General features: G+C 46.0%; 1 protein-coding gene across 3 annotated transcripts; it reads left to right on the forward strand.

The window, feature by feature from the left end:
• Nucleotides 1-31632: 31632 nt before the first annotated feature.
• On the forward strand, nucleotides 31633-110358 carry ABCA2 (ATP binding cassette subfamily A member 2). 3 transcript variants are annotated; one of them, XM_077284624.1, is made up of 48 exons: nucleotides 31642-32038; nucleotides 72957-73050; nucleotides 78233-78344; nucleotides 79277-79440; nucleotides 79652-79773; nucleotides 80141-80248; nucleotides 81416-81598; nucleotides 81676-81894; nucleotides 83896-84233; nucleotides 85360-85519; nucleotides 86609-86737; nucleotides 86915-87082; nucleotides 87169-87265; nucleotides 87998-88171; nucleotides 89941-90043; nucleotides 90129-90243; nucleotides 90335-90525; nucleotides 91019-91169; nucleotides 91257-91461; nucleotides 91544-91708; nucleotides 91787-91967; nucleotides 92227-92439; nucleotides 93229-93425; nucleotides 93501-93671; nucleotides 93751-93917; nucleotides 94874-94994; nucleotides 95075-95356; nucleotides 95457-95663; nucleotides 97880-97982; nucleotides 98230-98555; nucleotides 99373-99589; nucleotides 99672-99777; nucleotides 99858-100030; nucleotides 100121-100295; nucleotides 102782-102897; nucleotides 103899-104046; nucleotides 104129-104252; nucleotides 104761-104893; nucleotides 105334-105454; nucleotides 106571-106749; nucleotides 106828-106969; nucleotides 107050-107184; nucleotides 107269-107372; nucleotides 107700-107792; nucleotides 107913-108015; nucleotides 108154-108291; nucleotides 108474-108680; nucleotides 109538-110358. In XM_077284624.1, the coding sequence occupies exons 1-48, from the start codon at nucleotides 31973-31975 to the stop codon at nucleotides 109571-109573; spliced, it is 7482 nt and encodes a 2493-aa protein (XP_077140739.1). In that variant the 5' UTR covers nucleotides 31642-31972; the 3' UTR covers nucleotides 109574-110358. The 3 variants fall into 3 exon arrangements, with proteins under 3 accessions (XP_077140741.1, XP_077140739.1, XP_077140740.1); XM_077284625.1 differs by having other exon boundaries at nucleotides 99376-99589; XM_077284626.1 differs by lacking the exon at nucleotides 80141-80248 and having other exon boundaries at nucleotides 31633-32038.
• The last annotated feature ends 13333 nt before the right edge of the window (nucleotides 110359-123691 follow it).

Here is a 123691-nt window from a genome sequence, read left to right on the forward strand (position 1 = left end):
TGCTCTAAGCGTACTAAGAAGCTTGATAAGTCTGTTTCAATTGGCACTTTACAGTCTAAGTTTATTCTATCTGTGACCCTGATTTGTTCTTTATCATCTATTACCGCGGATGCCTATGTCGACTCTGGCGCCGCTTTGAGTCTTATGGATTGGTCCTTTGCCAAACGCTGTGGGTATGATTTGGAGCCTCTTGAAACTCCTATACCCCTGAAGGGGATTGACTCCACCCCATTGGCTAGCAATAAACCACAATACTGGACACAAGTAACTATGCGGATTAATCCGGATCATCAGGAGATTATTCGCTTTCTTGTGCTGTATAACCTACATGATGTGTTGGTGCTTGGATTGCCATGGCTGCAATCTCATAACCCAGTCCTTGACTGGAAAGCTATGTCTGTGTTAAGTTGGGGATGTAAGGGGACGCATGGGGACGTACCTGTGGTTTCCATTTCATCATCTATTCCCTCTGAGATTCCTGAATTCTTGACTGAATATCGTGACGTTTTTGAAGAACCTAAGCTTGGTTCATTACCTCCGCACCGGGAGTGCGATTGTGCCATAGATTTGATTCCGGGTAGTAAATACCCTAAGGGTCGTTTATTTAATCTGTCTGTGCCTGAACATGCTGCTATGCGAGAATATATAAAGGAGTCCTTGGAAAAGGGACATATTCGTCCTTCGTCATCTCCCTTAGGAGCCGGTTTTTTCTTTGTGGCTAAGAAAGATGGCTCTTTGAGGCCGTGTATTGATTATTGGCTTTTGAATAAAATCACGGTTAAATATCAATATCCGTTGCCACTGCTGACTGATTTGTTTGCTCGCATAAAGGGGGCCAAGTGGTTCTCTAAGATAGATCTCCGTGGGGCGTATAATTTGGTGCGAATTAAGCAGGGGGATGAGTGGAAAACCGCATTTAATACGCCCGAGGGCCACTTTGAGTATTTGGTGATGCCTTTTGGTCTTTCTAATGCACCTTCGGTCTTTCAGTCCTTTATGCATGACATTTTCCGTGATTATTTGGATAAATTTATGATTGTGTATCTGGATGATATTTTGGTTTTTTCGGATGACTGGGACTCTCATGTCCAGCAGGTCAGGAGGGTTTTTCAGGTTTTGCGGTCTAATTCCTTGTGTGTGAAGGGTTCTAAGTGCGTTTTTGGGGTTCAAAAGATTTCCTTTTTGGGATATATTTTTTCCCCCTCTTCCATCGAGATGGATCCTGTCAAGGTTCAGGCTATTTGTGATTGGACGCAACCCTCTTCTCTTAAGAGTCTTCAGAAATTTTTGGGCTTTGCTAACTTTTATCGTCGATTTATTGCTGGTTTTTCTGATGTTGTTAAACCATTGACTGACTTGACTAAGAAGGGTGCTGATGTTGCTGATTGGTCCCCTGCTGCTGTGGAGGCCTTTCGGGAGCTTAAGCGCCGCTTTTCTTCCGCCCCTGTGTTGCGTCAGCCTGATGTTGCTCTTCCTTTTCAGGTTGAGGTCGACGCTTCTGAAATCGGAGCTGGGGCGGTTTTGTCGCAGAGAAGTTCCGATTGCTCCGTGATGAGACCTTGTGCTTTTTTCTCGCGTAAATTTTCGCCCGCCGAGCGGAATTATGATGTTGGGAATCGGGAGCTTTTGGCCATGAAGTGGGCTTTTGAGGAGTGGCGTCATTGGCTTGAGGGGGCTAGACATCAGGTGGTGGTATTGACTGACCACAAAAATCTAATTTATCTTGAGTCCGCCAGACGCCTGAATCCTAGACAGGCGCGCTGGTCGTTGTTTTTCTCTCGGTTTAATTTTGTGGTGTCCTACCTGCCGGGTTCTAAGAATGTTAAGGCGGATGCCCTTTCTAGGAGTTTTGAGCCTGACTCCCCTGGTAATTCTGAACCTACAGGTATCCTTAAGGATGGAGTGATATTGTCTGCCGTTTCTCCAGACCTGCGGCGGGCCTTGCAGGAGTTTCAGGCGGATAGACCTGATCGTTGCCCACCTGGTAGACTGTTTGTTCCTGATGATTGGACCAGTAAAGTCATTTCTGAGGTTCATTCTTCTGCGTTGGCAGGTCATCCTGGAATCTTTGGTACTAGGGATTTGGTGGCAAGGTCCTTCTGGTGGCCTTCCCTGTCTCGAGATGTGCGAGGCTTCGTGCAGTCTTGTGACGTTTGTGCTCGGGCCAAGCCTTGTTGTTCTCGGGCTAGTGGATTGTTGTTGCCCTTGCCTATCCCGAAGAGGCCCTGGACGCACATCTCGATGGATTTTATTTCGGATCTTCCTGTTTCTCAGAAGATGTCTGTCATTTGGGTGGTGTGTGATCGTTTCTCTAAGATGGTCCATTTGGTTCCCCTGCCTAAGTTACCTTCTTCTTCCGAGTTGGTTCCTCTGTTTTTTCAAAATGTGGTCCGTTTGCATGGTATTCCGGAGAATATCGTTTCTGACAGAGGTACCCAATTCGTGTCTAGATTTTGGCGAGCATTCTGTGCTAGGATGGGCATAGATTTGTCTTTCTCGTCTGCTTTCCATCCTCAGACTAATGGCCAGACCGAGAGGACGAATCAGACCTTGGAGACATATTTGAGGTGTTTTGTGTCTGCAGATCAGGATGATTGGGTTGCTTTTTTGCCTTTAGCGGAGTTTGCCCTCAATAATCGGGCCAGCTCTGCCACCTTGGTGTCTCCCTTTTTCTGTAATTCGGGGTTTCATCCTCGATTTTCTTCTGGTCAGGTGGAATCTTCGGATTGTCCTGGAGTGGATGCTGTGGTGCAGAGGTTGCATCAGATTTGGGGGCAGGTAGTGGACAATTTGAAGTTGTCCCAGGAGAAGACTCAGCTTTTTGCCAACCGCCGGCGTCGGGTTGGTCCTCGGCTTTGTGTTGGGGACTTGGTGTGGTTGTCTTCTCGTTTTGTCCCTATGAGGGTTTCTTCTCCCAAGTTTAAGCCTCGGTTCATCGGCCCGTACAGGATATTGGAGATTCTTAACCCTGTGTCCTTCCGTTTGGACCTCCCTGCATCTTTTTCTATTCATAATGTTTTTCATCGGTCATTATTGCGCAGGTATGAGGTACCGGTTGTGCCTTCCGTTGAGCCTCCTGCTCCGGTGTTGGTTGAGGGCGAGTTGGAGTACGTTGTGGAAAAAATCTTGGACTCCCGTGTTTCCAGACGGAAACTCCAGTATCTGGTCAAATGGAAGGGATACGGTCAGGAGGATAATTCTTGGGTGACTGCCTCTGATGTTCATGCCTCCGATCTGGTCCGTGCCTTTCATAGGGCTCATCCTGATCGCCCTGGTGGTTCTGGTGAGGGTTCGGTGCCCCCTCCTTGAGGGGGGGGTACTGTTGTGAAATTGGATTTTGGGCTCCCCCGGTGGCCACTGGTGGAATTGAACTGGTGTGCATCATCCCCTCTGTTCACCTGTTCCCATCAGGATGTGGGAGTCGCTATTTAGCCTTGCTCCTCTGTCACTTCCATGCCGGTCAACATTGTAATCAGAAGCCTTTCTGTGCATGTTCCTGCTGCTAGACAACTTCCAGCTAAGTTGGACTTTAGTCCTTGTTTGTTTTTGCATTTTGTTCCAGTTCACAGCTGTGGTTTCGTTTCTGTGTCTGGAAAGCTCTTGTGATCTGAAATTGCCACTCTGATGTTATGAGTTAATACTAGAGTCTTAAAGTAATTTCAGGATGGTATTTTGATAGGGTTTTCAGCTGACCATGAAAGTGTCCTTTCTGTCTTCCTGCTATCTAGTAAGCGGACCTCAATTTTGCTAACTATTTTCATACTACGTTTGTTATTTCATCTAAAATCACCGCCAATATATGTGGGGGCCTCTGTCTGCCTTTCGGGGAAATTTCTCTAGAGGTGAGCCAGGACTATATTTTCCTCTGCCAGGATTAGTTAGTCCTCCGGCCGGCGCTGGGCGTCTAGGGATAAAACGCAGGCAACGCTACCCGGCTACTGTTAGTTGTGCGGCAGGTTTAGTTCATGGTCAGTTTAGTTTCCATCCTTCCAAGAGCTAGTTCTTATGTTTGCTGGGCTATGTTCTCTTGCCATTGAGAACCATAACAAACCTCCCTCTCCAACATCACTGAAGGAGAGCTTACTCGCCTCTTTTCCAAATCACACCTCACCACCTGTGCACTTGACCCCATGCCTTCCCACCTGCTCCCCAACCTCACTAACACGCTTATTCCAGCCCTAACCCATCTCTTCAACCTATAGCTCTCTTCTGGTACCTTCCCCTCTGCCTTCAAACATGCCACCATCACACCCATCCTCAAAAAAACTAACCTTGACCCAACTGCTATGTCCAGCTATCGCCCCATATCACTGCTCCCGTTTGCTTCAAAACTCCTTGAGCAGCATGTCCATGGTTAACTTTCCTCCCACCTCTCATCTAACTCTCTCCTTGACAACCTCCAATCTGGCTTCTGCCCCCACCACTCCACCGAAACTGCCCTGACAAAAATTACTAATGACCTAGTCACAGCCAAAGCTAACAGACAGTTCTCCATCCTCCTCCTTCTTGACCTGTCCTCTGCTTTCGACACAGTCGATCACTGCCTACTGCTACAGATTCTTTCTTCCCTTGGCATCAAAGACCTCGCCCTGTCCTGGATTGCCTCATACCTATCCAACCGCACATTTAGCGTTTCCCACTCCCACACTACCTCCTCATCCCACCCTCTCTCTGTTGGAGTCCCTCAAGGCTCTGTCCTAGGACCCCTACTTTTTTCCATCTATACCCTTGGCCTAGGACAACTCATAAAGTCCCATGGCTTCCAGTACCACCTGTTTGCAGACGACACTCAGATCTACCTCTCTGGCCCAGATGTCACCTCCCTGCTGTCCAGAATCCCGAAGTGTCTGTCAGCCACATCCTCCTTTTTCACCTCTCGCTTCCTAAAACTCAATGTAGACAAAACCGAATTCATCATCTTTCCCCCACCTCACGTATCCCCCACACCCAATCTATCTATTATGGTGAACGGCATCAAGCTCTCTCCCGCTCCTGAAATCCGCTGCCTCGGGGTAACTCTTGACTCTGCCCTGTCCTTCAAACCTCACGTCCAAGCTCTTGCCACCTCCTGTCGCCTCCAACTCAAAAATATTGCCAGAATCCGTTCCTTCCTCAGTCCACAATCTACCAAAACTCTTGTGCATGCTCTCATCATCTCCCACCTCGATTACTGCAACACCCTCCTCTGTGGCCTCCCCGCTAACTCTCTTGCACCACTCCAGTCTGTCCTCAACTCTGCTGCCCGCCTAATCCACCTCTCTCCTCGCTACTCCCCTGCTTCTCCCCTCTGCAAATCCCTCCACTGGCTCCCAATCCCCCAACGAATCCAGTTCAAACTACTAACACTGATCTACAAAGCCATCCACAACCTGTCCCCTCCCTATATCTCTGAACTAATCTCCCACTATCTTCCCTCACGTAATCTTCGTTCATCCCAAGACCTCCTACTCTCCTCCACACTTATTCGTTCCTCACACAATCGCCTCCAAGATTTCTCCCGAATATCCCCCATCCTCTGGAATTCCATGCCTCAACACGTCCGATTATCCACCACCCTCGGATCCTTCAGATGGAACCTGAAAACCCATCTCTTCAGGAAAGCCTACAGCCTACAATAACCGAGCCGCCGCCTCACCACCGCCAGAGCCGCCGCCGCATTACCCCTACTTTCTGTCTCTTCCCCACTATCCCATAGAATGTAAGTCCGCAAGGACTGGGTCCTCTCCCCTCTGTACCAGTGTGTCACTGTAAACCTGTTTACTGTAAATGATATCTATAACCCTGTATGTAACTCCTTTCTCATGTACAGCACCATGGAATTAATGGTGCTATATAAATAAATAAATAATAATAATAATAATAATAAGTGCTGCAAGGAATTCCTAGACCAGCAGTCAGAAACAACTGATAACAGAGAGCAACAGATTGTATTAACCAAAGGGCGCACAATTTTTTTTTATCAAAGGGCGACATTGCCAAACTGAACCAATCCCCAAGGACCGCAAACAAATTTAAAATGTGTCTTACATGAATAAATCACCAGTGTCACCATCAGTACATTAAGCCCTTAACACTCAATGATGTGCAGTGTTCGTCATTGGGTGCCTCCCCCTGTTTGGTTGTGGGTTTCCAGCCATGACAGCTGATCTGATCAGCTGACATGTGCCTCTAACCGCCATGGGTGGAATCACGATCCACCCAGGAATGTTAACATGTTAAATGCCACTATCAATCTCTGACAGCTGTGTTGTGAACTCTATTTCTGGGCTCCCTCTTGTGGTCACAAGTGGTACTGTGTGAGTGCTGTCTTTCTGCAGGTTTGTGACTGGCATCAGCTGTCTCGTTATCTGTGGGCTGGTTTTCTATTTAAGCTCACTTGGACTCTCAGTCTATGCCTGCTGTCAATGTATTCAGTGCTATTCTGATTCCTTCTGACTACCTTGTTCCCAGTCTCTTCAAGAGAAGCTAAGTTTCCGTTTTGTTCATTTTTTGATCATCAGTGTTCTATATGTTTCTTGTCCAGCTTGCTAATATGTGATTTCCCAGCTTGCTGGTAGCTCTGGGGGGCTGAGTTTCTCCCCCCACACCGTTAGTTGGTGTGGGGGTTCTTGATTTCTCAGCGTGGATATTTTGGTAGGGTTTTTTACTGACCGCACAGTTCGCTATCTGTCTTCTGCTATCTAGTATTAGCGGGCCTCATTTGCTGAATCTGTTTTCATTCCTACGTGTGTCTTTTCTCCTTACCTCACCGTTATTATTTGTTGGGGGCTTCCTATATCTTTGGGGTTATTTCTCTTGAGGCAAGTGAGGTCTTGCTTTTTCTTTAGGGGTAGTCAGTTTCTCAGGCTGCGTCGAGACGTCCAGGATGTTAGGCACGTTCACCGGCTACCTTTAGTGTGTTTGGATAGGATCAGGTTTTGCGGTCAGTCCAGTTACCACCTCCCTAGAGCTCGTGTCTATGTTTAGTTACTTAGCTAGTATTTCCTGTGATCCCCAGCCACTGGGATCATAACAGTACAGCAGGCCAAAAAAGTGTTTAATGCATCGCAGGAAGTGGGATAAAAGAAGTCCTGAGTACAATTTTTTTTTTTTTTCCTCCTTTGCTGCAGTCTGTCTAGCTTCTCTCATCCCCTTAATCTCTGGGTGGTTTTGAGCTCAGCTGCAGACATGGATATTCAGAGTCTGACTTCTAGTGTGGATCATCTTGCTGCAAAGGTGCAAAATATTCAGGATTTTGTTGTTCATAGCCCTATGTCTGAGCCAAAGATACCTATTCCTGAGTTGTTTTCTGGAGATAGATCTAGGTTTCTGAATTTTAGGAATAATTGTAAATTGTTTCTATCTTTGAGACCTCGTTCCTCTGGTGATTCCGCTCAGCAAGTTAAAATTGTTATCTCCTTGTTACGCGGCGACCCTCAAGATTGGGCTTTCTCTCTGGCGCCAGGAGATCCTGCATTGCTGAATGTGGATGCGTTTTTTCTGGCGCTTGGACTGCTTTATGAGGAACCTAATCTTGAGAACCAGGCAGAAAAGGCTTTGCTGGCTATCTCTCAAGGTCAGGATGAAGCTGAGGTGTACTGTCAAAAATTTCGGAAATGGTCAGTGCTTACTCAATGAAATGAGTGTGCCCTGGCTGCAAATTTCAGAGAGGGTCTTTCTGAAGCCATTAAGAATGTTATGGTGGGGTTCCCCACGCCTGCAAGTCTGAGTGATTCAATGGCTTTGGCCATTCAGATTGATCGGCGTTTGCGGGAGCGCAAATCTGCGCATCCTCTGGCGGTGTTCTCTGAACAGAGACCTAAGTCAATGCAATGAGACAGAATTCTGACTAGAATTGAGCGACAAAGTCATAGACGTCAAAATGGGTTGTGCTTTTACTGTGGTGATTCTACTCATGTTATCTCAGCATGCTCTAAGCGCTTAAAAAAAATCGCTAAACCTGTCACCATTGGTACTATACAGCCTAAGTTTATTTTGTCTGTTACTTTAATCTGTTCTTTGTCATCCTACTCGGTTATGGCTTTTGTGGATTCAGGTGCTGCCCTGAATCTTATTATTATTATTATTATTTATTGTTATAGCGCCATTTATTCCATGGCGCTTTACAAGTGAGGAGGGGTATACATAATAAAAACAAGTACAATAATCTTGAACAATACAAGTCATAACTGGTACAGGAGGAGTGAGGACCCTGCCCGCGAGGGCTCACAATCTACAAGGGATGGGTGAGAATACAGTAGGTGAGGATAGAGCTGATCGTGCAGCGGTTGGTTGATCGGTGGTTACTGCAGGTTGTAGGCTTGTCGGAAGAGGTGGGTCTTCAGATTCTTTTTGAAGGTTTCGATGGTGGGCGAGAGTCTGATGTGTTGTGGTAGAGGGTTCCAGAGTAGGGGTGATACGCGAGAGAAATCTTGTATACGATTGTGGGAAGAGGAGATAAGAGGGGAGTAGAGAAGGAGATCTTGTGAGGATCGGAGGTTGCGTGTAGGAAAGTAGCGGGAGATGAGGTCACAGATGTAAGGAGGAGACAGGTTGTGGATGGCTTTGTACGTCATGGTTAGGGTTTTGTACTGGAGTCTCTGGGCAATGGGGAGCCAGTGAAGGGATTGACAGAGGGGAGAGGCCGGGGAATAGCGGGGGGACAGGTGGATTAGTCGGGCAGCAGAGTTTAGAATAGATTGGAGGGGTGCGAGAGTGTTTGAGGGGAGGCCACAGAGCAGGAGGTTGCAGTAGTCAAGACGAGAGATGATGAGGGCATGGACTAGGGTTTTTGCAGATTCTTGGTTGAGGAATGAACGGATTCGTGCAATATTTTTGAGTTGAAGTCGGCAGGAAGTGGAAAGGGCTTGGATATGTGGTTTGAAGGAGAGATCAGCGTCAAGGATAACCCCGAGGCAGCGAGCTTGTGGGACTGGGGAGAGTGGGCAGCCATTTACTGTAATGGATAGGTTCGTTGGGGGGGTCACGTGAGATGGGGGAAAGATGATGAATTCTGTTTTGTCCATGTTAAGTTTCAGAAATTTAGCGGAGAAGAAGGATGAAATAGTGGACAGACATTGAGGGATTCTGGTTAGTAGGGAGGTGATATCTGGTCCAGAGATGTAGATCTGTGTGTCATCAGCATAGAGGTGATACTGAAAGCCATGAGATTCTATGAGCTGTCCCAGGCCAAAGGTGTAAATGGAGAAGAGCAGGGGCCCAAGGACTGAACCTTGTGGGACTCCGACAGAGAGGGGGCGAGGTGAGGAGGTGGTGTGTGAGTGGGAGACGCTGAATGTCCGGTCTGTTAGGTATGATGAGATCCAGGATAGGGCCAAGTCTGTGATGCCAAGGGATGAGAGGGTCTGTAATAATAGGGAATGGTCCACTGTGTCAAAGGCAGCCGACAGGTCGAGGAGGAGGAGAACAGAGTAGTGTCGCTTGCTCTTGGCGGTTAAAAGGTCAGTGGTGACCTTAGTTAGGGCAGTTTCAGTGGAATGGTGTGGCCGGAAGCCAGATTGTAAGCGGTCAAAGAGGGAGCAAGAAGAGAGATGGGAGGACAGTTCAAGGTAGACGTGTTGTTCCAGTAGTTTTGAGGCATAGGGGAGAAGTGATATAGGGCGATAGCTAGATACAGAGGATGGGTCAAGAGAGGGCTTTTTGAGGATAGGTGTGATGGAGGCATGTTTAAAGCTTGAGGGGAAAACACCATTTGTTAGTGATAGGTTGAAGAGATGGGTTAGGGTTGGGATGAAGATTGTGGTGAGGTTTGGGATGAGGTGGGTTGGGAGCGGGTCAAGTGCACAGGTGGTGAGATGCGATCTTGAGAGTAGAGTGGCGAGTTGATCTTCTGTAATGGTGGAGTAGTTGGTTTTGGAGGTGGAGGGTAGGGAAGTTGGGAGGAAGGGCTCTGGGGCTTGTTGACCAAAACTGTCTCTGATGTTATCAATCTTCTGCTTGAAGAATGAGGCAAAGTCTTCAGCAGAGATAAGTGAGGAGGGAGGAGGTGCTGGGGGACGGAGGAGAGAATTGAAGGTGTTGAATAACTGTTTAGGGTTGTGAGACAGGGAGGATATGAGAGATGAGAAGTAGGTTTGTTTAGCTGTGGCGAGTGCGGTCTTGAAAGTAGTGAGGGACTGTTTGAATGCGATTAAGTGGTCGTTGGAGTGGGATCTTTTCCATCTGCGCTCAGCAGCCCTGGAAGCTCGCCTCAGTTCTTTGGTCAGGCTGGTGTGCCAGGGCTGTCTGTTGATTTTGCGAGCTTTGGTATGTGTAAGTGGGGCAGCAGATTCCAAAGCTACAGCTATTGTGGTGTTATATAGAGCGGCAGCGTCATCCGCATTGTGTATGGAAATTATGTCTGTGAGAGGGAGGAGGGATTCAGAGAATGAATGTAGGTCAAGATGTTTAAGATTTCTGCGAGGGTGTGAAAGTTTGTGGGGTGGGGACTCTAGACATGGAGTGGAGAGAGATGAGAATGTGAGAAGGTTGTGGTCAGAGAGAGGAAGAGGCGAGTTAGAGAGGTTAGATAGGGAGCAGAGGCGGGTGAAGATGAGGTCCAGTGTGTGACCATCTTTGTGAGTGGCTGCAGAAGACCATTGAGTGAGGCCGAAGGAGGAAGAGAGAGATAGAAGTTTAGTGGCAGCTGAGAGGGAAGTGTCAATGGGTATGTTGAAATCGCCCATGATGATAGTGGGGATGTCCGCAGAAAGGAAATGAAGTAGCCAGGTGGTGAAGTGGTCAAAGAAGGTGGTGGCTGGCCCTGGGGGGCGGTAAATGACAGCCAGTTGGAGGTTGGAGGGGGAGTAGATGCGCACAGAGTGCACCTCAAAGGAAGGGAGGGTAACAGAGGGTGGCAGTGGGATTGGGGTGAAGGAGCAGTTATCTGACAGGAGAAAACCAACTCCTCCGCCATGCTTGCTGCTGGGGCGGGGTGTGTGAGAAAGGTGGAAGCCACCGTAAGAGAGTGCAGCAGGGGAGGCCGTGTCAGAAGGGGTGAGCCAGGTTTCGGTGATGGCGAGGAAGGAAAGTTTGGTAGTAACAAAAAGATCATGGATGTAGGAAAGCTTGTTACAGACAGAGCGAGCGTTCCACAGAGCTCCTGTTAGTGGGACTGGGGAAGCGGGGGCTGGGCGAATGGGTATAAGGTTAGAGAGGTTACGGAAGTTTGTGATGGAGCGTGGATGGGAGGTAGAAATGACTGTGGGAATATGGTGAGGAGGACCAGGATTTGGAGAGATATCACCAGCAGTGAGAAGGAGCAGAGATAGTGTTAGCAGGTGGGAGCAGGAGAGAGCGTGAGGGGGCTGCCTGTGCTTTGAGACAGAGGATTGTATGTTAAGGAACAGTTCTGAGGAGGAGGTGAGATGGATGGGGAGGATTGAAGAGGAGATGAACAGTTCCTTACTTGGTGTGGGGATTGGGGGAGGTTGCAGAAAGTGAAAGATTATAGGGGTAAAAGTGACAACAAACAGAAACATTGTTTACAGTGACTGGCCAGTTACCTTCAGTTCCCTTCAGGTTCAATTCAGGTTTTAATTCTAATGTAATCCACACTTTTAGAACACACTTCTAGAAATCACACTGCGGACTAAAGTCCTGCGGACTTGTGCTATGCAATATATGGAAAACTAAGTGCGGTCAGGTGTGGAGCAGAGAGGAGTGGTCTCTGCTCATCTTGGTCAGAGAATTAAGGGTCGACCAGATGCATACAATCAAGACTAAGTAAACAAGGTCATAAATATCACACAGTAAGTTGGGGGTTAGCTGAAAGGCATACCATCACAATGCTAGGAGCAGGGGAAAGTCTATGCGCAAAGCTGGGTGACGTATTATGTGCGCTTCATGTAGGAGAGCTGGATGAACATACCATCACAATGCTAGGAGCAGGGGAAAGTCTATGCGCAAAGCTGGGTGACGTATTATGTGCGCTTCATGTAGGAGAGCTGGATGAACATACCATCACAATGCTAGGAGCAGGGGAAAGTCTATGCGCAAAGCTGGGTGACGTATTATGTGCGCTTCATGTAGGAGAGCTGGATGAACATACCATCACAATGCTAGGAGCAGGGGAAAGTCTATGCGCAAAGCTGGGTGACGTATTATGTGCGCTTCATGTAGGAGAGCTGGATGAACATACCATCACAATGCTAGGAGCAGGGGAAAGTCTATGCGCAAAGCTGGGTGACGTATTATGTGCGCTTCATGTAGGAGAGCTGGATGAACATACCATCACAATGCTAGGAGCAGGGGAAAGTCTATGCGCAAAGCTGGGTGACGTATTATGTGCGCTTCATGTAGGAGAGCTGGATGAACATACCATCACAATGCTAGGAGCAGGGGAAAGTCTATGCGCAAAGCTGGGTGACGTATTATGTGCGCTTCATGTAGGAGAGCTGGATGAACATACCATCACAATGCTAGGAGCAGGGGAAAGTCTATGCGCAAAGCTGGGTGACGTATTATGTGCGCTTCATGTAGGAGAGCTGGATGAACATACCATCACAATGCTAGGAGCAGGGGAAAGTCTATGCGCAAAGCTGGGTGACGTATTATGTGCGCTTCATGTAGGAGAGCTGGATGAACATACCATCACAATGCTAGGAGCAGGGGAAAGTCTATGCGCAAAGCTGGGTGACGTATTATGTGCACTTCATGTAGGAGAGCTGGATGAACATACCTGTTGGAAGAATAGAGATGCTTGTTAGAGTGCGATGGTGGCAGGTAGCAGGGCACAGTCTGTATACATCTTTCAGGTTTTAATTCTAATGTAATCCACACTTTTAGAACACACTTCTAGAAATCACACTGCAGACTTATGGACAAATCTTATGGATTTGTCGTTTGCCAAGCGCTGTGGTTTTGTTCTGGAACCTTTGGAATTTCCTATTCCACTGAGGGGAATAGATGCTATGCCATTGGCTGAGAATAAGCCTCAGTATTGGACTCAAGTGACCATGTGCATGACTGACTGTACATCAGGAGGTGATTCGCTTTCTGGTGCTGCATAATTTGCATGATGTTGTAGTTTTGGGTCTGCCATGGCTGCAGGCCCATAATCCAGTTCTGGATTGGAAAGCTATGTCTGTGTCAAGTTGGGGTTGTCAGGGGATTCATGGCGATGTCCCTTTGGTGTCAATTGCTTCTTCCACTCCTTCTGAGGTCCCTGAGTTTTTGTTGGACTACCAGGATGTATTTGATGAGCCCAGATCCGGTGCCCTGCCTCCTCATAGGGATTGTGATTGTGCTATAAATTTGATTCCTGGCAGTAAGTTCCCTAAGGGACGACTTTTTAATTTGTCTATACCAGAACATGCCGCGATGCGGAGTTATATAAAGGAGTCTTTGGCGAAGGGACATATTCGCCCATCCTCCTCCCCTCTTGGTGCAGGATTCTTTTTTGTGGCCAAGAAGGATAGTTCTCTGAGACCTTGTATAGATTATCGTCTTCTAAATAAAATCACGGTCAAATTTCAGTATCCTTTGCCATTATTGTCTGATCTGTTTGCTCGGATTAAGGGATCCAGTTGGTTCACCAAGATAGATCTTCGTGGTGCGTATAACCTTGTGCGTATCAATCAGGGGGACGAATGGAAAACAGCATTTAATACGCCCGAAGGCCATTTTGAGTACTTGGTGATGCCTTTTGGACTCTCTAATGCTCCTTCTGTGTTTCAGTCCTTTATGCATGACATTTTCCGAGAATATCTGGATAAATTTATGATTGTGTATCTGGATGACATTTTGGTCTTTTCTAATGATTGGGAGTCCCATGTGAAGCAGGTCAGGATGGTGTTTCAGGTCCTGCGTGCTAATGCTTTATTTGTGAAGGGCTCAAAATATCTCTTCGGAGTACAGAAGGTTTCCTTTTTGGGTTTTATTTTTTCTCCTTCCACTATTGAGATGGACCCAGTCAAGGTCCAGGCTATTCATGACTGGACTCCGCCTACATCTGTTAAGAGTCTTCAGAAGTTCTTGGGTTTTGCTAATTTTTACCGTCGCTTCATCGCTAATTTTTCTGGCGTGGTTAAGCCCTTGACGGATTTGACCAAGAAAGGTTCTGATGTGACTAATTGGTCTCCTGCGGCAATGGAAGCCTTTCGGGAGCTGAAGCGCCGGTTTTCTTCAGCTCCAGTCTTATGTCAGCCTGATGTCTCTCTTCCTTTCCAGGTCGAGGTGGATGCTTCTAAGATTGGAGCAGGGGCTGTTTTGTCGCAGAGAAGCTCTGATGGCTCTGTGATGAAGCCTTGTGCCTTCTTTTCAAGAAAGTTTTCGCCTGCCGAGCGGAATTATAATGTTGGTAATCGGGAGTTGTTGGCTATGAAGTGGGCATTTGAGGAGTGGCGACATTGGCTCGAGGGAGCTAGGCATCGTGTGGTGGTCTTGACCGATCACAAAAATCTGATTTATCTCGAGTCTGCCAAGCGCCTGAATCCTAGACAGGCTCGTTGGTCGTTGTTTTTCTCCCGTTTCGATTTCGTGGTCTCGTACCTGCCTGGTTCGAAGAACGTGAAGGCTGATGCCCTTTCTAGGAGTTTTGTGCCTGACTCTCCGGGAGTTTCAGAGCCGGCTGGTATCCTCAAAGAGGGAGTGATTTTGTCTGCCATTTCCCCAGATTTGCGATGAGTGCTGCAGAAATTTCAGGCTGATAGACCTGACCGTTGCCCACCAGAGAGACTGTTTGTCCCAGATAGATGGACCAGCAGAGTTATTTCCGAGGTTCATTCTTCGGTGTTGGCAGGTCATCCTGGGATTTTTGGTACCAGAGATTTGGTGGCTAGGTCCTTCTGGTGGCCTTCCTTGTCGCGGGATGTGCGTTCCTTTGTGCAGTCCTGTGGGATTTGTGCTCGGGCTAAGCCTTGCTGTTCTCGTGCCAGCGGTTTGCTTTTGCCTTTGCCTGTCCCGAAGAGGCCTTGGACGCACATTTCCATGGATTTTATTTCAGATCTTCCAGTATCTCAGAGAATGTCTGTCATCTGGGTGGTGTGTGATCGTTTTTCCAAAATGGTCCATTTGGTGCCCTTGCCTAAGTTGCCTTCCTCCTCCGATTTGGTTCCTTTATTTTTTCAGAATGTGGTTCGCTTATCCCTGAAAATATTGTGTCTGACAGAGGATCCCAGTTTGTGTCCAGATTTTGGCGGATTTTTTTGTGCTAAGATGGGCATTGATTTGTCTTTTTCGTCGGCCTTCCATCCTCAGACGAATGGCCAAACCAAGCGAACTAATCAGACGTTGGAAACTTATTTAAGATGTTTTGTTTCTGCTGATCAGGATGATTGGGTGACTTTTTTGCCATTGACCGAGTTTGCCCTTAATAATCGGGCTAGTTCTGCTACTTTGGTTTCGCCTTTTTTCTGCAATTCTGGTTTTCATCCTCGTTTTTCCTCGGGTCAGGTTGAGCCTTCTGACTGTCCGGGGGTGGATTCTGTGGTGGATAGGTTGCAGCAGATTTGGAACCATGTGGTGGACAATTTGAAGTTGTCACAGAAGAAGGCTCAGCGCTTTGCCAACCGCCGTCGTGGTGTTGGTCCCCGACTTCGTGTTGGGGATTTGGTATGGCTGTCTTCTCGGTATGTTCCTATGAAGGTTTCCTCTCCTAAATTCCAGCCTCGCTTCATCGGTCCTTATAAGATTTTGGAAATCCTTAACCCGGTGTCTTTTCGTTTGGACCTCCCAGCATCGTTTGCCATTCATAATGTGTTCCATAGGTCTTTGTTGCGGAGGTATGTGGTGCCTGTGGTTCCTTCTGTTGAGCCTCCTGCTCCGGTGCTGGTTGAGGGCGAATTGGAGTACGTGGTGGAGAAGATCTTGGATTCTCGTATTTCCAGACGGAGGCTTCAGTATTTAGTTAAGTGGAAGGGCTATGGTCAGGAGGATAATTCCTGGGTTGTCGCCTCTGATGTCCATGCGGCCGATTTGGTTCGTGCCTTCCATGCGGCTCATCCTGATCGCCCTGGGGGTCTTGATGAGGGTTCGGTGACCCCTCCTCAAGGGGGGGTGTCATGAATCCCAATGGCTAGGGATAGCAAGGGACAAGCAAAGTAATACAAAATATCGGACGAGCTCTAGGGTGATGGAACCTGGGCTGACCGCTGCCCTACGCCTGACAAACGCAACTAGAGATAGCCAGGGAGCGTGCCTACGTTGGTTCTAGACACCACGCACCAGCCTAAGAGCTAACTAGTACTGCAGAGAAAATAAAGACCTCACTTGCCTCCAGAGGAATGAACCCCAAAAGGTATAGTTGCCCCCCACATGTATTGACGGTGAAATGAGAGGAAGGCACACACATAGAGATGATATATATAGGTTCAGCAAATTGAGGCCCGCTGTAAACTAGAAAGCAGAACGATACAAAAGGGGTCTGAGCGGTCAGCAAAAAACCCTAATCAAAAAAACCATCCTGAGATTACAAGAACCCATGTGCCAACTCATGGCACATGGGGAGAACCTCAGTCCACTAGAGCTACCAGCTAGCATAGAGACATAATAAGCAAGCTGGACAAAAAAACCAACAACTGAAAATCAGCACTTAGCTTATCCTGAAAGATCTGGGAGCAGGTAGGCAGGAACCAAACAGAGCACATCTGAATACATTGATAGCCGGCAAGGGAATGACAGAAAGGCCAGGTAAAATAGGAACCACCCAGCCTCTGATGGACAGGTGGAAACCAAAGGCCGCAACCCACCAAAGTCACCCAGTACCAGCAGTAACCACCAGAGGGAGCCCACAAACAGAATCCACAACAGTACCCCCCCCTTGAGGAGGGGTCACCGAACCCTCACGAGAACCCCCAGGGCGATCAGGGTGAGCTCTATGGAAGGCGCGGACCAAATCAGTCACATGAACATCGGAGGCGACCACCCAGGAATTATCCTCCTGACCATAACCCTTCCACTTAACCAAATACTGGAGTTTGCGTCTGGAAACACGAGAATCCAAGATCTTCTCAACAACATACTCCAATTCTCCCTCCACCAGCACCGGAGCAGGAGGCTCAACCGAAGGAACAACGGGCACCTCATACCTCCGCAACAACGACCGATGGAACACATTATGAATAGCAAACGATGCTGGGAGATCCAAACGAAAAGATACAGGGTTAAGAATCTCCGAGATCCTATAAGGACCGATGAACCGAGGCTTGAACTTAGGAGAAGAGACCTTCATAGGGACAAAACGAGAAGACAACCACACCAAATCCCCAACAAGAAGTCGGGGACCCACGCGGCGACGGCGATTAGCAAACTGCTGAGTCTTCTCCTGAGAACTTCAAATTGTCCACCACCTGATTCCAAATCTGATGTAGCCTGTCCACCACCACGTCCACTCCAGGACAATCCGAAGACTCCACCTGACCAGAGGAAAAACGAGGATGAAACCCCGAATTACAAAAAAAAGGAGAGACCAACGTGGCAGAACTAGCCCGATTATTAAGAGCAAATTCGGCCAGTGGCAAAAAAGCAACCCAGTCATCTTGATCAGCAGAAACAAAACACCTCAAATAAGTTTCCAAGGTCTGATTAGTTCGCTCCGTCTGGCCATTCGTCTGAGGATGGAATGCAGACGAGAAAGACAAATCAATGCCCATCTTGGCACAAAACGTCCGCCAAAATCTAGACACAAACTGGGATCCCCTGTCAGAAACGATATTCTCCGGAATCCCATGCAAACGAACCACGTTCTGAAAAAATAAAGGGACCAACTCAGAGGAGGAAGGCAACTTAGGCAAGGGCACCAAATGAACCATCTTAGAAAAGCGGTCACACACAACCCAGATAACGGACATTTTCTGTGAAACCGGGAGATCAGAAATAAAATCCATGGAAATGTGCGTCCAAGGCCTCTTCGGGATGGGCAAGGATAACAACAACCCACTGGCCCGAGAACAGCAAGGCTTAGCTCGAGCACACACTTCACAAGACTGCACAAAGGTACGCACATCCCTAGACAAGGAAGGCCACCAAAAAGACCTGGCCACCAAGTCTCTAGTACCAAATATTCCAGGATGACCAGCCAACACAGAAGAATGGACCTCGGAGATGACTCTACTGGTCCAATCATCCGGAACAAACAGTCTTTCTGGCGGACAACGATCCGGTTTATCCACCTGAAACTCCTGCAATGCACGTCGCAAGTCTGGGGATACGGCGGACATTATTACCCCATCCCTAAGGATACCAGTAGGCCCAGAGTCTCCAGGAGAGTAAGGCACAAAACTCCTGGAAAGAGCATCTGCCTTCACATTCTTAGAACCTGGCAGGTATGAAACCACGAAATTGAAACGAGAAAAAAACAACGACCAACGAGCCTGTCTAGGATTCAAACGCCTGGCAGACTCAAGGTAAATGAGATTCTTGTGATCAGTCAAGACCACCACACGATGTTTAGCACCCTCAAGCCAATGACGCCACTCCTCAAATGCCCACTTCATGGCCAAAAGCTCCCGATTACCCACATCATAATTGCGCTCGGCGGGCGAGAATTTTCTAGAGAAGAATGCACATGGCTTCATCACCGAGCCATTAGAACTTCTCTGTGACAAAACCGCCCCCGCTCCAATCTCGGAAGCATCAACCTCAACCTGAAAAGGAAGTGAAACATCTGGTTGACACAACACAGGAGCAGAAGAAAACCGGCGCTTAAGTTCCCGAAAGGCCTCCACGGCCGCAGGAGACCAATCAGCAACATCAGCACCCTTTTTAGTCAAATCAGTCAAAGGTTTAACAATACTGGAAAAATTAGCAATGAACCGATGATAAAAATTAGCAAACCCCAAGAACTTCTGAAGGCTCTTAACAGATGTAGGTTGTGTCCAGTCACAAATCGCCTGAACCTTGACGGGATCCATCTCAATAGTAGAAGGAGAAAAAATGTACCCCAAAAAAGAAATCTTCTGGACTCCGAAGAGACACTTTGAGCCCTTCACAAACAGAGAATTAGCCCGCAGAACCTGAAACACCTTCCTGACCTGTAAAACATGAGACTCCCAGTCATCAGAAAACACCAAAATATCATCCAAATACACAATCATAAACTTATCCAGATATTCACGGAAAATATTGTGCATAAAGGACTGAAAGACTGACGGAGCATTGGAGAGTCCAAAAGGCATTACCAAATACTCAAAATGGCCCTCAGGCGTATTAAATGCGGTTTTCCACTCGTCACCCTGTTTTATCCGCACCAGATTATACGCACCGCGAAGATCTATCTTAGTGAACCACCTAGCCCCCTTAATGCGAGCAAACAAATCAGTCAATAATGGCAGTGGATACTGATATTTGACTGTAATCTTATTCAGAAGGCGATAATCTATACAAGGCCTCAGGGAACCATCTTTTTTGGCCACGAAAAAAAAACCTGCTCCCAGAGGGGACGAAGATGGACGAATATGTCCCTTTTCCAAGGACTCCTTAATATAATTCCGCATAGCAGTATGCTCTGGCAGTGACAGATTAAATAAACGACCCTTAGGGAACTTACTGCCAGGAATCAATTCTATAGCACAGTCACACTCTCTATGAGGAGGGAGCGAATTGAGCTTAGGCTCCTCAAAAACATCCCTATAGTCAGACAAAAACGCAGGGATCTCAGAAGGAGTAGATGAAGCGATTGAAATCGGAGGTGCATCATCATGAACCCCCTGACATCCCCAGCTTAACACAGACATTGTTTTCCAGTCCAGGACAGGATTATGAGTTTGTAACCATGGCAGACCAAGCACTAGTACATCATGTAAATTATACAGTACAAGGAAGCGAATCACCTCCTGATGAACGGGAGTCATGCGCATGGTCACTTGTGTCCAATACTGCGGCTTATTCATAGCCAATGGTGTAGAGTCAATTCCCTTCAGAGGGATAGGAACTTCCAGAGGCTCCAGACTAAAACCGCAGCGTTTAGCAAATGACCAATCCATAAGACTCAGGGCAGCGCCTGAATCCACATAGGCATCGACGGAAATGGAAGACAGTGAAAAAATCAGAGTCACAGACAAAATGAACTTAGGCTGCAGAGTACCAATGGCAAAAGATTTATCAACCCTTTTTGTGCGTTTAGAGCATGCTGATATAACATGAGCTGAATCACCACAATAAAAACACAATCCATTTTTCCGCCTATAATTTTGCCGTTCACTTCTGGACTGAATTCTATCACATTGCATAGTCTCAGGTGCCTGTTCAGAAGACACCGCCAAGTGGTGCACGGGTTTGCGCTCCCGTAAACGCCGATCAATCTGAATGGCCATAGCCATCGACTCATTCAGACCTGTAGGCGTAGGGAACCCCACCATAATATCCTTAATGGCCTCGGAAAGACCATTTCTGAAGTTTGCAGCCAGGGCGCACTCATTCCACTGAGTAAGCACCGACCATTTCCGAAATTTTTGACAATATATTTCCGCTTCATCATGCCCCTGAGAGAGGGCTAATAAAGCCTTTTCAGCCTGAATCTCCAGGTTGGGTTCCTCATAGAGCAATCCCAATGCCAGAAAAAACGCATCCACATTGAGCAATGCAGGATCCCCTGGTGCCAATGCAAATGCCCAATTCTGAGGGTCGCCCCGCAGGAAAGATATTACAATCTTAACCTGTTGAGCAGGGTCTCCAGAGGAGCGAGATTTTAAAGAAAGAAACAATTTACAATTGTTCCTGAAATTCAGGAAGGTAGATCTATCTCCAGAAAAGAACTCTGGAATAGGAATTCTAGGTTCAGACATGGAAGTGTGAACAACAAAATCCTGTATGTTTTGAACTTTTGCCGCGAGATTACTCAGGCTGGAAGCCAAACTCTGGACATCCATGTTAAACAGCTAATATCAGAGCCATTCAAGGGTTAAGAGGAGGTAAGAAGCAGCTAGACAGCAATTAAGGGCTAGGCAGCAAAACTATGAAGGAAAAAAAAAAAAAAAAAATTTCCCTTAAACACTTCTTTTTCTCCTGCTTCAGCCCAAACAATTAACACTTTGTGGGCCGGCTATACTGTCATGAATCCCAATGGCTAGGGATAGCAAGGGACAAGCAAAGTAATACAAAATATCGGACGAGCTCTAGGGTGATGGAACCTGGGCTGACCGCTGCCCTACGCCTGACAAACGCAACTAGAGATAGCCAGGGAGCGTGCCTACGTTGGTTCTAGACGCCAGGCACCAGCCTAAGAGCTAACTAGTACTGCAGAGAAAATAAAGACCTCACTTGCCTCCAGAGGAATGAACCCCAAAAGGTATAGTTGCCCCCCACATGTATTGACGGTGAAATGAGAGGAAGGCACACACATAGAGATGATATATATAGGTTCAGCAAATTGAGGCCCGCTGTAAACTAGAAAGCAGAACGATACAAAAGGGGTCTGAGCGGTCAGCAAAAAACCCTAATCAAAAAAACCATCCTGAGATTACAAGAACCCATGTGCCAACTCATGGCACATGGGGAGAACCTCAGTCCACTAGAGCTACCAGCTAGCATAGAGACATAATAAGCAAGCTGGACAAAAAAACCAACAACTGAAAATCAGCACTTAGCTTATCCTGAAAGATCTGGGAGCAGGTAGGCAGGAACCAAACAGAGCACATCTGAATACATTGATAGCCGGCAAGGGAATGACAGAAAGGCCAGGTAAAATAGGAACCACCCAGCCTCTGATGGACAGGTGGAAACCAAAGGCCGCAACCCACCAAAGTCACCCAGTACCAGCAGTAACCACCAGAGGGAGCCCACAAACAGAATCCACAACAGGGGGGGTACTGTTGTGAACTCTATTTCTGGGCTCCCTCTTGTGGTCACAAGTGGTACTGTGTGAGTGCTGTCTTTCTGCAGGTTTGTGACTGGCATCAGCTGTCTCGTTATCTGTGGGCTGGTTTTCTATTTAAGCTCACATGGACTCTCAGTCTATGCCTGCTGTCAATGTATTCAGTGCTATTCTGATTCCTTCTGACTACCTTGTTCCCAGTCTCTTCAAGAGAAGCTAAGTTTCCATTTTGTTCATTTTTTGATCATCAGTGTTCTATATGTTTCTTGTCCAGCTTGCTAATATGTGATTTCCCAGCTTGCTGGTAGCTCTGGGGGGCTGAGTTTCTCACCCCACACCGTTAGTTGGTGTGGGGGTTCTTGATTTCTCAGCGTGGATATTTTGGTAGGGTTTTTTACTGACCGCACAGTTCGCTATCTGTCTTCTGCTATCTAGTATTAGCGGGCCTCATTTGCTGAATCTGTTTTCATTCCTACATGTGTCTTTTCTCCTTACCTCACCGTTATTATTTGTTGGGGGCTTCCTATATCTTTGGGGTTATTTCTCTTGAGGCAAGTGAGGTCTTGCTTTCTCTTTAGGGGTAGTCAGTTTCTCAGGCTGCGTCGAGACGTCCAGGATTTTAGGCACGTTCACCGGCTACCTTTAGTGTGTTTGGATAGGATCAGGTTTTGCGGTCAGTCCAATTACCACCTCCCTAGAGCTCGTGTCTATGTTTAGTTACTTAGCTAGTATTTCCTGTGATCCCCAGCCACTGGGATCATAACACAGCTGTATCTGACACATGCAGGTAGTGCATTGCGAGTCACATGATAGAGGGTTACCGATGGATTGGCAGACCTATATGGTTGTCATAGCCATATTGCTATGAGCGCTGCCCAGCAGTCGGCGCTCATAGCAAGTGAACATTTCTGCTACACATAGCAGGGCTGAAGCTCTGCTATGTGTAGCACAAGCGTATAAGGGCAATTGGAGGAAAAGTATAGGCTAGATGGCGGTCCCATTGAATCATGAAGGCATCTAATGCAATGGGGTTCCCTTTGGGATCTATTGAGCAGAAAGAGTCTACCTTCCTGTTCTGACTGTTGGCGAATTAATTTATGGAAGGACAACTCCACCTTTCTGCAATCTGATCGAACACCGCATGATTCAGTTCCCTCTCGCCCTGTCTCAGCTGGGTCCGACTCAGGAAATCCGCCCTGTGATTCTCTGTCCCCCTTATGTGGAGTGCAGACAGAGACTCCAAGTTGTCCTCGGCTAACAGAAAAATGGCATTTGTTACTTCCATAAGCAGGTGGGACCGGGTTCCTCCCTGGTGATTTAAGTAAGCTACTACAACCCAGTTGTCTGAGAAAACTCTTACATGGTGTCCCTAAAAAGTGTTCAAGAATTATAGGAGGGCGATCTTCATTGCCAATAGTTCCTTCATGTTTGAGGATACTGATCTTAAGTCCTCTGTCCAGACCCCTTGAGCTATATGGTTGTTCAGGTGAGCCCCCCAACCCCTGGGGCTTGCGTCTGTGGTCAGGACCTGAGAGATTGGAATCCCCACGGAATGCCCCAGGTTAAATTCTTTATCCTCATCTACCATTCTAGCGAAAGTATCATTTTTGATGACACGGTTAACTGCCCTTCTAAATTCCCTTTTGCAGAGTTTTCGGCTTACAAAATTTCCCACTGCAACTCTCTGGTGTGTACCTGAGCCCCTTGAACGGTCGGAATACAGGATGTCATGGAACCTAGGAGGAACATCACTTTCCGTAAAGTCGTAGAGGGGAGGTCCTTTGTTCGAGATAACAGGCCTACGATTTTCTGAACTTTGTCCGTCAGGAGGCGACACTTTTGTTTATTTTAATCTAGTATGATACTAATGTATTCCTGTACTTGGCTCGGCACAATTTTGGGTTTCCCTAGATTCAAAAGACAGTCTAAGTTGGTCAAGGAACCCATGACCTTTTCTAATTTGTTCTTGTAATGCCGGGGAAAGTTGCCAATTATCAGAAAATCATCTAGGTACGGTAGGGTATCTTGTTTCCTCAAATATGCCATCACCTCTGCCACTAACTTGTTGAACATCCTTGGAGCTATGGCTAGACCAAATGGAATAGCCGTGAACTGATAGTGTTTTATCACTCCATTTCTTGGCACTGCAACCCTGAGGAATTTCTGATAGTCTCTGTGGATGGGGATGTGATAGTATGCGTCCTTTAGGTCCAGAGCAGTCATGAAACAGAATGCAAACAGCATTTTTACTGATGTCTTTATTGCTTACTTCTTGAAGGTTTGAACCTTCAGTAGCTAGTTCAGTTTCTTTAAATTTATGATCGTTCTGAACATTCCATCTGGCTTTTTCCTCAGAAACGGGAGAGTAGAATCCTTCACCTCTTTCTTGTTGTGACCTCTCATTGGGATGACTTCTTGCTGTCATTGGGGGGCCTGTTGAACAAGAATCCCTTGGTTTTACTCCTTCTATCTTTCCACTTATCCTGAGTTCTGGGGGGCTTTCTCCAAATAAATTTCCTACTCCGATAGGACTTCTTGTAAGAGGGATTGGAGAGGATAGGGAAGCGTTTCTTGTTGTTTCCCGCTTTATCCAGAATATCATGAAGCGTGGAGCCAAACAAGAATACGCCCTCACAGGGGATGGAGCAAAGCCTTGACTTTGTCTGGGATCTCCTGGCCAACACTGAAGTCAGAGGGCTCGCCGGGCTGCGTTGGAGAAGACTGACAATCTGCGTTAGAGAAGACTGACGATCTGGCAGCCAGCCGGACCGAGTCCACTGATGCATCTGCCAAAAAGGAAGCAGCTCCTTTCATTACATGGATGGAGTCTAATATAGTGTCCCTAGAAGTTTTCTCCCTTAGCTGAGATTCCAGCTGGTCTAGCCAGACCATCAGTGACCTGGCCGTACAGGTGGAAGCTACCACAGGTTTTAGTCCTCCCCGGCGGCCTCCCATGAACCCTTCAGGAACGTATCTGCGTTTTTGTCCATGAGATCCTTTAACACCCCCATGTCCCTGAAGGGAAGGGAAAACCTTTTGGAAGCTTTGGCAATTGCCACATCCAGTTTTGGAGCTTTCTACCAAAAAGTACACGCTGGGTTCTCAAATGGATATTTCCTTTTTGGGGATAGAAGGCCCTTTCTCTCTGTTTTTTTTCCCCCACTCCTTTTTAATTAGGGATTGAATCCTCTCATTTTTTGGGAAAGATCTTCTCTTTTTTTTTGTTCTAGCCCACCAAACATAATGTCCTGTACTGATTTCTTTTTTAGGAAGGTCCACCTGACCCATGGTGGCCCTGACTGCCTTGAAGAGGCTGTTTCCTCTAAGGGGAAACAGTTGCGACCGCTCCTACCCTCGGATGATGACGAGGATGAAGAGATATTTCCTGTCCCACTTGGACTGGGGACCATAGATGTTAATGAGCCGAAGCTCCTGTCCCCCATGGAGACATCTAGGATCAATCATCTTCCCATTTCTAATTCGATTAATCATCTGCATTCAACCGCTGTGGTCTTAAACAGGACCGCCAACCCGCTATACGGTTCGGCTGTAAGATAACAGTAGGAGGGCCCATGCCTCTACTCCCGCCTTGCTTTATACATGGTCGATAGGTCAGTCAGCCTGGTCTCCTGCAAAAACAAAATGTCGGCTTCAAGTTGACCGAGAAAATGAAAGGCCGTATACCTTGCCGCTTCTGACTTTATGCTGGGAACATTAATGGTTGCCAGCATCAACGGGGTGGGTGCAGCCATCATGATTGTTTGAATTAGATAGCCTTTTTCTTCCCACTCCTAACAGTTTCACCCTCTTTCTCTGACAATAATGAGCTATTAGTGCGCTTAAGACAAACACACTCATCCATTCTCTCCTTACATACACTCTGGCCCTTGTCTGATGGTCCTGAGTTAGTCCCGCCCTCAGAGGGCCTTTTATTTGGCCCCCCAAGAAGAAGACTCAGCAACCTCCTGAGCCCCAACAACCTTGTCCGCAACCCCTGGCCCCTGTCCTCCCCCTCTGGACGGGAGTCCTGGAGGGCCCGGAACCGCATGAAGAGATCCACCATTTGGAACTTCCAATGGCACCTGGATCAGGGGCCAGAGAGTCAAAGGGATCGCACTTCAAGGAGGATGCTTGAGACCTAGACCTTCTTGGTTGTTTTCCTGTTACCCTTTTTCTTTTTCTGTGACCACTCCCCCTCCTCCTCATCCAGACTGGATGAAAGTTCCTGGGAGACGTGGCATCCTCTTGCTCCTCCTTTTCAAGTTTCTTCACTTCCTCGCTCAATTTGCTGTCTTTAGTATCCTCAGCTGCAAGTGAAGTACCTGGGTCTGAGTTTAGGGACATTACTCCCTGTCCCCTGTTTCCATGGTGCTGCTCCTGCCGCCTGATTTTGGATGGTGGCAGCTTGCTACTCACTGGTTCCCTGCCTCCTCCGCCCTTATTGGACCCTTCAATGGCAAGATTAGTCCCGTCTTTCGCCTGTCCCGCACTCTCTGCTTTCAGGACTGCATTGGCAAAAGAGCGCAGACAGCAACTGAACGGGTGACTGAGTTCACCACACAAGTTACACCTAATCCTGCAACAGATAGCAGCGAGATGACCGAGGTCCCCACATAGTGTGCATTTCTGGGTGGTACACTGCGCATTAAAGTGTGTGGGGCTGCCGCACCTGTGACAGACCTTAGGCTGCCCCCCGGTAGAAAATAAAGATCTTGTCCCTCCCCAAAAATGTTGAGGAAGGGATATGGGTAATGGTGTTTCCTTGAAACCTTCAATTTCACCATGAAGGTCCAGGCCCCTAACCCGATACCAAGGTTGTTGTGGGTCTTCTTAGAAATATCGACAATGTTGCCGTATTGACCATCCCAGGTGGAGATGTCCATACAGGAAAGTGACTCATTACTGGTCAAAATGGTCACCTTGCTGACTGAGTTCTGGCGGGATATTGCGAGAGGAAAGAAACCCTGCCATTCTGGGAGACCCCGAGCCAGCTCATGGCAAGACCAGAAAAGCTCAAGGCCCTCTGGTCTCACGAAGCTGACATCGAAGTAAGAGGTCCCATAGGGATGGATCAAGGCGAAGATGTTATATGCCATGAAGCCCATCTCCAGCAGGAGCTCCGCAACCTTTGACCGATCAGGACAGGCATCCTTGCTTACACACTGGAGACGGGCCACGTTCCTACAGTTACTCCTCTGCCCCGGTGTTGGCAGAGACCAGACAGTGTCTGCCGCTCTATCTCAGAAGGCGGAAAGACCATGTCTCTCTATCCAGAAAGACAGATCAACCTCCCTCCCCTCTACATAGATGAAACTTTCCCCTTTCCTCAGGGCTTCCAGGAAGCACTGCTACAAGTCACCGTTCTCAAGGCCACCAGACAAGGGCACACTACTACCCCGAGCAGTGACAGCTCCTGAATAGCTTAGGGCTGAAGCCCCTGCCACTGCTGGGTGGGCAGTGGGACCATTACCTGCTTCCCCTCCACCAACACCAGTGCTGCTCTCCTCATTCACTCCACTACTAATCCCATCATTTGCTGCACTACTACTACCATCATTCACTCAACTACTACTCCCACCATTCACTCCACAACTACTCCCATAGTTTGCTACACCACTACTTCCACCATTCACTACACTACTTCTCCCATCATTTTCTGCACTGCTACTTTCATTCCCCTTACCATTACTGCCACCTCCCATCACCCCATTATCACTATTCTCTCCACCATTTCTTCCACTGTTCTCTGCACTTTCCACAGTCACATACATTCCTTCCTGACTTGTGACGCGCCCACAGAGCAGTGGGGTACTCGGTACCGGGTCCGGTCGCAAAGGGGGATGCCATGGTGGCTGCTTCCCGGTCTCTGGCCCTGGCATCTGCAGCGTCCCAGAGTCCTGGTTGCTGCAGTAATGTTATTCCTCCACCAGGGAGAGTGATATTACGTCTGGAGGCAATAAAGGAGATCTCCTGTCCAGGTATCACAAACACACCACACTTCACACTCCAGCCACCAGGGGGAGCAAAGGTTCTATCTATTAGGCCACTCCTCACAGATAGGTAAAACTGGTAGTTGGAGGGAAAGTTAATCAGAGAAGGTTCCTGGCTGGAGACCGAGAGAGAAAGGTCTCCAGGCCGAGCTGGCTGGAGCGAGTTCTAGTCAGATCCAGACTACGGTCTGAGGAGGACGAGGGTCCACGGAGCTGCGCCTGCACCCCATGCGGCAGCATCCTAAGAAAGAGACATTGAAAGGAAGCGTGTTTTAGTGAGTGAGAAACGAAGGCATAGCAACAAGTGGATACCAGAGAGGATAGTAGACGAGAGGAGCTGCATCCTTCTGGTGCGCGTTCCGATAGCCAGAATACCGAGGGAGTAAAGTGCTCTATGCCATTGCTTCAGAGACTGGCAGGACAGTCAATTCCAAGTTGGCTGCCCGACCTTAATACCTAAGAAGACACGGTGGCAACTTGTGGGGGTCGGGGCGTCTCTAGGGTCTCTATAAATAAGCCTCAGGCCATCAGTCATATGGGTTTTGCTATATCCGACCACGGGGAACAGAGAGAGAAGAGTAATAACAGTAAGGACTTCATTAGAGCTTAAGCAAGTGAGGACCTACTGTGTCACTGTGCGCATAGGAAGGCTATTCCATTCCACCTGGATAAGGAGACTCTGGATTTGCCTTCAGACTGGCCGGACTCTGCCTACCGCGTGATCCGGCGCCCAGGACTGTGGACACTGAAGCCTTCAGTAAAAGGTAAAGAGACTGCAACCTTGTGTCCTCGTTATTCACCGCGCCTTACACCATCACCATCTACACTTCTGGGAAGCCCTGGGGATACACTTCACCTGTGGGAAGGTATACCATCTAGCTGCCATAACATCACCCCAGCGGACCCCTAAGCAGCGTCGGTCACCCTGACCGAATACTACAGGTGGCGTCACGAACATCATACAAACTTTCCTTTTCATTGAACGTCCCTCAAAGGGCCACGGACCGGGTCAGGCCACCGTGACATCCCCAGAACCGAGAAGGACCCGGTACCGAGTACCCCATTGCCCTTACGTGGGGGCGCTCCACATCAACGTTAAAGGGGGGTTAAAAGTTCAGAGTTTGTCGTGACGCCACCTGTAGAGTTCGGTCAGTATTGGGGACCGACGCTGCATTAGGGGGTCCCCTGGGGGATTTTGCGGCAGCCCAGATGCTACACTTCCCACAGGTGAAGCGGGGTCCCCAGGGGTCCTAAGGTGTGTGGCGTAGATGGTGTAGCCAGTGAAAAAATGGAGGAGAAAAGTGATAAGTCTTTACCTGGTTTACTTGTGGGTGACAGGCCACAGTCCAGGGTACCAGGCACGGATGATGGTGGTCCGGCCAACTCAGAGGCAAATTAGAGTTCTCTTTTCCCAGTAGAGGTCCATGAGCCTTTCCTACTTGCGCCTTTCTCAGTGAGGTCCCTGCTGCTTTAAGCTTCCTACAAAGTCCTCCAGTTTCCCCCTGTCCTGGGCCAGGTACCTGCACGACGGGCAGCTTGAGCCTTTTTACAGGGACTCTTAGATGCCCCGGGCTCCTCAGGTGCTGCTACATCTCAGGCGTGGTGCGGGCAGGTGACGTATAGTGTAGTGCCCTCCTGTTCTGCTCCGTGTCCTAGGGTCCACGAAAGCCTCGGGCTCCCGGTAGCCGGATTACTGCGCTTCAGCTCCGAGGGTGCCCCGACACAGTTCCCCACTGAGCTCTGCTTCTCTCCTGTGCTCCTTCCCTTCCGGTTGCTCCACACGCAACCCAACAGGTTGCTCCTTCCCAGAGTCTGCAGCTCCACATGGCTGCCAGGTCTCTCACGTCTGTTCCAGACGTCCTTCTCTGTTTCCCTCCAACTGAACTGTTCTGCTTGGTCTCCCAGGACCAACTGACCAGCTCCTCCTCCAGGTCAGGATCTTTATACAGGGAAGTTCCCCTGAATCCGGGTCTTGAGCTCCCCCTCCTGGCCTGGATTCAGAATGTCTTGCATGTGTGTGCCTTACCTGGTGAAGAGAACTCCTTTGCCTCTGAGCATTACTTCACCTTCCCCGAAGGAAAAGCAACATCACTGCAGTAACCGGTAACCTGGGGTGCTGCACTTGTGTGTGGCGTCTCTGCACTCACACCTGCTGGACCAGGGGAGGGGTGGCAGCACTACACACACTTTCTTTAGTTCAGTGCCGACTTTCTACTGTGCCCTTGGAGTGCCCTGCCCCCTATTGTCCTGGGCTGACAATTTTTCTTTTTCTTGGTCTCTTCCACTGGTTCATTCTCCCCTATGGAAGACCAATTTAGATCTACAGGGGACTCCAGCTCTCGGATCTAATTCAGTAATCCACATTTCTCTTGTTTCTCCCCTGACACTCCAGTCTCTACTGTCGGAGTACTCTGCCCTGCAGAGAGGCTGCTTCACTCTTGGCGGATCTGCCCCTCACTCTCCCACCTTGTTTCAGCAGCTGGGATCCCATTCTGATCTTCATACTCCTCCTCTTCGCTTAAGACATCGGCTGGCGGCTTTCCTGAAGTATTTAACCTCTTTATTTCTGAGAAGTGCCGCTGGTTCTAAAACCTCTCCAGGAAGGGACCTGCATTTTTTTCAACCTCCTCCTGGAGGAACACTAACCGGACCACCTCATCTCTGAGGGCTTTAAAACTCTGGGAGGTCACGGGTCCTTCCTTGTTGGAGGCACAGGCGTTCAGTTCCCGAGCCTCCCGCAGCTCCTCTTTCGGCTGGGTTAGTGCTTTTCTGGCGGCCTTGTACTCCTGCAATATAGCGACCACTCAGGAGGAGAAGGAACTCGTACACTCACTGGAGCTCATCTCCCCCCAGGATGTTCCTGGGATCTTCTTCCTGGGGCCTGGGGTGCCCGTCTCCCTCTCTGGGCGGACGATGAGTTGTCTCGCGGTTGGAGTAGGTGGGTACGCTCTTTCTCTCCAGTTCTGGTCTTCTCACTCCCTCCTGGGCTGGTTGCTGTTTCTCCCTGTCCCCCGCTGGCACAGACCGGGGAACAGAAGCCTGGGAAGCCATGCCGGCCTCTCAGGAAGCCTGCCTCTCCCTGGGGAGAAGAGAGGTAGACTCTGGTCCTCCTCCTGGAAGTGCTGGAGCTACTGAGGCAGATGCTGCTCCTAGCAGGGAGTAATAGATTGTAGTCACTTTTCCTGCAGTTGCCTCTCCCTGGTAATGACTGATAACAGGGAGTAATAGCTAGTAGTCACCTGTCACCACAGAGCTGGAAGACTGTACCTACTTTACAAAGGGAAATTCCAATGATCAGTTTGTATACAGCCATGGTCACATTTGCATACAGTTTGCATGCAAGTCCTGCAAATCCTGTCTATACAAGCAGAACTGCAGTATAAAGCATGGAGGAGCAATGAATGAATGAAGCAACCTCTGATTAGACATGAGGTGGATTTCAGTCAGTATCACACATGGTAGGATTAGATACACAGCTCAGCAGAAGATATCACACATTATAGGATTAGATACACAGCTCAGCAGAAGGTATCACACAGAAGAGGATTAGATACACAGCTCAGCAGACAGTATCACACAGGATAGGATTAGATACACAGCTCAGCAGACAGTATCATACAGGATAGGATTAGATACACAGCTCAGCAGACAGTATCACACAGGATAGGATTAGATACACAGCTCAGCAGACAGCATCACACAGGATAGGATTAGGTGCACGGCCCAGCAGACGGTATCACACAGGATAGGATTAGATGCACGGCTCAGCAGACAGCATCACACAGGATAGGATTAGATACACCTAACAGCACACGGAAATTCAGTGACATTACATATGATTGGAGTTGTTGTGCTGCTGTGTGACATGGTGGGGGCATAGCTAGGGGAAGTGAGGCTGTCCCTTTAAGAGTGGGGGGAGCCAGGACAGAGAGGCCGAGGATGTAACTGAATGCAGTAAGAGGAGGAGGCAGCAGAGATGATCACACAGCTGAGTGCTGGGCAGAGTGCAGACCCTGCGCCAGTCCATGTGCCACCTCCGGGCACCATCGCGTAGTGTGTACGGGGGTCTCCGGCGTACAGTAGGTTCCACACCGAGCCCCCTCCTCCTACACTCTGTGGTCGCTCTCCGATCCTCTGCACACCTTTCTATCCGGTGTCAGTGTCATGGACGCGGCTTCTGCACGTCACCTGCCGCTAGAGAACCCAGTGGAGTAAGGCTGACAGAGGCAGCGGTGCAGGTCCGGCGCCCACCATGGGGTTCCTGCACCAGCTGCACCTTCTGCTCTGGAAGAACGTCTCCCTGAAGCGGAGAAGCCCGGTATGTAATGACATCCTAGATTTATATAGCACCAACATAGTCTGCAGCCTTGGCAAGGGTTAACTCTGGAGGGCACACGGTGGGTTAATGGCAGTGGACAGCTGGCAGGGCCTAGTGGGCTTCATGAGTATGGAGGGCACATTCCTGATCTGTGCAGGGTGTCACACAGGGAATGGTGACTTCACCTACATGTGACTCTAGGCGACAAATGTCACAAGCATCTACTGTACCTGCCATCTTGTCTGCCACCTGCCAGGAGGGGGCTGTCATTAATATGTCTTCCCTTACACTCTGCTCTCTCTTCTCCCTACCCCTCTGCTCTCTCTTTCCTTCCACACTGCCCTCTTCCCTTCCACTCTCTGCCCTGGCTTCTCTTCTCTTCCGCTCTGCCTTCTCTTCTCTTCCGCTCTGCCCTCTCTTCTCTTCCGCTCTGCCCTCTCTTCTCTTCCGCTCTGCCCTCTCTTCTCTTCCGCTCTGCCCTCTCTTCTCTTCCGCTCTGCCCTCTCTTCTCTTCCGCTCTGCCCTCTCTTCTCTTCCGCTCTGCCCTCTCTTCTCTTCCGCTCTGCCCTCTCTTCTCTTCCGCTCTGCCCTCTCTTCTCTTCCGCTCTGCCCTCTCTTCTCTTCCGCTCTGCCCTCTCTTCTCTTCCGCCCTGCCCTCTCTTCTCTTCCGCCCTGCCCTCTCTTCTCTTCCGCTCTGCTCTCTCTTCTCTTCCGCTCTGCTCTCTCTTCTCTTCCGCTCTGCCCTCTCTTCTCTTCTCTTCCGCTCTGCCCTCTCTTCTCTTCTCTTCCGCTCTGCCCTCTCTTCTCTTCCGCTCTGCCCTTCTCTTCCGCTCTGCCCTTCTCTTCCGCTCTGCCCTCTCTTCTCTTCCACTCTTCCCTCTCTTCTCTTTGCTTCCACTCGGCCTGTGCGCTCTGCCCTCTCTACCCTTCCGCTCTGCCCTCTCTTCTCTTCCGCTCTGCCCTCTCTTCTCTTCTCTTCCGCTCTGCCCTCTCTTCTCTTCTCTTCTCTTCCGCTCTGCCCTCTCTTCTCTTCTCTTCCGCTCTGCCCTCTCTTCTCTTCCCTTCTGCTCTGCCCTCTCTTCCCTTCTGCTCTGCCCTCTCTTCTCTTCCGCTCTGCCCTCTCTTCTTTGCTTCCACTCGGCCTGTGCGCTCTGCCCTCTCTACTCTTCCCCTCTGCCCTCTCTACTCTTCCCCTCTGCCCTCTCTACTCTTCCCCTCTGCCCTCTCTTCTCTTCCCCTCTGCCCTCTCTTCTCTTCCCCTCTGCCCCCTCTTTTCTTTGCTTCCACTCGGCCTGTGCGCTCTGCCCTCTCTTCTCTTCTCTTCTCTTCTGCTCTGTCCTCTCTACCCTTCCGCTCTTCCCTCACTTCTCTTCCCTTCCGCTCTGCCCTCTCTTCTTTTTGCTTCTACTCGGCCTGTGAGCTCTGCCCTCTCTACCCTTCCTCTCTGCCCTCTCTTCTCTACCCTTCCTCTCTGCCCTCTCTTCTCTTCCCTTCCGCTCTGCCCTCTCTTCTCTTTTCTTCCCCTCTGCCCTCTCTTTTCTTCCCCTCTGCCCTCTCTTCTGTTCCCCTCTGCCCTCTCTTCTGTTCCCCTCTGCCCCCTCTTCTGTTCCCCTCTGCCCCCTATTTTCTTTGCTTCCACTCGGCCTGTGCGCTCTGCCCTCTCTTCTCTTCCGCTCTGCCCTCTCTTCTCTTCCGCTCTGCCCTCTCTTCTCTTCCGCTCTGCCCTCTCTTCTCTTCCGCCCTGCCCTCTCTTCTCTTCCGCCCTGCCCTCTCTTCTCTTCCGCCCTGCCCTCTCTTCTCTTCCGCCCTGCCCTCTCTTCTCTTCCGCCCTGCCCTCTCTTCTCTTCCGCTCTGCCCTCTCTTCTCTTCCGCTCTGCCCTTCTCTTCCGCTCTGCCCTCTCTTCTCTTCCACTCTTCCCTCTCTTCTCTTTGCTTCCACTCGGCCTGTGCGCTCTGCCCTCTCTACCCTTCCGCTCTGCCCTCTCTTCTCTTCCGCTCTGCCCTCTCTTCTCTTCTCTTCCGCTCTGCCCTCTCTTCTCTTCTCTTCCGCTCTGCCCTCTCTTCTCTTCCGCTCTGCCCTCTCTTCTCTTTGCTTCCACTCGGCCTGTGCGCTCTGCCCTCTCTACTCTTCCCCTCTGCCCTCTCTACTCTTCCCCTCTGCCCTCTCTACTCTTCCCCTCTGCCCTCTCTACTCTTCCCCTCTGCCCTCTCTACTCTTCCCCTCTGCCCTCTCTTCTCTTCCCCTCTGCCCTCTCTTCTCTTCCCCTCTGCCCTCTCTTCTCTTCCCCTCTGCCCCCTCTTTTCTTTGCTTCCACTCGGCCTGTGCGCTCTGCCCTCTCTTCTCTTCTCTTCCGCTCTGCCCTCTCTTCTCTTCTGCTCTGTCCTCTCTACCCTTCCGCTCTTCCCTCTCTTCTCTTCCCTTCCGCTCTGCCCTCTCTTCTTTTTGCTTCTACTCGGCCTGTGAGCTCTGCCCTCTCTACCCTTCCTCTCTGCCCTCTCTTCTCTACCCTTCCTCTCTGCCCTCTCTTCTCTACCCTTCCTCTCTGCCCTCTCTTCTCTACCCTTCCTCTCTGCCCTCTCTTCTCTTCCCTTCCGCTCTGCCCTCTCTTCTCTTCTCTTCTCTTCCCCTCTGCCCTCTCTTTTCTTCCCCTCTGCCCTCTTCTGTTCCCCTCTGCCCTCTCTTCTGTTCCCCTCTGCCCTCTCTTCTGTTCCCCTCTGCCCCCTCTTCTGTTCCCCTCTGCCCTCTCTTCTGTTCCCCTCTGCCCCCTCTTCTGTTCCCCTCTGCCCCCTCTTTTCTTTGCTTCCACTCGGCCTGTGCGCTCTGCCCTCTCTTCTCTTCCGCTCTGCCCTCTCTTCTCTTCCGCCCTGCCCTCTCTTCTCTTCCGCCCTGCCCTCTCTTCTCTTCCGCCCTGCCCTCTCTTCTCTTCCGCCCTGCCCTCTCTTCTCTTCCGCCCTGCCCTCTCTTCTCTTCCGCCCTGCCCTCTCTTCTCTTCCGCCCTGCTCTCTCTTCTCTTCCGCTCTGCTCTCTCTTCTCTTCCGCTCTGCCCTCTCTTCTCTTCCGCTCTGCCCTTCTCTTCCGCTCTGCCCTCTCTTCTCTTCCGCTCTGCCCTCTCTTCTGTTCCCCTCTGCCCCCTCTTTTCTTTGCTTCCACTCGGCCTGTGCGCTCTGCCCTCTCTTCTCTTCTCTTCCGCTCTGCCCTCTCTTCTCTTCTGCTCTGTCCTCTCTACCCTTCCGCTCTTCCCTCTCTTCTCTTCCCTTCCGCTCTGCCCTCTCTTCTTTTTGCTTCTACTCGGCCTGTGAGCTCTGCCCTCTCTACCCTTCCTCTCTGCCCTCTCTTCTCTACCCTTCCTCTCTGCCCTCTCTTCTCTTCCCTTCCGCTCTGCCCTCTCTTTTCTTCCCCTCTGCCCTCTTCTGTTCCCCTCTGCCCTCTCTTCTGTTCCCCTCTGCCCCCTCTTCTGTTCCCCTCTGCCCCCTCTTTTCTTTGCTTCCACTCGGCCTGTGCGCTCTGCCCTCTCTTCTCTTCCGCTCTGCCCTCTCTTCTCTTCCGCTCTGCCCTCTCTTCTCTTCCGCTCTGCCCTCTCTTCTCTTCCGCTCTGCCCTCTCTTCTCTTCCGCTCTGCCCTCTCTTCTCTTCCGCTCTGCCCTCTCTTCTGTTCCCCTCTGCCCCCTCTTTTCTTTGCTTCCACTCGGCCTGTGCGCTCTGCCCTCTCTTCTCTTCCGCTCTGCCCTCTCTACCCTTCCGCTCTTCCCTCTCTTCTCTTCCCTTCTGCTCTGCCCTCTCTTCTCTTTGCTTCCACTCGGCCTGTGCGCTCTGCCCTCTCTACCCTTCCTCTCTGCCCTCTCTTCTCTTCCCTTCCGCTCTGCCCTCTCTTCTCTTTGCTTCCACTCGGCCTGTGCGCTCTGCCCTCTCTACCCTTCCGCTCTGCCCTCTCTTCTCTTCCGCTCTGCCCTCTCTTCTCTTCCGCTCTGCCCTCTCTTCTCTTCTCTTCCGCTCTGCCCTCTCTTCTCTTCCCTTCTGCTCTGCCCTCTCTTCCCTTCTGCTCTGCCCTCTCTTCTCTTCCCCTCTGCCCTCTCTTCTCTTCCCCTCTGCCCTCTCTTCTCTTCCCCTCTGCCCCCTCTTTTCTTTGCTTCCACTCGGCCTGTGCGCTCTGCCCTCTCTTCTCTTCTCTTCCGCTCTGCCCTCTCTTCTCTTCTGCTCTGTCCTCTCTACCCTTCCGCTCTTCCCTCTCTTCTCTTCCCTTCCGCTCTGCCCTCTCTTCTTTTTGCTTCTACTCGGCCTGTGAGCTCTGCCCTCTCTACCCTTCCTCTCTGCCCTCTCTTCTCTACCCTTCCTCTCTGCCCTCTCTTCTCTTCCCTTCCGCTCTGCCCTCTCTTTTCTTCCCCTCTGCCCTCTTCTGTTCCCCTCTGCCCTCTCTTCTGTTCCCCTCTGCCCCCTCTTCTGTTCCCCTCTGCCCCCTCTTTTCTTTGCTTCCACTCGGCCTGTGCGCTCTGCCCTCTCTTCTCTTCCGCTCTGCCCTCTCTTCTCTTCCGCTCTGCCCTCTCTTCTCTTCCGCTCTGCCCTCTCTTCTCTTCCGCTCTGCCCTCTCTTCTCTTCCGCTCTGCCCTCTCTTCTCTTCCGCTCTGCCCTCTCTTCTGTTCCCCTCTGCCCCCTCTTTTCTTTGCTTCCACTCGGCCTGTGCGCTCTGCCCTCTCTTCTCTTCCGCTCTGCCCTCTCTACCCTTCCGCTCTTCCCTCTCTTCTCTTCCCTTCTGCTCTGCCCTCTCTTCTCTTTGCTTCCACTCGGCCTGTGCGCTCTGCCCTCTCTACCCTTCCTCTCTGCCCTCTCTTCTCTTCCCTTCCGCTCTGCCCTCTCTTCTCTTTGCTTCCACTCGGCCTGTGCGCTCTGCCCTCTCTACTCTTCCTCTCTGCCCTCTCTTCTCTTCCCTTCCGCTCTGCCCTCTCTTCTCTTTGCTTCCACTCGGCCTGTGTGCTCTGCCCTCTCTACCCTTCCTCTCTGCCCTCTCTTCTCTTCCCTTCCGCTCTGCCCTCTCTTCTCTTCCCCTCTGCCCCCTCTTTTCTTTGCTTCCACTCGGCCTGTGCGCTCTGCCCTCTCTTCTCTTCCCTTCCGCTCTGCCCTCTCTACCCTTCCGCTCTGCCCTCTCTTCTCTTCCCTTCCGCTCTGCCCTCTCTTCTCTTTGCTTCCACTCGGCCTGTACGCTCTGCCCTCTCTACCCTTCCGCTCCATCTCTGTTGTCCACCTTTATTTTCAGTCTGTGCTCTGCTTGCACCTAATCCTTCTCTATTCTCAGTCTCGTGTATAGAGTTGATCTGTCTATTGCCTCAGCGACCTCTCTCTTAGGCTACGTTCACATTTGCGTTGTGCGCTGCAGCGTCGGCGCCGCAACGCACAACGCAAACAAAAACGCAGCAAAACGCATGCACAACGCTGCGTTTTGCGCCGCATGCGTCCTTTTTTTCATTGATTTTGGACGCAGCAAAAATGCAACTTGCTGCGTCCTCTGCGCCCGGACGCGGGCGCCGCAGGGACGCATGCGGCGCAAAACGCAAGTGCGACGCATGTCCATGCGCCCCCATGTTAAATATAGGGGCGCATGGCGCATGCGGCGACGCTGCGGCGCCCGACGCTGCGGCGCAGTCCGCAAATGTGAACGTAGACTTACTAATGTACTCTCTTTTCCCCTTTAGTCTCTTGCTGTTTCTTGCATACATAGCTTTCCACCATCTCCTACCTGTATATTGTCTTGCTGTCTCACCTGTATATTTTCTAGCTGTCTCTTGCTCCTGGGCTATGTTCAGCTGTTCCTTTCCTTTCTATTCTGTTCTCTTGCATGTATATTGTTCAGCGGTCTCTTTTCTCGCTCATCACCTGCTGTCTGCCCATTTCCCCCCCTCCCCGGGTGGGTGAAATAAATAATCCCCATTGATTTAGATCTGGGGTGCAGCAGATATATGAATGGAGGTGAATGCAGCGGTTTAGTGTAGGCAGTTGTGCGGCCACTCTCCAGACGTAGGACTCGATCATTCATCTCTGTTACTGTGCGCAATCTGTTCATTGACCCGCATAGGATCACATATTTAGAGTCCAAGCTCCTCGGGCAAGTATGCCATCATGAAAAGCAATACAATATTTGCCGCTATATTGCCCTGTTGGTCGTCTGCTTGGTTTGCCTTGCTTGTCCATTTGGACGTGTATGTGTGTGAGTCTCTCATCACATCGCCAGTAATATATGGGGAAACTCCCTTTTTCACCAAGAGGGTTGCTGGAATAAAAAAAAAATGTCATTATTGGGTGTGCGTATTTTTGCAATCATCTGATATATAGAGATATGTAAATGTACGCACTTGGCTGAAAATCGTTTTAAAGGGAACCTGTCGCCACTTTTTTTTCCATGTCTAAACTATCACCTTAATCAGCGCCTGTGATGCATTCTATAAAGGGCTATATAACCCCCCTGAATCCCTCAGTATATGCTCCAAAAACCTTTTGAAATTCTCCTACGCTCTATGTAAATCCTGACGGTCCGGTCCTATAGGCGCCATTGCTGCGGTGTCTACCCCTCCTCCTCACTGCTGTTCTCTGTCCTCCTGCTTTGATTGACGCGGATGACTCGCATGCGCATCATGTTTTAGGATCTGCCCCCAGTCGGGCAAAGCAAAGTGCGCAGGCATGAGATTTCGCCCGGCTGTGTGGATGATGCTGGAGGTGTCATTCATGTCAATAAGAACAGGAGGACGGCGAACAGCAGCCAGGAGGAGGGATGAACGCCTATCGGACCGGACCGTCAGGATTTCCATAAATCATGGACTCAGTTCTAAGGGTTTTTGGGGCACATACAAGGGGAGTTGGGGTTATATACCCCTTTATGGAATGCAGCACAGTCGCTGATTAATGTGATAGTCTTAATTCAGACATGAAAAAACTGGTGACAGGCTCCTTTTAAATCATGATGTTCTTCAGGGAGGGCGATTTCGGTATGAAATTCTGCTTCAATTGGCTGCCGCCTGTTTGTTTCCCTGTAATATGGCCACCTGGTGCTGTCTACACGGCCGAGGGCACGGCTTGCCGCTGTGTCACTGCATGGAGAGACCCCACCAGGCCTTGATCGAAGGCTGCCTCTAGCACTAGATGACACTAGCGCCTCTTCACCCGCTTCTGCTGCGGGGAGCAAAGTGAATGATCCGCCACTTCCTGGCTCCATATTTCACAATCCGCCTCCTGCAAGAAAGAATATATCCACAAACCCAACAACACTGTGACTCACGTTATGTACACATACAAAGCTTCCAGGCTCTAACTGGGTCAGTGCAGGAAGCCGGCGGAAGCTATATGTACATGCAAATCCCTATAGTGGTGACCTGTTAGTCCCCCAAATGTAAAGGGCAACACCATCTACTATAACCATCAGCAATCATCGCTCAGTCACAGGGAAAGGAGGTGTCATGAACACTGGTTAATAGCATTATTTTTATTCTGAATGTGTATTCTCCCATCATGCACCAAAACGAAGCCCAGATTTCATATTCTCTTCATGCTGGGGGAAGAAATCTTCACTGTCACCCCCTGCTGAGTCGTGTTTTGGTTCCCAGAGAAGTGTAGTGAAAAAGAAAATTATTATGGCCCCTATGTACAAGAATATAACTACTACCCCTATGTACAAGAATATAACTAGTATAATACTGCCCCTATGTACAAGAATATAACTAGTATAATACTGCCCCTATGTACAAGAATATACCTACTATAATACTGCCCGCTATGTACAATAATATATCTACTATAATACTGCCCCCTATGTACAAGAATATAACTGCTATAATACTGCTCCTAGGTACAAGAATATAACTAGTATAATACTGCCCCTATGTACAAGAATATACAGTAACTACTATAATACTGCCCCTATGTGCAAGAATATAACTAGTATAACACTACCCCTATGTACAAGAATATACCTACTATAATACTGCCCCTATGTACAAGAATATAACTACTATATTACTGCCCCCTATGTACAAGAATATAACTACTATAATACTGCTCCCTATGTACAATAATATAACTACTATAATACTGCCCTTGTGTACAACAATATAACTACTATAATACTGCCCCTATGTACCAGAATATAACTACTATAATACTGCTCCTATGTACAAGAATATAACTACTATAATACTGCCCCCTATGTACAAGAATATAACTACTATAATACTGCCCTCTATGTACAAGAATATAACTAGTATAACACTTCCCCTATGTACAATAATATAACTACTATAATACTGCCCGCTATGTACAATAATATATCTACTATAATACTGCCCCCTATGTACAAGAATATAACTGCTATAATACTGCTCCTAGGTACAAGAATATAACTAGTATAATACTGCCCCTATGTACAAGAATATAACTACTATAATACTAATAGAAAAAAATGTGCAAATCTAGCATAAGCATTGCAGAATTTAATCCTTATTCATTGCATACTATTTTAACAGCTTTTTATGTCATATCCTGGGCAGACATGTGGTATAGAACCACCAATCACATGGCATCAAGTTCTTACTTATACAAGTGAAACTTTGAAGATACATATAATACATGGTACAAATTCATTATAACCAAATTAATCCATTGAAAATTATAATAACATTTAGATGATCCATATATTTTTCCACTTATCGCATAATAGTTCATCCTTTTCTCCATTCTCAGTTCAATATGTTGGAGTTTAATTCATGCTGTAGGGCTCAGTGGAAATTTGATAACCAAACACCATATCAGGTTATTAACCAAACACCACCCCTGGACGAAGCATTTCATTGCGAAATGCGCGTCGGGTGTGGTGGGTCACCAGCTGTCATCTCCTAAGGTAGAGTACCTTTTACCATGTACTCCTTTACCATTTAAAACTGTTTGTACTCCTCTATATATAGTTTTTCTTTATACACAATTGGCAACTTTGCACTTTTTTTCATAGCAACCTGTCTAATGGCAACCCTGCCCTCTATTACTGTAATCCAGCACTGATATGCAGCTGTCAGTTTGGCATAAATATACTATTAAATTGTTGGTTTATTGATAGCATTTTTTACAGGGCAACTTTTCCCTATATTACTGCACTTTAACAATGATCTTCAGCTGCTAGTCTTGTATAAACATACTATCAAGTGGTTGCTATAAATTGTTCACATTGTGTATTTTTTATATGTTATAGTAGCAATTGTTGTATTTAAAATTTGATTACTCCATGGAATTTGTATATATGCATTGGGGTCCTACATTAATATGATGTAAATAATTGATTGAGTACTTTCTTATATACTATCTGGGTGTTCCCACCTTTTTCCTGTTTACCTGCGGAGCTTTCTCTCAACTGTTTTACCTACTGCTTTTATGCGTGATTTTAATGTATTGAATAAAATTTATATTTTTTAACCACTTACAGCTTGGCCTTCATTGTAAAGTTTTGTTGGGGTTCATATGTATTTTCCTTTTACGGCCACAGCATAGGATGATTAATTAGTGTACTTCTTTCTGCTAGCTAAACCTTTCCAGATACTTTTTCCATTCCTCGTAGGACATACTTTGCTGTCTGCTCACCATCCTGGTAGCTCTTCCCTGAACTTGCACCAGTTTTTCAAGGTCTTTTTTTAACATGTGGTTCCCAACTGGAGACAGTATTCCAGATGAGGCCTGACCAAGGAGGAGTAGAGGGGGATAATTCACGTGATCTAGAGTCTATGCTTCTCTTAATACATCCTAGAACTGTGTTTGCATCTTTTGCTGCTGCATCACACTGTTGACTCATGTGCAGTCTGTGATCTATTAGTATACCCAAGTCTTTTTCACACGTGCTGTTGCTTAGTTCTATTACACCCGTTCTGTAGATGAAATTTTCATTTTTCTTCCCCAGATGTAGAATCTTGCATTTCTCCCTGTTAAATACCATTCTATTAGTTGCTGCCCATTGTTCAATCTTTTCTAAATCCTTCTGAGGCCATGTTCACACTTTGCGGTGTGCTCTGCAGGTTTATCCCGCAGCGGAATTGATAAATCTGCAGGGCAAAACCGCTGCGGTTATCCCTGCAGATTTATTGCGGTTTGTTCCGCGGTTTCCGCTGCGGGATTACTCCTGTACTATTGATGCTGCATATGCAGCAATATGCAGCATCAATAGTAATGATAAAAATAATAGAAATTGGTTATACTCACCCTCCGATGTCCGGATCTCCTCGGCGCTGCACCCGGCGGTCCGGTTCCAAAGATGCTGTGCCGAGAAGGACCTTCGTGACGTCACGGTCATGTGACCGCGACGTCACCACAGGTCCTGCTCGCACAGCAAACCGAAGACCGGACGGCCGCGGGCAGCGCTGAGAGGTGAGTATAACATCATTTTTTATTTTAATTCTTTTTTTTTTACACTATGCTTCCCAGGGCCTGGAGGAGAATCTCCTCTCCTCCACCCCGGGTACCACCCGCACATTATCCGCTTACTTCCCGCAAAGTGGGCACAGCCCCATGCGGGAAGTAAGCGGTTCAATGCATTTCTATGGGTGCAGAATCGCTGCGATTCTGCACAAAGAAGTGACATGCTGCGGGTTTTTAAACCGCTGCGTTTCTGCGCGGTTTTTCCCGCAGCATGTGCACAGCGGTTTGCGGTTTCCATAGGGTTTACATGTTAATGTAAAGGCTATGGAAACTGCTGCGGACCCGCAGCATCAAAATCGACGCGGATCCGCGGTAAAAACCGCAAAGTGTGAACATGGCCTGAATCTTTTCTGTCTTCTCTAGTGTTAGCTATCTCTCCTAGCTTTGCATTGTCTGCAAATTTGATTAGGTTACCTTCAGTTCCCTTATCTAGATAATTTACAAAAATGTTGAACAACACTGGGGTCAGGACAGAGCATTGTCGTACCCCAATTGAAACATTATTTCAATCGGATGTGTAACCATTTATTACCACTCTCTGTATGATCACTGAGCCAGTTATGAATCCACCTAACCGTAGCCTTGCCAATCCCATACTTGGTCATTTTTTCAATAAGGTTAGTATGGGATGCTTTGCAGAAGTCGAGATATACTATATCTACTGCATTTCCCGGATTCACCCAGTCAGTGATTCCATCATAAACAATGACCCAGGTCCAGAAACCATAATCATACATGTATCCTCGCAGGATCAATCAAGATCCTATTGGAAACAATGCCCTGAGATACTTCCTAACTAGATATCAACCACAAAGAATTGAAGTATAAACAACCTCATAACGAATGTAATTTAATCAAAAAAGTAAGTTTATTCAATAAAATACAGAAACAAACACTACAAATCCATAACACAAATAAAGAAAATAGTCTGCTACAGAGTGTTTAGAATATTGGGTGCAGGTGCACCAAAAGAACACGCTACGTGTCACAGCATGGAGAGGGAAAGAAAATAAGGGAATAGAGTCACATGAGTACCATAGCTGGATCAGACCTAATTTTAGTCCATATGACACTACCTTTCACAGAAGTGAACCACCACTGCATCAATCCTAGTAATAAACCAAAATAACAGTACAGTGACCAAATCTCCCAAATGCAGGAGGAACACTAAATCTCGCATTTCTTACCCTTCTCCCTCTCCATGATGCAGACACACGCCCCTACGCGCGTTTCGCCCACCGCTTCGTCTGGAGGCTAGCACGGTGTCTCTATCTTCAAATATCCTGTTTTTATACTCCTCCCCGCCACTAGATGACAGCGCATGTTACTGACGATTACGGGCGCCTAATGCCGCATCATCCCATGCGCCAATATGGCGGTGCGGGTCACCGGGAAATCCCGGATGACGTCACTGACCCGCACACGTCATTAGTAGGCGCCGGAGACGATGCCGCGGCCATTGCCCGTGTCAGGGACATGCGCATTAGTCCCTGACACGGGCGCACTAATGCGCATGTCCCTGACACGGGCAATGGCCGCGGCATCGTCTCCGGCGCCTACTAATGACGTGTGCGGGTCAGTGACGTCATCCGGGATTTCCCGGTGACCCGCACCGCCATATTGGCGCATGGGATGATGCGGCATTAGGCGCCCGTAATCGTCAGTAACATGCGCTGTCATCTAGTGGCGGGGAGGAGTATAAAAACAGGATATTTGAAGATAGAGACACCGTGCTAGCCTCCAGACGAAGCGGTGGGCGAAACGCGCGTAGGGGCGTGTGTCTGCATCATGGAGAGGGAGAAGGGTAAGAAATGCGAGATTTAGTGTTCCTCCTGCATTTGGGAGATTTGGTCACTGTACTGTTATTTTGGTTTATTACTAGGATTGATGCAGTGGTGGTTCACTTCTGTGAAAGGTAGTGTCATATGGACTAAAATTAGGTCTGATCCAGCTATGGTACTCATGTGACTCTATTCCCTTATTTTCTTTCCCTCTCCATGCTGTGACACGTAGCGTGTTCTTTTGGTGCACCTGCACCCAATATTCTAAACACTCTGTAGCAGACTATTTTCTTTATTTGTGTTATGGATTTGTAGTGTTTGTTTCTGTATTTTATTGAATAAACTTACTTTTTTGATTAAATTACATTCGTTATGAGGTTGTTTATACTTCAATTCTTTGTGGTAGTGATTCCATCATAGAAGGAAATTGGATTAGTCTGACATGACATGTTTGCTACAAACCCATGCTGGCTCTGGATAATTACTGTATTCTTATCCAAGTACTTAAATACATGCTATTTAATAATTTGTTCAAAGATCTTTCCTGGTATAGAAGGAAGGCTCACTTGTCTGTAACTTCCTGGCCTCATCTTATTTGATAGGGGCAACGTTTACCCTTCTCCAATCTTGTAGAAGTTCTCCTGTTCACCAGGATTTTTAAAAGATTCTTTCTAGTGCCACATATAGGAAGTAGCAATCCTACAAATCAATGTTGAGCCCTTGATGAGGCTTGTCATGTGACTTAGGATAAAACAGGCTGGTCATATAACTTAGAATAAAAGCCAAAATCAGAATCTCAATTTGCAGACACTGTGCTTCCAGGTGCTGCCCCTCATCAGTGCAAAGAGTACAAGGCTTGTTAAAGGGTCAACATTGACTTCTTGGATTGCTACTTCCAACAGGTGGCACTAGAGTTCTAGTCCTTTTTCGCTCTGAAGAGACAATTTGCATATTTCCCAGAGGGGCATTGCAGCTTAAAAGTCTCCTCATCTCGGCATGCTTGACATGTCACTCTTCACAAGGAGAAACGTTACCCGTCTGATCGTAGGCTACTGAAAGAGTTAGTAGAGGAAAATGTAGAACCATTAGCAAGAATCTTTACCCTTGGATGTAATTCATCTGGACCGGGAGATTTAAAGAGGATCTGTCAGCACCTGGATGATTTTGATCTAATACTATGGGCATACAGGTAATAGAATCTTTAAACCAGTCTTGCCTGTATGCCTCATAGCGGCAGTGTAGATCTTGAGAAATGAATTTATAATGTTATATGTTATTGATTTCTTCCAGGGTCCTGGGAGTGCGGTGTCTGGAAGAAATCACTGCCTCCTGACTTCATTATAATGGTACCCCCTTCCCATCAGCAACACAGTGACCTGTTCGGCGCTGTAATTCCACAAATGCACTATGCACGTGCTCTGTTACGCGGACCCTGTCCACCCTCCTATAATCATTGTCTGCATCGATTTTCTGCGCAGAAGATCAATGCAGATAGCAGGGCGGACAAGATTTGGTAACCATGCGTGTGCATAGCACATACGTGGAATTACAGTGCCGAACACGTCAGTGTGACGCTGATGGGACGGGGGTACCATTATAATGAAGTCAGGAGGTAGTGATTTCTTCCAGGCACCGCACGCCCAGACCGTGGAAAAAATCATTAACATGTAACATTATAAATTAATTTCTCAAGATCTGCACCTCAGCTATGAGGCATACAGGTAAGACTGGTTTAACTATTCTATTACCTGTATGCCCATAGTAATAGATCAAAATCGTCCAGGAGCTGTCAGATTCCCTTTAACTCCATTTAAATTAGCTAAGTGTCCCTCACCATCTCTCTGTTTATAGAAAGTGTCATAATCAAACTATTAGAATCAGAAGAAAGGTATAATACTGTAGAAACAGTCACCACTTCTGTATTTATCACATACTCCTAATTTGGCTTACAAATACTGATGTGAACAAAGTATAGACAAAATACTGTATGTGTGACCGTGGCCTTGTATGTGAAAATCCCACATATCTTGTTACCCTGATTGCTAAGAATTTCAGTAGAATTTGCATCATTTGCTTTTCTCCATTCACATTCACAGCTGCACTCGTAATTATTTGCTGGCTGTTGAGCAGACGGTTTAGGAATAGATCTTTCTAGCTCATTATAGAGTAGATAACTTTACAACTTTCTGTTTGACTTTTCGGGATTTATTCTTCACCCTTGTGTCAAGAAAATGAGGTATTTGATTGTCTATTATCGCGCACACTGAGCTACATCCAAGAGCAGAGGAGAGACACCCGCTGCAGATTCGACCCCCCCCCCCTTCTTCCTTCTGCCTGTGTGTAAAATCCTATACTTCTTCCCCCCTAAAGAATTTAGGATGAGCTTAAGGCCGCTATTGAAGCATCCTGGGCCTCCATAACATCTCAGCAGTGTCACAGGCTGATTGCCTCCATGCCACGCCGCATTGAAGCAGTCATTTCTGCCAAAGGATTCCCGACCAAGTATTGAGTGCATAACTGAACATTATTATTTGATGGTTTTTTTGTTTGGTATTAAAAAACACTTTTATTTGATTGGTCGGGTGAAATATGCTAATTTATTGAGACAGGTTTTTTGGGTTATCAGGAGTTGTATGCCAAAATCATCAGTATTAAAACAATAAAAGACCTGACAAATTTCAGTTGGTGGATAATGAATCTATAATATATGAAAGTTTAATTGTAATCATTACATTATGGTAAATAATGAAATTTAACACTATATGCTAATTTTTTGAGAAGGACCTGTATATGGCTTTACGCAGTCAGACTCTGTGAAAATCACTCATTTCCCCCCTCCCACCTGGTACGGGTTAAAACTGGTATACAAAGCATGAGCTTCTATTGTTCTTTTAAGGATATATAGATATATATATATATATATATATATATATATATATATATATATATATATATATATATATATATATATATATATATATATACACACACACAGTGGGGCAAAAAAGTATTTAGTCAGTCAGCAATAGTGCAAGTTCCACCACTTAAAAAGATGAGAGGTGTCTGTAATTTACATCATAGGTAGACCTCAACTATGGCAGACAAACTGAGAAAAAAAAATCCAGAAAATCACATTGTCTGTTTTTTTATCATTTTATTTGCATATTATGGTGGAAAATAAGTATTTGGTCGGAAACAAAATTTCATCTCAATACTTTGTAATACATCCTTTGTTGGCAATGACAGAGGTCAAACATTTTCTGTAAGTCTTCACAAGGTTGCCACACACTGTTGTTGGTATGTTGGCCCATTCCTCCATGCAGATCTCCTCTAGAGCAGTGATGTTTTTGGCTTTTCGCTTGGCAACACGGACTTTCAACTCCCTCCAAAGGTTTTCTATAGGGTTGAGATCTGGAGACTGGCTAGGCCACTCCAGGACCTTGAAATGCTTCTTACGAAGCCACTCCTTCGTTGCCCTGGCGGTGTGCTTTGGATCATTGTCATGTTGAAAGACCCAGCCACGTTTTATCTTCAATGCCCTTGCTGATGGAAGGAGGTTTGCACTCAAAATGTCACGATACATGGCCCCATTCATTCTTTCATGTACCCGGATCAGTCGTCCTGGCCCCTTTGCAGAGAAACAGCCCCAAAGCATGATGCTTCCACCACCATGCTTTACAGTAGGTATGGTGTTTGATGGATGCAACTCAGTATTCTTTTTCCTCCAAACACGACAAGTTGTGTTTCTACCAAACAGTTCCAGTTTGGTTTCATCAGACCATAGGACATTCTCCCAAAACTCCTCTGGATCATCCAAATGCTCTCTAGCAAACTTCAGACGGGCCCGGACATGTACTGGCTTAAGCAGTGGGACACGTCTGGCACTGCAGGATCTGAGTCCATGGTGGCGTAGTGTGTTACTTATGGTAGGCCTTGTTACATTGGTCCCAGCTCTCTGCAGTTCATTCACTAGGTCCCCCTGCGTTGTTCTGGGATTTTTGCTCACCGTTCTTGTGATCATTCTGACCCCACGGGGTGGGATTTTGCGTGGAGCCCCAGATCGAGGGAGATTATCAGTGGTCTTGAATGTCTTCCATTTTCTAATTATTGCTCCCACTGTTGATTTCTTCACTCCAAGCTGGTTGGCTATTGCAGATTCAGTCTTCCCAGCCTGGTGCAGGGCTACAATTTTGTTTCTGGTGTCCTTTGACAGCTCTTTGGTCTTCACCATAGTGGAGTTTGGAGTCAGACTGTTTGAGGGTGTGCACAGGTGTCTTTTTATATTGATAACAAGTTTAAACAGGTGCCATTACTACAGGTAATGAGTGGAGGAAAGAGGAGATTCCTAAAGAAGAAGTTACAGGTCTGTGAGAGCCAGAAATCTTGATTGTTTGTTTCTGACCAAATACTTATTTTCCACCATAATATGCAAATAAAATGATAAAAAAACAGACAATGTGATTTTCTGGATTTTTTTTTCTCAGTTTGTCTCCCATAGTTGAGGTCTACCTATGATGTAAATTACAGACGCCTCTCATCTTTTTAAGTGGTGGAACTTGCACTATTGCTGACTGACTAAATACTTTTTTGCCCCACTGTGTATATATATATATATATATATATATATATATATATATATATATATATATATATATATGTATATGTATATGTATATGTATATGTATATGTATATGTGTGTATATATATATATATATATATATATATATATATATATATATATATATATATATATATATATATATATATATATATATATATATATAATCTATATACACCGATCAGGGCTAGAGATATAAGAATTATATATTCCGGATGTCCATCGAAGGATCCATATCTCCCTGAAATTGCTAGAAGCTAAACCCAACAAGTGCAAAGAACATGTTTCTCCATAAGGGGGTCATGTAATTACACCGTGTTTACACTTAAAAGAATCCCCCTGATGTGGGGCACATCCTCATCAGCGTGTCTTTCGTATACGAGATTCATACAGCGAGCTAGGCATAAAAATGGTGGCCGTGACTCTAAGTAAAGGGGAGGTTTCAGCCTCTAAGTGAGGTCACCACAGGGGGAGTGCCTGGGTTTTAGGCTAGGAAATAAGTGAGTGAAGCAGCAGTCTTCACATGTCTTTGTCTGGAGTCCTGCTGAGAGACAGAGGTGATGCATCTGGATATATGCTCGTCCTTCCCCCACAGCACATGGTCAGCCATCAGATGATATGACATAATGAAATGTAAGTGTTTTTTTTCTATGTTAATCCCATTTTTATTTGTAATTGTATTGTACATATGATATTTGTCTTCTTTATACTATCTTTTTATACCTCTGTAAACACTGCCTACCTTTTTTGGAGTAAAATATAAAATTACTAGCTTGTCTCTCTTTGGCTGGTTTCACACTTGCGTTTTTTGCCGCTGCGTTTTAGCGCTAAAGAACACATGCGTTTTTTTTCTATACTTAACATTAAAAACGCATGCTTTTTTTGCATGCGTTTTGACGCGTTGTTGGCAACGCATGCATTTTTTTATGCTTGCGTTTTGTTGCAGAAATGCAACCTGTAGTAATTTCTAGCGGCGTTTTTTTGCTGCAAAAAAAACGCATGCGTTTTTTCGCGGCAAAAAAATGTATTGCTGTCTATGTAAACGCATGCATTTTTAAGCACATGCGTTTGCATGCGTTTTTAAACGCATGCGTTTCTATAGAAAAACACAAGAAAACACAAGAAAAAACAAGAAAACCCTAACCCTAGAGTTACTAGGGATCCTAACCCCAACCCTAACCCTGGGGATCCTAACCCTTAGGGTTAGGATCCCAACCCTTAGGGTTAGGGTTAGGGTTAGGATCCCTAGGGTTAGGGTTAGGATCCCTAGGGTTAGGATCCCTAGGGTTAGGATCCCTAGGGTTAGGGTTAGGATCCCTAGGGTTAGGGTTAGGGTTAGGATCCCTAGGGTTACTAGGGATCCTAACCCTAACCCTAACCCTAGCTATTTCTGTTTATAGTGGGTTTTCTAGTTGATTTTGATGATTGGCAGCTGTCACACACTTCTCATCATGCGTTTCAAAAACGCAAACGCAGGAAAAAAACGCTTGTAAACGCGTCAAAATGCCGCGTTTTTTTACCACATGCAAAAATGCATGCATCTAAAAAACGCAGCGTTTAAACGCGTTTACATGCGTTTTTGCACCAAATGCGTTTGCGTTAAAAACGCTGCATTTTTAAACGCAAATGTGAAACTAGCCTTTGCTCTATAACGTACGGTCATGTCCTCTTAAGTGAATTACGCTACTAATCTGGGTTGGCTCCGGATCCGTTAATAATTAAGAAATCGGAGCAGGTGGCAGCGGATTTGTCCTATGCAATTGGGAGGCTTTGTAGCGACGGCGGCGTTTGATAATTATTGTTCCCGCCTGAGTGGGAGTAGTTAAATCACCCTCGCTGCAGCGTGCCTAATCGCCAGTACATAGCAGGCAGCCTTTCTGGCGACTAATTATCCTAGGTGCAGTATCTGGTCTGACCTGAGGGTAAGTGGGTGTCAGAGAGCTGTCAGTTCCAAACCGGAAGTGGGATATAGATAAAACCCCTTCAGAAAGAACCAAGGGCAAACAAACCTGTACAAACACAGTTCTTACAACTGAGGGTTTGCTACAATTGTATCCAGCCTAGCCCATCAAGTGGAAAGTCTGGACTCCAGACTGATGCATTGTAACAAAATTGTAAGACTGGAGAGAAATGTTTGCTGCTGCTGTATTTTAGCCCAGACATCAGAGACCTAGTCTGGATATGAGTGACTGTGAGAAGTGTTAGGCCGGGTGCCCACGATCAGGAAGAAGCAGCGCAGACACCTACAGTGGGCACGGGATTTCTAGAAATGCCATCCACTGCACTGTAAGATCTGGCCGCTGTGGTTTTGAATCTGCATAAATACGCAGCGTCAAAACCACAGAAATTCCTGATCGTGGGCACGTACCCGTAGTTTTAAAACAAAGTACAGTACTTAAATACTCTGCAACGCTGTACACAGTGTATTTCTACATTTTGTTTCTTATTATTCGCTAAGGGTTTATTGTGGGAAATTCTAGCGCTGATCAGATAATCATGGTGATCAGCGCGTTCATTGGGGTATTACACAATTTATTATATGCTTTTATTGTTTTCTTCGGAGCGTAGTTCAGTTAATATCCCATCCGCAATGTGCTAAAGGTAATGTTGTCGTCATCAGTACTGAGGACTATGACACTATTGGGATAATTCTGTCTCTGTACAGAAGATGCAACACTGCTGACCTATTTGTTACAAAAAATATATATATATATTTAAAGGGCTCTTCCATCCAAGCTTCTTATATGGTCTATATTGTAGAATTAATGGGCTGAGTGAAACGATATCTACCATTTCTGGTCGACAATCCGTTGACAAGTAATAGCTGATCAAATATTGTTTTGTCATAACCAAGGTTTTATGATGGGGGCGCTATTGCATTGGACCTATGGGAAAACCCAGTGGTAATAAGTGGTATTGCAAGTAATAAAAGTTTTATTTGTAATATATCCATCACTATAATGTGGCTAAATACCACGTCAGTGACCATTGTAGTTCATAGTTGGGTTGTCGCCCAACTGTCCCAGACTCCTGAACTCCTGAATGGTAGATTAACCTTGTAAGGCCACATTCACAATATCAGTATTTGGTCAGTATTTTACATCAGTATTTGTAAGCCAAAACCAGGAGTGGGTGATAATACAGAAGTGGTGACGTGTTTCTATTATGCTTTTCCACTCCTGGATTTGGATTACACATACGGATGTAAAATACTGACCAAATACTGAACTTGTGAATGTGGCCTTATATAGTAGATCTCTACATAATCAAGACCGAGCAGCCAAATAAAGCCGGGCAGCAATATCCAGGCCCATGATATTTTGCAGGTACTGATGTCAGGGTATGAAATATTAATGGTTTGCTTGCTGTGTAAGAAGCCCCCTGAGACGCGGAGCTTGTTTTCCTAGCAGCTGCTTCTGCTCCTCCAGGATGTCGCCCACAGGGATAGGACCTATAATAACCGAATGCCTCCAGTCTATAGAGCAGTGCCTGCTGCTTCATGCAGGGGATGGCTGGAATGCTGTACAGCTACATTTTTCAGGTATATCTGGTCCCGGGAAAGCTGGGTGGTGACAACCAATATGGCTAACATGATAATTCCTAGAGGGATTGCCACCAGGCTTTCCTGGATTTCTGAGAATAAATATTTCTACAGATCTATTTGCCCTTCTGGACTTTAAGAAAGCTGAGTTACAGCGAGTATGCATCAATACGTTCCCAAAAGGTCTGCACAAAAGGATGTGGCAAACAGGACTGTAACAAAGATTAGTCACAGCGTTGCAATATATTGTAGGGTGTGTATGGCAGCATTATGTTGGCTCTATATGGCAGTATTATGTAGGCTGATTAAAGAAGTACAATCTTGACACTATATGGTGGTATTATGTGGGTTGTGTGTGACAATATATGGTGGTATTGTGTAAGCTGTGTAAGGCACTATTGGCACTATATGGCAATTTATGTGGGATGTGTTAAGGCAGTATTATATTGGCACTATATGGCAATATTATGTGGGCTGTGTTAAGGCAGTATTATATTGGCACTATATGGCAAGGTTATGTGGGCTGTGTAAGGCACTATTATATTGGCACTATATGGCAATATTATGTCGGCTGTGTTAAGGCACTATTATATGGCCTGCTTGAATAATATCTTCGAGTCCCCGCGGCTGCATGTCTCATGGCTGTTCGACAGTCACAACACATGTGGGGATTGCTTGTTTGTTAGGCAATCCCTGCATGTGTTGCGGATGACTAAAAATCATGAGATATGCAGCCGCGGGGACTCGAAAACATTTTTCAAGCACGCCAGTCACTTGGTTAGAACACGAGCATGCTCATATAACACCTTATCCGAGCACGTTCGCTCATCTCCATTTCTAAGCCATCGTCCATGATTGCCAGATCACAGCCCTATGGACCTCCTCCTACCTGTCAGCTGATCACTGGCCCCTCTTCTGATTATTGGCCCTGTTGCAATCTAATCCATGCGCTACCCCAAGGCTGACAAATCAGAAGAGGAGCTGGGAATGTGGTGTAAGATAGGAGGAGGTTCACAGGCCTCTGGTCTGGTAGCAATGAATTAACTGACGTGGACTTCATCAGGCCAGTCTCACACGTCCAGATAATTCCGGTACCGGAAAAATCGGTACCGGAGTTGTCCGTGTGCTCACGTGGCACATCAGTGTGGCACACGTGCGGCAGCCGTGTGCCGACTGAGGACCACACGGACCGTGCAGGAGACAGCGCTAGAATTAAGCGCTGTCCCCTGCTTTGGGTGCTGAAGCTGGCATTCATTCCTTCTCCCCAGCAGCGTTCGCTGGAGAGAATGAATGAAAAATCAAGGTTTTTTTTATTTTTTGTGTGTTTAAAATAAAGTTTGTGGTCACCTCCCACCCCCTGTGCGCCCGCCCGCTTGCATTAAAATACTCACTCAACTCCCGAGATTCTTCCTCTCAGCGCCGGCAGCTTGTCCTGTGTGAGCGGTCACGTGGAGCCGCTCATTACAGGGATGAATATGCGGCTCCACCCCTATGGGAGGTGGAGCTGCATATTCATCACTGTAATGAGCAGCACCACGTGACCGCTCACACAGGACAGGCTGCCGGCGCTGAGAGGAAGAATCTCGGGAGTTGAGTGAGTATTTTAATGCAAGAGGGCGGGCGCACAGGGGGTGGGAGGCGGGAGGTGACCACGAACTTTATTTTAAACACACAAAAAATAAAAAAACCTTGATTTTTCATTCCTTCTCTCCAGTGAACGCTGCTGGGGAGAAGGAATGAATGCCGGCTTCAGCACCACACGCAGGGGGGACAGCGCTTATCTCTAGCGCTGTTTCTCCTGCGGCGGTACGTGCACACGGAGGAGAGTGCACACTGTTCTCCGTGTGCACGTGTGCGGGACGCTTTGCGGACCGTGCTGCCGGAGACACGTAGACATGTCTCCGTTTTTTACACACGGTCCTCGAAAAATCACAGACATGTGCAGAGACACATTGATTTTAATGTGTCAACGTGTGTCAGTGTCTCCGGTACGTGAGAAAACTGTCACCACACGTACTGGAGCCACTGACGTGTGAAACAGGCCTTAAGCTGTATAGCTGTATAATGTTGGCACTATATAGTGATACTGTGTGAGCTATATATGGTAGAAGGCTTTTTTACACTATATTGTGGTATTAAGGGTTTTCCATATGGTAATATTATCTTGGCAATATATGGTGGTGTTTGGGCATTAATATCCTTGCACTATTTGGTGGTATCATGTGCGATTAGTATCGTTCAATCTTTGTTTATTAAACACAACAGAGAAAAAAAAAATGTAGCGAAAATTACAAGTTATAGGCGCAACTTTTCAATTTCCTTAGCTCCGTCAACTTAGAGGAAGTGAACAACTATAGAATTATAGTATGAGTCCTGATAGAGTATTTTCACGATTTCACTCAATAGTCCACAACCTTTTGTAGCAAAACCATTAGTAGCTGGATGTGCAATTAGTATATCGGTATTATCTTGGCTCCATATATCAGCACTATATGGCAGGATGTAGCAGTATTATCTTGTCACTATGGTAGTATGTGGGCTGTAGATCAGTATTATCCTTGGACTATTATGTGGCAGTTTATGGCAATATTGTCTTGGAACTATATGGTGCTAGTATGTGGTTTGTACAGTGCCTACAAGTAGTATTCAACCCCCTGCAGATTTAGCAGGTTTAATAAGATGCAAATAAGTTAGAGACTTCAAACAAGAGCAGGATTTATTAACAGATGCATAAATCTTACAAACCAAAAAGTTTTGTTGCTCAGTTAAATTTTTATAAATTTTAAACATAAAAGTGTGGGTCAATTATTCTTCAACCCCTAGGTTTAATATTTTGTGGAATAACCTTTGTTTGCAATTACAGCTAATAATCGTCTTTTATAAGACCTGATCAGGCCGGCACAGGTCTCTGGAGTTATCTTGGCCCACTCCTCCATGCAGATCTTCTCCAAGTTATCTAGGTTCTTTGGGTGTCTCATGTGGACTTTAATCTTGAGCTCCTTCCACAAGTTTTCAATTGTGTTAAGGTCAGGAGACTGACTAGGCCACTGCAACACCTTGATTTTTTGCCTCTTGAACCAGGCCTTGGTTTTCTTGGCTGTGTGCTTTGGGTCGTTGTCTTGTTGGAAGATGAAATGACGACCCATCTTAAGATCCTTGATGGAGGAGCGGAGGTTCTTGGCCAAAATCTCCAGGTAGGCCGTGCTATCCATCTTCCCATGGATGCGGACCAGATGGCCAGGCCCCTTGGCTGAGAAACAGCCCCACAGCATGATGCTGCCACCGCCATGCTTGACTGTAGGGATCGTATTCTTGGGGTCGTATGCAGTGCCATCCAGTCTCCAAACGTCACGTGTGTGGTTGGCACCAAAGATCTCGATCTTGGTCTCATCAGACTAGAGAACCTTGAACCAGTCAGTCTCAGAGTCCTTCAAGTGATCATGAGCAAACTGTAGACGAGCCTTGACATGACGCTTTGAAAGTAAAGGTACCTTACGGGCTCATCTGGAACGGAGACCATTGCGGTGGAGTACGTTACTTATGGTATTGACTGAAACCAATGTCCCCACTGCCATGAGATCTTCCCAGAGCTCCTTCCTTGTTGTCCTTGGGTTAGCCTTGACTCTTTGGACAAGCCTGGCCTCGGCACGGGAGGAAACTTTCAAAGGCTGTCCAGGCCGTGGAAGGCTAACAGTAGTTCCATAAGCCTTCCACTTCCGGATGATGCTCCCAACAGTGGAGACAGGTAGGCCCAACTCCTTGGAAAGAGTTTTGTACCCCTTGCCAGCCTTGTGACCCTCCACGATCTTGTCTCTGATGGCCTTGGAATGCTCCTTTGTCTTTCCCATGTTGACCATGTTTGAGTGCTGTTCACAAGTTTGGGGAGGGTCTTAAATAGAAAAGGCTGGAAAAAGAGATAATTAATCCAAACATGTCTTCGAAGCTCATTGTTCTTTGTGCCTGAACTACTTCTTAATACTTTAGGGGAACCAAACAGAATTCTGGTGGGTTGAGGGGTTGAATAATAAATGACCCTCTGAAAAGACTTTTCACAACTTAAAAAAAAAAATAAACAAAGAAATAACATTCTTTTTTGCTGCAGTGCATTTCACACTTCCAGGCTGATCTACAGTCCAAATGTCACAATGCCAAGTTAATTCCAAATATGTAAACCTGCTAAATCTGCAGGGGGTTGAATACTACTTGTAGGCACTGTATATACCAATATTATCCTAGCACTGTATAGTGGTATAATGTAGCAGAATCCTTTTGGCACTATATAGCGATAAAATATATTTACTAGTATTATCCTGGCACTGTATGGCGGTATTATACAGCCCACATACTATTACCACATAGAGGCAAAAAGATATTACCACATACGTCAGTATTATACTAGCATTGTATGGTGGTATCAGTATCTTTTTAGCACTATATGGTGATAGTATGTAGGGTATGTAGCAGATATATACCAGTATTATGTCACTGTATGATGGTATTATTTTGCCACTATAAGGTGGTAGTATGTGTGCTGAATAGAATTGTATTTTCCTGTCACTGTATCATGGTTATCAGGTGGACTGCATATGGCAGTAGTAATTTGTGTTTGTATGGTGGTATTATGTGGGTTGTGTAGATCAGTATTATCCTGACTATATGGTGGTGGTATTACATGGGATGACCCTACTTTGCTTGTTGCCCCAATTCTATAAACCCGTCCTTGCATACTGTATATCTGTGTGTTCCTGCGAGAATTAATGGTAAAGGATTTGCGTGACTCCACCGATCGGAGACCTGAGCAGTCTTTGCAAACTCAATTGATTAAGCTTCAATTGGAGAGCGGTGAATGATGAGAGAGCAGGGGACTCTGCAGATGAGCAAACCCTCCTGATTTATTGGCCGCTTCATTGAAATCCAATGTTCCCAGCAGTGGGCGTATAATGAGGGGATGGCGACGTTTCTAATTAACGTAATGTACGTGTATATGCAGGCTGTCACGCAATTCGTCATCCCGGCTTTAAAGGACTCGAGGGTAGCTTATTATAGTGGGGCACCTTTTAGTCTAAAGCAAAGTCCTTTTAATGTGGATCCCTATGTGGGAAGAAATGTCCTGTTAATTGCATTCTTGTATGGCTGAGGACTGTTCAGATGGGGTCACAGGGGCGGGGCTTACTTATTTTGACCCTGTGAATGCTTTTTCTTGGGATCATTTCTTGAGTGTGATTTTTGGCACTTTGATTAGGAACAATTTACATCCCCTAATCTAGAGGGCTCGGCAGCGGGGATCGGTTCCTTTAAATGTCCCTTGTACCTGTTCTCATCATTTGTATGCAGCAGAGGTTTACATTTGGCTCTGGGCGATTCTCCATTATAAAACCGAGCTGCTTGTCTCTGACGGATTACTTGTTACTGCAGTATAGGAGACATCAGAAGGAAATGGGGGAATGACTCATTCAGAGTAGAGCTACCCTTTAAATCAGGATTTAAATTACAAAATTTAAATCTGGATTTTTAAAATTTGGCATTTTTTAGAGCATTGAATGAAATACAAAGCCAGTATTGAGGTTACATGGAGGCACAAGGTCCTAGTTATTCGCACCTCCTACACACTAGTGAATAGATTGGGGGGCTCCATAGATAAGGGCAAGGAAGAGAGGGATGGGGGCTCAACAAAGGTCCCCTTCATACTCTGTGGGACAAAGCTCTGATCTAGTATTGCACTGCTTGGCACACTGCGGAGAATATTGTGTTGGGATTTAAAGGGAAACTCCTATTATTAGTTTCTGCTTGAAACTTTTCTAAGTACTCAATTCTACTAGTCTAAACCTAATACTAGAATTAAAATCTATTTATTCTTCATCCAGTAGTTATTCACTGCTAGCAAACAGCATTTCCCCGCACTGTTTTGGGGATCTCTGCTTGCTGTCAGTGAATGAAAACACGTGTATTTCCATTCATTGATGACTGTAAATCCATTTCTGACCTACAGTAGTTCTGTTTAGAGATTGTTGCAATTCAGTTAAACACAAGAGCTGGACACATCTCTCTCCTGTTCTGCTAGTTTGTTAAATTTTTCCTGCACTGATACATCGTATCAGTTTGGACTGTCCAAACTGGACACATTTCTAACAAGCCCCTTGTGTTAAGTATTACAGGTTTTCACCTTATGTATAAAACCAACTAATATTAATCCTTTATATGTGGCCATAAAGCAAAAAGACATGTTAGCACTCCAAATGACAAAGCTTTACAAAAGGCCAGAATATTATTAAATAGTTACATTTTATTTTATGAATATGTAAAAACAATAGAAAAGACGTAAAAACGAGAAAGCCACTGGTGCGGACACTAGGTGGGTATACCCGCATATGATTTTAAAATGGGTATATGCTCCTCAAACCTAAAATTGATATGGATTATTTGTACAGATAATATAAACATAGGGTCAAACCAATTCATATACTGTCTACAGAAAAGCTTTATATTAGCAATAAGGGAACCGCAGGTTTCTCCCAATGATACAGAGAAGTCAATTTTACACAAGGAATCATTGTCTATCTGAATCATGTAGTCATAATCAGAAATATACACAGGGGTGTCCAAGAGAACCACAATCAAACGCTAGGCCATATTTTAAAGTATGGCAAAGTTGCCAACATTAAAGAAGAAAATATCCAAAGTGTATAATGATACCCTCAGTGCTAAAAATGTGGCTCTGCCAAAAATCCCAAAAGTACATGTCCATTTGTTAAAGCCAACATAAGGGAGAGCAATATAGCCAGTGAATACACATGTAGTGACCCCAACAGTTATTTCGGGGGACCCACCCACTCTTCTGTATATAGACAAAAATGTTTCCCATCAGATGAGTAACTATAGGGGGTGAAGTTGCATTTGGGACCTGACGCCTAGGGACGATCCTTAGGCTAATATAAGGTGATTTAATACTTTTGAAGATCGGTGATAGTTGGGGAGCTTGTTGATGATTTTGCGTTGCAGACAAGGAACTTCAAGTTCTGATACTGTTTTCCATCACTGAAAGCATTTTGGAAATGGGCAGTAGTTTAGTCGCAAAGGGGACAATTTGTTTTAAAAAATTTTTTCCTAATTCATTTTTTGTCTTGTGCATTTTTGTCTCTTTTCTTTATTGAGGGCATGTTTAGCCAATTGATTTTGTAAATGTAAACAACAAAAATTGCATTTTTTTTTTCTTTCTAATTTTGCTGGCACAGATTTTAGCTTTTACAGATCGTTAATTTTACAATATGCTGCAATATTATAGTATTTTAGTGCATTGCACAAATAGACCCGTGAAAAATATACATCAAATATATATATATACACAGTACAGACCAAAAGTTTGGACACACCTTCTCTTATAAAGATTTTTCTGTATTTTCATGACTATGAAAATTGTACATTCACACTGAAGGCATCAAACTATGAATTAACACATGTGGAATTATATACTTAACAAAAACGTGTGAAACAACTGAAATTATGTCTTATATTCTAGGTTCTTCAAAGTAGCCACCTTTTGCTTTGATGACTGCTTTGCACACTCCTGGCATTGTCTTGATGAGCTTCAAGAGGTAGTCACCAGGAATGGTCTTCCAACAATCTTGAAGGAGTTCCCAGAGATGCTTGGCACTTGTTGGCCCTTTTGCCTTCACTCTGTGGTCCAGCTCACCCCAAACCATCTTGATTGGGTTCAGGTCTGGTGACTGTGGAGGCCAGGTCATCTGGCGTAGCACCCCATCACTCTCCTTCTTCGTCAAATAGCCGTTACACAGCCTGGAGGTATGTTTGGGGTCATTGACCTTTTGAAAAATAAATGATGGTCCAACTAAACGCAAACCGGATGGAATATCATGCCGCTGCAAGATGCTGTGGTAGCCATGCTGGTTCAGTATGCCTTCAATTTTGAATAAATCCCCAACAGTGTCACCAGCAAAGCACCCCCACCCCATCACACCTCCTCCTCCATGCTTCACGGTGGGAACCAGGCATGTAGAGTCCATCCGTTCACCTTTTCTGCGTCGCACAAAGACACGGTGGTTGGAACCAAAGATCTCAAATTTGGACTCATCAGACCAAAGCACAGATTTCCACTGGTCTAATGTCCATTCCTTGTGTTCTTTAGCCCAAACAAGTCTCTTCTGCTTGTCGCCTGTCCTTAGCAGTGGTTTCCTAGCAGCTATTTTACCAAGAAGGCCTGCTGCACTAAGTCTCCTCTTGAGGGCTCCTTCTCACTTGCGTGAAATACGGCCGAGTCTCGCAGGTTAAAACCCGGCTCTGCTGCCGGCACTCCAGAGCGGAGCGTGCGGTCGCATAGCAATACATGGAGCTGCACACTCCGCTCCCAAGTGCCGGTGGCAGAGCCGGGTTTTAACCTGCGAGACTCTGCTGTATTTCACGCAAGTGAGAAGGAGCCCTACAGGTATGTGTCCACGTTCAGGAAAGGCAGCGTCCAGATGTTACAGCATAGTGGAGGGGATTTCATGAAATCCCGTCTCCACTATGCATTAAAAGACGCATGCGGCAGACCCGCGGAAACGGACATGCGGCGCGTCTTTTAAGAAAGCAGCATGTCCTTACAGTGCTGAAACAATGCAAGGACGAGGCAGGTGACCTGCCAGTGACCTCAGGTGCAGATTTGGTCAGGATTTTACCTGCATAAAATCCTGACCAAATCCTGAAGCAATCCTGAACGTGGACACATACCCTAACAGTTGTTGTAGAGATGTGTCTGCTGCTAGAACTCTGTGTGGCATTGACCTGATATCTAATCTGAGCTGCTGCTAACCTGCGATTTCTGAGGCTGGTGACTCGGATAAACTTATCCTCAGAAGCAGAGGTGACTCTTGGTCTTCCTTTCCTGGGGCGGTCCTCATGTGAGCCAGTTTCTTTGCAGCGCTTGATGGTTTTTGCAACTGCACTTGGGGACACTTTCAAAGTTTTCCCAATTTTTCGGACTGACTGACCTTCATTTCTTAAAGTAATGATGGCCAGTCGTTTTTCTTTACTTAGCTGCTTTTTTTCTTGCCATAATACAAATTCTAACTGTCTATTCAGTAGGACTATCAGCTGTGTATCCACCAGACTTCTGCACAACACAACTGATAATTCCAACCCCATTTATAAGCCAAGAAATCCCACTTATTAAACCTGACATGGCACACCTGTGAAGTGAAAACCATTCCTGGTGACTACCTCCTGAAGCTCATCAAGAGAATGCCAAGAGTGTGCAAACCAGTCATCTAAGCAAAAGGTGGCTACTTTGAAGAACCTAGAATATAAGACATATTTTCAGTTGTTTCACACTTTTTTGTTAAGTATATAATTCCACATGTGTTAATTCATAGTTTTGATGCCTTCAGTGTGAATGTACAATTTTCTTAGTCATGAAAATAAAGAAAAATCTTTAAATGAGAAGGTGTGTCCAAACTTTTGCTCTGTACTGTGTATATATATATATGTGTATATATATAATGTGTTACAGCATTTTAATTGTTTGGGCCACTTTTAACTCTACAAAGACACACCAAAAAGAAGCTTCTTTGAATATGCAAAAATATCCAACATCCTGCGCTACTTTGATTTACTTCTGTTCAAAATCCACCAGAGCAAAAAATTAAAAAAGATAAGAGAATGACCTTAAATACATTATTAAAGACCAACTCAAATTATGACTTGGGACCAAATGGTATTGGAAAGTTGTACAGATACAAGAGTTCATTGACTCACATGTCCTGTTACACTGAAACGCAAGCTCAGACAGTAACACGTGACTCCCGCCTCCATTCTCTGCTCTTATAATGGTGCTTGGTGCTAACTGGGGTTTATAGAAATCCCTTTTCTTTCCCGGATAAAAGTCTCCAGTGTCGGTGCCTGGATGTTTATCACAGGCGGCCCCTTATAATTGTCCCCTTGTTCTGAGTAGGACACGCAGTCTAGACGTGGCACGCTCGCTGGAGCTGGGCAAAGCCAAGGTGGAATGTGATACGCCTCATTATAAGAGCAGCGGGGTGACATTGATTGACAGCTGTGTCCATCCAGGCAGTGCAGCATGAGTTGTCATCTTCTGCATGAGAACTCAAGTTTTGGCGGTCATATTGTTTGTCACCCAGTTTTTCCAGAAACAGATATAATGATTAACAAGAAAACTAGCATATTTGTATGTATTTGAGAGATTATATTAATGTTTTTTTTTTTTTTTTTTACCCTTGGCCTGATTCTGAGGGTCTTGTCTTCTGGTCTCCCCTCCCTTCCATCACATAGTGCAAATGGGTCATAGATTCCTGTGTGCCCCGATGAGGGTTTATCAATGCGGCTTGTCTCTGGTAGCCAGAGGGAGGAGATGGCAAGACCTGGCTTCCTGCGTCACACACTGTCTGTGGGTGGAAATATCTGTGATCATTCCGCAGCCTCAGTACAGTCTTCATGACTCCCAACATCTGCTCTGTTTACCAGCTTAGCATGCCTGCCACATGGTGCACATAGACCCCAGAGCTGTTGATGAGCCCTGCATCACAGAGCACGCTGGGAGCAGGATATTGATCCTTCTCTTGTTGACTCTGGCATGCATTGCAAATAAATTATTTTTTATATATATGTATTCACTAGCTGTTTCCAGCCAGCTAATGCTCAGCATGCTCATTGCTATCTAATTAACGCTGCTGGTGATTAAACTAAAGATGACAACATTCAATAGCGCTTACGCAGGTGGTAAATTAACTTAAAATGAAGTTAATAACAATAATTGTGGTAATGTGGTGGGGGGATTATGTGTGGTAACGTGGTGGGGGGACGGGACTATGTGTGGTAATGTGGTGGGGGGCGGGATTATGTGTGGTAACGTGGTGGGGGGACGGGACTATGTGTGGTGATGTGGTGGGGGGGCGGGATTATGTGTGGTGGGGGTGGGATTATGTGTGGTGATGTGGTGGGGGGCGGGATTATCTGTGGTAATGTGGTGGGCGGGATTATGTGTGGTATTGTGGTGGCGGGGGGATTATCTGTGGTGATGTGGTGGGCGGGCGGGATTATGTGTGGTACTGTGGTGGGGGGATTATCTATGGTGATGTGGTGGGCGTGCGGGATTATGTGTGGTACTGTGGTGGGGGATTATCTGTGGTGATGTGGTGGGGGGCGGGATTATCTGTGGTGATGTGGTGGGGGGCGGGATTATCTGTGGTGATGTGGTGGGGGGCGGAATTATGTGTGGTGATGTGGTGGGGGCGGGATTATGTGTGGTGATGTGGTGGGGGGGCGGGATTATGTGTGGTGATGTGGTGGGGAGCGGGATTATGTGTGGTAATGTGGTGGGGAGGCGGGATTATGTGTGGTGATGTGGTGGGGGGCGGGATTATGTGTGGTAATGAGGTGGGGCGGGATTATGTGTGATGTGGTGGGGGGCGGGATTATGTGTGGTGATGTGGTGGGGGGCGGGATTATGTGTGGTGGGGGGGCGGGATTATGTGTGGTGATGTGGGGGGCGGGATTATGTATGGTGATGTGGTGGGGGGTGGGATTATGTGTGATGTGTTGGGGGGAGGGATTGTATGTGGTGGGGGGCGGGATTATGGTGGTAATGTGGTGGGGGGTGGGATTATGTGTGGTGATGTGGGGGGACGGGATTATGTGTGGTGATGTGGTGGGGGGGCGGGATTATGTGTGGTGATGTGTTGGGGCGGGATTATGTGTGGTAATGTGGTGGGGGGCGGGATTATGGTGGTAATGTGGTGGGGGTGGGATTATGTGTGGTGATGTGGGGGGCGGGATTATGTGTGGTGATGTGGGGGGCGGGATTATGGTGGTAATGTGGTGGGGGCGGGATTATGTGTGGTGGTGGGGGGGCGGGATTGTGTGGTAATGGGGTGGGGGGCAGGATTATGTGTGATGATGTGTTTGGGGGGCGGGATTATGTGTGGTGATGTGGGGGGGCGGGATTGTGTGTGGTGATGTGGGGGGGCGGAGCTACTGTGCAGGGGGCGGGATTAGCGAGTAATCACGATGCCTCATATATATATAGATACTTTGTTTTCTTTTGAATCAATAAGAGCTGTATGTTTTTGCAAAAATAAAAATAAAAGTATATTTAAAAGCACCACGGCACCAGCACCGAGTGAACCCTGAGGGGGCACTATGCCCAGGTTTCAAGTTGTGGATCTCTCGACCCTAACTCAGCAGTGCCTTATGTGCCTATAAGGTAGTCGAGTTCTGGTTCGGTGACCTGCCCATGTGCGCCCCTCAAAACACGAAGGTGTGAATTCGGCCTTAATGCTGCAGACAGAGCCAACTCCGATCACGGCAGTTGAACAGCTCAGATGCTGCTGACCGTCATACCAATTAAAGTATTGCAGTATACTGAACAAGCATGGAAACAGGGAAAAAAAAATGCAAAAGTCTACATACCCCTACCCCCTTTTCTTTCCCAAAACATAAGATTTGAAAAAATAAACTTTATTTAGTATTGCTGAGTGTGTGACCGGTCATATTAACAGAATATAATAATATTTATCTCATACGGTTAGTGCCAAAATTGGAAAGGGGGAAAAAAGTAGAAATGGCAAAAACTGCCAGAAAGACCAAACATAATGAATTGAGTCAAATGACTGGATATCACTAAGTCAGACCCTTTTGCAGTTTCATCTGGGGTTTTTTGCCAAGCAACTGTTACCTATGTAGGAGATTTTATCCAAGATGGGCACCTGAGGAATTTGTTTTTTATTTCAGGGTGAAGTTTTCCTTTTGAGCCCGTTCACATCATGTGTGACCTCTTAGGAGGCATGCAGATATATATATATATATAGATATAGATATAGATAGATAGATATAATTTTTTTTTTTTTTTTTACTGTTTTAGTTGGTTGCCCTGGAGGTTAATACAGACAGGCGAAATGATTTTATTATGTTTACTAAGGGATGGGAGCTAGCTGGATTATGACCGGGAAAAGGAGAGATGTGGAGGTGATGTGTCCACAGGTACAATAGGGTCACGAGCAGCGCAGAGTATTTCAGGAGAGCCGTGTGTGCTAATTTTGTAGAGGTTCACAGTTTTTCAGGCCAGTTTTTGATCTTCAGTGACCTGTTTATGTAACTGAGGATAGTGGTAATGTGAGAGAGTTACCAGTCTGACAGCAGCATAAAGCATTAAACGACAAGATTGCCAACATTACCATTGACAGTCATGAAGTGGTAGCACAATAAAGCTTTATGGCCTCCTAAGCACTCTCTGTGCGGTATACTGTATACGCCCTACGTCATGGCTTCTTTATAGGCCTGTAAATCTTAGTTGAAAATAGAAATATTTGTATTTATTGCTCTGATGCTTGTTTGCTTTTGTACTTCAGGAGGGAAGCAAAATCGTGTCTCAGATTGTGTAAAATGTCCTCCTACAACCAGGACTAAATGCTCATTTGCAGCAAATAATTATAGATGAGAGAACTTGACCAATATTTTGTTCTTCCTCTCTTCATTCACATTCACCAATCAGAGCCCTTGTTTGTCATGTCTCCAGAGCAGTTTTGAAGATGTAAGCAATGTTCTTATTGGTTGCTATGGGCAACGAGGCCTAGCTTTCTCTGAAGCCTACTATGTGATTTCTGTGCCATGTATAATGTGAGCCTTTTTAAATCTTACGACGGACTTGAAAAAGCCTCAAATAATTTAGGCTGAGATCTTTTTCTTGCAGAGGAGTAAAGCAGAGAATTTCATTCATCAGTCAGTAAATTGCACCAATTGTGTGGCTGCAGCTATTTTGATAAATAGGTACATGTCTAGCAATTGTCACCTTGTATCCACACTATATTGCGACCTATGCAGGAGATTTGTATCACAAGTGTATCACACTTGCAAGTGCAAGGCGAGAAACTCGGGCCTCAATACCCGGCACTGCCCTCAGCGGTTCGGATCGGAGCGTTCAGCTGCATAGAAATACATGTAGCCGGTCCCGAGTGCCAGAGGCAGTTCCGGGTATTGATGAGAGAGACTCGTGCGAGTTTCTCACATTGCACTCACAAGTGTGACACCGGCCTTAATCTGTTAGTTTCATATACTTTTCTATAGCTGTCTGAGCACTGCTGTGGATGCCGGACTAGCAGAATCTGTATTGGTCACCATTCTCATGTATACTGCTCTATGTCTCCTGGAAAAAAGATGCTTACCTGCCCAGGCCTCCAAACAAATGCACTATCAGTGTGCAGTGGACCGAATTAAACATGGCAGCAACACAGGTGCAACAATACCAATGAAACAGCCACTCTCAACCTACCAATCCATGGAGGGGGTGGCTGTTTGGTATATTGGTGCACAAAAGATAATCTGTTTGCGGCATTATTCACATACAGGTAATGCAGAGCATCTGGCTTACAGCCTAATTAGTGACGCCCATACTCTTAGATCAGGCGGGATGCCAGTGCTAACCAAAATGCATCCTGTGTGAACAGACTCCACAGTTTATAGAGCCATCTAGGCCCAACTGCACCCTGAAGGATAAAAAAAAGTGCAAAAAACACATATTTATGAGGTATTGGTTGATATTATGGCCAAAATATAGAAGCTCGCAACCCATGTCAAGGGTCCTCACTCTTGCAAGATCAATCACTAAACAGCAAAACCACAAAAAGAGGACTTAGAAATCCTCAAGAAATTATTCAAAAAACACCAGAAAAAAGGCAGAGATGCTTGCCTGCCCAGGCCTCCAAACAAATGCACAGTCGGGGTGCAGTGGGCCCAATTAAACATGGCAGCAACACAGGTGCAACAATACCAATTATTATTATTATTCATTTTTATAGCGCCATTTATTCCATGGCGCTTTACATGTGAAATACGGGGCAAATATAGACAAATACATTAAACATGAGCAAAAACAAGGCACACGGGTACATAAGGAGGGAGGACCCTGCCCGCGAGGGCTCACAGTCTGCAGGGGATGGGTGATGATACACTAGGAGAGGGCAGAGCTGGTTGTGCGGCGGTTCAGTAGGTTCAGGATCACTGCAGGCTGTAGGCTTGTCGGAAGAGGTGAGTCTTCAGGTTCTTTTTGAAAGTTTCTATGGTAGGCGAGAGTCTGATGTGCTGGGGTAGAGAGTTCCAGAGTATGGGGGAAGCACGGAAGAAGTCTTGGATGCGGTTGTGGGAAGAAGAGATGAGAGGGGAGTAGAGCAGGAGGTCTTGAGAGGATCGGAGGTTGCGTGTTGGTAGGTACCGGGAGATCATGTCACAGATGTATGGAGGAGATAGGTTGTGGATGGCTTTGTAGGTCATTGTGAGGGTTTTGAACTGGAGTCTCTGGGCGATAGGAAGCCAGTGAAGGGCTTGGCATAGGGGAGAGGCTGGGGAATAGCGGGGAGACAGGTAGATTAGTCGAGCAGCAGAGTGTAGGATGGATTGGAGTGGTGCCAGAGTGCTAGAGGGGAGTCCAGAGAGTAGGAGGTTGCAGTAGTCGAGGCGGGAGATAAGGGCATGCACTAGTGTTTTTGTGGTGTCACGGTCAAGGAATGCGCAGATCCGGGAAATGTTTTTGAGTTTGAGGCGGCAGGAGGAGGCAAGGGCTTGGATATGTGGCTTGAAAGAGAGGGCAGAGTCGAGGATCACCCCGAGGCACCGGGCGTGTGGGACTGGGGAAAGTGAGCAGCCATTGACATTGATGGATAGGTCTGGTGGAGGGGTTTAGTGAGATGGGGAAAGATGATGAATTCTGTTTTGTCCATGTTCAGTTGTAGAAAGCAAGCAGAAAAGAAGGCTGAAATAGCAGACAGACAGTGCGGGATTTTGGTAAGTAAGGAGGTGAGGTCAGGTCCGGATAGGTAGATCTGCGTGTCATCAGCATAGAGATGGTACTGCATACCGTGGGATTCTATGAGCTGTCCCAGACCGAAGGTGTAGATGGAGAAGAGTAGGGGTCCTAGAACAGAGCCTTGAGGAACACCGACTGACAAGGGGCGAGGTGAGGAGGTGGTGTGGCGGAGGGAGACACTGAATGTCCGATCTGTCAGATATGATGAGATCCAGGAAAGGGCCAAGTCTGTGATGCCAAGAGATGAGAGGATTTGTAGCAGAAGGGAGTGGTCCACGGTGTCAAAGGCAGAAGACAGGTCCAGGAGAAGGAGGACAGAGTAGTGTCGCTTGTTCCTGGCAGTTAGTAGGTCATTGGTGACTTTAGTTAGGGCAGTTTCAGTTGAGTGATGGGAACGGAAGCCAGATTGTAATCGATCAAAGAGGGAGCAGGAGGAGAGGTGAGAGGACAGTTCAAGATGGATGTGTTGCTCCAGCAATTTGGAGGCATAAGGAAGAAGATATCGGGCGATAGCTAGACACAGAGGATGGGTCGAGGGAGGGCTTTTTGAGGATGGGTGTGATCTTGGCATGCTTGAAGGATGAGGGGAAGACACCTGTTGTGAGTGAGAGGTTGAAGAGGTGCGTTAGGGTTGGGATGAAGACCGTGGAAAGGTTAGGGATGAGGTGGGATGGGAGCGGGTCGAGCGTGCAGGTGGTGAGGTGTGATCTTGACAGGAGGGTGGAGAGCTGATCTTCTGTCATGGTGGAGAAGCTGGTTTTGGAGGAGCAGGGGTGAGCAGCTAAGAGGGGCAGTGGGCGCTGTGGGCCAAAGCTTTCTCTGATCGTATCTATCTTCTGTTTAAAGAAAGAGGCAAAGTCTTCAGCAGAAATTAGAGGGGAGGGAGGGGGTGCAGGGGGACGGAGTAGAGAATTGAAAGTGTTGAAAAGCTGTTTAGGGTTGTGAGACAGGGAGGATATGAGAGATGAGAAGTAAGTTTGTTTTGCGGCAGTGAGCGCGGACTTGAAGCTGGCGAGGGACTGCTTGTAGGCAGTGAAGTGGTCAGCAGAGCGGGATCGCTTCCATCTTCGCTCAGCGATCCTGGAAGCCCGTCTCAGTTCTTTAGTCAGGCTGGTCAGCCAGGGCTGCCTGTTGACTGTACGAGTTTTGCTATGCATGAGCGGAGCGGCCGAATTGAGCGTTGCTGTTATTGTGGCGTTATAAAAAGCAGCAGCATCTGTGTCATGAAGGGAGGCTATGTCGGTAAGAGGGAGAAGGGACTCAGAGAGTGATTGTAAGTTGAGATATTTGAGATTTCTGTGAGGGAGTTCGTGGAGTGGGGGTTGCACACTAGGAGAGGGTAGAGAATGTCAGTAGGTTGTGGTCAGACAGGGGGAGGGGTGAGTTAGTGAGATTAGTAAGGGAGCAGAGGCGGGTGAAGATGAGGTCCAGCGTGTGGCCATCTTTGTGAGTGGCCTCAGAGGACCATTGAGTGAGGCCAAAGGAGGCAGTCAGTGATAAAAGTTTAGAGGCAGCTGAGGTGGAAGTGTCAATCGGGATGTTGAAATCACCCATGATGATAGTGGGGATGTCAACAGAGAGGAAATGAAGTAGCCATGTGGTGAAGTGGTCGAGAAAGGTGGAGATGGCTAGTTCTGGGGGGCGGTAGATGACAGCCAGCTGGAGGTTGGAGGGGGAATAGATGCGGATGGAGTGCACCTCAAATGAGGGAAGAGTAGTGGAGGGTGGTAACGGGATTGGAGTGAAGGAGCAGGTGTCGGACAGGAGCAAGCCAACTCCTCCTCCACGTTTGTTGGTGGAGCGAGAGGTGTGAGAGAGGTGGAGACCGCCGTAGGAAAGCGCAGCTGGAGAGGCTGAGTCAGAGGGGGTGAGCCAGGTTTCCATGATGCCAAGGAAGGAGAGTGTGTTGGTGATGAAGAGGTCATGGATAAATGGCAGTTTGTTGCAGACGGAGCGTGCGTTCCATAGTGCTCCAGGTAAGGAGATCGGGGGGGTGGGGGTATGAGGTTGTCATGGTTGGGAAAACGTGCGGAGGATCGAGATAGGGGGTTAGAAATGAGCGTGGGGATGTGTTGAGGTGGGCCGGGATTTGGGGATACATCACCGGCAATGAGGAGTAGCAGACAGAGCGTTAGAAGGTGGGAGCAGGATAGGACATGATGCGGCCGTGTGTGTCTGGAGAAAAAGGATTGTATGTGGAGGAACAGTTCTGAGGATAAGGTGAGATGGCTGGGGAGGATGGAGGAAGAAATGACTAGTTCCTTACAAGGTGGAGGAATTGCAGGAGATTGTAAGAAGGAAAGTAGTATGGGGGTGAATGAGAAAAGAAACCGAAACATTGTAGTGGTTTGGTGTTCTGTTACCTTCCAGTCAATTCCAGTCCAATTCAGTCTAATTCAAATTCATAATTTAAAAGATGTAATTTAAAAGATGAAATGTAGCAGACGCCTGCATGTGAATATATCCCCAGTTAAGGGCAATCAGGTGTGAATGAGGGGGTGGCTGGGTATGGGAGACCAGATGTAGAGAGTTAAGCAGAGGTCATAAAGAGAGGGAGGGGTTAGACTGACCACTCAAAGAGAGGCCTGAATAACATAATGAGGGACATGAAACAGGTCATGGAAACAAGCTGATAGGTAAGAAAGCATACTAAAAAGGATTATATGTGTTGCACCAAGACACTCAGATCCAGGGAAGGCATAGAAAATTCAAGGCAATAAACAGAAACATTCAGGAGCCAGGGAGAGCTGGGGAAAAGTCTACCAATGAAACAGGCACTCTAAACCTACCAATCCATGGAGGGGGTGACTGTTTGTTATATTGGTGCACAAAAGATAATCTGTATGCTGCGCTTTTCACATACAGGTCCTATTGATATGTGCCACAAAATGGATAATTTTCATCAGGCCCCTATTGACTTCACCGGTCTGTGTCTGTGTCAGCTTGCACGTGCTGTATCCACAGTATACAGGTCCTTCTCAAAAAATTAGCATATAGTGTTAACTTTCATTATTTACCATAATGTAATGATTACAATTAAACTTTCATATATTATAGATTCATTATCCACCAACTGAAATTTGTCAGGTCTTTTATTGTTTTATTTGTTTTGTTTACTGATGATTTTGGCATACAACTCCTGATAACCCAAAAAACCTGTCTCAATAAATTAGCATATTTCACCCGGCCAATCAAATAAAAGTGTTTTTTAATAACAAACAAAAAAACCATCAAATAATAATGTTCAGTTATGCACTCAATACTTGGTCGGGAATCCTTTGGCAGAAATGACTGCTTCAATGCGGCGTGGCATGGAGGCAATCAGCCTGTGACACTGCTGAGATGTTATGGAGGCCCAGGATGCTTCAATAGCGGCCTTAAGCTCATCCAGAGTGTTGGGTCTTGCGTCTCTCAACTTTCTCTTCACAATATCCCACAGATTCTCTATGGGGTTCAGGTCAGGAGAGTTGGCAGGCCAATTGAGCACAGTAATACCATGGTCAGTAAACCATTTACAAGTGGTTTTGGCACTGTGAGCAGGTGCCAGGTCGTGCTGAAAAATGAAATCTTCATCTCCATAAAGCATTTCAGCCGATGGAAGCATGAAGTGCTCCAAAATCTCCTGATAGCTAGCTGCATTGACCCTGCCCTTGATGAAACATAGTGGACCAACACCAGCAGCTGACATGGCACCCCACACCATCACTGACTGTGGGTACTTGACACTGGACTTCAGGCATTTTAGCATTTCCTTCTCCCCAGTCTTCCTCCAGACTCTGGCACCTTGATTTCCGAATGACATGCAAAATTTGCTTTCATCAGAAAAAAGTACTTGGGACCACTTAGCAACAGTCCAGTGCTGCTTCTCTGTAGCCCAGGTCAGGCGCTTCTGCTGCTGTTTATGGTTAAAAAGTGGCTTTACCTGGGGAATGCGGCATCTGTAGCCCATTTCCTGCACACGCCTGTGCATGGTGGCTCTGGATGTTTCCACACCAGACTCAGTCCACTGCTTCCTCAGGTTCCCCAAGGTCTGGAATCGGTCCTTCTCCACAATCTTCCTCAGGGTCCGGTCACCTCTTCTCGTTGTACAGCGTTTTCTGCCACATTGTTTCCTTCCAACAGACTTACCATTGAGGTGCCTTGATACAGCACTCTGGGAACAGCCTATTTGTTGAGAAATTTCTTTCTGAGTCTTACCCTCTTGCTTGAGGGTGTCAATGATGGCCTTCTTGACATCTGTCAGGTCGCTAGTCTTACCCATGATGGGGGTTTTGAGTAATGAACCAGGCAGGGAGTTTTTAAAAGCCTCAGGTATCTTTTGCATGTGTTTAGAGTTAATTAGTTGATACATAAGATTAGGGTAATAGGTCGTTTAGAGAACCTTTTCTTGATATGCTAATTTATTGAGACAGGTTTTTTGGGTTATCAGGAGTTGTATGCCAAAATCATCAGTATTAAAACAATAAAAGACCTGACAAATTTCAGTTGGTGGATAATGAATCTATAATATATGAAAGTTTAATTGTAATCATTACATTATGGTAAATAATGAAATTTAACACTATATGCTAATTTTTTGAGAAGGACCTGTATTGCGATCTATGCAAGGAATTTGTATTACTCTGTTAGTACGTTGCATATACTTTTCTATAGCTGTTGAGCTCTGCTGTGGATGCTGCACTAGCAGAATCTGTATTGGTCGCCATTCTCATGCATACTGCTCTATGTCTCCCTGGCAGTGGGTCCTGGCTTTCGAAATCTTCATCCCTCTGGTCCTGTTCTTCATTTTGCTTGGACTACGCCAGAAAAAGCCCACAATCCACGTGAAGGAAGGTAAGGCGTGTGACCACAAAGGGTTAAACGGAACATGCAGGAGTCTGATCTTAATGGCGGGCACTAAGAAGCAAATTCAGGTCACAGCTCACAGATGGAGCAACGATGTCAAACCGCTTATCTGCCTTTGTTTCATTAATCAATGATTGGCACTCAGCCTGGCACCTCTGACCTGTATACACCAGGCTGTGCCACAACGACGGGTATAATAAAGCCGCTGTCTATTATAATGACACTTTATATAATGACCGCCTATTAGAACCATCTTTTTGTTTATAAAATATATATAATATATATATATATATATATATATATACATATTGATTAGATCAAAACATTTAATGTATCATCGATATATTTGGTAAATTCACAATTGAACCCAAAAATAAATGAATGTTAAAAATGGATAGAATTAGGTTGCTATGGGTATCAAGTGGCAGCCATTTTGTATTCTGTGACATCTGTGTATTTCTAGGTTCTGTTCCAGCTATCATCATGGTTTCCAATCCTAAAGGAGCCATGGCCGATTTATTCCAGAAAGATTTCATTGACTTGAGTTCACACTTCCAATATTTAAGGGACAAGTACAGACTGCTCTGTCTGGACTTGGGAGACACATGACCAATCCGGACATGGCGGTGCATACTTGTTTATTTTTTTTGTGGGGCATCTAGGCAAATCTTGCTTTTAAAAAGCGCCCGACCACCACTGGATAGTAAAGATCACCTCTACTAATTATAGGAAACTTCCCACAATTTCTTATTTTTGATATGAATAATAGATTTGCTCTGATAAATAAGTGGGAGGGGGGTTAAATTACATTTTTTCCCCCTGATGATGATTTTTTTTTTTTTTTAGATTGGAAGGGATTAGAAAACCATTGATTCCCTTCCTCCATCAGTTCGTCTTACAGACTGACATAACTCGAGGATTATTCACGTGTGCAGGGATATTGTGTGGCTGCAGTTCTCAGCATTAATTATATAATGGAGATTTGCGGTGTATATATTCATTCGTATTGACAGCTGAGATTGGTAATTCCGACCTTCACCTGGTAGAGCGAGATTTCAGCACTGTCATTAATAGTGAAGGGGCCACATATCTGTCCCCCATCTACTATTCACTACATCGCTCTTACACATAAAATAGAATCAGTCTTTTTTATTGAGCAACAAGACCCCCTGTCCTTCATAAAACATTTGTCAAAAATTTATTTTATTTTAGATTTTTTGAGGGAGAGAAAAAAAAAATAGTTTTGAGTGATATTTCACCATTGCATGCAAATAAATGTTGTTTTGTGCTATGAATTCCACACATCTGATTTTTTTTTTGTTTTAAGTATTTTATTGGATCATTAAAATTCAAAAAAAAAATAAATGTGTAAACTATGGTACATGTATTTTTCATCCTCTTTCAGTGAGCAATTATATTTTATGGATCGTTTCACTACAGGACTTAATAGTGGCACAAAAAGGTTAATACCAGACCCACAAGGTACCACCTCCGCTACTGGCCATCACTCCATTACTTTAATTGAACGCAAATATAACGACCATGTTACCTCAACAATGTATTACGCAGCATGTGTGATCCTGATGCCGCAGTGTGATACTGATGTCGCTGTGTGATAATGGCAGATCCAGTTTTTAATTGTAATTGCAATATACATGGCCAAGTGGAAAGTGTGTGTGTGTGGGGGGGTGGGGGTCTACAGAGAGCTGCAAAAAATGTGCATGATCACCCCTCTCATTATAAAAAAAAAAAAAAAACCTATGTAGTGCTTTTGTTTCACTTTAGTCTTTAATGTGACACATGGTCACTGAGATTGTGTCCAAAAAAAAAATACTCACAAAGATGTCATAGAAGTTGTGTTTTCCACACTTTTTTGTGTTTTTGTATCTTAGTGGTTTTAGGGTGTGTTCATGCTGATTTTTTAGGATTCAAAATCCACGGACCAGTTTATTAAAAAAATAAATAAAAAAAAGTACTGTTTATAATTAACATAGTAGTGTGTCCCTTTTTTACTGTTCCTGCAGCAAAAAAAAAGCACACCAAAATTCAACATAACCATGTATTTTGCCGCAGTTTATACAGAACTACGCCCAAAAGGAATTATGTGACACTTTTTCTACTGCTTGTTTAAAAACGCACGGAGAACAAAAGTGATACATGGAGTATATGTGTTTTACCACTCACATGAATGGGAAGCAGATTTGAAGCAAATTTTTAATGCGTGCAATCCTAGCCAAAAAGTGAATACAAATGCCATGTAAATATACCCTGAACATTTTTTACTTAACATTGGCAGATGAAAAAATATGCATGCTTATAATGTGGCAAAATAAAGCTGGAGCGAAACACAAAAAATCATTTAAAAAATCAATTTTTATGTAAATGTTCCTCCAATTTCCTGAGACTGGAGTAGGCCTTTAATCCACAGATACGAGTCATCATGATAGATACTGCTAGTGAGATATTAATACACGATTAACACACCAGCTGCCATGGTCAGGTGTTTTAGCGAGCAAAGTGTAACACTGCTCTTATATCGCTGTGTAATTACGTAGCTCCACTAGTGGCGACAGGACCTCATTAAGACCCGCAGGACATCACCCAGCTCTGCTACATCGGCGACATTCCTCAGTGTCAATGTAGATCATCAAATACAGAGTCAGAAATCCCTCTAAGGGATAGAGGGTGAACTTTCCCAGTCTAAATAAAGGTCTTAAAAAAAAATGCTCTTAACCTGCTGGGTGTAGTTGTTTGTGCTCGTTCTACATCCGCTTTCAGAAGTTCTTGATATGGTTTACGACAATGTTTATAGGGCCACTCCTTTATTGATATGTTAGGGTAAGTCTACACATTGCATATTTGGTGCAGAGTTTTCTCAAGCTTGTTTGCAGCAAATTCAGAATGCAAAATTCAGATTTTGGTGCTCATATTTCTGCAAATTTAGTTCAGATTTCATCCTTTCCATTGCAAATGGGGAAATCTGCAGGGAATCCACGTGAAGAAATGACGTGCTCCAAAGCTCAGTTCCAGTGCGTAGATGACATTTGTAGGTATCTCATATGCTTACTTGGTACTGTATGACGCTGCAGATTTTTGGCGGGTCTAAACTTATGAATAGGAAGGGTTTTCAAATTCCGGTCACATAACTTTTTTTTTTTTTTTTTGCTGTCATCCCTGAAAAAAGATGCCACAACACATTGCCATAATTGGGGCAAAAATAAAAAATTGCACAGCAGCTGCAAGGTGTGAACACAGCCTTAGTCAGGCAATGGAGACACAATTTTGTCTCCTCTACCCCAGTGAAAATGCAAGGACAGATGTTGTGATGTTTAGAGGCTGAAAAGCCTTTCTTCACTTCCTTGCACAGCTTTCGTTACGATTTGCAATGTGTCCGTGGAGGCGACAACCTGGAATCCAGGACTAGACTGAAATGCTCACTGCCCGGTTTAGTTTTACAAAAAATAAATGAAAGAAAAGGGTACAGACAGATGCAAACCCTCCACTATAAGAAAAGGACCAATTAGACATGTCTCCCTTCACTTGCAGCAAGTAGAGGTCTTGAAAATGGCGCGGAAAAAGAAATGTAATTGGCTGCAAAATTTTTTTGAATGACCGTACTGATTTTTGATGTACCTGCTCACTGATGGAGGCTGGAAAAATTTGGTACCGTCTCACCAAGAGCGCTATTAGGACCACGGATTGGCACTTGGGGTCCGTTATTGAATGTACCGCATATTAGCGTGAAGTCTGTGATTTTATTTTGAACACTTACATTGCCGAATCTTTATTTATTTGCCTTTTTTTCCCCCCTTTTCCATGCCGTTATATTTATTTTCGTTCCTCCACATCACTGTCTGACTCCACATCGCATGCCGCAGTCTGTAAGTTGTCCAGCGTGATTCTGGGATTGCCTCTGTATTGTAGAAACCACTTTAGTTTAAGGCCTTTCACTTCCATGTTAACATGGCTTTTGTGTTCTCAATATTACAGCCAGACTAGGATGCCACGCGTTTCGCATGATTGGGAGAAGCACCCAATTTGCCAGCCTATAATACAAGTCGTGCCTCGAACCACCACCAAATGGCAACTTGCATTTTTTACATTTTGGTCTTGGTTTTAGACAAAAATCAATAGTAAAGATATAGAGAATTTAGAGAGAAAGAGAGACACAAAGGTGATGTGTGACATGCAGGTGGTAATGCCGCTTCTTCCTGTCATAATCCCTCACCTCTTCTGACAGGTGGAGTATTATCTTCTGCTGTGCTTTCATGGTGCTTTCATCATAATTCCAGATTTTACCTTTCCCTTCGGCACCTGATATTTCCTTAACTGTGCACCATCTTATTAGTGATATAAAAATGCTAACCCTTTGTCAGGTTCAAAGGGTAAAGTGCCACTCCCTCTCCTGTGCGGGGGCCACTGTGAGGTAGCGGGCCCTGTCCTGCATTAGGGCCACTGTGGGGCAGCGGGCCCTGTCTGTGTGGGGGCCACTGCGGGATTAGTGGGCCCTGTCCTGTGCGGGTTCCACTGTGGGACAGCAGGCACAGTCCTGCACGGGGGCAGTGGGCCCTGTCCTGCGTGGGGACCACTGTGGGGCAGCGGGCCCTATCTGTGTGGGGGCCACTGCGGGATTAGTGGGCCCTGTCCTGCGCGGGTTCCACTGTGGGGCAGTGGGCCCTGTCCTGCGCGGGGCAGCGGGCCCTGTCCTACGTGGGGGCCACTGTGGGGCAGCGGGCCCTGTCCTGCATGGGGGCAGTGGGCCCTGTCCTGCGTGAGGGCCACAGTGGGGCAGTGGGCCCTGTCTGTCTGGGAGCCACTGCGGGATTAGTGGGCCCTGTCCTGTGCGGGTTCCACTGTGGGGCAGTAGGCCCTGTCCTGCGCGGGTTCCACTGTGGGGCTGCGGGCCTTGTCCTGCGCTGGGGCCATGGTGGGGCAGTGGGTCCTCTCTTGCACGCATAGCCCTGTCTAAAATTTACCCTGACAGCAACTAACCTATTAACCCCTCTGCTGCTGGTATGTAGGTGATGGGTATTGAGGGTTCTGTGATTGTTTTCCCTTAATCACTGCTCTAATATGACTAGCGTCCAGGTCCTTGCTGTGTCTCTGGCCAGTGTCTGTCCTGCGCTGTCTCTTCCTGTTCTGTTCTCTCACCCTGTGTCCTGTATTGCAGCGTTCTACACTGCGGCACCTCTCACCTCCGCCGGGATCCTTCCGGTCATGCAGTCCCTGTGTCCCGATGGCCAGAGAGATGAGTACGGATTCCTGCAGTACACCAACTCCACGTGAGTAGTTGCTATCCCGAGCCAAGAGCTCACCTCCTCCGAAATGTCCCAAATATCCAATGCCTTTATGGTGATTACTGGACTATTACATGCAGTCATCTGTCATCACTTGGCAGGTAGCATCACATAGGATTATACGCAGCAGCTGAGCAGGCAGTATCCCACATGATGAGATTAGATGCACAGCTCAGCAGGCAGTATCCCATATGATGAGATTAGATGCACAGCTCAGCTGACAGTATCACACGTGATGAGAGTAGATTCACATCTCAGCAGGCAGTATCCCTTACGATGAGATTAGATGGACATCTCAGCAGGCAGTATCCCATATGATGAGATTAGATGCACAGCTCAGCAGGCAGTATCACACGAGATTAGATTAGATGCACAGCTCAGCAGGCAGTATCCCATTTGATGAGATTAGATGCACAGCTCAGCAGGCAGTATCACACGTGATGAGATTAGATGAACATCTCAGCAGGCAGTATCCCATATGATGAGATTAGATGCACAGCTCAGCAGGCACTATCCCATGTGATGAAATTAGATGCACAGCTCAGCAGGTAGTATGACACGTGATGATTAGATGCACAGCTCAGCAGGCAGTATCACACATGATGAGATTAGATGCACAGCTCAGCAGGCAGTATGATCGGCTATAGCCGTTTGTGTCTGGTGCTGTGTAATGACGAGCCTGGTGTAGGTGCCATGAATATATATAATCCATGTGCAAGAAAAAGAAGAGAAGGCACTCACCGATCTCATGTGTAACCACTTTATTCCATCTTCAAAACATGATTCATGGCCGGGGGAGTAGGAATGCGTGTGAGTAGGGGAGGACGTCGGCCGTTTCGCGCTGTGCTTGCACTTCCACGGATGAATATCCATGAATATATATGATGTGTAATGGCCCCTGTCCTGCCTCCCTGCAGGGTCACGCAGCTCCTGGACCGACTGACAGAATTGGTGGAGAACAGTAACTTGTTTGATACTGAGCGGCCGGGGCTGGGGGAAGAGCTGGAGTCTCTGAAGAACCACCTGGAATCGCTGAGCAGTGACCACAGCTCCCTGGAGAACCACTTTCCCCGGCAGTCAGGTACAGGAACAGACAGGTCTGCAACTTATCCAGCTGGTCAGGCCCAGTGCGGGACATTCGTACACCTGGTCGTCCCCAGCTGGGCCCAGGGATATGTATGTTTGCACATCGCTATACCTCTCCTATGTCCAGAATTGGGTACACAGCGCCTCTGCTAGAAATGAGCATTGTGCTGTGACCCGCTAACTGTGCTGTGTGTTCTTCACTGCAGGATTTACTTTGGATTCGGTAGTGAAAAACAAAACGGACTTCCGGGATTTCCTCCAGTCCAATCTCTCCTTGCCCAGTAATGTTGTTGACTTACTGGCCGGCTCCAGTATAAACCTTCAAGAGGTAACTGTAAGGTTCAGTCACTTGTAATAGTTGGACTTTCCTCCTTTGAATTCCTCTGTGCTGCTGGGGCCCCGGCTCCGTCCACTGTGTAACAGTTTATGACACCCGCTCCCATCCAATCAGCACACTTTCCATTACATACCCTGTACTGCTAGGGTCCCATGCTCTGTCTGACACCCTCCCCTCTATCCCCCCTAAAAATATGCTTCTTGTATCATGCCTGCCTCCATCTGTGACCAGCACAATCCTCTCCTGAAGTACTTGGTGCTGCTGGGGAAGCCTGCATATCTTTGTATGTCTGTCTCCTACTTCCCGCCTTATACCATGACATTACCCCGGCCAACAGCTGATACTTCTGCCTCCTCAGGTTTACCGCTTGCTCTTCAGCTCTCTGCACATGTCTACTGATGATTTACCAGGGAAGAGCCCCTGGGACACGGCCATGGCAGCAGGGGGGCAAATCTTCAATCTCCATGTGAGTGTTCTCTGAACCCCCACCCAACCCCCCAACTCCCTGTTAACACTTAATGGCATGTGTTGGGTCACCATCATATGGGTCTAGTAATGAGGCACCCACCCGAAACGTGGCACCCCCTGTAAGCAGCTTGTAGCGTCACTTTTATTCCAATGACATATGTCAGTACTCTGCATTCTGATACTGTGAAGCTGCATCTCCCAACGTGTTCTGAATGCCTACACTACAAGCTGGAAGATCACTGCCCTTCATGGACATCTAGCTCCAAGCTAGGGAGAAGACCCTTTTAGCCTGTAAGTAGAGATGGGCGGACCCCTGGATGTTCGAGTCCGGATGAACAGTTAAAAAAAAAAAAGTTTGGGTACCAGAACAGTACCTGGATCTAGTGAATGGGGGGACCTGAACATCCAGTGTTTGCCACACTGTCATGTGTATGATAGCGCAACAAACACAGCTTCTAATAGGCGGTAAAATCATTACCACCGATCAAACAGCCGTGGTTCCCACGGTGTCCAATGACAGCTGCGCACTCAAGCTATCATTTGACAGTGTGAGAACTGTTGCTGTCTGACCGACGGTAATGATTTTACTGCCTATCAGAAGCTGTGTTTGTTGTGCTGTCATGCACGTGATAGCGCAACAAACACCCAGTGTCCGGGGGACTGAATCCGGACAGTAAGATGGACTTCCTGGTGAAGTCCGTGTTCAGTGTCCATGCCTGCACAGTAGGTGTTAGGTAAAGATGCTGAACTTTACTGTTCGGGTTCGCCCATCTCTAGCTGTAAACTGATGTGTTTTACATCTTTTTCTTTTTTTTTTTTTGGTGGGTGTGAGTATCTCACAAAGGAGATGGCATATTGCTAAAAAAGCGATATCGCTAGTTCGGGAGGATCCAACTTTTGGGAGTCCATCCAATCTGGATACTGGAAAGGCACTGATCATGTTGTGTCCAGCCCCTTCTGAATGCAGGATTCACTAAACCATCTCAGTCTGTCTGTCCAGCCTCGGTTTGAAAATGCTGATTTTGACTGACATTTTTTGGGATGATTGGGGATCCTAGGGGTCAAGATCCTAGTTGTATGTAGTCACTTGAATAATTGCTCATATTACAATTCATAGATTGTGGATTGTTACCCTGGTTGTCACCTTTTTTTTTTTTTTTTACAGGGGAACATTTTAGGCAAATGGAAATCATTCCAGGAAGGGTTAATACACAAGGCGCTCCAAGATCCTCTGAAATCTTCCCATAGACTGGCACTTCTGCGGCTCCTGACCCTTGCACTTGGCCTTGCCATCCCCAATACCTCATCTGAAAGCTACGATCCTCAGGCCATGGTGAAGGAGCTGGAGGTATGGCGCATGTCCGGTGCGAGCTGGGTGCATGCGGCACGAAGCTGTTTATATCATTTACGAGTCTTTCTTTTTAGGACATTCTCTTCACTCCTAAAGAATTGGAGTACTTGACATGTGAAGGGAGCCTGGATCAGCTCGCAAGTATCTTGGGGGTATCTGAAGCCAAACGTCCGTTGTTGATCTCCTATAAGAGCACCGTATGCGCTGGCAGCGAGCCCGCTCGCACCGAGCGCTTCCAAGGACTGGCCAGGGAACTGAAGGAACAGGTGGACATACACAAAACGGTCAGCCGGGTATGTGACCCCACTAACCCCATACTCATGGGCAGCTGCTTTGCAATAACAGTAAAACCCTCCTATACAACCTATTATCAAAGAGACTGTGTCATCAGAAAATTACTTATTTTATATACCACTCTCTCATAGGAGGCTGCAATGTTTAATAGAATGATCTTTATTAAAAAAAAATAGGGATCTTTGTAATGTTACACAGTGGCTACCGGGGCTATTTTAAACTTGTACTTCTTGTTCTTTCATTAAAAGTTTTCAACAGGTTCATTATCACAGGTTGGATTACAATGGCTGATAACGCCTCTATATACAGTAGATAACATGGGATCCACAATTCCCAATAGATGTCACAGCTCACCTCCTCCTTCTCCTGTACAATGAATGATGATACTTCTATATACAGTAGATAACACATTAGCCACCATTTACAAGAGGGGATGGCACAGCTCACCTCCTCCCTCTCTTGTACAATCGAAAAAAATGGAGTTCCATACACGGGAAAACATTTAAGTTTAAAAATAGTACATTTTATTATAAATACTGTAAACACAATTAAATCACAAAATAACACAAAAATATAACAAAGACGAAGGCCCTAGTTTAGAACTGAGTAAATCCCCGGTATAGCCAATATATTTTATGGACCAAAACCATGGTACTGGTATAATCCGCTATGTGTAATATTAACTATCTGACACCCAATCCAAATAGTATACACATGACCTCAGTGTGAATTCAAGCATTGGATGCCCGTAAAAAAGTACAAAACCCCAGGGCTGTCACAGTGACCACCGCCCATAAAGGGAAAAGAGGGAATGACAAAGCCTACGTGAAATGCGCGTCAGGGGGTTGATCGGGTACCCCGGTATTTGACTACATTCACCATGGGTAAGATACTTAATTACTAGATTTACCGCTGTTTATGGTTTTGGTCCATAAAATATATTGGCTATACCGGGGATTTACTTTTTTCGTGTGTTTGAATGTGTATCAGGAGTATACACTTACCATCCAGTCACCTTATGGGTAAATATATGAAGCTATTTTGGCATTATTTACGATTACACAGGACCCATATTCTTTCTGTGAGTTCAAGTATATTACTCTCTTGTACAATGATTGATGACACCTCTATATACAGGAGATAACACAGGATCCACCATTCACAATAGGTGATATCACAGCTCACCTCCTCCTCCTGTACAATGACTGATGACACCTCTATATACAGGTGATAACACAGGATCCACTATTCACAATAGGTGATATCACAGCTCACCTCCTCCTCCTGTACAATGACTGATGACACCTCTATATACAGGTGATAACACAGGATCCACCATTCACAATATAATAATATAATGGCTAATAACACCTCTATATACAGTAGATAACACCAGATTCATCATTTGCATTAGTTGATGACACAGCTCACCTCCTCCTCTTCCTTTCAAAATGTAATTTGCACATGCTTATTAGATGCTTCAGTACACAAGATAGGGTCAAGATCCGGCCATTGTTCCTAGTGTACAGGTGCATCTTCTGAAATGGGAAGTAAACTGAAAAAAGCCTCTGGGGCCGGGGGGGTGAAAATTGCAAGATTTTTACTACAGATTCTGATATACAAATAAAACATAGCAACTAAAAAAAGAAAGAAAGAAGTAAAGAAAAAATCCATAGAACTCACAAACTTGATTAAAACATTAGGTAATTTTCTGATGACACATTCCCTTTAAAGAGACCACCAGCTCCCTGCTGATTACTATTGTGATATTCTGTATCTTAGACCCCTTTTTTCCATTCGGCCTCATAACTGTTGTAGTAAATCATATACCTTCCGGTATTTATAATTCTTTTCATCCTGATCCGCCTGTTTCGGTAACCTCCAGTGAAGACGTATACATGCAGTGCAGTAGATCAGAGAGGGTTATAATTTTTGACAGCTCTTCCCCATTGGGCACTGTAGTCGCTGCTGTAGCCAATGGTTTACAATGTTTATTACAGCTGCGCCTTGATGAGGTAAATGCCACCGAAACACAGCACCAGCTGCACTCACTGCTGGGGGACCTGCTGGAAGTGGAGAAAATCCTCAAAGACGTGGATATACTCTCCGCTCTGGCCAAGCTGTTGCCCAAAGGGGCCTGTGCCAGCAAAGCCAGCCCCTCATTGGTTAATTCCACCAACTGGAACTATAACACCAGCAGTAATGCCAACGCCACCGGAGATGGGGAAGAGGTCAGAGCCCAGGAGAGCGAGGCCGACGGAGAAAACCCACGCAGCCAATTCTCAGCCTTCGTGCAGCTCTGGGCCGGACTGCAGCCCATTCTGTGTGGCATCAACCGGTGAGTGCCCGATATATAGTGAGGGCATGGTACTGTGGAGACTGCGCCAGTAATGTCCCATTACAGGTCGGCTCAACTGTGGAGTGCAGCTATTCACTGGAAGGGGTCTGAAAAAGTGGTCTAATTCATGGTCTAGTCTGAATTTAGAGGTCTGATCTAATTATGGGGTATTTTCTGGGTGCTGATTAAATTTTGGGGTCTTGGGTCTAAATTTTGGGTTCTGATGTAGGGTCTCCATTTATTTGAAGGGTTTGGTCTGGGGTTTGAATTTAATTTGAGGTCTTCTGTGTAATTGGAGTATAGGGGTCTGGGCTATGGTTTTATTAAGTGGTCTTGTTTATGAATTCATATAGCCATCTATATGCTGGTCTGAATTAATTTAGGAGTCCTCTCTGGTGTCTAAATGTAGAGGTTTAAATTAATTTGGGGTCTGGTCTGGAGACTGATTAAATTTGGGATTTTGGAGTCTGATCCATGAATTTATTTAGCACTCTGATATGGTGACTGAATGTATTTAGTGGTCTGATCTGTATTCTGAATGTCCTCTCGGGTCTAAATTAATTTGGAGGTTAGAGTCTGATGACATATAGGGGTCTCAATTTACCTACATTTCTAGTTTGGGGTCTTCTTTTTGAGTCTGATTTTTAATGTAGAGGCCTTCTCTTGGGTCTGAATTTGTTTAGGGTTCAGGTCTTGTGCCTGAACTAATTTAGCAGTCTTCTCTGGGTTCTAAAAGTTTTTGTGCCATAAATTTCCCATTGCTAAATTGACTGTAAAATCCTGCCTGAAAAGGGTTCTGCAAAATTAAAAAGGCTAGGGGGTAACTTATTGATCTCTGGGAGTCCAATCCATTCTCAGGATCAGGGAAAGACTCAACAGTTAGACCTCCAGCAATGTGTTGCCCCCATTCCTATTTATAGGGAATAACTTGTATGCTTGATACAACACCTTTTAGGCAGAGTAGGGTCACCAGTGATGATCACTACCAGTGCTAGAAATGAAAGTGTGGGATAGACTGGAAGGAGGAGAGCGCAGGGACGGTGCATTTCTCCAGAGCACCCGCGACTCTGTGGTTGGTCCACACGTTTCATACTAACCCTCCACTTATTTTTCTTACATGTTTCAGAACCATCGAACCAGAAGCTCTGAAGCAGGGGAATATGAGCTCCCTGGGCTTTACCAGCAAAGAGCAAAGGAACCTTGGGCTTCTTGTGCACCTTATGACCAGCAACCCCAAAATCCTCTACTCTCCTGTGGGAACAGAGGTGGACAAAGTCATCCGCAAGGTAAGAAATCCTCAACATCTCGGTTATGTTGCATTTTATAAGTGAATGCATTGGATTAGGATGGGTGTCTGCATAATATGCTGATTTGTTGGGCTGGCTGTAGGATTGTGTGGGGCAGAGTTATCCTATGGGTCTTGTTGAATTCATACTCAAAGACCAACATGCTGGTTGGCTGGCTGCAGTCACCATGGGTTAGTGAATAATGCAGGATTTTAAAGTTGGGGTCCAAATTTTTTATTTATTTTTTTTGGGGGGGAAGGAAATCAAAGGGTTTACCGATGGAAACCTGGAGTGTACAAGTTAGTGGATGCCACGGAGTTATACTGCCACATAGTGTAAAAGAACAAGCACTGCATGTCTCTGTACAGATACCACGTGGAGGTCCACGGGGCACTCTTCTGGCCTCTGATGTGTGAATGGGTGTCTATGGATCAATTTAAGATGTGACGGGAGCTTTCCCAGCACATATGGTGGATATACACTACCGACATCGTGTGAAAGAGCTGTGGAATATGAGAAAACCAAGTAGTGCAATGCCATTATTAAATAATAGCTATGCAGTGCCTAGAATAAGACTCCTAACACCCAGATAGATGCCAACATCCAGAGATCGGGTAAAGTAGAATATAGAAGGCCAAAAAAATGCCACATGGGTGCCCATAGCAGTAGTGCCAATTTATACAATGCCCAATGGTATCAAGCATATTAATGTTGTATGATGCCTCTATGAATAATACCTTACAATTTCCATATCAATAGTGCTAAACTGTTCCCAATGTCCATATAAATAATGTGATACGATGCCCTTGTCAAAATGGTGCCCATATAAATAATCCTATATGATGCAGATATCAATAGTGCCAGATGATGCCCATATAAATATTGTGATATGATGCCCATATAAATGCCTTGCAATGTTCATGTAAATAGTGCCAGATGGTGCCCATATAGATGCCATGCAATGCCAGTATCAGTAGTGCCAGATGGTGCCCATATAAAAAATGTAATCTGATTCCCAAATAAATTGCACCAACTTAAATAGTGCAGGATAATGCTGATGGGAATAATATATATTCTGTTATCTTGTAGGCCAACGAGACATTTGCATTTGTGGGGAACGTGACGCAATACGCCGGGATGTGGATGAACATCTCTGCAGAGATCCGCAGTCTGCTGGAGGATGGCATGCTGCAGCAACGTATGCAGCACCTGCAGGAGGTGAGTGATCCGTCAGTGCGCGAAGCGACGTGATGAGATCAGACAGGAGCGTGCGGTCACTCTGTGCCCATAGAGACTGGGTGTCCTCCGCATCTGTCACCGACGCGTTTCACAGTACCTCTGCTTCTCGCCTCCTGCCACTTTGACTCTGGTGCTGTCGGATTTAATTTCTTGCAGGTTACCAGCTATCTTCAGAAACTTCCTGAGTTCCAGAATGGCTCTGACAGTGAATTACTCCGCCGGGTGCTCAGCTCCAACTTCACCGCACTCAATGTCAGCACTTTACTGCAACAGCTGGACACCATCGACAACGCAGCATGTGGGTGGACGCACTTTATGTCTAAGGTGGGGGAGAGGTCGCAATATGGCGCCTTATTTGCACTTTCTGTTGGTTACATGACATTATGAGATTTTGCTCTTTTCTTGAATAGGTCAGTGTAGACATCTTTAAGGGATTCCCCAATGAGGACAGCATCGTGAATTACACCCTGAACCAGGCGTATCAGGACAACGTAACAGTGTTTGCAAGTGAGTTTGTGCTATGTATGCGGTAACAGAGGAGTGTCCAGTCATCTGCTGCCCTAGCAATTGCAATGGGACATTTCATTGCACGTAGACCTTTCCAATGTGATTTATTATTTGCAATTTTTTTTTCAAGTAATTTTTGTGGTATTCTTTGTTTTTTTTCTGCCAAACTATTTCTGGTGTACACATTTTTGCACAAAATAAAAAAAAAAAAAAAAAAAAACATTTTTGCAAGCTAAACATTCCCAGATCCTTTAACTGTTCCTTGTAGTTCATACTTTACAGTCCGCTCACCAACCTGGTAGCTCTTTCCTGAACTTGTTCCAGTTTTTTCAATCTCTTTTTTTAAAATGTGGTGCACACAGTATTCCAGATGAGATCTGACCAAAGAGGAGTAGAGGGGGATAATTACTTCAAATTATCTAGATTCTATGCTTCTCTTAATACACCCTAGAACTGTGTTTGCCTTTTTTTGCTGCTGCATCACACTGTTGACTCATGTGCAGCCTGTGATCTATTAATCTGGAGTTACACTAAACGACTTACCAACGATCACGACCAGCGATACGATCTGGCCGTGATCGTTAGTAAGTCGTTGTGTGGTCGCTGGGGAGCTGTCCAGCGGCCCTGCGCTTAGTAACCCAATATTTACCCTGGTTACAAGTGAACACATCGCTGGATCGGCGTCACACACAAATACCTTGTTCTGCTACATTTTGCTATTTCCACTTGTAGGTGTCATCTTCCAAACCAAAGCAGATGGTTCGCTCCCTCCGCACGTCATGTACAAGATCAGACAAAACTCAAGTTTTACCGAAAAAACGAATGAAATCCGTCGGGCCTACTGGAGACCGGGACCCAACACCGGGGGCCGCTTCTACTTCCTGTACGGCTTTGTGTGGATACAAGGTCAGTATTATCTATAGTCTCCTCATACTGAATTGTAACAAGATGAACGGTGCTGTCTTTTTTTGGTTCAATTCCTCGGTTGTCAAGATCTCTGTTTACCATCAGTGAATGGAAAATGGGAAAAAAATTAAATAAGCAACTGGCAAGTGTGTATTGGTTTCTACAGTGTATAAAGATGGACCACAAAGCAGCAGGTCTTGTTCTGCAGGCGAGCAGCAAAACTGCATAACTAGTAACAATTAGGTTGGACATTATGCTGACTTATGGTAAAGCTGCATGTCTGCACAGATCTTGTCCACCCAGCGGCAGCTCTTTGTGGCCTTAGCCCGGTTACACATGGAGCGCCCCCACTGTCGCAGGGCCGAGGGGTACCCGGTACCGGGCCTCTCTGTCTCGGTTCTGGGATTGTCACGGTGGCTAGACCCGGTCCGTGACCCTGCTGAGGGGCGTCCAGTGAAAGTTGAGAATGATGTGGTGTGGTGCAGGTCGTGATGAATAACGAGGACACCAGGTTGCAGTCTCTTTACCTCTTTACTGAAGGCTTCAGGATCCTCAATCCGGAGTACGGTTAACAGGGCTGTCTGAGACCGGCCGGTCCGATGGCACCTCCAGAGTTCCCTTTGCAGGTGGAAATCTGTGCCTACCTTCTAGCGCTTGTGTGTTGTAGTCCTTCCCTGCTTAGCACCACGGGATAGTCCTCACAACTGTTGTGTCTGTTTCTGAAGTTCCCTCACAACTGATTCTGATGTTCTTCTCCGTCCCCCAGATGCTATGGCTAGGACGCACCCGTATGACGGGTAGGCCTGGAGCTCTTCCGGGACCCTAGAGTTGCCCCTCTCCAACTGTTGCCCCCTATGTCTGCTTAGGTGATTTGAGTGAGACAGCCCGCCTATAACTGACTGTCCTGCCGTAGGTTTGAAGTAAGGCCTGGAGCTCAATACTTCCTCGGCGTTTCTGGCCACCGGCTACGCGCCTCAGTAGGATGTTGCCTCGGTCTTGCAGCACGACTCCTACTGGTGTTATCTCCTTGTTGCGTTGATCTCGTTTCTCACTCTTCACAATAAACCTCGCTTCTTGTCCTTTCTTGGGGTACCGCCGCAATGAAGTGCAGGCGCGGTCCCGTAACGTTCTTTCTGTTCGCTAGGCCTCTGTCAGGATCCCACCCCTGACAGGGACCCCCCTGAATCTTCCCCTGCAACACCCTCTGCCACAGGATGTTGCCTGGTTCCAACCCAGTCAGCTTCTGTCTAACTTCCTATCTAACCCCAAGTTTTACCAGATTGTGAGGAGTGGCCTAATACATAGCACCCTTAGCTCCCCCTGGAGGCCAGACTGTGAAGTGTATTGGTGCCTGTGATACCTGGTCAGGTGAACTCCTTTAGTGCCATCAGACGTACCAACACTCCCCTTAGCGGCGGAGCATCAGTACTGCAACGACCAGGACTCTGGGGCGCTGCACACATATCCGTAATACATGCAGCATGCTCGCATGGGAAAATCCGGCCCTGGCTGCCTCACGCTTTCTGAAGCATTTAGTTTAAAGCTGGGCATGATCTTTCAATCTCGGCATGGTTCATTCTTCACAAATGTGTGAAACCAGTCTTATTCTTATACTGGCAGTGCACATGCATCAGCCAGACAGGCTCATGAACAGTGTTTCCATTCACTGACTGCAAGCAGAGATGATGATGAACTGAAACACAAAGTGTATTTGAAAGATAAAGAAAATGATATAAAACGTTGATGAATTGCATCCATTCTTTTTACAGATATGATGGAGAGAGCCTTAATTAACACCATCGTGGGCCACGACGTGGTGGAACCTGGGAATTACGTGCAGATATTTCCGTATCCATGTTACACACGTGACGAGTAAGCATGGCTTTTGTATGTATGCATATAATACTATTGTTGTATATGGGGATATAGCGTGATCGCATTTACTCTGCGCCTGCAGCTTCCTGTTTGTGATCGAGCACATGATGCCGCTTTGCATGGTCATCTCGTGGGTTTATTCCGTGGCCATGATGATCCAACACATTGTCGCTGAGAAGGAACATCGTCTGAAAGAGGTAATGAAAGTCAGAGTTCTAAAACACATCCACTGAGATTGCATACATAGCGTTTATTGATGTTTGCATTCTGCGTCTTTGGTGGCCGCAGGTGATGAAGATGATGGGTCTGAATAATGCGGTACACTGGGTGGCCTGGTTTATTACAGGCTTTGTCCAGCTCTCCATCTCAGTGACAGCTCTCACTGGCATCTTGAAATATGGCCAAGTCCTCATGCACAGTAATGTGTTCATCATCTGGCTCTTCCTCTCCATCTATGCCGTGGCCACCATCATGTTTTGGTGAGTATTGTTGAAGTGCAGGATGGATCTGGTATCTATGGATGGAAGAAGGATAAGCAGCTGCTGTGATCTTGGACCGCTGCTCATATTCTGGACTGGAGCTACATGACCACTTTGGTCACATGACTACATGTTTCAGATAAGTTGTGCAACCCTAAAGTGGGTGTGATTTGTTTATGACTTAAGAGGTTCCGTTGGGATGTAAATAAATATATATTGCCAAATCGCAGATACGTCCCAGTTACTGGCATCTTACATGCAACCAAAAATCCAGCAGGTTTGGATGTTTGCAACAGTTCTAGTGGCGTTAATGCAACCACCTCATTAGGTGCAACAGTACAACCTATATGTCACATTGTGGCCAAAGTTGCCATGTAGCCCCATAGATAATCAGCTATAAAGCTTGATAAGGGCCTGCCTGTGATCTGCTAACATCCATATGTACATGCGTTGGTGCATTATTTTCACACATCTCACTTGCATCTTTCTGCAGCTTCTTAGTGTCTGTACTTTACTCCAAGGCCAAGTTGGCCTCTGCCTGTGGTGGAATCATCTACTTCCTCAGCTATGTCCCCTACATGTACGTAGCTATCAGGGAAGAAGTGGCGCATGATAAGATCACCGCCTTCGAGAAGTGTATTGCTGTAAGTATTTCATCATGTGCACGACAATACAAATATCATCTGCCATACTTCCCCTAAAGTACCGTGCATTGTTCTCTACCCATACAGTCTCTCATGTCTACAACCGCCTTTGGCCTCGGCTCCAAGTACTTTGCATTGTATGAGGTGGCAGGGGTAGGAATCCAGTGGAAGACATTCAGCCAGTCTCCGGTGGAAGGCGACGATTTCAACCTTATGCTGTCCATGATGATGCTGATAATTGACGCGGTAGTGTACGGCATCTTGACCTGGTACATTGAAGCTGTTCATCCAGGTAATGCTTCAGGGGAATAAACATTCACTGTTTTCCAAAATGGAAGTCCTATGCAAGTCAGTAAAAATGCTTCCTGTTCTAGGCATGTATGGACTTCCACGTCCTTGGTACTTTCCCTTCCAACGATCCTATTGGCTTGGGAGTGGCCGTATAGAAACTTGGGAATGGTCCTGGCCATGGTCTAGACCAACTCGTTTAAGCATCATGGAAGAAGACCAAGCCTGTGCCATGGAGAGCCGAAGACTAGGTAGGCTTTGTTCCTTTATTTCTATGATGCATTCATTGGCATGGTTGGCAAAAATGAATTTTTCATTCTATGCCCCAGAGGAGACACGTGGCATTGAGGAGGAACCCAATCACCTCCCATTAGTTGTTTGCATTGACAAGCTTACTAAGATCTACAAGACTGGTAAAAAGCTGGCACTGAACAAACTCAGCCTCAATCTACACGAGAACCAGGTAGTGTCCTTCCTAGGACACAACGGAGCTGGAAAGACCACCACCATGTAAGTCTCTCTCCCTTTTTGCATTCTCAAGTTCCAGATTTGCAGATTATGGTTCATTAGACGCGGATCGGGTTTTAAAAACCCCATCCATGTTATGAAGCAGTAGAAATCCACACAAAACGTCACTTCTCGTGAGGATTTGTCCCAGATTTTTCACTATAAATTTTACACCTTTTAGATTTTGTTGCAACCTCAACCCAGATTTGCAGCATAAATCTGCAGCTACTGGATTTATCCTGACACTCTCTGCTCTGAACAGGTCCATCCTCACAGGTCTGTTTCCACCAACTTCTGGTTCTGCCACCATCTATGGACATGATATCCGCACGGAAATGAACGAGATCCGGAAAAGCTTGGGCATGTGTCCTCAGCACAATGTGCTCTTTGACAAACTGACCGTAGAAGAACATCTCTGGTTCTACTCCCGACTTAAGGGTATGGCTGAGGAGACCATCTGCAAGGAGATGGACAAGTATGTGATTTTATTTAACTATGCCTTCAAGTAAAAAAAAATATATATATATGTCACGGTCCTTGAGCAACGATGGGGCACACAATGGAGCCTTTCCCAATGGTTGTAAGTTTCCAATGGGAAATAGCCTTAACATTTATACATATTACAAAAGCAATGCCACGCCAGGTCGCTGTGGTTTGTACGTGCTATTAAATCTCCTTCTGGATGGGTTTCTATACTTTGCTCATGAAATTGCTTTGGTGATCCCGGATGATCACCACGATTTGTTTAAGGGTTCAACAACTCCAGAGCATAATGGATGTTGTTGGCTGGTAATTGTGATTTATCTGTAGAGATGAATTAGATCAGGGGTGGGCAACCTCAGGCACGTGGACCTTTTCTCTGGCCTCCCGGCAGATTCCCGGGTTCTGCAGTGCTTGGGCCGGCATCTGTGTTTTGACGTACACCTGTCCTTTAATAATTTCTTCTTTCTGGCTTTATATATTTATTCTTCATGGTGTTTATTGCATGGGTTAATTAAATATATATATATATATATATATATATATATATATATATATATATATATATATATATATATATATAAGTTTTTGGGTTTTTTTTATAGGTATGTTTTTTGTTTATCGCTGAGATAAGGATGGGATTATTTGATCTTTTGTGTATTTTAGTTGCATGCTTTTATAACTATTGTTACTTACTTATTTTTATGATCTGCTTTGGGTCTGACCTTCAGGACTCTGGCCAACCTGAGATCCAAATTTATTTTCTCTCTCATTTCCACTGCAGGATGATAGAAGACTTGGAGTTATCTAACAAGCGCCACTCTCTGGTCCAGACCCTCTCCGGAGGGATGAAAAGGAAGCTGTCTGTAGCCATTGCCTTTGTTGGTGGTTCCAAAGCTGTGATATTAGATGAGCCAACTGCCGGCGTTGACCCCTATGCAAGGCGGGCGATATGGGATCTTATTCTGAAGTATAAACAAGGTAGGACTCTTGTTTCACTCATTGGTTCATTTTGTGGTCCCCAGTAGGTTTTATTGATCAATGCTTGTCTCATAGGCCGCACCATCCTTCTCTCCACCCATCACATGGATGAAGCGGATCTTCTGGGTGACCGCATTGCCATTATTTCTCATGGGAAGCTGAAGTGCTGCGGCTCTCCGCTGTTTCTGAAGAGTACGTACGGAGACGGCTATAAGTTAACGGTGGTGAAGAAGCAGAGCGATCCAGGTTGGTGATATTTGGCTCCTCGTAGGCGGAGCATTACTACGGAGCGGGATCTGTGAGCATTTTATCACTTACTCTTCAGATATCAGCTCCAACTCGTGTATAAGCCCCTGCTCTGAACCACGGGTGTCTCAGTTCATTAAGAAGTATGTGGCCTCCTGTCTCCTGATGTCAGACACCAATACTGAGCTTTCCTATATTCTCCCCAGCGAGTCCGTAAGGAAAGGCTGCTTTGAACGTCTCTTCCAGGTACTTTTTTTTGTGGTTTAAAAAAGAATCCAAATTTGGTAGAATAACAGTTTTTGTCATAATGTTTTGTTTCACATGACAGCTTTATGTTAGGGCTCTTTTGTTGCCTGGCGAGCTGTCGTTTTCAGTGGTATAATTTTGGGGGTACATACGAAGCTTTGATCACTTCTTCTTGGTTGGGATGAAGAGTGGTGACTAGTGATGAGCTAACATGCTCGCATAATGTCTTATCTGATCAGGCTTGGGTGTTATCCGAGCATCTGCGAGTGCTCGTATATTATGTTCGAGTCTTTGCGGCTGCATGATTTGCAGCTGTTAGATAGCCTCAACAAATGTGGGGATTGCGTTACAAAGAAGCAATCCCCACTTGTGTTGAGGCTATCTAACAGCCGCAACTCATACAGCCGCAGGGACTCGAACATTATCCGAGCATGCCCGAGATACTTGCATAACACCTGAGTATGCTCGGATAACACATTATCCGAGCACGTTAGCTCATCACTGGTGATGACTAAAAAAAAAAACAATTCCAGTATGCATCCTTCAAAGCTTTCACATGTGCTGCTGCCTATTACTCCCTACACAGGGCAGAGTATACCTTCCTAGACTGACCATGCTATGCAACTGTGCATGTGCCCTGGAGTAGGCTGGTGCTGACATAGCGTAGCCAGGACTGGTAGGATCTGGGGCTGCATGACTCTTCCTTATATTTTCTCCGCCCACATGACTCTTCAGTGGTAAAATGCAGCAGATATAGCACACACAGACCGTTTAGAAACCTTAACATAATAAGGCATGGTGGTAAAACCACTGGACAGGTTCATATGTATCCAAATCCATGTGAATGAGAACTGCTACACTTCTTAGTAATCCTATTCCTCCCGCGTTAGCAGAACTCGCCTACCATGGCAATGTCAGTTTAATGTTTTCCCTGTTGTTGCGTTGACCTTTGCCAGCACCTGGAGCTGAGCCTTGGTGACCTCGACTTAACCAGCTTTGGACTAATGGACACCACTTTAGAAGAAGTTTTCCTCAAGGTGTCAGAAGAAGACCAATCTCTGGAGAACAGTGATGCTGGTTAGTCCCCGAATACGAGCCAGACGTGAGGATTTGGATAATGTCACAAAACAACTTCATAAAAACTTCTTTGTTTGTAGATATTAAGGAGTCCAAGAAAGACACTCTGAGGCCTGTAATCCAGCCTGATTCCTGCGCCCAGCCCTCATCCTTCACAGAGGCAGAAGACAAACCTGAAGTGGAACTCAACAACTTTGCATCAGGAATTCTGGCGGGTCAGTCCCCGGGTTCACTGCGCTCAGGCTCTTCCTCTTCGGTGGGATCGGTGAGAGGAGAGGAAGGTGGAGCATACGCAGAGTTCTACGGTGACTACTCGCCATTGTTCGACGCCTACCAGGATGCAGAGAACATCAGCCTGCATGGTGGGTCAATCAGCCGTGTGATAGGAGCAGTGCATGCAAATTTTAAAAATTGTCCCTTTTATAGCTCTGAGAATACATTAATGACAATCCTTGTTTGTAGATCCGGAGGTAGAAGAGCAGGTCATGGATGGCCAAGGCAGCTACAAGTTGGAAGGGTCCTGGCTGAAGTTACGGCAATTCCATGGGCTGATTGTAAAACGTTTCCACTGTGCCAAGAGGAACACCAAAGCCCTCTTCTCCCAAATCCTGCTTCCCGCTTTCTTTGTATGTGTAGCCATGACCGTGGCGTTGTCTGTGCCGGAGATCGGTAAGTGCCACTTCTATATCACTTTGCTTCTTTTGTGTTTTCTTTACCTTTTTCTTTTCATTGACTTCCAGTAGCCACCACATTTTTTTTTTTTTTTTGCTGTTGCATGGCTCGAGCTATTCATTGCAGTTGTAGTTTTGAATGACACAATTCTCTTTACCATATGATGTACCAAAAGCTGAGATTTTTTTTTTCGATTTTGGTTTTTATGATGGACTCTTTGCAGTAAAAATGAAAACCTAATTTATTTATACCAAATGTACCGTATATACTCAAGTATAAGCCGACCCGAGTATAAGCCGACCCCCCTAATTTTGCAACAAAAAACTGAGAAAACTTATTGACTCGAGTATAAGCCTAGGGTGGAAAATGCAGTAGCTACCGGTAAATGTCAAAAGTAAAAATAGATACCAATAAAAGTAAAATTAATTGAGACATCAGTAGGTTAAGTGTTTTTGAATATCCATATTGAAGGAGCCCCATATAATGCTCCATGCAGTTCATTATGGCCCCATAAGATGCTCCATATACAAATATGCCCCATATAATGCTCCATGCAGTTCATTATGGCCCCATAGATGCTCCATATAATGCTCCATGCAGTTCATTATGGCTCCATAGATGCCCCATATAATGCTCCATTCAGTTTTTTATGGCCCCATAGATGCCCCATATTATGCTCCATGCAGTTCTTTATGGCCCCATAGATGCCCCATATAATGCTCCATGCAGTTCATTATGACCCCATAGATGCCCCATATAATGCTCCATGCAATTATGGCCCCATAGATGCTCCATATAATGCTCCATGCAGTTCTTTATGGCTCCATAGATGCGCCATATAATACTCCATGCAGTTCTTTATGGCCCCATGTAATGCTCCATATAATGCTCCATGCAGTTCTTTATGGCCCCATAGATGCCCCATATAATGCTTCATGCAGTTCATTAGGGCCCCATAGATGCCCCATATAATGCTCCATGCAGTTCTTTATGGCCCCATAGATGCCCCATATAATGCTCCATCCAGTTATGGCCCCATAGATGCCCCATATAATGCTCCAAGCAGTTCTTTATGGCCCCATAGATGCCCCATATAGCATTGTGTCACATGTAATGCTGCTGCTGCTGCTGCACTAAAAAAAAAAAAAAAAAAAAAAATGACATACTCACCTCTCGTCGCTGCTCCTCAGCGTCCTGTCTCTCCACACTGACTGTTCAGGCAGAGGGCGGCGCGCACACTAATACGTCATCGCGCCCTCTGACCTGAACAGTCAGTGCAGAGGACAAGGAAGACGCGGAAAGGTGAATATGACATACTCACCTGCTCCTGGCACTCCTGACACGGTCCCTGCATGTCCCACGGTCTTCGGGAGCGGCAGCTCTTCCTCTAGTGAGCGGTCACATGGTACCGCTCATTACAGTAATGAATATGCACTCCACCCCTATATGAGTGGAGTCCATATTCATTACTTTAATGAGCGGTACCAGTGACATGCTGAACAGGGGAAGAAGCTGCAGCGCCCGAAGACGCGGGGACCGCGTCAGGAGCGCCGGGAGCAGGTGAGTATTTGACAGGCGTCGCTCCCCCTCACCCGCCGACCATGACTCGAGTATAAGCCGAGAGGGGCACTTTCAGCCCATTTTTTTGGGCTGAAAATCTCAGCTTATACTCGAGTATATACGGTATATAGTTTTTTAATCTGTTGCCATTTAAAAGAAAAAATTGCTGAAAAAAAAATAAGTTGCCTTCAGTCACTTCATTCTGTGAGCTTTAATTTCTTAACTTTTCAATCGTATTCTAGGAGGGCTTTTTATTTTCAATAGACCTATTAGGAGTACAGTTTTTTTCTGCTTATGTTCAGATAGTTACAAATGTGTGGATACCAAATATGTAATTCTTGTATTTTTTTCTGTTCGTTTATGGTTTGAGAAGAGGGATAGATTATATCTATTTGTGAAAACATAATATAATCTATAAGTAGAGATATATATTCTAGAATGGAGCGCTCACATGAAGCTTTGCTTTTCTTCTTCTTCTTATTTTGGTCTCATTTATTAGCGGTGTTCTGGGACCCTTTGCCCACCACATGTTATCACAGGCGCTGGTGTAATTCATCTTCCCGCTCCACTCTCTGCAGCTGCATTATTGATGAGCTCGTCTGCGCGTCGGCAGGATTTCTACTAATTAGTGTGTTCTTTTCTTTTTCCATCAGGTGATCTCCCACCGCTGATCTTGTCGCCATCGCAGTATCACAACTATACTCAGCCCAAGGGGAACTTTGTACCTTACGCTAATGAAGAGCAGCCGGAGTACAGGTAAGCCGCATACAGCACTAATGAAAATTAATGCAATGGGGGAAAAATGTGCCACCAGATGGTATAGTCTTAGTGCAGCAAGCCCACCCAATATTTATCTATTAATGCGCTGTGACCACCCATGTAAGGATAATGTAGCACTGTGTGTATTCTGGTGCCAGTGTGGCTTTTGTATATCCAGAAATGCTTTCTAAATCGTACTGCTTGCCCGGATCACCTGTCCATGTGTCCTCTCTTGTTCTTCCAGGCTGAAGCTGTCCCCTGACGCCAGTCCTCAGATGCTAGTTAACACTTTTTACCTACCGTCTGGTATCGGGGCGACTTGTGTACTAAAAACGGCATTTAACAGCACCTTGGATCAGCTGGTGCAATCCCTCAACTTAAACAGCAATGAGTCCAAGATGCTGGCAGCCCAGTACTTTGATGCCATGTGCGTGGATTCTTTTACCCAGGGGCTGCCATTATCTAACTTTGTGCCACCACCGCCTTCTCCAGCACCATCAGAGTACCCAACAGAGGAGGACCTTGCTCGTCTGTGGAATGCCACGACTTATTTACCACCATCCCTTCCTGGTAAGAATACGTGTGTATGACCTGACCAAGACAGTAGCGACTAGATAAAGGCCATGCTCCCATGTGGCGCATTCATTGCTTTTTTTTGTCCAAGTGTTTTAAGTGTGCAATGTGCTTTCATGCAAACCCGTGTGCAATATAGATGCTGCAGTTATTGGTGTGTTTTTCCATATAGGCTACTATAGCACGCCTTTAAAAAGAAAATGCAAAATCTCAACATTTCACCACTAAAATCCTATTTAAAATAAAAAAAAGACAGCTTGAAATCTGCCCAAAAATGCATAAGAAACGGCATCAAAACTCAATAATAGGAGCAGATTGCTACTGTGTGTTCTAGTGCAGACGCTGCAGCTTTTTGACCGTCATCTTTATAAAGTCACATTCATGTGGCATATGGGGCACTGCAGGAGGACAGGTTATGTAGAGACGGGCAGGGGAGCAGGTGAGAGAGCCAAGGACAAGCCAGGAAAGGGGTGATTATAGTGTTTCTCCACTAAAATGCACTCACTTTGCTGCAAAATTACCTCCGTGATTCCCCCCAAATTCTTGCAGAGTTATATGAATGTTGCCCAATGGTTTTACTTGTCCTTTTGTGCTCTGTGATATCTTTTCTTCACTTTTTTGGATGGTTATTTGGCTCTTTGGAGCATTTCTAGATGTATGGTTATATTACTATTGTATGGTAATATTTACTAGACCTCAGATATATTAAAATGGTTTTCGGTTCCAAACACCGTCCCCAATTATGCACGCACTTGCAACCTTTTTTGGTGCAGATTACAGTTACCTTGTGATTTTCGTCCTCTCTCTTCTCCAGCAGAAGATATCACCACCACCCCATCTTTGCCCCGACGCATCCACGAGCCGGTCAAGTGTACATGTTCCATGCAAGGAACGGGCTTTTCTTGCCCGAGTGGGGTTGGTGGTCATCCTCCGCAGATGAAAGTTGTGACTGGCGACATAATGGTGGACATCAGCGGACGGAACGTGAGCGAATATCTGCTGTATACCTCCGACCGATTCAGGCTACACAGGTGAGTGGCGGGCCAACGATATAACTGTTCACCTTTTATTTAACGGTTTCTAATTGGCGTCTTCTAATTTTCCTACACGTAGGTACGGGGCAGTGACATTTGGAAATGTGCAGAAATCTATCCCAGCATCATTTGGGACAAAGGCGCCCCCTATGCTGAGGAAGATTGCAGTTCGGCACACGGCACAGGTCAGGTCATTTACTGGAACCTCTGACAACCCAGTTCTGACAACCTTTACTGTTTGCCAAGCTAGTTTTTTTATTTTTAGGCATTTTACAACAATAAAGGTTACCACAGCATGCCAACATATCTCAATGCACTGAATAATGCCATCCTGAGGGCCAACCTGCCAGCGTCAAAAGGAAACCGTGCCGCTTACGGTATCACAGTGACCAATCATCCAATGAACAAGACCAGCGCAAGTCTGTCCTTGGACTATCTGTATGTAATGTGCAGCTCTTTCCCATAGATTTAGACCATTACCTTCTTGCCTTCCAGTCATCTCAGATGCGCCTTTTGCCCATGTTTTAGGTTACAAGGTACAGACGTGGTGATCGCGATTTTCATCATTGTTGCCATGTCCTTTGTTCCTGCGAGTTTCGTTGTGTTCCTCGTGGCGGAGAAATCGACCAAGGCAAAGCACCTGCAGTTTGTCAGCAGCTGCAATCCAGTCATCTACTGGTTGGCCAACTATGTCTGGGACATGGTGAGTTGAGGATTCCCCGACTGGGATTGATAATGTGTTCCTATCCCGTGCTTTAGAAGAATAAAAAAAAATATATATATACCTATTTATCTATCTATCTAAAAAAATAAGGTGAAGAATAACATACCACATCCTAGATATCACTGAATGAAATATTCCAGTTGCAAATCTTTATTAATTACACAGATGAATGCGTTGAGAACAATAAAATATAAAAATGATCAATGTAAATCAAAATTAATATCCCATGGAGGTCTGGATTTGGAATGATGCTCAAAATCAAAGTGGAAAATCAAATACTGGCTGATCCAACTTCAGTGGAAATGCCTCAAGACAAAGAGAAGATGCTCAGTAGTGTGTGTGGCCTCCACATGCCTGTATAACCTCCCTACAATGCCTGGGCATTCTCCTGATGAGGCGGCGGATGGTCTCCTGAGGGATGTCCTCCTAGACCTGGATTAAAGCATCAGTCAACTCCTGGACAGTCTGTAGTTCAACGTGGTGATGGTGAATAGAACAAAACATGACGTGCTCGATTGAATTCAGGTCTGGGGAACTGACAGGCCAGTCCATAGCATCAGTGCCTTTATCATGCAGGAACTGCTGACTCACTTCAGCTACATAAGACCTAGCATTGTGATGCATCAGAAACAACCCAGGGCCCAGTGCACCTGCATATGGTGTCACAATGGGTCTCTGGATCTCATCCTGGTACCTAATGGCAGTCAGGGTACCTCTGGCGAGCACATGGAGGGCTGTGACGCCCTCCAAAGAAATGCCAAAATACCACCCCACACCATTACTGACCCACTGCCAAACCGGTCATGCTGGAGGTTGTTGCAGGCAGCAGAACGTTCCACATAGCGTCTCCAGTCTTTGTCACATCTGTCATATTGGTTCAGTGTAAACCTGCTCTCATCTGTGAAGAGCACAGGGCTCCATTGGCGAATCTGCCAATCTAAGTGTTCTCTGGCAAATGCCAATCGCTCTGCACGGTATTGGACTGTAAGCAGCCCTCACACCACCCTCATGGAGTCCGTTTCTGATAGTTTGAGCAGACACCTGGATGTTAGTGGCCTGCTGGAGGTAATTTTGTAGGGCTCTGTCACTGTTCCTTTTGTGCCTCCTTTCACAAAGGAGGAGGTAGCGGTCCTGCTGCTGGGTAGTTGCCCTCCTATGGCCCCCTCCACGTCTCCTGGTGTACTTACCTGTCTCCTGGTATCTGCTCCAAATTCTGACCACTGTGCTGACAGACACAGCTACCCTTCTTGCCACAGCTCACATTGATGTGCCATCCTGGATGAGCTGCACTACCTGAGCAACTTCTGTGGGTTGTAAACACTGCTTCATGCTCCTGTACAGTACATCTAGGGGTGATAACAATGACAAAATGCAAAACTGACCAAAACTACTGCCAAAAAGGATGAGAACAGAGAATTGGTCTAGGGTCACGCCCTGTAGAACCACTTCTTTTATAGGGGTTGTCTTGCTAATTGGCTATCATGTCTACCTGTTGTCTGTTCCAGTTTCACAACAGCAGGATAAATTGATTCACAATCAGTGTTGCTTCATAATTGGACAGGATTTCACAGAAGAGTGATGGACTTGGAGTTACATTGTGTTGTTTGTATTTCCTTTATTTTTATGAGCAGTGTATGTAGTCTAAGAGAGGATTCACATTAGGTAGCTTCCCAGCAATGAGTATTGCCTTATTGCGGCACACATGAATTGGCCAATTTATGCACCAAGTATTCTCAGTTTTTTATACTTTCTAGAGCAGTAATGCAATTCCAATTTCATATTTTCATGTTATAGCTCTACAGAGTGCAACTTTATTTGTTGGTTATATATGGAGATGGCTACTCTTAGTTTGCATCTGTACACACCTGGTCACCTGGTTTCTGTTTGGAAGTGATGGTCAGTCTTTTGTCATCGATGGAATATTAAAACTTTTAGGAAAATGGTGAAACAACATATTTTATTTTTTTTATTCCATTTTAAAAAGCCAACATTTTTTTTAAATCACTAAAATATAAAAAATGTAAATTTGTTATCTCCAAAATTATACCAACCTGGAAATTCATGTAATTGGGTATATTTTCTTGCAAAAAAAAATGACTGAATTGTGTTTTGTTGTTTTTTTTTTTTTTCAACTTTCATCCCAATTTTTTTCGGTACATCTTATGGTAAAGTGAATTTTGTTGTACAAATCTGCAACTAATTTTGCAAAAAGGAAGCTCTCATACAGCTATAAGGATGGAGAAATAAAAAAGTTATGGCTTTTGGAATAAAAGGTGCTAAGATACAAAAGCGTAAAATTGAAACAGTGGCCAGTCCTAAAGACCCTGTACACATTGGATAATAATTGGGAACTCCTAGCGCAAAAGTGCTGATATATGTCTGTAAGATTTTCTGTTCAAAAAAGTTTTTTATTTATTTATTTATTTTTTAATTTCTTATTCACTTTTTCTGTTGTATTCTTTCAGCTGAATTATCTGGTTCCTGCCACGTGCTGCATCATTATCCTGTTCGTTTTTGACCTTCCTGCATACACGTCTCCTACCAACTTCCCGGCTGTACTATCCCTCTTCTTACTCTACGGGTGAGTTCTACCATCTGACACCAGGTGATTCATGATGAACACTTTCAAGAACTAGTGATTTTTTTCATTTTATTTTTTATTTTAGTTTTATTGTTCTTTTGCGCATTTGTTTTCCTACACTTTTTCCAAGCGCCATAATAATTTTTTTTCTTATTTCTCTAGATTCCGAGACTGGTAACTATATTTTTTCCATTAATATAGCTGTGTCAGGGTTTTGTGCAATTTGTTTTTCTTTTTTTGCACACTGAGCCATAGTTTCTAATACCATTTTGGGGCACCTACAGCATTTTATAACCCTTTTTATTGCATTATTTATGTGCAAGCCGTGCTACCAAAAATTGGCAAATCTGGCATTTTTTTTTAACTCCTTAAATAATTAAATATTTTGTTAGATAAGTAAAAGAGGATGCCCAGTACATATTTCTTTTTTTAAAAGGGTATTTTTGTATGGTATTTTGTATATCTAATTTTTTCTTAGATATAGTTATGATTTATTATTACATTTTTAATGTAAATCAATTCATTTTAGTAAATTTATTTAAATCTGATTAAAGATTTTATACAATTTTTATGACTTTATTTTTTTTTTCTACATTTTTCCCCTTATTTTTTTGTCCTCAATCTTACACTTTTATATATACTTCTGTGTATATAATGTAAGTGGGCTTCACAAGAGGAGTAAGATGGGGACCTTCAGCAGACACCCCTTTACCAAGCTGCCATGGTGGCTCATTGGCTCTCTGCGATCGTGTAGTTGGGAGCCGCTGTAGGAGTGCACCGATATGCAGGCCAATTCATGGCATTGCAGATTGACGGTGGCATTTAAATGGTTAATCAGCTGTGATCAGAGCACGCTTTGCAGCCTCATTAGGAATGAATGGAGCAATGTTCTGCTGAATGAGGAATGAAAGTGCCCAGCTATGCTGATTGGTGCGACCCCCTCCAGTATTTTCCACTGGAGATCCCCTTTAATGCCGTAACTATGGATTGTTGTTTTGCAGCTGGTCCATCACCCCCATCATGTATCCTGCCTCCTTCTGGTTCGAAGTGCCCAGCACGGCCTACGTCTTCCTCATCGTCATCAATCTGTTCATTGGCATTACCGCCACGGTGGCCACTTTCCTGTTGCAGCTGTTCGAGCACGATAAAGTAGGTGACATCATACTGGCAGCACCGATGGCTGCCGGCAGCAGTCAGATGCTAACGACTCCTCCTCGTCTTCTCTGTCCAGGACCTAAAGTTGGTGAACAGTTATCTGAAGAGCTGTTTCCTCATCTTCCCCAACTACAACCTCGGACACGGCCTGATGGAAATGGCATACAATGAATATATTAACGAGTACTATGCTAAAATCGGTAAGGGCGCAATAGGTCCTAACCCTTTCCGGCATCATCCATCAATACATCATGTCTTCCACTCCAGTTCCTTCCAGAGCTGCATTTACAATCCAATCCACTGCATAACTGCACAATATGAGAGATATAATGTTTACATCAGTACTAGGTGCAAAAAAATAGCAGCAGCAGATTGCTGTAGATGGCTTTGGATGTGGCAGGTAGGATATAATTTTCACCATCCAGAGCTGCATTCATAATTCTGCTTAGATGTAGTGTATTTTGCTTCAGACTACTTTGCTCAGTGTAAACTTGCATTTCCATGAGATGAGACAGGATCAGAACACTGGCGGTAGGTGAGGATCTGCAGCCCAAGAGATGGTGCAAAATTGTAAATGCAGCTCTAGATTGGAATGGAGCAGGAATGGAGCATCACATGGTGAATAGGTAAATTGCGAGGTTACATGGTATACTCCGGTTAGATGCAGCCACGTGAATCCTGTAATCAGCACCCCTCTTCCCCTTCCAGGTCAGTTTGATAAGATGAAATCTCCATTTGAGTGGGATATCGTCACCCGGGGACTGGTGGCCATGACAATAGAAGGCTTCGTCGGCTTCTTCATCACCATTATGTGTCAATATAACTTCTTCCGGAAACCACAGTGAGTATTCTACCTGTGTCTGACGTCTATAAAGTGCTGCCAGACCCCCACACCAAGCCCCTAAATGCATTGAGATCCACACCGGCCCTATAGTTTCACTGCTGGATATGGTTTCTGTCCAAGGTCTACAAGTATTGGAAACCGTGCTGACAGGACAGACTTTCTCATACAATCTGGTATTTCCCATGGACATATGTAGCATCAGGCATCGCTGAGCTCCTCCTGCTTATAGAACCAATGTGCATATTCAGCTTTGCCAAAATTATGGGTCATGGCCACCTGACTGGTATCTCTCATGCAGAAATCCTATGTCTATGGACAGGCAAAGTTAGTCTTCCAGTCCTCTCCTCCCTGCAGTTCTGGACTTATGTAGCAGTGTCCATTGTGTACAGTATATGTGAATCAACCGAGTGTCTCATTGCTTCCATACTTTCTTATAGGCGTCTTCCCATTTCTAATAAACCCATCGAGGACGATGACGTAGATGTGGCTAACGAGAGGCAGAGAGTTTTACGCGGAGGAGCGGATTATGACATGTTAAAGATCGAGAATCTGACAAAGGTAACTTGTGTGCACCTCCTAACATGACAACATTATACTCCAGTCACATCCAAAGCTGTCGTTATAATCCTGCAGTTTGCTGCTTACATTCAGAGTTTCTATATTACAGGTTTTGTAGGATGTCCCTGGTATATGGCAGGATTTCTGGGATGTTCCTGGTATACTGAGGATCTTGTGGGGGTGTTCCCTGTATTTGGCTGGTCTTGTGGGGTGTTCCCTGTATGCGGAGGGTCTTGTGGGGTGTTCCTAGTATACGGCGGGTCTTGTGGGGTGTTGCCTGTATGCAGAGGGTCTTGTGGGGTGTTCTGGGATGTTCCCTGTATACAGAGGGTTTTGTGGGATGTTCCCGGTATACTGAGGCTCTTGTGAGGGTATTCCCTGTATATGGCTGGTCTTGTGGGGTGTTCCCTGTATGCGGAGGGTCTTGTGGGGTGCTCCTGGTATACAGAGGATCTTGTGGGGTGTTCCTGTATGCGGAGGATCTTGTGGGGTGTTCCTGTATGCGGATGGTCTTGTGGGTTGTTCCCTGTATATAGAGGTCCTTGTGTGGTGTTCCCTGTATACAGAGGGTTTTGTGGGATGTTCCTGGTATACTGAGGGTCTAATGGGGTGTTCCCTGTATGTGGATGGTCTTGTGGGGTGTTCCTAGTATACGGAGGGTCTTGTGGGGTGTTCCCTGTATGCGGATGGTCTTGTGGGGTGTTCCTAGTATACGGAGGGTCTTGTGGGGTGTTCCCTGTATGCGGATGGTCTTGTGGGGTGTTCCCTGTATACAGAGGGTTTTGTGGGATGTCCCCGGTCTACTGAGGATCTAGTGGGGGTGTTCCCTGTATACAGCGAGTTTTTTGGGGGGTGTTTCCAGTATGATAGGTACTGCCTAATCTGTAGCAGAACAGTGGGGAGAGGGTTTATGTCTGAAGACCCCTTGCCAATGTCACAAAAACCCGAGCTGAAATACGATGCATGAATCTGGCAGAAATTCAGTGCTTGTACCTGCTGTGCAGCATTCTGCAGCATGGCTTTCTGAACTGTCTGTGGACCCAGACCCCTCAGGACACAGATCCCACCAATCTGCATGTATCCAAACAATCAAATTTACTAAACTGTCTACTCCAGGTGTATAAATCCCGCAAAATGGGCCGCATCCTTGCAGTCGATCGACTCTGTGTTGGGGTCCAGCCTGGTGAGTGTTTTGGACTTCTTGGAGTAAACGGAGCTGGGAAGACCACCACCTTCAAGATGCTGACTGGGGATGAGAGCACTACCGGTGGAGAGGCTTTTATCAATGGTCACAGGTACCCAGCATTATTAAATGTATATCCATACAATTACCATGTGTCCCCAATAACCTGGAGCTTCTCCTTGTGTGGCAGCATCTTGAAGGAGCTTCTCCAGGTGCAGCAGAGCATCGGGTACTGCCCGCAGTTTGATGCATTGTTTGAGGAGCTGACTGCGCAGGAACATCTAGAGCTTTACACTCGTCTTAGAGGGATCCCATGGAAAGATGAGGAAAGAGTAAGTGTGGCGGGTCCAGTCTTGGCCGTGACAAATTTTTGGCATTGCCTTAAAATTAATGCATTTTTCTTCCATGCCAGGTGGTAAAATGGGCATTGGAAAAACTGGAACTGACTCCCTATGCAGACAAACCAGCCGGAACGTACAGCGGCGGCAACAAGAGGAAGCTATCTACAGCCATTGCTCTCATCGGCTACCCCTCCTTCATCTTTCTGGTGAGGCATGGATGATGAAACATAGCTGATCATCACACAGACGTTTTGTGCTCCATAAATCCTTATTTCCAAATGTGATTCCAGGATGAACCCACCACAGGAATGGACCCCAAAGCTCGGCGCTTCCTGTGGAACCTGATCCTGGACATTATAAAAACTGGGCGCTCTCTGGTCCTGACCTCTCACAGGTACAGAACTGGGTTCACCGCATAATCGCCCTATGTGATCAGGATGTTCAGCAGCAACTTTTCCAAAACATTTTGTACAGATGACTCAGAGTGCACAAATACTTGTTGTCAGTCGTGGCGGCTATGTAGTAATAACCTAGTGCAGTGGTTGACAACATGCAGCATTCCAACTGTTGTGCAACTACAACTCAGAGCATGCCATGCACAGCTGCGCCTCTCAGGGCATGCTGGGAGTTACAGTTTCACAACACCTGACATGCCACAGGTTGCTCATGGTGAATAATATTGTCACATATTAGACATAACTCATGATGTTTCACCTCCCAGCATGGAAGAATGTGAAGCTCTCTGCACCCGACTGGCGATTATGGTCAATGGGCGTCTGAAATGTCTTGGGAGCATCCAGCATCTGAAAAACCGGTAGGGAAATGTTGGACTGTTCTAACCCCCTAAAACCACAGTTTGACCGCCACGGTGCAATAAGTATGTCCACCCATATAGTCATGCAGCCTGCAACAAGTTTTGTCCTGTGTCAAACAGATTTGGAGATGGATACATGATCACGGTGAGGATGAAATCCAGCGTTAATGTCAAGGAAGTTGTCCGATTCTTTAACAGGAACTTCCCAGAAGCCATCCTCAAAGTAAGTATCGCCGTCTTCCCACCGCAACCCTCATGGCACGGTGATAAGCGGTTACAAGGCAAACTTGGTGACACTTAGCTGTAAACTTCCAGAAAAGTTTTGGCTGCTTCCATCATGATGCCATTCTGTTTCCTGCAGGAAAGGCACCACACCAAGGTCCAGTACCAGCTGAAGTCTGAACAAGTCTCCCTCGCCCAAGTCTTCAGTAAGATGGAGCAAGTGGTGGACGTGCTGGGGATAGAGGATTACTCCGTCAGCCAGACCACACTGGACAACGTAAGTGAGACCTTCCGTCTATACTTGTCCTCCTTCCCTCATAGTAGTTTCATTATGAGCATAAAGGGACGCCAAGCGTTTGTTTCCTCCTCCTCCTCCAATAATGTGAGGGGCTGGCTGGTGCTTGTGATGCTGATTATCTCCGGTCTGATCACTGCTTCTGGTCAATGGCAATTTTTCAGGTATTCGTCAACTTTGCAAAGAAACAGAGCGATAACCTGGAGCAGCAGGAGGCGAATCACAGTAACGCCGTCCCATCCCCCATGGAACGGGTGCTGAGCCTCCTACGAGCCCGGAGCACTCCCACGGAACTGAGGGCCCTGGTAGTGGAGGAGCCAGAGGATCTAGAGACTGATGACGAAGGCCTGATCAGCTTCGAGGAGGAAAGGGTAATAACGGTCATCATTGTATTCGTGCATTTACCCAGTGTATAGGTTAAATTTACTCTTCTTAAATGTTAAAGGGATACTCCCCCTTGAGACATCTCCAACATACCTACTGTCCTATCTGGTGACAGCGGGCTGGGGTCAGAGGTCCCCTGTTATGGAGTTAGGTCTGGGCCTCAGAGGTAGGACTAGAATTTTTCAGTGGGAATACCTGTTTCCGAAAGCAGCAGATCATGCGGAGACTTGTATCTATACCCAAAAGAGACTTCATCTAGCCAAAGATTGTTATTTCAGCCGTCAGTGAATAGAAGGATTGAGTGCACCCAGCGGCTGGACAGGAGAAACACATCAGTGATACAATTTTCTGCTGTATCCTGATAGTTTGTTACAGGTCACCTGCGCTGATACATTGTACCAGACTGAAGCTTACAGAGGATTGTCCAGACTGGATACAATTGTAACAATCAGCACAAATGTTCCCATTCACTGATCGCAAGCAGAGATCTTAATGAAGAAATAAAATGCGGGGTTGTAGCAGTGGTTAAAGGGGATTACCACCTTGTAAAGTGATGGAATATTTATTGGGGGTCTGACCTATGAATAGGATGGATGAGGGGAGTCTGCTGCAGTTACCCTGCCCAGTGGGTGTCCAGCAGGGGATGACCACGGCACAGAATGGGCTCTGAGGCTCCTTCATTCTCCGAGGTTCCCAGAAATCGATCCTAAAATGAGTCCTAGAGATGTGACCATTACTTGGGCGGTATACCCCTTTAAGTTTTCCTGTCTTCTCCCACAGGGAGCAATGCATAGTATCTGATATCTGGGTCTACTTTACCATCTGCAATCTTTTTTTCCCACAGGCTCAGTTGTCTTTTAATACGGACACGCTCTGCTGAGACGACAGCGTCATCTACACAGCAGTAACGCCCAATATTCTGGAGACCACGGTCCCGGATTTTATTTTTACATAATCCCCCGAGTCAAGCCTTGGGGGGTTTGTGTGAAAAGCTGGACGTGGTCTACTGTGCCAGACAGCAGTGTGTACAGTACACACGGACCTGGCTCTGGACGCTGTCGCCCTTCCCCTGTCAATGCATAGGGGGCACTACTCGGAATAAGACAAAGAGCAGACCCCCGGCGGACATGGTACTGGTGGGTCTAGGACGTCGGCAGGTACGGGCCTCCAAGAGCAGAAGGACTGGCATCTGCTGCAGCCAGTGACTGGATGAGACTGATTACAGAAGAGGATTTTCTTTATTTTACGAATGTACATACGTCACGCTGCAGACAGGGGGCTCCACCAACCTTGTCGCACTTTCATTTTGAGGATGTTGGCAGCAGACGTGGTGCTCTGCTCTGTGGGCATTAATTATGACCTAGTCTTAGTTTAACCATTTCTTTTACATTTCTCTGTTTTTTGTCCCCCTCCTCCGTGCTGACGTCCCCTCATTTCCCATCTCTTTGTGCAATATTAAATGTGCCAATCACTGTATATAGTGTCGCCACAGAGGGCGCTGACTGTCAGCGGGTACCCTCACAGACGTTTTTAAGGAAATGCACTGCCAAAAAATGGGTTATGTATGTTGTAGATATTGCTTTATTTTGTGTTTTTTCTTTTTGTTGCTTTTTTTTTTTTTTTCTTCAAAAATTGCAAATTAAATGACCAAATACATGCACTTTATTATGTAGTGGTCTCCCTTTCCTAATAAAACCAGTAAATTGTAGGAATATGGCTGTGAAGGCAGCAGGAAGAGGTAAGTGATGACAAATTCTCATCTTTAGGCCAGGGCTACATGTGCCACGTGATGGCTTTTACAGACCTATTTGTTTCCCAGCATATTCAACTTTGGTGTGGTCTAAATCAGCAGAGAGGAGCTCAGAAAATGACACATAAGAGTTACAAATGTTTCTGTCTTTCAATCTGAATGAGCTCACTGATGGAACTCAGTTAACTCATTCTGGAGCCAGCAATAAACATTGCAGAAGCTGTAGCAGGTAAGCAACATTTTTAAGGAAACCCAATTGAAAAAAGTTTTTTAGCCACAAATTCTAGCATTTAAAGGGAACCTGTCAGCTGTTTCAGCCAATATGTGTGGACGCGTCATCCATGCGAAGCAAGTATAAGATGGGAGGTGCCGGACCAAGACAAGCAACACCCATCGGACCGCCCCACAGGTAAGTATAATAAAACATATTTTTTAGTTCTTCCAGGTCGGGTTGAGGGCAGATATACAGCATTATAGAATGCTGTATATAAGCCCTGAAAGGTGATGGCTGTAACTTGTTTCGACCAAAACTGCTGACAGGTTCCCTTTAAGCAAAAAAAAACAAAAAAAAAACATATTTCCAAAGGTGGACAGGTGGACAATGCATTTAAACAAGATAATTGGCAAATGGTATGTATTTTAAGTTTTAATCAAAGCAATTTAACACGGGTGCAGCTCTGGATGTGAATGGAGTATAAAATATCATGTAACCTAAAGTTCTCCTGTCTGCACCAATTTGCTTTACTAAAACAGCGCCACATCTGCCATAGGTTAATGCAAACTAGCCAAAGTCAACTAGTTGCTAGTCACAACAACCCAAAGCCAAAAATGGCGATGCCACATTAATCTTTTATATATGTGGCAAATAGGTGTTTAACTTCACCCTTTCGATTGCATCAGCTCATCTGAACTTGGAAAATCCACACCCAACTTATATATAAACTCACGTTTTGTTCTCAGTGAACTTTGATCAGCTGTATTCATTGTGTGGACAATTTTAAGAGCTTTCTGTGTATTAAATAATGATAAATTACTGGTTGTCACTTCTTAAATATGGAAGAAGCCGCATTAGACTTGCCTACCATAATACTGCCCCCTATGTACAAGAATATAACTATTATAATACTGCCCCCTATGTACAAGAATATATAACTACTATAATACTGCCCCCTATGTACAAGAATATAACTACTACACTGCTCAAAACAATAAAGGGAACACTTAAACAACAGAATATAACTCCAAGTAAATCAAACTTCTGTGAAATAAAACTGTCCACTTAGGAAGCAACACTATTTGACAATCAATTTCACATGCTGTTGTGCAAATGGAATAGACAACAGATGGCAATTATTGGCAATTATCAAGACACACTCAATAAAGGAGTGGTTCTGCAGGTGGGGACCACAGACCACATCTTAGTACCAATGCTTTCTGGCTGATGTTTTGGTCACTTTTGAATGTTGGCTGAGCTTTCACACTCATGGTAGCATGAGACGGACTCTACAATCACACAAGTGGCTCAGGTAGTGCAGCTCATCCAGGATGGCACATCCATGCGAGCTGTGGCAAGAAGATTTGCTGTGTCTGTCAGCGTATTGTCCAGAGCCTGGAGGTGCCACCAGGAGACAGGCCAGTACACCTGGAGATGTGGAGGGGGTCTTAGGAGAGCAACAACCCAGCAGGACCGCTACCTCAGCCTTTGTGCAAGGAGCAACAGAAGGAGCACTGCCAGAGCCCTGCAAAATGACCTCCAGCAGGCCACAAATGTGCATGTGTGCACAAACGGTTAGAAACCGACTCATTGAGGATGGTCTGAGTGCCCGACGTCCACAGATGGGGGTTGTGCTCACAGCTCAACACTGTGCAGGACGCTTGGCATTAGCCACAGAACAGCAGGATTGGCAAATTCGCCACTGGCACCCCGTGCTCTTCACAGATGAAAGCAGGTTCACACTGAGCACACGTGACAGACGTGACAGAGTCTGGAGATGCCGTGGAGGACGATCTGCCTGCAGCATCCTTCAGCATGACCACTTTGGCAGTGGGTCAGTAATGGTGTGGGGTGGCATTTCTTTGGAGGGCCGCACAGCCCTCCATGTGCTCGCCAGAGGTAGCCTGACTGCCATTAGGCACAGAGATGAGATCCTCAGACCCCTTGTGAGACCATATGCTGGTGCGGTTGGCCCTGGGTTCCTCCTAATGCAGGACAATGCCAGACCTCATGTGGCTGGAGTGTGTCAGTGGTTCCTAAAAGATGAAGGCATTGAAGCTATGGACTGGCCTGCCCGTTCCCCAGACCTGAATCCGATTGAACACATCTGAGACATCATGTCTCGCACCATCCACAAACGTCGCATTGCACCACAGACTGTCCAGGAGTTGGCGGATGCTTTAGTCCAGGTCTGGGAGGAGATCCCTCAGGAGACCATCTGCCGCCTCATCAGGAGCATGCCTGGGCATTGTAGGGAGGTGTGAAGGAAGCCCCTGTTCCTCCCACGTCACCAATCCGTGACGTCACTACACAGGCACAGCTCTCCGGCGCCCCCAGGAAGCAGAGGCTGGGGGACGCGCTGGTGAGTATGTGCTGTTTGTTTTTTTAACTTTTACGCTGGTAACCAGGGTAAACATCGGGTTACTAAGCGCGGCCCTGCGCTTAGTAACCCGATGTTTACCCTGGTTACCAGTGTAAAATATCGCTGGTATCCTTGCTTTTGCTGTCAAACACGGCGATACACGGCGACCTAGCGACCAAATAAAGTGCAGACCTTCTAGCAGCGACCAGCAATTTCACAGCGGGATCCTGATCGCTGCTGCGTGTCAAATACAGCGATATCGCTATCCAGGTCGCTGCAACGTCACGGATCGCTGGCGATATCGCCTAGTGTGACGGTACCTTTACTCTGATCCCACGTACGCTGCCACCACTGTGAAGGAAGCCCCTGTTCCTCCCACGTCACCAATCCGTGACGTCACTACACAGGCACAGCTCTCCGGCGCCCCCTTTGTCTCTCAGGTCAGTAAGGGAACTACACCTAGAGCAAATGGCCGCCGGGGAGACTGTCCTGTTACCCACACTGGGTATTCTAGGATTCGCAATCAGAGTAAAAGGATCAGCCCAAAATTAACTTATGATTTAATTGCCTTAAGGGCGCACTAGGTAATTACAAGAAATATACAATCACAATATATCAAGAGTTACAGTCAGAGTACAATACAACAACAATGATACAAGGCTTAAGGTATAAAGCTGGAGGTCACTTTACCAGGTTAGAGGTCGCTTGTAGAAGCCGGGGGGCGCAGCGTTCCACAGGTCCAAAACTTTAGTTGCTGGGCAGCCCCCAGAAAGCGTGTGCTTGCTCCCCTCTGGCTGGCATGCCCTGTTTCTTAGCTGGTCATCTTCTGAGTGTCCCACTCTCCACATGTTCCAGCTCTTAACCCTGCCGTGTCCCTCCCCCTGTAGCTGGGTGGGCTTAGCAATCTCCACCCCTCTGCCTCCCTGCAAGATTTATTCCAATATCTAATAAATGGGATAACTTCTCTCAGGATGATCGGATCAGTACCCGGGCAGTACCAGCGCCTGTGGTTTGTTCTGCCGGTCGGACAGGGATCAAACCTGGACCCATTCGGTCCCCGTGGGAGGCTGATCTCTATATCTCGGGTTTCAGACCCCCCACGGACACAGGAGTCGCACTATTAGATGCACAATTTCTTTAGGACGAGGGGAATATTTTTATGAGCCGGTACCTCAGATTATGCGTCCATAATTCATGATTCCCTGTTGTAGACGGTTTGACTGGACAGCCATAAGAGATGTGTATCCAGTGGCCACTTGACATGCGTGGTTTAATTAAGCCCCCAGGCATTTCCAAGCCCCCTGCTGGTGTGGCTTCCTCCCTGAGCTTTGAAGTACCTTCTGCAATCTACACTGAGCTCAGCCGATTACCATACTAATAGGCACTATGTTCATTAGAAAAGGTGGGGGCCAGGAGCACTCCTCTCTGCAGACCTGTGACCAGGAGACAAAATGGAGTCACGCCAATCTGTGTTAGTATGCCCGTCCAAGATGGCGGCTGTTCCCTCATCACAGGAGGTCATACAGGCACGTGGGGGCCACACACACTACTGAGCATCATTTCCTTGTCTTGAGACATTTCCACTGAAGTTGGATCAGCCTGTAAGTTCATTTTCCACTTTGATTTTGAGCATCATTCCCACTCCAGACCTCTGTGGGATATTAGTTGTGATTTACGTTGATCATTTTTAGGTTTTATTGTTCTCAACACATTCCACTATGTAATGAATAAAGTTTTACAACTGGAATATTTTCATTTAGTGATATCTAGGATGTGGGATTTTAGTGTTCCCTTTATTTTTTTTAGCAGTGTATAATACTGCCCCTATGCACAAGAATATACCTACTATTATATTGCCACTATATGCAAGAATAAAACTGCTATATGTCACAACTAATTTCTGGAGTCATTACAACTTTGGCTCTGCTTTAATTTAAACGTGGTTTTTATTTTTGGCCAGCAAAGGTTAATGTCAGTTTCCTTGCTGGCTGCTGTTTTATTGCTAGTTATCTGATGTGGGTGGTGACCACTCATAGCATACTTTAAGTAGGCACCTGACGCATCGACTGACTGTTGTATTGTTGTGGATAGTGAAGCTGGGGTCAATCTGGTGGATTCTTGCTTTGTTCAGACTCGTGGTCTGATTGGTAGGATGCTGGCGAGACCCATTTCCATTCATGCGATTGACTCTGTCCCTCTCAGCCAGAGGAGTCTGACCCAAGTCGTAGAGAATATTAAACTGCGTATAGGAATTCTTCATGAAGAATCCCTGCCAACCTACTTCTTGGAGGGTATGCCAACGCCCATCTTCTTAGGCTTTCCCTGGCTGATCATAGATTGTTAATAGACCGAAAAACGGGGCAAATGATGTATAAGCTCAGCCATACAATTACAGAAACCCAAAAGAGAATGGACACTAGAGCTAATAAAATATAAGAAAGTTTATTGAGATTACTCTAAAAATATTACAAACAACAATCATAACCTAGTAATTAGATAGAGACGCAATGAAAAAAGACAGACAACAAACTAGTGCCACTCACAGGGGATGCAGGGATATTAAACATAGCCACTTCATACTTCAGATAAACTACATATATGAATAAATAGATAATCCAAAGTTATTTTATATTTAAAAGTTGTAGTAATGAATCATAGAGTATGTATACAGACTAAGGGTTCAAAATGTCTTGTGAAATCCGTATGGAAAACCAGATAATATAAAACTATAAGGTGCCAATAGTGCAATTTATGTGACCCCAGGCTGAAGCCTCAATAGCTACTATGATAAATCAATATTTTACTGGGGGCACACAATATAAAATATGGTTTCCATATATAGGAATTAAATAATAAGTCTCATTGCCCCATATTCAATAGTTGCCTTTCTGTAGGTACATATGTGAACAAAACAATGATGAATCCACAAACAGCCTAATTACGACATAGGTACATTTATATTAAACTAGATGGTGGCCCGATTCTAAGGCATCGGGTATTCTAGAATATGCATGTCCATGTAGTATATAGTCCAGCCACGTAGTATATAGTCCAGCCACGTAGTATATAGTCCAGCCACGTAGTATATTGCCCAGCCACGTAGTATATTGCCCAGCGACGTAGTATATTGCTCAGCGCCGTAGTATATTGCCCAGTGACGTAGTCTACAGCACAGAGCCACGTAGTATATTGCACAGCGAAGTAGTATACAGCACAGAGCCACGTAGTATATTGGCCAGTCACGTAGAATATTGCCCAGCCACGTTTGTCACAGGTTAAAAAATAAAAAATAAACATATACTCACCTTTCCGAGGGCCCCTTGTAGTCCACGGCAGCTTCCGGTCCCAGGGTTGGTCTGAGCGCAGGACCTGTGATGACGTCCGGTCACATGACCGTGTAGCGGTCACATGACCGTGACGTCACGTCAGGTCCTTTCCGCGCAGGTGCGCAGGACTTGTGATGATGTCGCAGTCACATGACCGTGACGTCATGGCAGGTCCTTCTGCCATACTATCTTTGCCACCGCAACCTGCAATGGAAGATGGCGGGCGGTGCGAGCGGCTCAGCGGACTACAGAGGGTGAGTATAGCAGGTTTTTTTTTTTATTTATTATTTTTAACATTACATTTTGTACTATTGATGCCGCATAGGCAGCGTCAATAGTACAAAGTTGGTGACACACAGGGTTAATAGCGGCGGTAACGGAGTGCGTTACCCGCGGCATAACGCGGTCCGTTACCGCCGGCATTAACCCTGTGTGAGCGGTGACCGGAGGGGTGTATGCGGGCACCGGGCAGTGAGTGCGGGGAGTAAGGAGCGGCCATTTTTTTCCGGACTGTGCGCGTCGCTGATTGGTCGCGGCAGCCATGACAGGCAGCTGCCGAGACCAATCAGCGAACGAATAACCGTTACAGACAGACAGACAGAAGGACAGACAGACGGAAGTGACCCTTAGACAATTATATAGTAGATAAACAAGGCATATAGGGAATAGGAACACCATTAGAAATAAGACATGCAACTAAGGAGTGGAAATGAGACCCAATGTAACAAAGGGAAATGACATGATAGATGAACCAACCTGCTGCCTGGATGTGGGAGAGAGAACCCCAACGCGCATTTCGCACTTTGGCTTCCTCGGGGGGCGTCCCCCTGATGAAGGAAACTTTACCGAAACGCGCGTTGGGGAGCGTGTGCTCACGGATATCCATCCCTCAAGGTATCTTGTATACTTGGATTGATTATATATATATTTTTTTTAACCCACTATTTTTTTTTTTTTAATTCAGTATCTGCCCCGGCTATTTATATATGACCGCTGTTCTCCGTTTGCTGCTGCACTTGTGCACTTTACCTATTTGGGCACCATTTTTCTATTTCTTATGGTTGATACACTAATACCTAAAAAAATTTTAAAAAATGTTGTGATTATATTGATATATATTTTTTCACTTTTCCACGGTCAGTTATTTTCTATTCAAGTAACAGGATCTCCAAATACTATATTGAGGGTATATGTATGGATCTATTTATCTAATTACTACAAAATATATCCCAGTGTGCACATTTTTTTCTGTTTTTAATTATTGGTTTGTAATTTGCTCTATTGCTACATATATATTTATTTAAATAAAGATTGATTATGCTTACTGTAGTCTGGGATTTCCTGTTCTTTTAGTGCATGTCTTAGGTGTTGGTCTCACCCTCCTATGTACAAGAATATAACTACTATAATACTGCTCGCTATATATAAGAATATAACTGGTGGCTCAGTGGTTAGCACTCCAGCGTTTGGGTCCTGGGTTCAAATCCCACCAAGGACAACATCTGCAAGAAGTTTGTATGTTCTCCCTGTGTTTGCGTGGGTTCTCCGGTTTCCTCCCACATTCCAAAGGCATACTGATAGAAAATTTAGATTGTGAGCCCCATTGGGGACAGTGATGATAATGTATGTAAAGCGCTGTAGAATAAGATAGTGCTATATAATCAAAGCATCATGAAATAACTACTATAATATTGCCCCTAGGTCTCTGCCTGGGGATACATATGTGTAAGTGAATGGGGGGAAAAACCGGTGTTTACGTACCGGTAATAGGATTTTACGGAGCCACGACAGCACCCACAACGAGAGAGGGGATCCGCCCACCTTCCGGACAGGAACCTACAGGATTTAAAGGGGCGGTCCCCCTCATCACTCCAGTTTGTGTTTCAGAGTATAAGGGACACCGCCATTGAGTTAGTACATAAACATATATACTTAAATATTACTAAATACCATCACCTTCTAAAGAGTGATTTTTTTTAAAGGCACACTTTTCCCAAAGGGTGCAGAAACCAGTGATCAACTACGGGGGGGAATGTGCGGGTGCTGTCGTGGCTCCGTAAAATCCAATTACCGGTACGTAAACACCGGTTTTCCTATCGCCACGACAGCACCCCTACGAGAGATTTTCAAAGATCAATCACCTGGGAGGGACTACAGCACTAAGTACTGAACGGCCAAAAACTAAATTGGCCTCTGATGATAGGTCAAGACGGTAGTGTCTATAAAAGGTGGAAGGAGATGACCACGTTGCCGCCTTACATATTACGCCTATGGAGACGTCCGCTCTTTCCACCCAGGATGAGGCCATGGCTCGAGTGGAGTGGGCCCTGATGCCATCTGGTGGTGTCTGGCCTTTAGCCGTATAAGCAAGATATATGGCATCTCTTATCCATCTGGCGATAGACGTCTTAGTTACAGTCGCCCCCTTCCTTGGATTCTGAAAGGAAACAAACAGAGCCCTACTCTGCCTCCATGGTTCTGTTTTGTGTAGGTATTCTAATAAAGCTCTTCTAACATCCAACATGTGATATTTCTGCTCATCAGCTGAATTCGGATTGTCACAGAAAGATGGTAAAACTATTTCTTGACTTCTATGAAATTTAGAAGCTACTTTTGGTAGGTATGCGGGGTCCGGTTTTAATACTACCCTATCTTGAAAGACAATTAAATAAGGAGGATCAATTGACAATGCTTGTAAATCACTCACTCTCCTAGCAGAGGTCAGGGCTACCAGGAAGGCTGTTTTTAAAGTTAAATTTTTTATGGAGACAGAATCCAATGGCTCAAAGGGGGGTTCTGTTAAGGCGTCTAAAAACAAATTTAAATCCCATGGGGGTAATCTAGGAATATACACTGGGTTACTGCGTTCAGTGGCCTTAATAAATCGGGAAACCCATCTATTTCCCGCCACATCGTTGTTATATAACGCCCCTAACGCTGAAATTTGGACTCTAAGAGTATTTACTGCCAAGCCCAATTCTCGGCCTTTCTGTAAAAACTCCAGAATAGCCGGAATTGGAACCTTGCCTGAAAAGGGTTTTTGGTAGAAGGCAAGGAATTTTTTCCAAGTCTTAGCATAGATCTTGGTAGTAATCTCTTTCCGACTATTTAAAAGGGTAGCTATCAGAGCCTCTGAAAACCCTCTTCTCCTCAATAACTCCCTCTCAAATTCCACGCCGTCAGATGCAGGGATTCCACATTGGGGTAACGGAATGGACCCTGCGAAAGAAGCTCCGGACTGACTGGCAATACCCAGGGATCGGTCACAGACATTGTCCTGAGTAACGAGAACCATGCCCTCCTGGGCCAAAAGGGGGCAATCAGGATCACTCTCGCCCTCTCCTCCCTGATCTTCCTGAGTACTATAGGGATCAGACACATTGGGGGGAACGCATAAGCCAGAGGGAAATCCCAGTGTATTTGAAGGGAGTCTATTATACAGGGCTTGTCCGCCACCCGAAGAGAAGCAAATCTGTTGGTCTGTCTGTTCTCTCTCGTTGCAAATAGGTCTATAACGGGCAATCCCCATAGGTCTACTATCCGTTTGAACACCCGTCGACTTAGAACCCATTCCCCCTGATGCAGAGAATGACGGCTGAGGTAATCTGCCTCTGTGTTGAGCTCTCCCTGAATGTGGACGGCTGACAGAGAGCGAAAGTGGGTTTCGGCTATGTTGAAGATGTCTGTGGTGGTGTTCATTAGAGATCTTGACCTTGTACCTCCTTGATGGTTGAGATACGCTACCACTGTTGTGTTGTCTGATTGGACTCTTACATGTGAATCCTGCAGAGATGGTAGTAACCTGAGAAGGGCCTTTTTTACTGCTGTGAGCTCCTTCCAATTGGAGGACTCCTGGGCCTCTAAGAGAGACCATTGCCCTTGAGTCCAAACATCTCCTATATGAGCTCCCCATCCTATGGGACTGGCATCGGTTGTAACCACGTTGTCTGGAATTATACTCCAGCGTACTCCTTTCCCTAAGGGTACCGTCACACATTGAAATTTTCATCGCTGCGACGGCACGATTCGTGACGTCGCAGCGTCGTATAATCATCGCTCCAGCGTCGTAGACTGCGGTCACACGTTGCAATCACGGCGCTGGAGCGATGCCGAAGTCCCCGGGTAACCAGGGTAAACATCGGGTAACTAAGCGCAGGGCCGCGCTTAGTAACCCGATGTTTACCCTGGTTACCAGCGTAAACGTAAAAAAACAAACCGTACATACTCACCCGTCGGTGTCCTTCAGGTCCCTTGCCGTCTGCTTCCTGCTCTGAGTGCAGCCGTACAGTGAGAGCAGATCGCAGCACCGCTGCGCTCTGCTCTCACTTTCCGGCCGGCACTCAGAGCAGGAAGCAGACGGCAAGGGACCTGAAGGACACCAACGGGTGAGTATGTATGGTTTGTTTTTTTACGTTTACGCTTGTAACCAGGGTAAACATCGGGTTACTAAGCGCGGCCCTGCGCTTAGTTACCCGATGTTTACCCTGGTTACAAGCGAAGACATCGCTGGATCGCTGTCACACACAACGATCCAGCGATGTCAGCGGGTGATCAAGCGACGAAAGAAAGTTCCAAACGATCTGCTACGACGTACGATTCTCAGCAGGGTGTCTGATCGCAGTAGCGTGTCAGACACAGCGATATCGTAACGATATCGCTAGAACGTCACGAATCGTAACGTCGTAGCGATGGAAATTTCAATGTGTGACGGTACCCTAAATGTCGCTTGTTTAACCACCATCTCAGACTGTGTAGAGTGGCGGCGGACAGTCTGAGTCTTCCGCTTAATTGCCCTTGAAGCCTGCTCTCTGCATTCAAGACCTGGGCCTGCAACACCCGAGTGTGGAATTGAGCCCACTGAACGGCTGGTATGCAAGACGTTAGGGACCCCAGAAGGGACATAGCGTCTCTCAAAGTCAGAACTGGTTTTCTTGTTACTGTACTGACTTTGTGCAGAATTTTCTGCTTTTTCTCTTCCGGAAGGAAACATAGTTGCTCTTCTGAATTTAGCAGAATGCCTAGGAAAGTCTGAGTCATTGATGGTTCCAATCTTGATTTTTCCATATTGACTATCCAACCCAAGTCCTGTAAGGAAGATATTACATGATTTAGGCGACCACCACACTGGAAATACGAATTTCCCACTACGAGGAAGTCATCCAAGTAGGGTACAATTAACGTATCCTGTTCTCTGACGTAGGCCATTACCTCCGCCATGACCTTAGTAAACACCCTCGGTGCCATAGATAGACCAAACGGCATTGCAGTAAACTGAAAATGTCTGACCTGGTCGTTTAAGCGCACCGCCATTCTGAGGAACTGTTGATGATCCTGGTGAATGGGCAGATGGTAATACGCATCTTTTAAATCCAGGACTGTCATATAACATCTGGGAAAAAGAAGTTTAGATGCCGTTTTAATAGATTCCATTTTAAAGGCATGATATTGTAGATGTTTGTTCAATCTCCGTAAATTTATGATGGTTCGAAAAGATCCATCTGGTTTGGAGATTAAAAATAAAGGGGAATAGAACCCTTTCCCCTGCTGATGTTTAGGAACCTCCACTATAACTTTCTTCCGTACTAACGTCTGGACCTCTTTCTCAAGGGTCTCTTGTTGGTGTAAGGAATCGGGGGCAGTCAAGATATAAAAATCAGAAGGTCTTTCCCGGAACTCTAATTTTAACCCTGAATTAATTATACCTAAAACCCAGTTACTTGCAGTTATTTTAGCCCACTGAGCATAGAAATATTTTAACCTGCCCCCTACTGGAAGATTTTTATTAGCGATAATTTCTTCTTCTTGAGGAAGATGATGAGGCATTAAAGTCCGAACCTTTCTTTTTTGGGTCTGTTGGTTCCCAATCTCGGTTGTGGTAAGGTCTTCGGTATTGGAAGCGTCTTCTGAAGGTATTCCTAAAGGTAGGATTGAAAATTTTAGGAAAACCTTTCTTCCTATCCTCAGCCTTAGCTAGGATGTCATCCAATACCGGGCCAAACAGGTACTCACCCCTACACGGTATTGTACACAGTTTAGCTCTCACCTGGGCATCCCCTTTCCAGGTCTTAAGCCATAGGGCTCGGCGAGCAGCATTTGAGAGACCCGCCGATCTCGCTGCTAATTTTAAGGAATCCACTGATGCATCCGCTAAATACGCCACACCATCCCGTATTTGCGAAAGGGAGTTCAGCATTTTGTCTCTGGGCACCTTGGATTTCAGCTGTTCCTCCAGCTGGGATATCCATACCATAACGGATCTAGCCGTACATGTGCTAGAGATAGCAGGTTTGAACGCCCCCGCAGATGACTCCCATACTTTTTTCAAAAACATGTCCGCCTTCCTATCCGACGGATCTTTTAGAAGGCCTACATCCTCCAGCGGCAAAGTACCGGCTTTAGATGTAGAAGCCACCGCTGCGTCCACCTTCGGGACTTTCATCCATTCTGCCAGATCATTGTCTTCAAAGGGATACCTCCTCTTGGCTGATGACGGCAGGAAACCCTTATCCTGCTTGTCCCATTCCCGTTTTATAAGGGTCTTAACTGTATCCACAACCGGGAATGCTTTACGACTCCTCTGGCACAAGACCGCAAACATTATGTCCTGTGCGGACCTTGGTTCCTTGCTCTCTGTAACACCCATGGTAGCTCGGACTCCTTTAACTAACATGTCCATTTATCCACCGACAAACAAGGCCTTCCCTCTTCATCTGAGGAGGATGGAGATGAGGAGCGGGAACATTCCCCTTCTTGCAGGGATAGACTAGATCCTGGAGATATATCCCTGCCCGACCTTCCCTGGCGGCTGCTTTTAAGGAAATAGCTTATTTCCTCCCTGATGACCGCTCTAAGGTCTGATGACCGGAGGGGAGCTTCCTCTTCTAAGGTCTGACATATGCAAGCCTGACACAGCCTCTTGGTATAACTGTCAGGCATTGGAGTCATGCATAGAGCACATTGCTTGTGCTTAGATTTAGATGTTTTTTTCCCCTAAAACAAAGCACACAATAACAGACCATATCAGCACCAGGAGTTTTTGTTTAACACTCACCGTAAGGCTGACTTTGTGAATACCGATTCTGAAGGAGTGGGATTCAAATGTGACGCTGGGGCGCTCGCACGTTGCCCCCGTACCACGCTGCTGCTGCTTCGTCTTGAACGGCCGCTACCGTCTTTACTGCGCTGCTCCGTTCCCTCTCCATGAGGGTGCTCGGCGTCCCCGACTGAGGACATAGCGGCACGCATTGTTCCAAACGCGGCGCTCTTTTACGACGCTGCAGCACTCCTCCCCCAGCATACCCCGGAAGTGTAAGAACTACTTCCGGGTTCACCAGCGCCGGTGTGTA

Source organism: Ranitomeya variabilis, chromosome 2 (assembly GCF_051348905.1).
Source record: "Ranitomeya variabilis isolate aRanVar5 chromosome 2, aRanVar5.hap1, whole genome shotgun sequence".
Taxonomy (NCBI): domain Eukaryota; kingdom Metazoa; phylum Chordata; class Amphibia; order Anura; family Dendrobatidae; genus Ranitomeya; species Ranitomeya variabilis.

Bases quoted from the DNA above. Each gene is read 5' to 3' on its own strand.
- ABCA2 (XM_077284624.1), top strand. From the start codon at position 31,973: ATGGGGTTCCTGCACCAGCTGCACCTTCTGCTCTGGAAGAACGTCTCC. The intron at 107,793-107,912 runs GTAGGGAAATGT...TGTGTCAAACAG, and splicing joins ATCCAGCATCTGAAAAACCG to ATTTGGAGATGGATACATGA. The intron at 108,681-109,537 runs GTAATAACGGTC...TTTTTCCCACAG, and splicing joins TCAGCTTCGAGGAGGAAAGG to GCTCAGTTGTCTTTTAATAC.